The sequence below is a fragment of the Strongylocentrotus purpuratus genome, unplaced genomic scaffold, assembly GCF_000002235.5.
Source record: "Strongylocentrotus purpuratus isolate Spur 01 unplaced genomic scaffold, Spur_5.0 spur5_scaffold_21, whole genome shotgun sequence".
Taxonomy (NCBI): Eukaryota; Metazoa; Echinodermata; class Echinoidea; order Camarodonta; family Strongylocentrotidae; genus Strongylocentrotus; species Strongylocentrotus purpuratus.
In genome coordinates this window covers 15,389,512-15,533,690 of record NW_022145607.1, presented here as the reverse complement: position 1 = coordinate 15,533,690, position 144,179 = coordinate 15,389,512, and the positions used below count along the sequence as shown (strand labels likewise).

General features: G+C 37.5%; 3 protein-coding genes and 1 long non-coding RNA gene across 4 annotated transcripts in view; 1 reads left to right on the top strand and 3 right to left on the bottom strand.

The window, feature by feature from the left end:
- Positions 1-24,866: 24,866 nt before the first annotated feature.
- On the bottom strand, positions 24,867-62,277 carry LOC584375 (vacuolar protein sorting-associated protein 13C). Its single transcript, XM_030994175.1, has 43 exons — positions 62,119-62,277; positions 60,393-60,489; positions 59,591-59,766; positions 59,032-59,210; positions 58,007-58,134; positions 56,794-56,941; positions 56,018-56,204; positions 55,428-55,544; positions 54,949-55,104; positions 54,150-54,246; positions 53,674-53,858; positions 53,187-53,315; positions 52,655-52,862; positions 51,872-52,033; positions 50,989-51,123; positions 50,330-50,493; positions 49,046-49,132; positions 48,163-48,323; positions 47,612-47,741; positions 46,364-46,447; positions 45,279-45,359; positions 42,983-43,179; positions 41,910-42,021; positions 40,868-40,996; positions 39,776-39,862; positions 39,128-39,349; positions 38,596-38,679; positions 38,089-38,199; positions 37,154-37,306; positions 36,525-36,656; positions 36,217-36,350; positions 35,539-35,674; positions 34,189-34,300; positions 33,537-33,685; positions 32,467-32,709; positions 31,888-32,022; positions 30,783-30,934; positions 30,216-30,318; positions 29,515-29,637; positions 28,814-28,950; positions 27,992-28,187; positions 25,988-26,063; positions 24,867-25,071 (listed from the first exon to the last, which is right to left on the bottom strand). The coding sequence occupies exons 1-43, from the start codon at positions 62,275-62,277 to the stop codon at positions 24,908-24,910; spliced, it is 6,057 nt and encodes a 2,018-aa protein (XP_030850035.1). The 3' UTR covers positions 24,867-24,907.
- A 678-nt stretch (positions 62,278-62,955) lies between these two features.
- On the bottom strand, positions 62,956-117,289 carry LOC105446225 (vacuolar protein sorting-associated protein 13A-like). The gene is made up of 32 exons (XM_030994174.1): positions 117,142-117,289; positions 111,711-111,904; positions 108,270-108,313; positions 107,377-107,419; positions 104,469-104,666; positions 89,926-89,990; positions 85,794-85,892; positions 82,903-82,962; positions 81,798-81,942; positions 80,857-81,094; positions 79,985-80,216; positions 78,734-78,860; positions 78,229-78,338; positions 77,227-77,363; positions 76,244-76,592; positions 75,781-75,927; positions 75,048-75,135; positions 74,550-74,667; positions 72,657-72,729; positions 72,147-72,224; positions 71,632-71,815; positions 70,754-70,893; positions 70,030-70,255; positions 69,407-69,480; positions 68,459-68,601; positions 67,380-67,471; positions 66,431-66,623; positions 65,957-66,047; positions 65,215-65,379; positions 64,076-64,150; positions 63,398-63,427; positions 62,956-63,213 (listed from the first exon to the last, which is right to left on the bottom strand). The coding sequence occupies exons 2-32, from the start codon at positions 111,808-111,810 to the stop codon at positions 62,968-62,970; spliced, it is 4,110 nt and encodes a 1,369-aa protein (XP_030850034.1). The 5' UTR covers positions 111,811-111,904; positions 117,142-117,289; the 3' UTR covers positions 62,956-62,967.
- Positions 117,290-119,205: 1,916 nt separating this feature from the next.
- On the bottom strand, positions 119,206-122,940 carry LOC100893449. The gene is made up of 4 exons (XR_143676.2): positions 122,773-122,940; positions 121,048-121,118; positions 119,758-119,836; positions 119,206-119,395 (listed from the first exon to the last, which is right to left on the bottom strand). It is a non-coding gene; the product is annotated as a selenoprotein M (long non-coding RNA).
- Positions 122,941-137,301: 14,361 nt separating this feature from the next.
- Positions 137,302-144,179, top strand: part of LOC105443391 (transcription termination factor 1-like) — a 7,530-nt gene continuing 652 nt past the window's right edge. The window contains exons 1-10 of the mRNA XM_030995142.1: positions 137,302-137,483; positions 138,037-138,113; positions 138,830-138,938; positions 139,323-139,401; positions 139,906-140,039; positions 140,930-141,098; positions 141,707-141,802; positions 142,456-142,524; positions 143,129-143,214; positions 143,871-144,179. The exon at positions 143,871-144,179 is cut by the window's right edge and continues 652 nt beyond it. Coding sequence (XP_030851002.1) covers positions 137,348-137,483; positions 138,037-138,113; positions 138,830-138,938; positions 139,323-139,401; positions 139,906-140,039; positions 140,930-141,098; positions 141,707-141,802; positions 142,456-142,524; positions 143,129-143,214; positions 143,871-144,179 — 1,264 coding nt within the window. The 5' untranslated portion in view covers positions 137,302-137,347. The remainder of the gene's footprint in view (positions 137,484-138,036; positions 138,114-138,829; positions 138,939-139,322; positions 139,402-139,905; positions 140,040-140,929; positions 141,099-141,706; positions 141,803-142,455; positions 142,525-143,128; positions 143,215-143,870) is intronic.

Sequence of the window (144,179 nt, the reverse complement as noted above, 5' to 3'; positions counted from 1 at the left end):
AAAAAATAATATTTTCCTCCAAAATGCTGAACCACCCCGGCCCTTACCATTTCGGCCTGAAATGGTGATAATTCAAATTTTACAATATTTGCCACACGCCCCTTTCAAAGGGATATGGGGGTCAGGATCCATCTAATGGCATGTAGGTACATTCATTGTGGGAAAACTAGCATAATCAAAAAATATAATTTTCCTCCAAAATGCTGAACCACCCCTTACATTTCGGCCCGAAAGTTGTGATAATTCAAATTTTTACAATATTTGCCCCTACGCCCCTTTCAAAGGGATATGGGGGTCAGGATCCATTTAATTGCATGTAGGTACATTCATTGTGGGGAAACTAGCCTATTCAAAAAATATAATATTTTCCTCCAAAATGCTGAACCACCCCGGCCCTTACCATTTCGGCCTGAAATTGGTGTTTATTCAAATTATCACAATATTTGCCCCTACGCCCCTTTCAAAGGGATATGGGGGTCAGGATCCATCTAATGGCATGTATGTACATTCATTGTGGGGAAACTAGCCTATCAAAAAATATATTTTTCCTTCAAAATGCTGAAACACCCCGGCCCTTACCATTTCGGCCCGAAAGTTTGTCATAATCAAATTTTTACAATATTTGCCACTACGCCCTTTTCAAAGGGATATGGGGGGAGAATCCATTTAATTGCATGTAGGTACATTCATTGTGGGGAAACTAGCCTATTCAAAAATATAATATTTTCCTCCAAAATGCTGAACCACCCCGGCCCTTACCATTTCGGCCTGAAATTGTGTTTATACAAAATTTCACAATATTTGCCCTACGCCCCTTCAAAGGGATATGGGGGTCAGGATCCATCTAATGGCATGTAGGTACATTCATTGTGGGAAACTAGCATAATCAAAAAATATAATTTTTTCCTCCAAAATGCTGAACCACCCCCTTACATTTCGGCCCGAAAGTGTGATAATACAAATTTTTACAATATTTGCCCCTACGCCCCTTTCAAAGGGATATGGGGGTCAGGATCCATTTAACTGCATGTAGGTACATTCATTGTGGGGAAACTAGCCTATTAAAAAAAATAATATTTTCCTCCAAAATGCTGAACCACCCCGGCCCTTACAATTTCGGCAAGAAAGTTGTGATAATTCAAATTTTCCATATTTGCCCACTACGCCCTTTCAAAGGGATATGGGGGTCAGAATCCATTAATTGCATGTAGGTACATTCATTGTGGGGAAACTAGCCTTATCAAAAAAATAATTTTTTCCTTCAAAATGCTGAACCACCCCGGCCCTTACAATTTCGGCCCGAAAGTTGTGATAATTCAAATTTTTACAATATTTGCCCCTACGCCCCTTTCAAAGGGATATGGGGGTCAGGATCCATCTAATGGCATGTAGGTACATTCATTGTGGGGAAAACTAGCCTAAACAAAAAAATATAATTTCCTCCAAAATGCTGAACCACCCCGGCCCTTACAATTTCGGCCCGAAAGTTGTGATAATTCAAATTTTTACAATATTTGCCACTACGCCCCTTTCAAAGGGATATGGGGTCAGAATCCATTTAATTGCATGTAGGTACATTCATTGTGGGGAAACTAGCGTATTAAAAAAATATATTATTTTCCTCCAAAATGCTGAACCACCCCGGCCCTTACCATTTCGGCCTGAAATTGTGTTATTCAAATTTCACAATATTTGCCCCTACGCCCCTTTCAAAGGGATATGGGGGTCAGGATCCATCTGGCATGTATGGACATTCATTGTGGGGAAACTAACCTATTCAAAAAAAATAATATTTTCCTCCAAAATGCTGAACCACCCCGGCCCTTACCATTTCGGCCTGAAATTGGTGTTTATTCAAATTATCACAATATTTGCCCCTACGCCCCTTTCAAAGGGATATTGGGGTCAGGATCCATCTAATGGCATGTATGTACATTCATTGTGGGGAAACTAGCCTATTAAAAAAAATAGTATTTTCCTCCAAAATGCTGAACCACCCCGGCCCTTACAATTTCGGCAGAAAGTTGTGATAATTCAAATTTTCCAATATTTGCCACTACGCCCCTTTCAAAGGGATATGGGGGTCAGGATCCATTTAATTGCATGTAGGTACATTCATTGTGGGGAAACTAGCCTTATCAAAAAATATAATTTTTTCCTCAAAATGCTGAACCACCCCGGCCTTACAATTTCGGCCCGAAAGTTGTGATAATACAAATTTTTACAATATTTGCCCCTACGCCCCTTCAAAGGGATATGGGGTCAGGATCCATCTAATGGCATGTATGGACATTCATTGTGGGGAAACTAACCTATTCAAAAAAAATAATATTTTCCTCCAAAATGCTGAACCACCCCGGCCCTTACAATTTCGGCCCGAAAGTTGTGATAATTCAAATTTTTACAATATTTGCCCCTACGCCCCTTTCAAAGGGATATTGGGGTCAGGATCCATCTAATGGCATGTATATACATTCATTGTGGGGAAACTAGCCTATTCAAAAAATATAATATTTTCCTTCTAAATCCTGAACCACCCCGGCCCTTCCAATTTCGGCCCGAAAATGTGATAATTCAAATTTTACAATATTTGCCACTACGCCCTTTTCAAAGGGATATGGGGGTCAGGATCCATTTAATTGCATGTAGGTACATTCATTGTGGGGAAACTAGCCTATTCAAAAAATATCATATTTTCCTCCAAAATGCTGAACCACCCGGCCCTTACCATTTCGGCCTGAAATTGGTGTTTATTCAAATTATCACAATATTTGCCCCTACGCCCCTTTCAAAGGGATATGGGGGTCAGGATCCATCTAATGGCATGTAGGTATTCATTGTGGGGGAAAAAGCCTAAACAAAAAATATAATTTTTTCCTCCAAAATGCTGAACCACCCCGGGCCCTTACAATTTCGGCCCGAAAGTTGTGATAATTCAAATTTTTACAATATTTGCCACTACGCCCCTTTCAAAGGGATATGGGGATCAGGATCCATCTAATGGCATGTAGGTACATTCATTGTGGGAAAACTAGCCTAAACAAAAAATATAATTTTTTTCCTCCAAAATGCTGAACCACCCCGGCCCTTACAATTTCGGCCCGAAAGTTGTGATAATTCAAATTTTTACAATATTTGCCACTACGCCCCTTTCAAAGGGATATGGGGTCAGGATCATTTTAATGGCATGTAGGTACATTCATTGGGGAAACTAGCCTATTAAAAAAATATATTATTTTCCTCCAAAATGCTGAACCACCCCGGCCCTTACCATTTCGGCCGAAATTGGGTTTATTCAAATTATACAATATTTGCCCCTACGCCCCTTTCAAAGGGATATGGGGGTCAGAATCTTTTTAATTGCATGTAGGTACATTCATTGTGGGGAAACTAGCCTATTAAAAAAATATAATATTTTCCTCCAAAATGCTGAACCACCCCGGCCCTTACCATTTCGGCCTGAAATGGTGTTTATTCAAATTATTACAATATTCCCCTACGCCCCTTTCAAAGGGATATGGGGGTCAGAATCCATCTAATGGCATGTATGTACATTCATGTGGGGGAAACTAGCCTTATCAAAAAAATATAATTTTTCCTTCCAAAATGCTGAACCACCCCGGCCCTTACAATTTCGGGCCGAAAGTTGTGATAATACAAATTTTTACAATATTTGCCCCTACGCCCCTTTCAAAGGGATATGGGGGTCAGGATCCATCTAATGGCATGTATGGACATTCATTGTGGAGAAACTACCTATTCAAAAAAAATTATATTTTCCTCCAAAATGCTGAACCACCCCTTACCATTTCGGCCCGAAAGTTGTGATAATACAAATTTTTACAATATTTGCCCCTACGCCCTTTCAAAGGGATATGGGGGTCAGGATCCATTTAATGCATGTAGGTACATTCATTGTGGGAAACTAGCCTATTAAAAAAAAATAATATTTCCTCCAAAATGCTGAACCACCCCGGCCCTTACAATTTCGGCAAGAAAGTTGTGATAATTCAAATTTTTCCAATATTTGCCACTACGCCCCTTTCAAAGGGATATGGGGGTCAGAATCCATCTAATTGCATGTAGGTACATTCATTGTGGGGAAACTAGCCTTATCAAAAATATAATTTTTTCCTTCAAAATGCTGAACCACCCGGCCCTTACAATTTCGGCCCGAAAGTTGTGATAATACAAATTTTTACAATATTTGCCCCTACGCCCCTTTCAAAGGGATATGGGGGTCAGGATCCATCTAATGGCATGTATGGACATTCATTGTGGGGAAACTAACTATTCAAAAAAATAATATTTTCCTCCAAAATGCTGAACCACCCCGGCCCTTACAATTTCGGCCCGAAAGTTGTGATAATTCAAATTTTACAATATTTGCCCCTACGCCCCTTTCAAAGGGATATTGGGGTCAGGATCCATCTAATGGCATGTATATACATTCATTGTGGGGAAACTAGCCTATCAAAAAAATATAATATTTTCCTTCAAAATCTGAACCACCCCGGCCCTTCCAATTTCGGCCCGAAAAATGTGATAATTCAAATTTTTACAATATTTGCCACTACGCCCTTTTCAAAGGGATATGGGGGTCAGAATCCATTAATTGCATGTAGGTACATTCATTGTGGGGAAACTAGCCTATTCAAAAAATATCATATTTTCCTCCAAAATGCTGAACCAACCCGGCCCTTACCATTTCGGCCTGAAATTGGTGTTTATTCAAATTATCACAATATTTGCCCCTACGCCCCTTTCAAAGGGATATGGGGGTCAGGATCCATCTAATGGCATGTAGGTACATTCATTGTGGGAAAACTAGCCTAAACAAAAAATATAATTTTTTCCTCCAAAATGCTGAACCACCCCGCCCTTACAATTTCGGCCCGAAAGTTGTGATAATTCAAATTTTACAATATTTGCCACTACGCCCCTTCAAAGGGATATGAGGATCAGGATCCATCTAATGGCATGTAGGTACATTCATTGTGGGAAAACTAGCCTAAACAAAAAATATAATTTTTTCCTCTAAAATGCTGAACCACCCCGGCCCTTACAATTTCGGCCCGAAAGTTGTGATAATTCAAATTTTTACAATATTTGCCACTACGCCCCTTCAAAGGGATATGGGGGTCAGAATCCATTTAATTGCATGTAGGTACATTCATTGTGGGGAAACTAGCCTATTAAAAAAAATATATTATTTTCCTCCAAAATGCTGAACCACCCGGCCCTTACCATTTCGGCCTTAAATTGGTGTTTATTCAAATTATCACAATATTTGCCCCTACGCCCCTTTCAAAGGGATATGGGGGTCAGAATCATTTAATTGCATGTAGGTCCATTCATTGTGGGGAAACTAGCCTATTAAAAAAATATATTATTTTCCTCCAAAATGCTGAACCAACCCGGAACCTTACCACCCGGCCCTTACCATTTCGGCCGAAATTGGTGTTTATTCAAATTATTACAATATTTGCCCCTACGCCCCTTTCAAAGGGATATGGGGGTCAGAATCCATCTAATGGCATGTATGTACATTCAATGGGGAAACTAGCCTTATCAAAAAATATAATTTTTTCCTTCAAAATGCTGAACCACCCGGCCCTTACAATTTCGGCCCGAAAGTTGTGATAATACAAATTTTTACAATATTTGCCCCTACGCCCTTTCAAAGGGATATGGGGGTCAGGATCCATCTAATGGCATGTATGGACATTCATTGTGGGGAAACTAGCCTATTAAAAAAAAATTATATTTTCCCCAAAATGCTGAACCACCCCGGCCCTTACAATTTCGGCCCGAAAGTTGTGATAATTCAAATTATTACAATATTTGCCCCTACGCCCCTTTCAAAGGGATATGGGGGTCAGGATCCATCTAATGGCATGTAGGTACATTCATTGTGGGGAAAACTAGCCTAAACAAAAAATATAATTTTTTCCTCCAAAATGCTGAACCACCCCGGCCCTTACAATTTCGGCCCGAAAGTTGTGATAATTCAAATTTTACAATATTTGCCACTACGCCCCTTTCAAAGGGATATGGGGGTCAGGATCCATCTAATGGCATGTAGGTACATTCATTGTGGGAAAACTAGCCTAAACAAAAAATATAATTTTTTCCTCCAAAATGCTGAACCACCCCGGCCCTTACAATTTCGGCCCGAAAGTTGTGATAATTCAAATTTTTACAATATTTGCCACTACGCCCCTTTCAAAGGGATATGGGGGTCAGGATCCATCTAATGGCATGTAGGTACATTCATTGTGGGAAAACTAGCCTAAACAAAAAATATAATTTTTCCTCCAAAATGCTGAACCACCCCGGCCCTTACAATTTCGGCCCGAAAGTTGTGATAATTCAAATTTTTACAATATTTGCCACTACGCCCCTTTCAAAGGGATATGGGGATCAGGATCCATCTAATGGCATGTAGGTACATTCATTGTGGGAAACTAGCCTAAAGAAAAAATATAATTTTTCCTCCAAAATGCTGAACCACCCCGGCCCTTACAATTTCGGCCCGAAAGTTGTGATAATTCAAATTTTTACAATATTTGCCACTACGCCCCTTTCAAAGGGATATGGGGGTCAGGATCCATCTAATAGCATGTAGGTACATTCATTGTGGGAAAACTAGCCTAAACAAAAAATATAATTTTTTCCTCAAAATGCTGAACCACCCCGGCCCTTACAATTTCGGCCCGAAAGTTGTGATAATTCAAATTTTTACAATATTTGCCACTACGCCCCTTTCAAAGGGATATGGGGGTCAGAATCTTTTTAATTGCATGTAGGTACATTCATTGTGGGGAAACTAGCCTATTAAAAAAATATATTATTTTCCTCCAAAATGCTGAACCACCCCGGCCCTTCCAATTTCGGCCTGAAAAATGTGATAATTCAAATTTTTACAATATTTGCCACTACGCCCCTTTCAAAGGGATATGGGGGTCAGAATCCATTTAATTGCATGTAGGTCCATTCATTGTGGGGAAACTAGCCTATTCAAAAAATATCATATTTTCCTCCAAAATGCTGAACCACCCCGGCCCTTACAATTTCGGCCCGAAAGTTGTGATAATTCAAATTTTTACAATATTTGCCACTACGCCCCTTTCAAAGGGATATGGGGGTCAGGATCCATCTAATGGCATGTAGGTACATTCATTGTGGGAAAACTAGCCTAAACAAAAAATATAATTTTTTCCTCCAAAATGCTGAACCACCCCGGCCCTTACAATTTCGGCCCGAAAGTTGTGATAATACAAATTTTTACAATATTTGCCCCTACGCCCCTTTCAAAGGGATATGGGGGTCAGGATCCATCTAATGGCATGTATGGACATTCATTGTGGAGAAACTAACCTATTCAAAAAAAATATATTTTCCTCCAAAATGCTGAACCACCCCGGCCCTTACAATTTCGGCCCGAAAGTTGTGATAATTCAAATTATCACAATATTTGCCCCTACGCCCCTTTCAAAGGGATATGGGGGTCAGGATCCATCTAATGGCATGTAGGTACATTCATTGTGGGAAAACTAGCCTAAACAAAAAATATAATTTTTTCCTCCAAAATGCTGAACCACCCCGGCCCTTACAATTTCGGCCCGAAAGTTGTGATAATTTAAATTTTTACAATATTTGCCACTACGCCCCTTTCAAAGGGATATGGGGATCAGGATCCATCTAATAGCATGTAGGTACATTCATTGTGGGGAAAACTAGCCTAAACAAAAAAATATGATTTTTTCCTCCAAAATGCTGAACCACCCCGGCCCTTACAATTTCGGCCCGAAAGTTGTGATAATTCAAATTTTTACAATATTTGCCACTACGCCCCTTTCAAAGGGATATGGGGGTCAGGATCCATCTAATGGCATGTAGGTACATTCATTGTGGAAAACTAGCCTAAACAAAAAATATAATTTTTTCCTCCAAAATGCTGAACCACCCCGGCCCTTACATTTCGGCCCGAAAGTTGTGATAATTCAAATTTTTACAATATTTGCCACTACGCCCCTTTCAAAGGGATATGGGGGTCAGGATCCATCTAATGGCATGTAGGTACATTCATTGTGGGAAAACTAGCCTAAACAAAAAATATAATTTTTTCCTCCAAAATGCTGAACCACCCCGGCCCTTACAATTTCGGCCCGAAAGTTGTGATAATTCAAATTTTTACAATATTTGCCACTACGCCCCTTTCAAAGGGATATGGGGTCAGGATCCATCTAATAGCATGTAGGTACATTCATTGTGGGAAAACTAGCCTAAACAAAAAATATAATTTTTTCCTCTAAAATGCTGAACCACCCCGGCCCTTACAATTTCGGCCCGAAAGTTGTGATAATTCAAATTTTTACAATATTTGCCACTACGCCCCTTTCAAAGGGATATGGGGGTCAGATCTTTTTAATTGCATGTAGGTACATTCATTGTGGGGAAACTAGCCTATTAAAAAAATATATTATTTTCCTCCAAAATGCTGAACCACCCCGGCCCTTACCATTTCGGCCTGAAATTGGTGTTTATTCAAATTATCACAATATTTGCCCCTACGCCCCTTTCAAAGGGATATGGGGGTCAGAATCTTTTTAATTGCATGTAGGTCCATTCATTGTGGGGAAACTAGCCTATTAAAAAAATATATTATTTTCCTCCAAAATGCTGAACCACCCCGGCCATTTCTTACCATTTCGGCCTGAAATTGGTGTTTATTCAAATTATTACAATATTTGCCCCTACGCCCCTTTCAAAGGGATATGGGGGTCAGAATCCATCTAATGGCATGTATGTACATTCATGTGGGGAAACTAGCCTTATCAAAAAATATATTTTTTCCTTCAAAATGCTGAACCACCCCGGCCCTTACAATTTCGGCCCGAAAGTTGTGATAATACAAATTTTTACAATATTTGCCCCTACGCCCCTTTCAAAGGGATATGGGGGTCAGGATCCATCTAATGGCATGTATGGACATTCATTGTGGGGAAACTAACCTATTCAAAAAAAAAATTATATTTTCCTCCAAAATGCTGAACCACCCCGGCCCTTACAATTTCGGCCCGAAAGTTGTGATAATTCAAATTATCACAATATTTGCCCCTACGCCCCTTTCAAAGGGATATGGGGGTCAGGATCCATCTAATGGCATGTAGGTACATTCATTGTGGGAAAACTAGCCTAAACAAAAAATATATTTTTTCCTCAAAATGCTGAACCACCCCGGCCCTTACAATTTCGGCCCGAAAGTTGTGATAATTCAAATTTTTACAATATTTGCCACTACGCCCCTTTCAAAGGGATATGGGGTCAGGATCCATCTAATAGCATGTAGGTACATTCATTGTGGGAAAACTAGCCTAAAAAAAATATAATTTTTTCCTCCAAAATGCTGAACCACCCCGGCCCTTACAATTTCGGCCCGAAAGTTGTGATAATTCAAATTTTTACAATATTTGCCACTACGCCCCTTTCAAAGGGATATGGGGGTCAGAATCCATTTAATTGCATGTAGGTACATTCATTGTGGGGAAACTAGCCTATTAAAAAAATATATTATTTTCCTCCAAAATGCTGAACCACCCCGGCCCTTACCATTTCGGCCTGAAATTGGTGTTTATTCAAATTATCACAATATTTGCCCCTACGCCCCTTTCAAAGGGATATGGGGGTCAGAATCCATTTAATTGCATGTAGGTCCATTCATTGTGGGGAAACTAGCCTATTCAAAAAATATAATATTTTCCTCCAAAATGCTGAACCAACCCGGCCCTTACCATTTCGGCCTGAAATTGGTGTTAATTCAAATTATCACAATATTTGCCCCTACGCCCCTTTCAAAGGGATATGGGGGTCAGGATCCATCTAATGGCATGTAGGTACATTCATTGTGGGAAAACTAGCCTAAACAAAAATATATAATTTTTTCCTCCAAAATGCTGAACCACCCCGGCCCTTACAATTTCGGCCCGAAAGTTGTGATAATTCAAATTTTTACAATATTTGCCACTACGCCCTTTCAAAGGGATATGGGGGTCAGAATCCATTTAATTGCATGTAGGTACATTCATTGTGGGGAAACTAGCCTATTAAAAAATATATTATTTTCCTCCAAAATGCTGAACCACCCCGGCCCTTACAATTTCGGCCCGAAAGTTGTGATAATACAAATTTTTACAATATTTGCCCCTACGCCCCTTTCAAAGGGATATGGGGGTCAGGATCCATCTAATGGCATGTATGGACATTCATTGTGGGGAAACTAACCTATTCAAAAAAAATAATATTTTCCTCCAAAATGCTGAACCACCCCGGCCCTTACAATTTCGGCCCGAAAGTTGTGATAATTCAAATTTTTACAATATTTGCCCCTACGCCCCTTTCAAAGGGATATTGGGGTCAGGATCCATCTAATGGCATGTATGTACATTCATTGTGGGGAAACTAGCCTATTCAAAAAATATAATTTTTCCTTCAAAATGCTGAACCACCCCGGCCCTTCCAATTTCGGCCCGAAAAATGTGATAATTCAAATTTTTACAATATTTGCCACTACGCCCTTTTCAAAGGGATATGGGGGTCAGAATCCATTTAATTGCATGTAGGTACATTCATTGTGGGGAAACTAGCCTATTCAAAAAATATATATTTTCCTCCAAAATGCTGAACCACCCCGGCCCTTACCATTTCGGCCTGAAATTGTGTTTATTCAAATTATCACAATATTTGCCCCTACGCCCCTTTCAAAGGGATATGGGGGTCAGGATCCATCTAATGGCATGTATATACATTCATTGTGGGGAAACTAGCCTATTCAAAAAAATAATATTTTCCTTCAAAATGCTGAACCACCCCGGCCCTTCCAATTTCGGCCCGAAAAATGTGATAATTCAAATTTTTACAATATTTGCCACTACGCCCTTTTCAAAGGGATATGGGGGTCAGAATCCATTTAATTGCATGTAGGTACATTCATTGTGGGGAAACTAGCCTATTCAAAAAATATAATATTTTCCTCCAAAATGCTGAACCACCCCGGCCCTTACCATTTCGGCCTGAAATTGGTGTTTATTCAAATTATCACAATATTTGCCCCTACGCCCCTTTCAAAGGGATATGGGGGTCAGGATCCATCTAATGGCATGTATGTACATTCATTGTGGGGAAACTAGCCTATCAAAAAATATAATTTTTTCCTTCAAAATGCTGAACCACCCCGGCCCTTACAATTTCGGCACGAAAGTTGTGATAATTCAAATTTTTACAATATTTGCCACTACGCCCTTTCAAAGGGATATGGGGGTCAGAATCCATTTAATTGCATGTAGGTCCATTCATTGTGGGGAAACTAGCCTATTCAAAAAATATAATATTTTCCTCCAAAATGCTGAACCACCCCGGCCCTTACCATTTCGGCCTGAAATTGGTGTTTATACAAATTATCACAATATTTGCCCCTACGCCCCTTTCAAAGGGATATGGGGGTCAGGATCCATCTAATGGCATGTATGTACATTCATTGTGGGAAAACTAGCCTAATCAAAAAATATAATTTTTCCTCCAAAATGCTGAACCACCCCTTACCATTTCGGCCCGAAAGTTGTGATAATTCAAATTTTTACAATATTTGCCCCTACGCCCCTTTCAAAGGGATATGGGGGTCAGGATCCATTTAATGCATGTAGGTACATTCATTGTGGGGAAACTAGCCTATTAAAAAAAAATAATATTTTCCTCCAAAATGCTGAACCACCCCGGCCCTTACAATTTCGGCCCGAAAGTTGTGATAATTCAAATTTTTCCAATATTTGCCACTACGCCCCTTTCAAAGGGATATGGGGGTCAGAATCCATTTAATTGCATGTAGGTACATTCATTGTGGGGAAAATAGCCTTATCAAAAAATATAATTTTTTCCTTCAAAATGCTGAACCACCCCGGCCCTTACAATTTCGGCCCGAAAGTTGTGATAATTCAAATTTTTACAATATTTGCCCCTACGCCCCTTTCAAAGGGATATTGGGGTCAGGATCCATCTAATGGCATGTATATACATTCATTGTGGGGAAACTAGCCTATTCAAAAAATATAATATTTTCCTTCTAAATCCTGAACCACCCCGGCCCTTCCAATTTCGGCCCGAAAATGTGATAATTCAAATTTTTACAATATTTGCCACTACGCCCTTTCAAAGGGATATGGGGGTCAGAATCCATTTAATTGCATGTAGGTCCATTCATTGTGGGGAAACTAGCCTATTCAAAAAATATAATATTTTCCTCCAAAATGCTGAACCACCCGGCCCTTACCATTTCGGCCTGAAATTGGTGTTTATTCAAATTATCACAATATTTGCCCCTACGCCCCTTTCAAAGGGATATGGGGGTCAGGATCCATCTAATGGCATGTAGGTACATTCATTGTGGGAAAACTAGCCTAAACAAAAAATATAATTTTTTCCTCCAAAATGCTGAACCACCCCGGCCCTTACAATTTCGGCCCGAAAGTTGTGATAATTCAAATTTTTACAATATTTGCCACTACGCCCCTTTCAAAGGGATATGGGGATCAGGATCCATCTAATGGCATGTAGGTACATTCATTGTGGGAAAACTAGCCTAAACAAAAAATATAATTTTTTCCTCCAAAATGCTGAACCAACCCGGCCCTTACCATTTCGGCCTGAAATTGGTGTTTATTCAAATTATCACAATATTTGCCCCTACGCCCCTTTCAAAGGGATATGGGGGTCAGGATCCATCTAATGGCATGTAGGTACATTCATTGTGGGAAAACTAGCCTAAACAAAAAATATAATTTTTCCTCCAAAATGCTGAACCACCCCGGCCCTTACAATTTCGGCCCGAAAGTTGTGATAATTCAAATTTTTACAATATTTGCCACTACGCCCCTTTCAAAGGGATATGGGGATCAGGATCCATCTAATGGCATGTAGGTACATTCATTGTGGGAAAACTAGCCTAAACAAAAAATATAATTTTTTCCTCCAAAATGCTGAACCACCCCGGCCCTTACAATTTCGGCCCGAAAGTTGTGATAATTCAAATTTTTACAATATTTGCCACTACGCCCCTTTCAAAGGGATATGGGGGTCAGAATCCATTTAATTGCATGTAGGTACATTCATTGTGGGGAAACTAGCCTATTAAAAAAATATATTATTTCCTCCAAAATGCTGAACCACCCCGGCCCTTACCATTTCGGCCTGAAATTGGTGTTTATTCAAATTATCACAATATTTGCCCCTACGCCCCTTTCAAAGGGATATGGGGGTCAGAATCCATCTAATGGCATGTATGTACATTCAATGTGGGGAAACTAGCCTTATCAAAAAATATAATTTTTTCCTTCAAAATGCTGAACCACCCCGGCCCTTACAATTTCGGCCCGAAAGTTGTGATAATACAAATTTTTACAATATTTGCCCCTACGCCCCTTTCAAAGGGATATGGGGGTCAGGATCCATCTAATGGCATGTATGGACATTCATTGTGGGGAAACTAACCTATTCAAAAAAAATAATATTTTCCTCCAAAATGCTGAACCACCCCGGCCCTTACAATTTCGGCCCGAAAGTTGTGATAATTCAAATTTTTACAATATTTGCCCCTACGCCCCTTTCAAAGGGATATTGGGGTCAGGATCCATCTAATGGCATGTATATACATTCATTGTGGGGAAACTAGCCTATTCAAAAAATATAATATTTTCCTTCTAAATCCTGAACCACCCCGGCCCTTCCAATTTCGGCCCGAAAAATGTGATAATTCAAATTTTTACAATATTTGCCACTACGCCCCTTTCAAAGGGATATGGGGGTCAGAATCCATTTAATTGCATGTAGGTACATTCATTGTGGGGAAACTAGCCTATTCAAAAAATATAATATTTTCCTCCAAAATGCTGAACCACCCCGGCCCTTACCATTTCGGCCTGAAATTGGTGTTTATTCAAATTATCACAATATTTGCCCCTACGCCCCTTTCAAAGGGATATGGGGGTCAGGATCCATCTAATGGCATGTATGTACATTCATTGTGGGGAAACTAGCCTTATCAAAAAATATAATTTTTTCCTTCAAAATGCTGAACCACCCCGGCCCTTACAATTTCGGCCCGAAAGTTGTGATAATTCAAATTTTTACAATATTTGCCACTACGCCCCTTTCAAAGGGATATGGGGGTCAGAATCCATTAATTGCATGTAGGTCCATTCATTGTGGGGAAACTAGCCTATTCAAAAAATATAATATTTTCCTCCAAAATGCTGAACCACCCCGGCCCTTACCATTTCGGCCTGAAATTGGTGTTTATACAAAATATCACAATATTTGCCCCTACGCCCCTTTCAAAGGGATATGGGGGTCAGGATCCATCTAATGGCATGTATGTACATTCATTGTGGGGAAAACTAGCATAATCAAAAAATATAATTTTTCCTCGAAAATGCTTTACCACCCCTTACCATTTCGGCCCGAAAGTTGTGATAATACAAATTTTTACAATATTTGCCCCTACGCCCCTTTCAAAGGGATATGGGGGTCAGGATCCATTTAACAGCATGTAGGTACATTCATTGTGGGGAAACTAGCCTATTAAAAAAAAATAGTATTTTCTTCCAAAATGCTGAACCACCCCGGCCCTTACAATTTCGGCACTAAAGTTGTGATAATTCAAATTTTTACAATATTTGCCCCTACGCCCCTTTCAAAGGGATATGGGGGTCAGGATCCATCTAATGGCATGTATGCACATTCATTGTGGGGAAACTACCTATTAAAAAAAAATTATATTTTCCTCCAAAATGCTGAACCACCCCGGCCCTTACAATTTCGGCCCGAAAGTTGTGATAATTCAAATTTTTACAATATTTGCCACTACGCCCCTTTCAAAGGGATATGGGGGTCAGAATCTATTTAATTGCATGAAGGTCCATTCATTGTGGGGAAACTAGCCTATTCAAATAATATAATATTTTCCTCCAAAATGCTGAACCACCCCGGCCCTTACAATTTCGGCCTGAAATTGGTGTTTATTCAAATTATCACAATATTTGCCCCTACGCCCCTTTCAAAGGGATATGGGGGTCAGAATCCATCTAATGGCATGTAGGTACATTCATTGTGGGGAAACTAGCCTATTCAAATAATATAATATTTTCCTCCAAAATGCTGAACCACCCCGGCCCTTACCATTTCGGCCTGAAATTGGTGTTTATTCAAATTATCACAATATTTGCCCCTACGCCCCTTTCAAAGGGATATGGGGGTCAGGATCCATCTAATGGCATGTATGTACATTCATTGTGGGGAAACTAGCCTTATCAAAAAATATAATTTTTTCCTCAAAATGCTGAACCACCCCGGCCCTTACAATTTCGGCCCGAAAGTTGTCATATTTCAAATTTTTACAATATTTGCCACTACGCCCTTTTCAAAGGGATATGGGGGTCAGAATCCATTTAATTGCATGTAGGTCCATTCATTGTGGGGAAACTAGCCTATTCAAAAAATATAATATTTTCCTCCAAAATGCTGAACCACCCCGGCCCTTACCATTTCGGCCTGAAATTGGTGTTTATTCAAATTATCACAATATTTGCCCCTACGCCCCTTTCAAAGGGATATGGGGGTCAGGATCCATCTAATGGCATGTATGTACATTCATTGTGGGAAAACTAGCATAATCAAAAAATATAATTTTTTCCTCGAAAATGCTTTACCACCCCTTACCATTTCGGCCCGAAAGTTGTGATAATACAAATTTTTACAATATTTGCCCCTACGCCCCTTTCAAAGGGATATGGGGGTCAGGATCCATTTAACTGCATGTAGGTACATTCATTGTGGGGAAACTAGCCTATTAAAAAAAAATAGTATTTTCTCCAAAATGCTGAACCACCCCGGCCCTTACCATTTCGGCCTGAAATTGGTGTTTATTCAAATTATTACAATATTTGCCCCTACGCCCCTTTCAAAGGGATATGGGGGTCAGAATCCATCTAATGGCATGTATGTACATTCATTGTGGGGAAACTAGCCTTATCAAAAAATATAATTTTTTCCTTCAAAATGCTTACCACCCCGGCCCTTACAATTTCGGCCCGAAAGTTGTGATAATACAAATTTTTACAATATTTGCCCCTACGTCCCTTTCAAAGGGATATGGGGGTCAGGATCCATCTAATGGCATGTATGGACATTCATTGTGGGGAAACTAACCTATTCAAAAAAAATAATATTTTCCTCCAAAATGCTGAACCACCCCGGCCCTTACAATTTCTGCCCGAAAGTTGTGATAATTCAAATTTTTACAATATTTGCCCCTACGCCCCTTTCAAAGCGATATTGGGGTCAGGATCCATCTAATGGCATGTATATACATTCATTGTGGGGAAACTAGCCTATTCAAAAAATATAATATTTTCCTTCTAAATCCTGAACCACCCCGGCCCTTCCAATTTCGGCCCGAAAAATGTGATAATTCAATTTTTACAATATTTGCCACTACGCCCTTTTCAAAGGGATATGGGGGTCAGAATCCATTTAATTGCATGTAGGTCCATTCATTGTGGGGAAACTAGCCTATTCAAAAAATATAATATTTTCCTCCAAAATGCTGAACCACCCCGGCCCTTACCATTTCGGCCTGAAATTGGTGTTTATTCAAATTATCACAATATTTGCCCCTACGCCCCTTTCAAAGGGATATGGGGGTCAGGATCCATCTAATGGCATGTATGTACATTCATTGTGGGGAAACTAGCCTTATCAAAAAATATAATTTTTTCCTTCAAAATGCTGAACCACCCCGGCCCTTACAATTTCGGCCCGAAAGTTGTCATAATTCAAATTTTTACAATATTTGCCACTACGCCCTTTTCAAAGGGATATGGGGGTCAGAATCCATTTAATTGCATGTAGGTCCATTCATTGTGGGGAAACTAGCCTATTCAAAAAATATAATATTTTCCTCCAAAATGCTGAACCACCCCGGCCCTTACCATTTCGGCCTGAAATTGGTGTTTATACAAAATATCACAATATTTGCCCCTACGCCCCTTTCAAAGGGATATGGGGGTCAGGATCCATCTAATGGCATGTATGTACATTCATTGTGGGAAAACTAGCATAATCAAAAAATATAATTTTTTCCTCGAAAATGCTTTACCACCCCTTACCATTTCGGCCCGAAAGTTGTGATAATACAAATTTTTACAATATTTGCCCCTACGCCCCTTTCAAAGGGATATGGGGGTCAGGATCCATTTAACTGCATGTAGGTACATTCATTGTGGGGAAACTAGCCTATTAAAAAAAAATAGTATTTTCTTCCAAAATGCTGAACCACCCCGGCCCTTACAATTTCGGCACTAAAGTTGTGATAATTCAAATTTTTACAATATTTGCCCCTACGCCCCTTTCAAAGGGATATGGGGGTCAGGATCCATCTAATGGCATGTATGCACATTCATTGTGGGGAAACTAACCTATTAAAAAAAAATTATATTTTCCTCCAAAATGCTGAACCACCCCGGCCCTTACAATTTGGCCCGAAAGTTGTGATAATTCAAATTTTTACAATATTTGCCACTACGCCCCTTTCAAAGGGATATGGGGTCAGAATCTATTTAATTGCATGAAGGTCCTTTCATTGTGGGGAAACTAGCCTATTCAAAAATATAATATTTTCCTCCAAAATGCTGAACCACCCCGGCCCTTACAATTTCGGCCTGAAATTGGTGTTTATTCAAATTATCACAATATTTGCCCCTACGCCCCTTTCAAAGGGATATGGGGGTCAGAATCCATCTAATGGCATGTAGGTACATTCATTGTGGGGAAACTAGCCTATTCAAATAATATAATATTTTCCTCCAAAATGCTGAACCACCCCGGCCCTTACCATTTCGGCCTGAAATTGGTGTTTATTCAAATTATCACAATATTTGCCCCTACGCCCCTTTCAAAGGGATATGGGGGTCAGGATCCATCTAATGGCATGTATGTACATTCATTGTGGGGAAACTAGCCTTATCAAAAAATATAATTTTTTCCTTCAAAATGCTGAACCACCCCGGCCCTTACAATTTCGGCCCGAAAGTTGTCATATTTCAAATTTTTACAATATTTGCCACTACGCCCCTTTCAAAGGGATATGGGGGTCAGAATCCATTTAATTGCATGTAGGTCCATTCATTGTGGGGAAACTAGCCTATTCAAAAAATATAATATTTTCCTCCAAAATGCTGAACCAACCCGGCCCTTACCATTTCGGCCTGAAATTGGTGTTTATTCAAATTATCACAATATTTGCCCCTACGCCCCTTTCAAAGGGATATGGGGTCAGGATCCATCTAATGGCATGTAGGTACATTCATTGTGGGAAAACTAGCCTAAACAAAAAATATAATTTTTTCCTCCAAAATGCTGAACCACCCCGGCCCTTACAATTTCGGCCCGAAAGTTGTGATAATTCAAATTTTTACAATATTTGCCACTACGCCCCTTTCAAAGGGATATGGGGATCAGGATCCATCTAATGGCATGTAGGTACATTCATTGTGGGAAAACTAGCCTAAACAAAAAATATAATTTTTTCCTCCAAAATGCTGAACCACCCCGGCCCTTACAATTTCGGCCCGAAAGTTGTGATAATTCAAATTTTTACAATATTTGCCACTACGCCCCTTTCAAAGGGATATGGGGATCAGGATCCATCTAATGGCATGTAGGTACATTCATTGTGGGGAAACTAGCCTATTAAAAAAATATATTATTTTCCTCCAAAATGCTGAACCACCCCGGCCCTTCCAATTTCGGCCTGAAATTGGTGTTCATTCAAATTATCACAATATTTGCCCCTACGCCCCTTTCAAAGGGATATGGGGGTCAGGATCCATCTAAAGGCATGTAGGTACATTCATTGTGGGAAAACTAGCCTAAACAAAAAATATAATTTTTTCCTCCAAAATGCTTACCACCCCGGCCCTTACAATTTCGACCCGAAAGTTGTGATAATTCAAATTTTAAAATATTTGCCACTACGCCCCTTTCAAAGGGATATGGGGGTCAGGATCCATTTAATGGCATGTATGTACATTTATTGTGGGGAAACTAGCCTATTCAAAAAATAAAATATTTTCCTTCAAAATGCTGAACCACCCCGGCCCTTACCATTTCAGCCTGAAATTGGTGTTTATTCAAATTATCACAATATTTGCCCCTACGCCCCTTTCAAAGGGATATGGGGGTCAGGATCCACCTAATGGCATGTATGTACATTCATTGTGGGGAAACTAGCCTATTCAAAAAATATAATATTTTCCTCCAAAATGCTGAACCACCCCGGCCCTTACAATTTCGACCCGAAAGTTGTGATAATTCAAATTTTTAAATATTTGCCACTACGCCCCTTTCAAAGGGATATGGGGGTCAGAATCTATTTAATTGCATGTAGGTACATTCATTGTGGGGAAACTAGCCTATTAAAAAAATATAATATTTTCCTCCAAAATGCTGAACCACCCCGGCCCTTACCATTTCGGCCTGAAATTGGTGTTTATTCAAATTATCACAATATTTGCCCCTACGCCCCTTTCAAAGGGATATGGGGGTCAGGATCCATCTAATGGCATGTATGTACATTCAATGTGGGGAAACTAGCCTTATCAAAAAATATATTTTTTTCCTTCAAAATGCTTTACCACCCCGGCCCTTACAATTTCGACCCGAAAGTTGTGATAATTCAAATTTTTAAATATTTGCCACTACGCCCCTTTCAAAGGGATATGGGGGTCAGGATCCATTTAATGGCATGTATGTACATTCATTGTGGGGAAACTAGCCTATTCAAAAAATATAATATTTTCCTTCAAAATGCTGAACCACCCCGGCCCTTACCATTTCAGCCTGAAATTGGTGTTTATTCAAATTATCACAATATTTGCCCCTACGCCCCTTTCAAAGGGATATGGGGGTCAGGATCCACCTAATGACATGTATGTACATTCATTGTGGGGAAACTAGCCTATTCAAAAAATATAATATTTTCCTCCAAAATGCTGAACCACCCCGGCCCTTACAATTTCGACCCAAAAGTTGTGATAATTCAAATTTTTAAAATATTTGCCACTACGCCCCTTTCAAAGGGATATGGGGGTCAGAATCTATTTAATTGCATGTAGGTACATTCATTGTGGGGAAACTAGCCTATTAAAAAAAAAAAAAATTTTCCTCCAAAATGCTAAACCACCCCGGCCCTTACAATTTCGGCCCGAAAGTTGTGATAATTCAAATTTTTACAATATTTGCCCCTACTCCCCTTTCAAAGGGATATGGGGGTCAGGATCCATCTAATGGCATATATGTACATTCATTGTGGGGAAAGTAGCCTATTCAAAAAAAAAAAAATTTTCCTCCAAAATGCTGAACCACCCCGGCCCTTCCAATTTCGGCCCGAAAAATGTGATAATTCAAATTTTTACAATATTTGCCACTACGCCCCTTTCAAAGGGATATGGGGGTCAGAATCTATTTAATTGCATGTAGGTACATTCATTGTGGGGAAACTAGCCTATAAAAAAAAAAAATATTTTCCTCCAAAATGCTGAACCACCCCGGCCCTTACAATTTCGGCACGAAAGTTGTGATAATTCAAATTTTTACAATATTTGCCCCTACGCCCCTTTCAAAGGGATATGGGGATCAGGATCCATCTAATGGCATGTAGGTACATTCATTGTGGGGAAACTAGCCTATTAAAAAAATATATTATTTTCCTCCAAAATGCTGAACCACCCCGGCCCTTCCAATTTCGGCCTGAAATTGGTGTTCATTCAAATTATCACAATATTTGCCCCTACGCCCCTTTCAAAGGGATATGGGGGTCAGGATCCATCTAAAGGCATGTAGGTACATTCATTGTGGGAAACTAGCCTAAACAAAAAATATAATTTTTTCCTCCAAAATGCTTTACCACCCCGGCCCTTACAATTTCGACCCGAAAGTTGTGATAATTCAAATTTTTAAAATATTTGCCACTACGCCCCTTTCAAAGGGATATGGGGGTCAGGATCCATTTAATGGCATGTATGTACATTCATTGTGGGGAAACTAGCCTATTCAAAAAATAAAATATTTTCCTTCAAAATGCTGAACCACCCCGGCCCTTACCATTTCAGCCTGAAATTGGTGTTTATTCAAATTATCACAATATTTGCCCCTACGCCCCTTTCAAAGGGATATGGGGGTCAGGATCCACCTAATGGCATGTATGTACATTCATTGTGGGGAAACTAGCCTATTCAAAAAATATAATATTTTCCTCCAAAATGCTGAACCACCCCGGCCCTTACAATTTCGCCCGAAAGTTGTGATAATTCAAATTTTTAAAATATTTGCCACTACGCCCCTTTCAAAGGGATATGGGGGTCAGAATCTATTTAATTGCATGTAGGTACATTCATTGTGGGGAAACTAGCCTATTAAAAAAATATAATATTTTCCTCCAAAATGCTGAACCACCCCGGCCCTTACCATTTCGGCCTGAAATTGGTGTTTATTCAAATTATCACAATATTTGCCCCTACGCCCCTTTCAAAGGGATATGGGGGTCAGGATCCATCTAATGGCATGTATGTACATTCAATGTGGGGAAACTAGCCTTATCAAAAAATATAATTTTTTCCTTCAAAATGCTTTACCACCCCGGCCCTTACAATTTCGACCCGAAAGTTGTGATAATTCAAATTTTTAAAATATTTGCCACTACGCCCCTTTCAAAGGGATATGGGGGTCAGGATCCATTTAATGGCATGTATGTACATTCATTGTGGGGAAACTAGCCTATTCAAAAAATATAATATTTTCCTTCAAAATGCTGAACCACCCCGGCCCTTACCATTTCAGCCTGAAATTGGTGTTTATTCAAATTATCACAATATTTGCCCCTACGCCCCTTTCAAAGGGATATGGGGGTCAGGATCCACCTAATGACATGTATGTACATTCATTGTGGGGAAACTAGCCTATTCAAAAAATATAATATTTTCCTCCAAAATGCTGAACCACCCCGGCCCTTACAATTTCGACCCGAAAGTTGTGATAATTCAAATTTTTAAAATATTTGCCACTACGCCCCTTTCAAAGGGATATGGGGGTCAGAATCTATTTAATTGCATGTAGGTACATTCATTGTGGGGAAACTAGCCTATTAAAAAAATATAATATTTTCCTCCAAAATGCTGAACCACCCCGGCCCTTACCATTTCGGCCTGAAATTGGTGTTTATTCAAATTATCACAATATTTGCCCCTACGCCCCTTTCAAAGGGATATGGGGGTCAGGATCCATCTAATGGCATGTATGTACATTCAATGTGGGGAAACTAGCCTTATCAAAAAATATAATTTTTTCCTTCAAAATGCTTTACCACCCCGGCCCTTACAATTTCGACCCGAAAGTTGTGATAATTCAAATTTTTAAAATATTTGCCACTACGCCCCTTTCAAAGGGATATGGGGGTCAGGATCCATTTAATGGCATGTATGTACATTCATTGTGGGGAAACTAGCCTATTCAAAAAATATAATATTTTCCTTCAAAATGCTGAACCACCCCGGCCCTTACCATTTCAGCCTGAAATTGGTGTTTATTCAAATTATCACAATATTTGCCCCTACGCCCCTTTCAAAGGGATATGGGGGTCAGGATCCACCTAATGACATGTATGTACATTCATTGTGGGGAAACTAGCCTATTCAAAAAATATAATATTTTCCTCCAAAATGCTGAACCACCCCGGCCCTTACAATTTCGACCCAAAAGTTGTGATAATTCAAATTTTTAAAATATTTGCCACTACGCCCCTTTCAAAGGGATATGGGGGTCAGAATCTATTTAATTGCATGTAGGTACATTCATTGTGGGGAAACTAGCCTATTAAAAAAAAAAAAATTTTCCTCCAAAATGCTAAACCACCTCGGCCCTTACAATTTCGGCCCGAAAGTTGTGATAATTCAAATTTTTACAATATTTGCCCCTACTCCCCTTTCAAAGGGATATGGGGGTCAGGATCCATCTAATGGCATATATGTACATTCATTGTGGGGAAAGTAGCCTATTCAAAAAAAAAAAAAATTTCCTCCAAAATGCTGAACCACCCCGGCCCTTCCAATTTCGGCCCGAAAAATGTGATAATTCAAATTTTTACAATATTTGCCACTACGCCCCTTTCAAAGGGATATGGGGGTCAGAATCTATTTAATTGCATGTAGGTACATTCATTGTGGGGAAACTAGCCTATTAAAAAAAAAAAATATTTTCCTCCAAAATGCTGAACCACCCCGGCCCTTACAATTTCGGCACGAAAGTTGTGATAATTCAAATTTTTACAATATTTGCCCCTACGCCCCTTTCAAAGGGATATGGGGGTCAGGATCCATCTAATGGCATGTATGGACATTCATTGTGGGGAAACTAGCCTAAACAAAAAATATAATTTTTTCCTCCAAAATGCTGAACCACCCCGGCCCTTACCATTTCGGCCCTAAAAATGTGATAATTCAAATTTTAACAATATTTGGCCCTACGCCCCTTACAAAGGGATATGGGGGTCAGGATCCATTTAATGGCATGTATGTACAATCATTGTGGGGAAACTAGCCTATTCAAAAAATATAATATTTTCCTCCAAAATGCTGAACCACCCCTTACCATTTCGGCCTGAAATTGGTGTTTATTCAAATTATCACAATATTTGCCCCTACGCCCCTTTCAGAGGGATATGGGGGTCAGAATCCATTTAATTGCATGTAGGTACATTCATTGTGGGGAAACTAGCCTATTCAAAAATTAAACAAGTTTGGAGTTTAAATCTCCAGTGGTTCTTGAGATATCGTGAGAACAATCTCAATGTATGGAATTTCATAAGTTGACCTCTGTGACCCTTGACCTTTGACATACGTGCTCCAAAATCTAATCAGATCGTCTTCCTATGGTGATACATACTATCCTTAAGTTTGAAGTTTAAATCTCAAATGGTTCTTGAGATATCGCGCTAACAAACTCAATACAAGGAATTTCATAAGTTGACCTCTGTGACCTATGACCTTTGACCTACGTACTCCAAAATCTAATCAGATCGTCTTCCTATGGTAATAAATACTATTCCCGAGTCTTAAGTTTAAATCTTAAATGGTTCTTGAGATATTGTGATAACGGTTAAACGGGACGGACGTACGGGTGGACAACCCGAAAACATAATGCCTCCGGCACCACCTTCGGTGGCGGAGGCATAAAAAAGTAAATAACATCTACAGTACACATGCATTTTACTTAAAGACTGTCAATACTACTTGGCCAGAAGGGATTAGACCACACAGCGAGGTCACTGACAGGTGGCTATCTCATTAACTCAGCTCTCAACTAACATAAGAAAAAGAGGATCATGGGGGACAAACAGGCACCGATTGTGGAAATTTTCTATATAGAGGGAGCAAGTAGCTACAAGTAGGACAGTGAGGCTTTAAGAACGATAAGACTACATGTATGTGCATGCATATCTTTAATACAACTTTAACATACAGACTTGTTCTTTTTTTGGTTCATCTCCTAATTTTGTGGGTTTGAATTCTTCATAAAAAGATTTCCCACTGATTTCATGAACTGGGCCCGTTGCATAAAATTTACCATTAAAGGTAACTTTGCCATCAATGGCAACTACCATGGTAACATGGCTCAACAGCCAATCACAGTCAAGATTTCCATGGTACTTACCATTGATGGCAAAGTTACCATCAATGGTACCATCAAGTTTTGTGCAACAGGGCCCATGTGTATTTATAATCTATATGAGGCCCGCTTTGCATCACAAAACCAGTAATGAATTAATATAAGGATGCATTATAACTATATCTGTAATACGACAAGTGTCTTTGAGACTGACCTTCTGGTAGTCCTCATCGAAAGAGAGAACAGAGAGGGCCTTGCCCAGGGTGCCGGATACACCTCCAAATGCATCTGCTACTCCACCTGAAAGAGAGAGAGAGTGAGAGGAATACAAATATAGTGATGATAGTTTGTACTAATATATCTGGGGGGGGGGGGGGGGTTCACAAAGATCCTAAGTCAAACTTAACTCTAAGTTGGACCATTATGGAGAGCAATTGTAGCCTTAAAATAAAATATATTAAAAAGTGAAAAATCAAGTATTTTACACTTTTTATAAATTCCACATCAAGAACATGAAATTTTCTTCATAATAGAGAATATGAATGATTTGAATCAACATTTTATGCCTTTAAAAAAACTTTTACAAGAAAATTTCATAAATGCTATTAAATGGCTTCTCATAATTGTTAAGTCGAACTTAGGATCTTTGTGAAACATCCCCTGGACTTCCAAAACTGAGGATTTAACACTGGTAAAAGGAACAACGTCCTGGGTAAGACGTTAAACTGCACCCCTGGGTCACCCTGGGTCACCTGTGAGCAAAGTGCAGCACCCAGTTTATACATGACAAAGATCAGGCTGGTTTCAAAGGCATGGGCACCAGTATCAGGCCCTGACAAGGCACTTGAAGAAGTTGAAGAAAGACAAGAAGCAAATGTCTGAATCACAAAGAAGATGACAAATAAAAAGAAAGAATACAGACAGATGAGGAACTAATACTCTGTTTCTAGTTAGTTCCTCTTTTCTTGTGCTATTATAATTTGTTTATCGTTTTCATTGTATATTTTTGTAATTCACTTATTCTTTGAATTATGTTTCGCATGAGAAATAAAATCATTTGAATTGAATTCATATTTTAACTAAAAGGTTGGGCTGACAGAGGGATAAAAAGGAGTATAACTTGCTTTGCACACACAAAAAGACGAGTGACAGTTGAGAAAGAGAGAGAGAGAGATAAATTAGTTAGGATAATTATTTGGAGAGGTTAATATATTACCTATTGTATGTCCAAGTAGACTTTGCACACCCTTGGCCAGACCCTCCGCAAACTCCCCTGGTCCTTGGATTAGACCCTAGGAGGAAAATACAGAGAAATATTATTAGTTGCATCATATATAATGTCTTGTTCGCAACATGGCTCACAAATCGTAGAGACTAACAATCTTAATATCATTAACAACCTGAATATCATTACACTCTTCTACTGAGCAACATCGAAATGGTTGACCACATCAGACTGCATATATTTTTAACTGATACTAACGCAGGAAGCGCAATATGTATCGTAGTCACCGTCATCCTCATCACTGTGACTGTCATCATCGTCATCACTGTGACTGTCATCATCGTCACATCACCATCCACATCATAATCACTGAGCATAATCAATATCGTCATAATCATCATAAGAAATCTTGATAACACCATTGTCACCGTCACTACCAGAATCAACATCATCAACACAACCCACACCATCATTACTATCATCAACACCATCATGACCACCCCCATCACCATCCTCCTCCTTCTTACCAGATATGGTTCATAGAAGAGATCACTGATGCCCTCCTTCACATCTCTATACAACCTATAGGGATTCCCTAGCACATCTAACCCTAGAATGAACACATATGCTTGCTTGATCCTTTGATCAACATCATCATCATCATCATCATCATCATCAACACCATCATCATCATCATCACCACCACCACCACCACCATCCTTCTCCTTCTTACCAGATAAGGTTCATAGAAGAGATCACTGATGCCCTCCTTCACATCTCTGTACAACCCATAGGGATTCCCTAGCACATCCAATCCTAGAATGAACACATAGGCTTGCTTGATCCTTTGATCATCATCATCATCATCATCATCATCATCAACACCATCATCATCATCATCATCATCATCATCATCAACACCATCATCATCAACACCATCATCATCATCATCATCATCAACACCATCATCATCATCATCATCATCAACACCATCATCATCATCATCAACACCATCATCATCATCATCATCAACAACACCATCATCATCATCATCATCATCAACACCATCATCATCATCATCATCATCATCTTCATCATCATTACCATCATCATCATCATCATCACCATCGTCATCATCATCATCATCATCAATCATCATCATCATCATCATCATCATCATCATCATCATCATCATCATCATCATCATCATCATCATCACCATCGTCATCAATCATCATCATTATCATTATTATCATCATCATCATCATCATCATCATCATCATCATCATCATCATCATCACCACCACCACCACCACCACCACCATCCTTCTCCTTCTTACCAGATAAGGTTCATAGAAGAGATCACTGATGCCCTCCTTCACATCTCTGTACAACCCATAGGGATTCCCTAGCACATCCAATCCTAGAATGAACACATAGGCTTGCTTGATCCTTTGATCAACATCATCATCATCATCATCATCATCATCATCAACACCATCATCATCATCATCATCACCATCACCATCATCATCATCATCAACACCATCATCATCAACACCATCATCATCATCATCATCAACACCATCATCATCATCATCATCATCATCAACACCATCATCATCATCATCAACACCATCATCATCATCATCATCAACAACACCATCATCATCATCATCATCATCATCAACACCATCATCATCATCATCATCATCATCTTCATCATCATTACCATCATCATCATCATCATCACCATCGTCATCATCATCATCATCATCAATCATCATCATCATCATCATCATCATCATCATCATCATCATCATCATCATCATCATCATCATCATCATCATCATCATCATCATCATCATCATCATCATCACCATCGTCATCAATCATCATCATCATTATCATTATTATCATCATCATCATCATCATCATCATCATCATCATCATCACCACCACCACCACCACCACCACCATCCTTCTCCTTCTTACCAGATAAGGTTCATAGAAGAGATCACTGATGCCCTCCTTCACATCTCTGTACAACCCATAGGGATTCCCTAGCACATCCAATCCTAGAATGAACACATAGGCTTGCTTGATCCCCTGTGAGATGTAGTGAGCCTGAACCTCAGATGTTAGTTGGGCCGTCGTCAACAGGGCATTCCTTCTCTCAAAGTAACCCAGTCTGAAAGGTTAATCATCGAGAAATTAAACATGTAGATGTAATGTAAAATATAAACATTCATACATGTACATGTTGAGTAAAATTTAAGTAATTGAAGATACTGTATGATGCAATATAAATTGTTATGAATAGTAAGAAGATAAAGGAAAAAAATTCACTGATGGCAATGCTTTATGTGCTAATAATCAGTCACATTTTGAACTCTTGCTGTGAATACATGCGATTAGAAGGAAAAAAAGCAATGAAGGATACAGTTATCTTTTAATATGTGTATATTCACTGAAAACTATTTTGCAGGACACTTTTCAAGCACTTAAAGACATATTCATGTGCAATTCAAACATTCTTAATCATTTGATGATACAAATACCACTAAAGGTGATGTCCTAATACATGTAAGTCCTAAGTAAACAACTATAAAGGTACATTTTGGGGACTTGCGAACTAAGGTACGGAAAGTGTTTCCTAGGACCCGTTTCACAAAGCCTTTTATCACTGACAAATGACAAAAATCAGTGACAAATCTGCTGATAACCAATCAGAAGCAAGGATTTCAGTAGCTTATAACAAAAACTGTCATTTGTCACTGATGACAAGTTTTGTAAAACACCCCCCTGGTGACTTACTTGAGCTCTACCTCCGTGACCTCTGTGAGAGTTGAGCCGATGCTCTCTAGAAGGACACGCCCTAGATCACGTTGGAAGGATCCAGGCTTATCACTGGTTATGTGTGGCTCACCGCTGAGTGATAGACTCACAATGAACTAAGGGTAAAAAGTACAAATGTTATGAGTAAAGTAAAGACTACTGTATGTACTGCACATCCAAGGTACATGAACAGAAAGGTTTGTTACTTTTAATGAAAAAGAAGGCTTGATGTCAGGTATCGGTATGTTCACTATTGATGAAGGACAAAATACTAGTCCTCCAGTGACAGATAAATATTGATTCAAAAGGCAATTTCTATGGGTTTCATCATGAATAATTTCAAACTTACTATTTCAATGGGTTCAGATTAGAGTGACTCCACGTGATTTTAACTCTAGAGAAATTCTCTCTTTACATATGGCATTCTAATGATAGCCTAAACTTGGCAATCTACACAATTATACATTATACAATTCATCAGAAATAATGTATGGTACAGTGTACATTTTTAAATTATCCAGCAGTACCAGCACACAGTATATCCTGATAGAACAATACAGCAAAATATTCAACAAGTTTCTTTCCACTTTTCCTTCTGGTATCATGACAATACTATTTCTGACGCATGTGCATGTATCATGCCAGAAAACATGGAATGGCCCATCATCTTTTTTTCCTACCTTGAGTGGAGACAGATGGAAGAACTCAAAGAAGATTGGGTTAGCTGTACTGCTTGATATGGTGTTAGACGTCTCCTTGAGTGAACTCTGTATGTAGTTCAGATCCGCACGCAACGACAGCACCTACAGAAACAAGTAAAACCCAAATAATTTTAAATATCTTGAGTACAGAAAATCATATATCAAGTCCATTTCATACTTTTATGATGATCATCAGCAACATTATCACCGTCATCATTATTCTCAACACCATTATCATTATCAGAAGCAGCAGTACAACCATCACTTGGTGAAAGTCCGTAGTAATTCAATTCGATTATGATTATACTGTAGTGCTGTATATCTATATTTTACATGCAACACACTGTTTAATGAACGTATTGTAAATTCAGAATGATACATAAGTAATACAGAATCAATGGAATTTGACTAAAGTTCATGATTTATCAAGTCTTTATCTCCAACCCCCCCCCCCCCTGGCAAAAAACAAACAAACAAAAAATAACACTTCCATATTCCCCTAGGCTTAATACAGTTTGAGAAAATTATTCATTAAACAAAAATATATGATGAAATTTCTCTGACTGGTCTTTATCACACTTTTCACTAACTTAAAATACAACTAGAAGTACAACTTCCAATTCCCAACTGAAACACAACCTGAAGTAGAGACTACAAGTTACTTTCTAACTATCACTTGCCTCATCCTGTTCCTCCTGCAGGTGTGAGAAGACATCTAGTACAGACAGGATGAAACCATTGTCTACCTTTAAGCTAGCCTCCTGCACCAGCACCTTGAAGTACCTGTAGACAATAAGCCAATCAAATTGAAATGGATTGTTTGCGAATTATTGATGAAACACCTGGGAGAGCACTGATGTGAAAATAACTAGTTGAGAAGAAGTTGAATGCACATGTTAAAAGCATTAATAGAATTGCATTCAATTATAAATAGATGATGTGGCATCAAAAATTTTCAAACTTGGACTACATGTAGTCCAAGTATACTTGTGCAGAAGAACGATTATCCTTGTCACAAATTTGATAATTGTGCATGACTGTATCTTTGCAAATCTTCTCTAATATCCAAATTTTCCCCCAAAAATAAAGTATATTATTTTCAAAAACAAAAAAACAATGCAATTTATTCATATTCTTTAAAAGAAGAAGGTCTCACTCTCAACACCATGCACCTCCCACATTTTTTCTATGGTAATATAAAGTAGAGATAGGCATAAGTCTGGTAATCTATCCTTTCTCAGACTTACTTGATAGTGTCTGCACCATACTCTGGCATCTGTCTTCTGAGAATTGACACCTCAACAAATGGTCGGGGACCAGTCTTCTTCAGAACATCCTTAGGCAAGGCATTGACATGCAGTACATTGGGGAAGTAGGCATCAAACAGTTGGTTGTCAATCTGAAAATGAAACAAGTATGATAAGATATAACCATCAAATTGCCTCTTATTTGGTATTTGGTGGGAAGGGGTGGAGGGGTGTTAAAGAGAGAAAACCTTTTTTTCTTAAAGAGTGCGAATTAATCTTAGCCCATTTTAGATGGTCTCTATATGGATACAATAGATTTCTGTTAATACATAAATGTATCAGAACTCAATTGAAATATTTGCTACTTTCTTCTTTATTTACCTGCAGCATGATCATCAAAATCTACATCAGAAGCATTAGTAGAAGAAGTAGTACTACTCATTTCAGTAACAGCATCATTTCCGTCACAGTAATAACCTTAATTAATGATGAACTTAATAAAGAGTAATGGCATAATCATTTTTTTTCTTCTCATCCTCCTGCTCCTGCTCCCCTTTCCCCAGTCCCCAATCCCCACATAGCTTCAAATCCTAACCATCAGCTTCATGGCAAGAAACATTTTAACAACATCATCAAGGCCACCACTACCACTACCACTAGCATCTCCAACACTATTACCATTAACAACACCAGCCCATCATCACAACAACTATCATCAGTTTCATCATCATCATCATCATCATCATCATCATCATCATCATCATCATCATCATCATCATCACCACCACCACCGACGCATAATCATTATCATCATCATCATCATCATCATCATCATCATCATCATCATCATCATCATCATCATCACCATCATCATCATCACCACCACCACCACCAACCCAGCATCATCATCATCACCATCACCATCATCATCATCATCACCACCAACCATCCTTTACACCATTACCACCATCATAATCATCATCATCATCATCATCACCATCATCATCGCCACCACAACCAACCCATCATCATCATCACCATCATCGTTATCATCATCATAATCACCACCACAACCATCATCGTCATCATCACCACCATCACTAACCTGTATCTTCTGTATCTTGAGATGCAGTCCCTGATGGTGGTCTGACTTCCTGAAGTGGATCCACAACCCTGGGTTATGGATCCTCTTTAGAGCTCCCTGTACTGGCTTGGCTATGGTTTGTGCTCTCAGATCAGCCTACACGAACAAGGAAAGAGTCAAAATAAAGTTCAAGCACACATACATTTTATATTACAAAATGAATTTCATAGAAGAAAACATTTTAGTCCACACATAAATTTAGATTTTAAAAATTAGACAATATATTTAAATTACATTATTTGGTTTTTAAACAAAGTTGTTTTTTATCTTGATCATTAACCATCACTGACTTGCATTTGTAAATGTAAATCAGAGTTTGAAATGCATAATAACAAAGCCACACATTAAACACACAAGGGATTGTTGGAAGTCAACATGTGCATGTATCAATAAATATTATACAGAGCTTCATCATCAATAATGTTATCACCTTCCTTTGTATGAAATAATACGACATTGATGGAGCACAAGTAAAAAATATATATCATGAAAATTACAGTCCTTTAATGGATGAATCTGGAATCTCTCAGAATAACCAACCTGTATCGTTCCATTGTCATCAACAATGACCTCCTGTCCGTGTTTCCAGGCGTTCTCTAGAACCCCTGTGAGCTCCATCCCTAGTGCCTTCCACCTGTTAGCCTTAGACTCCACCTCCCAGCGGGCTGGGGAGCTGAACAGACTCAGATAGGCCACCTCCTCATAGGCAGTGTTGACCAACGATACGCCGATGCCTTGGAGAGAGGCTAGGAACTCCAGGGTGGCCGGCTCGGAGACGTTGGACTGTAAAGAGGACAGGGAATAAAGTTAAGTACATCATTGATTTTTACCACTTTTAACTTGGGAAAGCTATGGGTATATGTGAAGATGAGGGAAATCCTACGCTGAAATTTGGCTTGAAATTCCCTAGTAGTGGCCAAAACTGATGGAATAATTATAATGGAATGGAGATGGTGCACGTTTTGTGTGTGTGGACATAAATCCAATGGCAACATGAATGAAACATGTACCCTGATAGCATGTAAAGGGCAAATGAACGTGATGCACTTTTTACTATTCTTTTGTCAATATCTCCTTATCCTCCTCCATCTGCTATTCTTCTTCCTCTCCATGCCCTACCCCCAAATTCCAGCCCCTTTCCCTACCCCCTTCCCCATCATAACCATCCCCATCACCACCACTACCACCACCACCACCACCACCACCACCACCATCATCACCACCACCATCACCACCATCACCACCATCATCACCACCACCATCATCACCACCACCATCACCATCACCACCATCATCACCACCACCAGCACCACCACCACTACCACCACCATCATCATCACCACCACCACCACCACCACCACCACCACCACCACCACCACCACCACCACCACCATCATCATCACGATCTTAATCATTACCTACGCTGCTGCTCTAGCTATTCTAGAGCTCTGTGTATAGACAAGGACCCTCTGTAGCCCATCCATGTAACACAACACCATCACCACCACCACCATCACCACCACCACCATCACCACCACCCCCATCACCACCACCACCATCACCACCACCCCCATCACCACCACCTCCACCACCACCACCATCATCATTACCTGAGCTGCTGCTCTAGCTATCCTAGAGCTCTGTGTATAGACCAGGACCCTCTGAAGCCCATCCATGTAAGACACCCAGTAGATTGTTGTTCTCTGTTTCTTGTTCATCAAAGGGTGATCTAAGAGGCCATCGGATTCTGTTACGCCCTCTGAACAAAATACAAAACAATGTGAAGAATGTGAAGATAAATCCAAATTTGATTTAAAACCAACTGAATTTATTATACAATTAATCTAACAACTAAACTGTACATGTCAATCATACATGTATGCAACCTTTTCTCTTCAGAAAACACAAAACTCACTCTGAAATTACCTTTTCATTCAACCATTCAAGATAGTAAAAATGTAGACGATGACAAAGTAATGTAACACTCAAAACCTTTGGGGCATGATGATCCTTCATCAATTGTAGGTTTACTTGCAAACTTCTGATAGTATTCTCTTTTGCTTTGTTAAAAACAAAGCACTAGTTAAGAGATCAGAGAAAGAATAGTGAAAATAGGAGAATAAATTTAAAAGAACAGGTGGTGTTCCTTTCCATCATGAACATGTACTTTTTCTGATAAGTAATAGCCAACAGTCATTCTCAAGATAATAAGTTCAGTATTAAAAAAGCAAGGATCATCTCATGACTATAATTCATCCTCACCATCATCAGTGCTATAGACACTTGCATCATCTCCCTCTACATAGAGTCCATCACCAGGCAGTGTGCTTCGATTTACACTATCTAAGCTCACCATCACCTTACCCCAACCATCCTGGAGAAAAAAAACAAGAAAAGTGTTTGCTGTTGGCAGTATTTTAAATTATGTGCATACAATCATATAAATTGTGGTTTGAAGGATGAATATTCTCAGAAATCAGCACCACTTTCTCCAACTTTCCAATGCAAGGGAAAAATACAAACTCATTTATCCCATAAAATTGAGTAAATTGCATTTTCTTTTCTAATCAGATGCATGTTATTGGGGTTTTTAAAGGTATTACAAAGTGTTGGTATGGGGTCTTGAATTTGGTTCAAATTAACATATTGGAAGCGTATGCGTTCCTACAATATTCATTGATCGTTGTTGCGGTTGAAATCGAGTCTAAAATTATGAAATTGTAAATAATAAACTTCTTATGTCATATAGCTCCCTCTCAAGGTCAAGATATTAATTAAGTTATAAAACAATGTTTTTTTGATTAAAATCGACCGATTAGCTATTTCCATTTTGAAATTATATATCACAACTACATATTCTGAGATTTTCATGGTCGCAGTTACCATTGTACGGCCATAGGCGCTATTTGAAATTTATCAAAATTTACCGGGAGCACCGGTAAATTTGTATATTCAATTTTTCTCGAAAACAGAAGTGTTTTAGGGGCTAATTTTTTTAGTGTTTATAATACATCCACAGGGGCATCCAAATATATCAATATTGTTAAGATTTACTATCCACCCTATTTTCGATATTTCCCAAAACTTTGTATTACCTTTATGTCAGAAGGAAATAGCATTCTAGAATTGCCAATTTGAAGAGAAATAAGTGATCTATCCTCTATGGTCCACATTTGTACTAATTCAGTGAAATTCAGTATCATGTTTAACAATTTAAGAAAAAAAATCAGACCTCAGACTAACTTACTTTAACCAATTTCAGACAGAAGAATAAATAATAATAATAATTCTACAGCATTTGCTATGCGCCATCAATCTAGTAAACTATTCTGAGGCGCAGAGGGAGATTGTTACCCTGGCTTTAGCACAGCTACCATTACTGTGCTCTAGCATTTCAAGGAATTAATTTCTGCCAGGTACCCATTTACATCACCTGGGTTGAGTGTGGCAAATGTAGATCAGATTCAAATTCCACCAGAATAAGGGCCCATGTGTTTAAACTACATATATAGTCCTTTTTAGGGAATTTTTCAAAATAAATGAATACAATTCTGAAACTTGACAAACTTTAGACCATAAGATCATTTTTACTTGAGTCATTGCAATGATTACCTGCTCAACTAGGCATTCAAAGCTCTTCTTATTCCTATTGTAGAGGTTCCACATCAGGATCCTCTCTGCAGTGGGGTCATCCCATGTGTACAGCAGACTGCGGTGAGGCCGCACTAGGTGACGACTTCCATTGTTCCTGCAAAAAAGATGTTTCATAGTTTTTTATCACTTCAATAATTACCATTCAATTTTCTGTCAATTTTTACTTGCCACATTGTTACATGGCAATGAGAGGTCATCTGCGCTACATCATTATTAATTATGAGCAAGAGATTTAAAATCATTTGAGATTCCTAATATAACACTAAAACGCAGATTATAGACGACAGGTTTGATGGCCAAGTATACCTTTCAAAAAGCAATGTGTAAATTTAGCTTTTATAACATACATGTAGATATGCAACTCTAATTGCTGCTCATCCAACATTTCTGCATATATGCAGGTTCAAATCCTGTCAAACCAATCGTAATTTGATATTAATCTTAGCTCTGTACAAGTTGATAGGACTTTAGAACTTCATTGATTATTGTGCCTGAGAAACATCTTTCATCAGTTTAGAAAACCAGTAAACATGCCTAATTAATATATGGCAACACAGTAATGCTACATTATTCCATGCATACAATAATAAGCATAAACACACATCAAATTGTTTTCTTTTTTCAGAGGTGACTTACTTTTGATTGATTCTAAGGTTGAGGTCATCACACAGGTTATCTAACCGGACTGGTGAATGTCCTGAGGTATATGCTAGGAATGTAATAGTAGTAGGCTCTTGAACACCTCCTTCAACTTGAATTGTGATACCAGTCTGTAAAGAAACATGATATCAGACTGGTGAGTGCCCTGAGGTATATGATAGGAATGTAATATCATTAATATCACAGTCATTTCCTTGCGTTCCTCGACATACAGGTTTACCCTGCAGACAATGTTCCAAAGTCCAAAAATAATTAACACTTGTAACTACTGTTAGGTGACTTACCCCTCTCTCCATTCTAAGAACGGTGGTGCAGGGTCTGTCTATCAGGAAAGGTCGTGAACTCAGGTTATCAGGGGTCGTTGACCTCCGTAGTATGAGCTTCATGGACTCAGAGCCGGGCCAGAATGGAAGCACCTAATAAAGTAATTCAAGTGTGATAGAAAACTAGCGTCAAGTAACACAAAGTTCCAGATTATATGGTCTCCCCTCCTAATCAAGTCTTAATGGGCTTTTTATAAAGACTTGATACTGATCCAAACCTGTTTGGTTGCCATGGTGATGGATTCTGTTGTCTTCATCTCTCTGGAAACTGGGAGGCTTTGACCCCATTAGACAGCATTGGACAACTCTTGATTGGTTTTCTTGTAGATATGACACTACCCCTTCCCATCACCTCCTCAAACCTCTTTTTCCATTCCCCAATTTCCTTCACCTTCCCCCAATATTCCTTCGCCTTCCCTATCCTTTCAAGCCCTTCTTTATACATCTAAAGGTTTGATATTGACCCACATATGACCCCACCCTCAGGGTAGATAGCTCTAAGTCATTCCTGTTGTGGATGAACGCACTCCCTCACTCAACCCCCCTCCCAACCTCCCTTTCCTCTCCCAACTATCTTTTCCCCTTCTTACCTCTGAGGGTTTAATATTGACCCACACCCCAGCTTTGACCCCATCCTCCGCGTAGGACAGCTCCTGGTCAGACTTGTTATGTACGAGGAAGTAGGGTGTGAGGGTGACTAGCTTGGTGAAGGGTAGGTGAGACATACGGATGTCCAGCCAAAACTATGAGCAATCACAAAAGAAATCACAAGTACAGTAAATGGAATAAATCATTTAACAAAAGATCTAGTACAATATATGTTAAGAGATATTATTGATGATATAGAAAAAGATATAAAATGTTGTTGCCAATATAAATGTGTCAATGTAAACATTTTATTTGTTTTTATTCATTGAGTTATGGCTCATGGAGGATCTTAAAGTTTTTATGACAATTTTATCTAACACAAAGCTTAGCAATCAATTATTATTATCATTATCATTATTATTATTTATATACTGTGCTTTTCCCAGGGTGGCCCAAAGCGCTTACAACAAGAAGAATCCTACCAAAAATGAAAATGAAAACTTACAGAATCCTAAAAATATGGATTACAAAAAAGATTAATTACTAAGCTGTGTTTCAGGGCTCCAGACAATCATAGTTTAGCACATACCTACATGCATGTTGTTTCTTTACAGAGCGATAACTTGAAAATAAAAATCCAAGCTCTCGGTTTATCCATTGACTCTTTCATTAAATATGTACAACATGACAGGACAGGACATATGTTGAAGAACACTGTGTGCAGTCTAGATATTTAGAAGAAGCATTTTGCTGTAAATACATGTACGTAAGCTTGCATACAGACATATTTTTTCCCCACAAAAACAGTCTGACAAGATCTATGGAATTGTACGTGAGGTTGAGATCAGCCACGGTAAAGAGAGAATCAAACTCAGATCACCCCTCCAGGTAAGGCTATATCATATGGGGAGTGTTTCACAAAGAGTATTTTACCCACCTGATACGTTCTGTCGTGATCTTCGTCCTTACAGATCACGACCCCTGAGCTCCCTACTGTGTCCAAGGAGAAAGAAGATGACCAGATGGAATCAAACACTCTCAACTTGGCCTGAAAGGAAACAATAGATACAATGTAAATGTAAAATTAGAGCTAATCTTGAGCTCTGGTATGAGAATGTTGAGAGAACATGGCTTTAATAAATTCTTGATTGTTTCTCCTGCAGTAGATTGATTGTTTGAACCAGTAAAATAATTTGCACATATAGTGACCTGTACTGTGTAAATAAGCACATCGTGTCGGGCCTACTTACCTTGATTTCCTTATCTTTCTGTGCTCATTACTCAGCCTCAATACATTTTCTACTAAAATCGTTTGGCTCAAGCTTATCTTTGAAGTCAGATGATAAAAAGAGTTCACTTGAAATAATCATGAAAGACCTACTTGAACAGGCACATGTATACAGTACATAGACATCTTCAAATTTCCAAGGAATTACAAGCTCACCTTTTTCCTCTTTGAGTTTGAGAACGTAAAGAGAACTGGATCACTTAGGGAGTGCGTGCTGAAGATCTTCCTTGATCGAGATGCCTATTTAAAAAAATAAGATGGGTTTGGAAAAAAAATGTATGAAATAAGTTACATCGTCTCTGAAAGACAATTGCTACATACTGTAAATATACAGTATCATAATTCTCCAGAAGCATATGAAGAGCTTAATTCCAAAAGGAGCTAAATCCACTTTTGATGAAAATTGAGTTTTCAACAAAAGTATTTACCTAAATTATGAAAAAATTCACCTTCTAATATTACTTTTCCATTGATTGTAAACAAATCTGGTAGACAATTTCTTTTTTCTCTGAAGTTACACAAATCGATTTAGCTCCTTTTGGAATTAGAGTCTTCATATAGAGATATATATATAATTAAACCAAATGGATCATTGAATTACACATGTGGCTGACCCTAAGAATGACCATAATATTCAAATAAAAGAATGATCAGGACATTGGCTCTCCTGGCGTATCAAAGCTCTCACCCTTATTTCAACTGGTAGCTCTGACTTGTTGACGAACCAGTACGGCGAGTAGAGGAAGATATCCCATGATCCTCCCTCGCTGGAGCTGTGGGCCCACAGCGTCAGGTACTTGCGCTGGTCAGAGTGAACCTGCTTGGTTGCCATGGTGATGGATTCTGTTGTCTTCATCTCCCTGGAGACCGGGAGATGCCCCTCCCAGTTTGCAGAGAGATACTGTTTGACCTGTCAGGAATACAACAAGGAATCGTTCATTAGACTGTAATGTGCATTGTATGAAAAAAAAGGAATGTCATCATAAATGGTTATGGAGCCAGTTTGTCTAATGTCACATTATTCTCAAGCAGGTCAAAAAATGACATCTCTCTAAGGATAGTGTGTGATTTTGTCTTTTGTTTTAAAAAGTTCACAACTGGGGATCATCAAACCTCCTTCATAGTTGAAGATTCTTGCAGACTGATGAGTGTGTATGTGTTTACGAGTGCCAGGTGCACTACACAAGAATAAAATATTATAAGTCTCTTTATTATGTGTAGATATATTTCAATATCAACTGGATAATTGGAATTTATAAAAATTACAATTCTGTCACAATCAAAGCAAAAGAAAGGCTTCTCTCATATTCTTTTTATTTTCCTCCTATATTCTTACCTGAATTTTCATGCTTTGTGGTTCAGACAGATCTGTGGAGTATATCGCCATCTTGTCTCCTTTCAACAAGAACTTCAGACCTGTTTCCTGTCATTCAGTAAAATAAAATATACTGGTATGTAAAATGATAATCTTCCACAGGATTCAAACATGTACATTGTACATTAACAATGCATGTAAAACAAGATTTGAAAAACATCTGTTAGTAGGTTTCCACAGGGAATTTGACATCATTTGGCTATATATCCAGAGATGCCAACCTTCATCAAAAACAAAAAAGAATTCTTAAGAGCAAAAAAAAGTATTTTTGAAAAAATCTCTCACCTTATGAATCTCTCAACATACAGTGTATCGCCCAATCGAGCAGCTTAAAAAAAATGGCAGTACCACGTATACGTACCCGGATCGGAGCGCGACGTGCATACAGTAATCGTGGGTTGTTCGCAATGTGCGCAGTTTGGGGCCCGTATCACCGTCCTGCATGCATCGTTTGAAGACATAGGTGCATAATACACTTACGACACAAATCGGAAATTAAGAAAAACTTCACTAAAAAAAAAAAAAACAAAAAAAAAACGTAACAATACATACAAAAAACGTACTGCCGTATTCATAGCAAAACAACGAAACAAATACGGCAAAAATGAAACATTTGGCATCTCTGTATACCCGACATCAAGTTGTTCCAATAAAGTATGGTAATCATCAGCAATTCTATAGTTACGTTACATGCAAGAAATTTCCAGGGCGCTGTTTGATGCTGATGCCTGCAATGATCTGTTCCATAATTTCATCATGTTTTAACACTTTAGCAGTCTGAATATCACTTTTATTTGAATTTCAATGTTGATTGCCTGAACTGTTTTAATAATATCGTTGCTATTTTCACGAAGTGACGGTAGTGAGGAAAATCGTAACGCAAAGTGAATGCAATTTTTTTTCACTACCGTCACTTCGTGAAAACAGCAACGATATTGTATAATTGCTTTTATCATGTATATACATTGTAAACTTTTGTACCCATTTTAATTCAGTCTTTGGACTGCGAGAATAGATAATTATCAAAATCCTTCAATCAACCAATCAACTTACTTCTAGGGTGTAGACGACATCATAGGGGAGGTAGTTATGTAACGTGACCGGTGGGTAGAGATTGAGGGTGTAACAGGGGGCATCTTCTAACCCCTCTGGGCGAGGGATCTTCTCGTCTTTCCTCTTCACCTACAGTATTGCACAAAATTATAAGAGAGAATTTGGGAAATAAATGCAAACATAATTGTTTACATCTTTGTGAGCTTAGATGTTTTTGGAAGGCCCAAATTAATAAATAATAATAAATTCCCCCCCCCCCAAAAAAAATAAAAAGAGCCCCCTTGAGCCTTCTCACTGGGGCTCTTTCAGTACTGATGGGGGCTCTTTTGAATTGAATTGAATTTGAATTTGAATTTATTAACAACACATCACAATAATGACAGCACATATGAACAATTATACAATACAAAAAATAATACTGATACATGTATAGATAACATTAGAGTTTTATTTCAAATTTCCATTTAATTGTTACCCTTGACACTCCTAAATTTTCATCATCATTATTATTTATTTAAGTTGACATTTTCCATCTTACAAGTTACATGCAGCTAAGGTCATATCTCTATTTCTCTCTCTCCATCTCACTCTTCTCTCTCCTTCAGCGTGACAAAACAATGTCCCTAGGAATACTAGGATTCTTCTTCTTATAATGTACTGACTTGAACTATGGTTTGCTTTCAAATTGTTAAGACTAATGTATATTCATGTAAACTCAAATGCGATTTTACTGCTACAGTCAAACTTGCTTTAGTGACCACCTGTCTACAAAGACCACCTCTCTACAAAGACCACATTTTTTGTTTCCCTTTAAAGTGGTTTCTCATTGAAACATGTACTAAAGGAACCTGTCTACAAAGATTACTGTCTACTACATGTAAGACCACTTTTTGTGTTTCCCTTGGGTGGTCACTATAGACAAGTTTGACTGTATTTTATTGTGAATCGATATGCAATTCAGCTTTTGGGCTGCTATGTATTTATTATTTAAAAATACATCATAATACAATCTAAAATACTGTACACATGTTTTAATACTGACCTTGAAGTAGAATGGTGGAAGCGCTCCTCTCTTGCTCGGTGGGCAGAGGTAGGACATCTCGGCCGGTTCCTGTAGATCCTTCCACAGGATGGGCTTCTCACTCACACCATACCTATGAACAACATGTTCAAGTCTGAGATCATTTTATTGATGTGAATGGGGCATGCATTTTCATTGCATGGATACAGTGTGGTATGAGATCGCGTACATGATGTGAATGGGGTATGCGTGTACATGTACATGTTTGTATGTACAGATAGAGGTCAAAGCTGATTTCAGTTACTTGATGTGAACAGGACATGCATATGCATTACATGTGGTACATGAACCTTTGTTTAAAGTCAGAGATCACAATGTTTGTGTGAAAAGGGTATGCACTAAACAGCGTGTGAAAAAAAGATAGCTAAATCATTGACTTTTGACTTGATGTGAAAGAGCCATGCACGCGTTTACATGAAATTGCATAGAATTACATTTTCAATCCCAACAAGATCACATTATGGATGCAATGGGCATGCATACCCATGTCCCATGAATGACTTGTACATGTACATGATGATGATAATGAATTCCTATGTGGAGCTTGAGAATGATTTTCAAATCTGAAATAATATCACTGATGTGATAAGAGCAAGCATGAGCCTAGCCAGGAAAAAAATGGTAAAGATGAAAGTCAATTTCATGATAGGAAAGAGATATGAATGTGCAAAGAATGAGAAGTTCTGAATCCAGCTAAACAGTGTAAATGAGGCATCCATGAATATCATCACCCTCCTTCATCTCTTCAGCCTCCTCTTCCTTATCATCACCACCATCACCAGATCATCATCACCATCATCAATCACCATCATGATAACCATAATCATCAACATCATTACCATCACCACCTTTATCGTTATCTTCATCATCGCCATCACCATCATCATCACTGTCATTGTCACCATTACAATCGCCATTCACAATCATCATCACCATCACCAACACCATCTTCATCATTGCCATTATCCACATCCTCCTCCTCCTCCTTCTCCTCCTCTTCATCATCATCTTGATCATTATCATTATAGTCTTACCCCTGGTCTACTGGACATGCATAGATGCCCGCATGGTAGGCCACGATGACCGGTATGTCCATCACCTCCTCCGGCTGGATGATACCAAGACTGGTGAACTCTTCTTCATCCAACCCTGGTATGATGGCCCCATGGAGGGTCTGCAGATCAAGCTTCTTGTAGAACAGCTGCACTGCTACCAAGCAGTGGTTGGCTACCTGCTCAAGGAGACAGAGAGAGAGAGAAAGAAAAAGGGAAAGAAAGAAAGACGGATGGAAATTAGGAGTGATTACTGAGAATATTTTGTAGGCTTGCAGTCCAGTATTTTCAATACCCACTTCCATTTCAAAATGTAAACACCTGACACCTGACTATGGTGATAAACTTGTTATTAAGATATATATACAAACAGCGCTCAAAATACACGGGGGCGGTGGGCGATTCGCCCCCGTGAGCTACATAATCGCCCCCGTCAGGTTGCTCACGGGGGCGATTGCAAAATTAAAAATCGCCCCCGTGGAATTATAAAACAAAGATTATCTTTTCTGTTATAACTTTAACACAATATTGAGTTTCAATTTTTAAACCTTAAACCAATGAAATGGAATTTAGATTAGCGTGCAAGATTTCTCGTTTTATGAGTAGGCCTAGTTATTACCGATTCAGCTCGCAGTGCAAACACTGCAAACAAAAAAAGAAAACAAGGTTATTTAATAAAAGGATCATGTGACAAATAATCATTGTGATTCAAATTGATGCAAGGATTTTTTTTTTGAATAAGCAATGCTTTTCACCAGAATATTCTTTGTAAAAACGACTTTTACAAATCTCAGCCCTGCAAATCTGCCACTGTGTTGTAAGATCACTTTCAGATTAGGAGAAGTGTATTCTTTAATGAGTATTTTACATTGAATGGAACGTCTCAACTCAGTAAGCATGGCTGAGATTTGTAAAAGTTGTTTTTACAAAGAAGATTCGGGTGAATAGCAGTGCTTATTCAAACAAATATTCGCATCAATTTGAATCACAATCATTATTTGTCGCTTAATCCCTTTTAATGACCTGTTTTCTTTCTCGTTTGCAAGGGGAGAAGAAGATATGTCACGTTAAAGACATCATAAAGATCAGTGTTGTATGCGTATATAAAATTGCCAGTAACAGCTATGTAGCTTGTAAATTTGTAAGAGGGAAAATGCTGATTGAAATGATAATGATGAAATAGCAAATAATTAAGGAGTATCATAGGTACCAATTCAATGGACTTTTGTATACAAAAAGAGCCCCCGTCAGTACTAAAAGAGCCCCCGTGAGAAGGCTCACGGGGGCTCTTTTTGGGGGGGAAGAGCCCCCGTGGACAAAAAATTAATTTGAGCCCTGTATACAAACCTCACATTTCAATATTCCCAAGTATTGTGCTCAATAATGTTTTGTAGACATAAATGGACTGTAGTAAATTCAGATGAGAATTGGTGGACAGTTGCTAAAATCGATTTTGATTTATCATTATTGATTTACCAATAGAAGCCATTGGACTTTTTTTTGGACCACTGAAACACAATACAATGTTTTATTTGTTTTTTTGCTTGAAATTTGAATAGTTGTTACTTTTTGACAATCTTTTTTTTGAAAAGTCCATTATGTTCTTTCACATTTTTAGAAGATAAATAATATTCTTTTTATTTCATGCTTTCATAAATGGTTAATTATATACCTATTATTAATATCATGCATAGAGAACCATACTAAAAGCATGTTTTGACATTCTCAACAATGTTACCAATTCCCTTCAACAAGAAGTCAAACTTGTGTTATATATTTCATACACTCAAATAACAACAACAGCAACAACACACAAGAAACATGCACAGAAATGTTTTTTCATAATAAGAGCAATAAGGGAATCATTTGTATTTACATCTCTCTCTCTCTCTCTCTCTCTCTCTCTCTCTAGGTGCCATATCGATTGACTTTGGCGATCATGCTGTTCATTAGGACCACTCCCAGTTCTTTCACTCCTCTCTCTTCTAATAATTTCTGCAGACTGTCCATCCAAAGTATCCTCCTTCTTCCCTTACTCCTCCTCCCCAAGTTTTCCCTTTCAAAGCAAGATTCTCTAGGCCTTCTTTACGTGTAATGTGACCCATGAACTTCAACTGCCTAATCAACATCTTACTTATCATTTTTCCTTTGCACTTCAGCTCTTCTAAGAACTTCCTCATTACTAACTTTGTCAGTCCAAGGGATTTTCCAGAACGCAAAAGGCATTATTATTACATCTACCGAGGGATATAGCTCTGTGCAGATGATAAAGCCTTACCTGAAGGGGTGATCTGAGTTTGATTCTCTCTTTACCATGGCTGATCTCAACCTCACGTACAATCCCATAGATCTTGTCAGACTGTTTTTTGGAGAAAAAATATGTAATTTATTTCTCTAAATGTTAACATCTTGGTTGAGAATATATGAAAGTATCCAAGCGCTACACATACAAGGTTCTGAAATTGTGGCACTTGATTGGCTGAGAGCAAACTTGTCAAATAAAATGTAACATTGATTATTAATAATGATTTTTATGAAACAGGGCCTTGCACTTTATACACATACACATGGATGCTGATTTTGTTTAAAAACTGCTTTCTATGAGGCTCTAAATTGTATTTGTATGTTATGTTACTGCACAAACCAAAATAAATACATGCATGTACAAAATGACTATCTACATTTCCCGTGAAATACATACTTACACAATGTGGAAACCATGCAGGGATTTCGGAGATATGCTATACATTGTACAATGTTACTTTAATGTTAAATGCAATTACAAACAATAAAATGAATTATAGAAAAATGTAATGATAAACTTCAATAAATACGGTGAATTAGATATTAAGAAAATCTGCATATGAAAAACACTTTCGATTTATGACAGAAGGATATGTAATATACAAATATTAACATCAAATAAATATCATTCTATGTATGAATGAACGTGTACATGTAAAAAGTGAAAGAGTGGAATATATAACATATGTATTCAAAAAATGTAATGCTTATGATTTTTCATTTACAGAAATTGGCACATACTGTAATATTAGAGTCTAACTTTAAAAAACTATGTAGGAAGATGAAAAAGAGTAATAATTAGACACGTGTACATTATGACAGTCAAAGCTTGGATAAAATTATCCTCTTATCTAATCAGCTTTCTACATAATTCTAACCCTTGGAGAGGACTTAAAGCCGTCAGTCCCCTGGTTGCTTACTTACAAGCATACACATGCTTTCTTAGCAGTCAGGTAAAACAAACAAACCAACAATTAAACAGATGATTTCCTCACCTACATGTACATGCAACTGTATATGTGTTCTATGAACAAGTAACATGCAGCTGATATTACTTGCCTGAGAGTTAGAAGGAGAGAGAGGATAAAGAGAAGTGCCGGCAATAGCAGGAATCAGATTAGTCAGGGATCGGAATCCATCGACCTTGTTCAGGAGAAATAGAGAGCAGGTTTTAAGTAATGTTTGCAGAAAATTTAAATGATTTTTCATGATGTAAAAAAAGTAAATGGAGGATAATAAAAGTATAATCATGCATGCAGTTGTTCATTATACATACAGGTGTATTTCAAATTAGTAACATGTTACTACTACTACGGGTAACACCTCAATTCTCAATTTTCATACAGAATGAAGAAAATATGAATACTGAAAAATCTTTCTAATATAGTGTATAGCCTGCAATAAATTTGCAAAATTCTTTTCAGGATTTGAAAGTACTAAATGGAGAAACAAAGAAGTAATTAATGCAATAGTACATGTACATACGTTTTAAATTATATGTACCGGTATTACATACTTTCAAGTTATTAAAAGATTCTAGAAAGTTATCATGTTCTAAATGGATGAAAAGAGCATTGTGAATTTTGCTACATCTGACTAATGTATGTACAATAGACCAAGTTTCATTTGGTTTTCACATTTCAGGATGTACAACTATTAAATGATTATTTAGACTGCATTCTTACAAATAATAGATTTTCAACACAAACAAATATATTAGAAAAACATACAGAGTTCAAAAGTTTGTACACATTTAAACACGATCAACAGTCAAGTAGAGTCCAGTATTATATTGTTTAAGCAAATTAATTTTGTTATCACTCTTACTGTAGACTAACAAACAAAGTAAATACAATATATATCTGATTAGTAAATATTGATATTTACATGTATATTAAATATTGAGTAATCAATTTAAATTGAGTATATATTGATTTGTTAGTTGAACAGCAGTGCTTTTCTTTATAGTGAAAGATGTAAATGGCTTGGTGCCAATTGAAAAATTAGGTGCAATAATATGTTTTTTAATTGTTGTTGTTTTGTTTGCTTTCTTTAATAACAGGGAAAAAATACATACCGGATCCTACAAAATCTTGAATAGGAACTGAAATCTTCAAATTAGCAATACATTTATAGATTTAAAGAATTGTCTTCCCTAAAATTGGCATTTTAAAGCCCACATAAATTTCAATTAACGTATTTACATTTTAGATTCACAACCTTTCATGGGAATCGCGTAACAGAAAAAAATAGTGTTGCCAATTTGGCTTTAAAAATCCCCATCTACTATGTATATAACGAGCATACCTCTAGCGTGACTCCATTTTGATTGACATCCTGAGCACCGCTGTCTGTCTCGTCTGCTGAAATGCAAGAGACATGTGACTTTTCCTTGCAGTACTTGGAAGTCCGAACCACCTCCTCTAAGTCATCAAGCCTAGCAGTGATTGAGAGACAATAAGAGAGATTAATGATCATAAGAAATATGAAGGTAGCAATGAATGCATTACAATTTTGTGAATGAAACCACTAACCCAGTATATACCTAAAGGAACATACAAAAAAACAGAGATTGAGATTGAGGGATTAATAAACAAACATACATACACTGTACACAAATACAAGAGCTTTGAGTGATTTAGTTCAAGAAAGTCTGAAAGAGGTCTTGACGACTTCAAAAATTGCTCTAAAACACAGGCAAACTGAATTTCATTTTGACATAACTTTACAATATATAAGCTTATATTCCGGCGCCATGCTGCCCGAACCATGGCGATACTTGGGCAGCAAGGTGCCCGAATATTGTCATATCATTAAAGGGACATTCACAGACTTTGCTGTCTGAAACCATAACTTACCCCTCTGTTTCTAAGGGATCCTCGGGATCGGGCGAGGCTGTATCAGGGGCGTCGACCCCGTGGGTCTCCTCTGGTGTGAGGGGCTGGTGGTTGGCCCTGCTGGGTGCCACCAGTCCCCCATTGATGGGTACAAGGCTGATACCCACAGACTCTGCATTCTCCTATATAGCATGATGATGAGAGGAGGAAACATGCAGCTTTCAATACAAAATGCCATAGACATACACAATGTATAATTATCTTTGTAACTTATGTTAATTTGTCTTTCTATGTATGCGATACTGTATGTATTTTATCTAAAAAAAAAATTTATGAGGAGTGAAATAAATTCGACTATCTATCTATCTACAATTTATAAGTTGCACATGCATCATACAACATTATGCAACTTTTATTTATTGAATTCTCTAAGAAAATGAAGTACAAGAGTAGAAAAATAAGAATACCCCTCCCAAATCATCAAAGAGACAAAGAACCCTTTATGGCTCACATTTATGAGATAATTACAGTACCGGTATATGAGAGTAAAATGACAATATGAAGTATAAATGTGCGAAAGTACAGTACAGTGTATATAGTTTCAAGTGATATTTGTGAATCACATGCAGTGTATCGTCCGTTCAGAGCCAGAAGGGCGTTATCTGTGTGTTAAAGTATATGAGTTTTAATTTTCAATTCAATTCCATTTTGTAGGAAAGGAAGAATATCCCTCCCAGTTAACTCTTCTGACTCCAAACAGACTGCATATTGCAGACACAGGAAGAGAAGATTGTTAAGCTACATATACATGTACATTTGTATGCATATATACAGGACTATCAATTTACAATTGGATATTTCATTGATTGTATGTAAAGAAAATAGATAATGTATATGTACTTACAATGAAAGATGAAGGCACTAGTAGTCTTGCATTCAAGCCTGTTGTGTTGACTATTTGAGTGGATGCTTCTGGTATACTCCTCATTATCTGTTAGAAAGATGTCATTCACATCACTATCATTAATATCATAATCATCATTAGTTTACCACACAAAACAAGTTCATCCCTGCTACCATCCATTAAAAGCCCATTGCCAATCATTGTTTGTATGTTATTCACATTCAAAAATTGTCGTTGTCATCATCCACGTCATCATCCTCTACATTATCATTATCATCATCTTCGTCGTCATCATCATCCTGATCATCATCCTCGTCGTCTACATTGTCATCATCATCATCACCATAATTATCATCATCATCTACATCATCATCTACATCATCATCAGCATCACCTTCCTCATCTTTATTATCATCATCACATCATCACTATCAGCATCAACACCATCATCACAGTAAACATCATCATCACCCATATCATCGTCAACATCATCATCACTAAGATCACCAGCATTTTGTCATCATATCATCATCATCCTTTTCATTATTCTCATCCCAATTAAGGACATAATTATCACCGTTAGAGTGCTTAAATATTCTCGATCACCATCTCCAATAACCCAATTACTCCACTAAAAGTAAAAAAGAAATCAGGCATAAAAAAAAATAAGCATCTTCTGAGATACTATCTGGTCATGGGCAGATAAAGGTTATTATTACAAAACCTATCGTAAGGACTGATGGATATGTGTTCATGAAAGTTGTGTAATCATCATTCCTTTATGCACCCATGGTTAATCATTTTTTAAACCGGGCACACAACAGGTAATTCATGAAGCACCTCCATCACATTCTAAAATGCACAAAGTGGGACGGCTCCATTTGTAAAAGATCTGTTGTTGTTGTTGGTTTTAATGGTGTTTTTCACCGTCGTTGGATGATTTTTGCCAGGCAATGTGAGAGGGCATAGTTTCTGGTCCTCTCTCGGTATATTTGCTCTGTTGGATCGACGATAGCCTGTGGCATTGTGTTTACAAAATTAATAATGTCAGTAAATTTTTAGTAGTTATTTACTGTTGTTATTTTAAAGAATAATTAAAAAGGAAAGGATGAAGTGGTTGAATATTAGTTGCCTTCAGTTCGTTATGTTAAGACGTTCAATTTGTATATATATAATGTGGATATTTAAGGGTCATTAGTACAATTGCTATCTCCACGGTGGGTTATTATTGTCATGACTCCCATCATCTTGACACCCCCTATCAGCCATCCCACCACCCCTTACCTGTAGCTGTGGTTCTGGGACTGTACTGAAAGCCTCAGCAAGGTCCTTCACGATCCCCAGTGAGACAGGGGTCACCGTCACTTGGAGTTTGTCCTGTGAGTTCACGATGATGTAGTTGGCCATCGTCTCCACATCGGTGACCTCTGTATCGCTATCCATTTCATCTGGAAGAAGAAAGTACTCGATGTTATTTGATATGGAATACAAGAGAGAAAAATAGCAATAACAACAAAACAATGAAAAAAATAAAATTCTTGTTGTATTTTGCTTGGGTGAGAAAAGGATGCTTGTATTCAGGGTACACATGGCTTCATATTCTATCTGAGGGACTGGTAATTGAGGATGCATTCCTTGCCCAAAGTTTAACCCCTCCTCTCCATCTCTCTCTCTCTCTGTTCAACTCTCTGTGAAAAATTAAATATTTCACAAAACTCTTAGTTCTGAGCTAGCTAGTGAGCTATATATACCCAGTGAGTTTGAGTTCCTGGATGACGATGATGTTCCACTGTTCCAATACCTCTCTAACTTCCAGCCCATCCATCCCCCTCTCTCTTTCTTTCTCTTTCTCTTTCTCTCTCTCTCTCTTTCCCTTCCTCCTCTCTCCCTCTTTCTGTCTCTGTGTCTGTCCCACTCTGCATAACCTCAAATATTTGACAAACCTCTTGGTTCCGAGCCAGCTAGTGAGTTTGAGTTCCTTGCCGATGATGATATGCCACTATCTGACTGCCCTGTATTCACTCCTGCTGATAGAGCCAACTCCATTCTCCTACCGCCATCCGTTTCACTTCTACCTCCTACATGATAATCAATATTAAAACACATAAATTGAAATCTGTGTTTTATAATATAGTAATTAAACTATAAACATACATGTACATTGTACATGTACTTGCTATCGCATTTTAAAGAAAGATACCTACATTTCCTTCAGTCAATGATCATATCAGCATGCACCTAGCAGAAGGACATCAGCACATGTTTACGCCTCAAAGCAAAAAGTTCTGATAATTTGCTTATGATATTTTGACTGATTTGAACACTATTATTCCAACTTGTAAACATGACAGAGATTTCTCTCTTTATCAAGTAATAAAGCAAAGGAATGGAATCAAAATACCTAATTCCAGTAGTAACATGTCACATAAGCACATATTTTGAAGACTCAATACAATAGTGTACGCCCACATTTTTATCAGAATGGCGCAACGCACGTAAGCCCTTCTGCCAGCCGCAAGATGATACTTTCCCCCTCATCACCATCTTCCCCGTATAAGGTTATCTTGGGTGGTTGCATCTTCTTCGGCTGTGCAGTCTCTCTACTCATACAATGTACAACAATGCAATTGCATTCTTTTAAAGATATTTAGATTTCACAATTTTGCAATCATGATTATTTCCCTCAAAGAATAATTCTTTTCCATAGGTGATTAAACAAACTCAATGTAATGAACACTCCCTTTATTGATTTTCAATGCGAGACATGAGATAGGTGTTAAACTATTTTCCTCTTAAGGCAGTGTTAACATGCATTAGTATACAAACCTCCAGCAGCCTCCTCCTCTTCCTCCGAATCACTCGTGAATATGTCCCTGAAGATATTCTCCACCTTGTTGAAGAATCCTCCCTCGTCTTCATCATCATCTTCGTTCTCAGACTTGCTCTCCGTCGGTGGGTTCCTGTCTTCGTCCTGAGGGCTTGCAATGTCTGAAATTCATTTCCAAATTTTAAATTCATAGAATGTTAATATTTCTTGTTAGACACATCCTCCATCTACAGCTTCACCATGGATTTCTTACACGAGTTGAATTCTAAATTTAACGGCTTGGACTAAACACTATACTACATGTATGTCAGAAAACGTTTACCATATCGCTATTCATACTCTGTATCTTGAACAAAATAAATTTCAAGCCCTAAGCATACATCACCTAGGGCATGTCATGTATAAATGTACATGTCATATTACCAATTTTACCGGTGAGTGTTTTAATATGTTAGATGCTGCTTATAAGTATCGGCTTGCATGGTGATGTAGATATACAGTAGGCTTACGGTTATACCGTGAGAGAGAGAGGGGGAGGATTGGGGAGTCCTGAAAAGGACTGTTGGTAATCTTTCTAGAGCATATAGTTCTAAAGGAAACTATAGCGCCGGTAGGAGAGGAGGGGTAGTACTATCATCGTCAGGATATAAATATATTACATAGAACAATACATCAATTACATTTTAATTTACTGCATCTTCTTTGTTTTTCTTTCTTGGGCTGTTAATGAATCATTGCCTGAATGAATCACTTAAAAGAAGGTAAAAATGAATGAAACTCACCGCTGCTGAGGAAGCTACTGCTGTAATGTCCATCCCACTCCAGCTCTGTCTCACTGGTCGTGTCGCTGTCAGAGTCTGTCTCAGTCACCGGGTAGGAACCAGGGGTGTGGACCAGCTGGATACCACCATCGACACTGTCCCTCGGACCATCAGGGCTCCGATCACACATGCTGTAACACTTGATCGGGTGACTCTCTGCCCGCGTCAACTAAAAAATGACACATGACAGTACATCATCATCATCATCATCTACACTATCTCTTGGACAATCAGAACTATGGTCAGAAACGATGTAAACAATGTAAAACTTGATAGAGCGACTCTGACAAATGATAGATGATAAAAATACATCATCATCTACATCACCATCATCTTCTACAATGTCTCTTTGACTATCAGGACTACGATCACACATGCTCTGTAACATCATCATCACCATCATTATCATCATCATAGACACCACTACCATCATCATCATCATCATCATCATCAACAAAAATCAGCACAATTATCATCACCATCATCTTATTACCTTTGCAGTGACTTCCCATGGTCTGTAATCCCCCTCTTTTGCCATGACAGGTTCGATGATGGGCTCCCACACTGAAAGCTTCTCATTGAAGGATGTCATACCAAGATGCATCTCAGCCTCGGCTCTCAACTGAAATAACAAAGAAAAAATGAACAAATTGAATTATAACTTTTTTTAAATAAATTAATCAAAATACAATACAATATGCACCATGTGCACTATCTGAACTCCCTGCGGAGTATTCCTACCACATGGTCACCGTGAGGGCATATATGGCACTTACTAACACTAAGGGTTTCGTCATCCTACCAGAGGTCAGCCTCAGCAGGTCCACATTGCCCAGGGCTTCCTCTAGCTCCATGTAGGCCTCAAACCTTGACACCGGAACAGTCAGTCACATGGTTCATTCACCAACAAGCACAGGCAATGAGTAATTAAGCTTTCCCTCTCGCTCTCTTTTAGTGCGATTCTCACAGTCAGTACTTACATTGAAGGACCAGTCAATGACAGAAGCATGGAAACCACAGGTCAGCCTCAGCAGGGCCACATGGTCCAGAGATTCCTCTAGCTCCATGAAGGCCTCAAACCTGGGCAGCTGGACAGTCAGCTTCTGCCTGGGTGTGGTGGTGGGTTCAGTAGGTGGGGCAAAGTCTACCATGTTCTTCATACTCCCTGCAAGGTTGTCGAGATAAACAAATGGTGGATGTAAAAGAAAAACAAATTTAATGATCCTGAAAAGTAAAACCATTGAGCATATGTAGACTCATTTATCCTCTTCAATGAAATTTGATTTTTGTGAAATTTCCATTGACAAAGGGCATTTATCACAGGCTTAGTATTGAACGGTGTGCGTGTGTGTGTGTATTTGGGTTTTTACAGACGTGTACATGTATCAATCAGATATGATTATTTACGTCTGGGGACCGACCTTTAACGTCACCCTCCGAAAGACGGGATAATTACCTTTCCTTTTATGGAAGCTGTGAGAGAAGATTGGTTTAGGACCCCATAGATCCTCATGCTCATAATCTTCAAGGAGCTGTCGGCTACTGGCAGGTTTCTGTATAATGAGAAATAGTTCTTTAGTTAAGACACTTTTCACCATATTTATTTAAAGCGGGACTGCACTACCTGTAGTTACGTGCCCCCTCTATATAGCAAACAATGCCTAAGCAGTACTTGTTGGTCCCCCATGATCCCCTTTTTCTTATGTTAATTGAGAGCTGATTTGATGAGATAACCACTTGTTAGTGACCATGCAGGGAGGTCCAATCCCTCCTGGCCAAACTAGAGCAGATAGGCTTTAAAGCAAATTCTAGTTTCCTATTAAAATGAACAGGGGTACTGTGGTACATTTTGTGCAGTATGGATTCATGTAGAAGTCTACAAATTGAAAACAGACTTTGCAAAGTTCTAGCGTAGGCTACAGATACTGTATATACATGCAGTAGCACCTCCTTGCAAAAAAGTATCCAATTCGAGGTTTCTTTCAGCTAGTATTTATGGCTATACAGTGCAAACAATGCTCATGCACATATTACAAACGGTTGAGCGCCAAGTTAGACTATTTTCAGCCAGTCGCACACTTGCCTTATTACAAATGCCCGCTTTTTATGTAAACAGAGCAACTGAGCAAGTTTCAAGTAAATTTGAACAGATAATATTATCACCCCAGTAATTGGATTCAATTTCACAATATTGCACTTATTTACAATAGTGCACACATACATGTAAACGTAGAAAAGCAATGATTTTTTCTAACCTGTGTGACGGATGTAAGGGCCTCGGATACCCCCCTGACGACATAAACGACTCTCGGTGATACATGAAGACATACATCAGTCAGGTCAGCGGTCATCAGGTCACCCTGGTCAGGGGTCGTGACCCGGGTAAAGGTCACCGCACAAGGTTCAAGCACCTGTTCAAAAAAATACACAGGTATTAATCACATTGCATAGATGTGAAGTCAAATTATGAACTAGTCAAATAAAATAACATTTTTCATAATATGACAAAGACATGGTTTAATATGACAAAGACATGGTTCTACTCAATCAACAATATTTTCATGGAGCTCCGTATCACATGTCATTATATGAAAAATAAACGAGATCATAATCATTATCATACAGATATCACTGATTATACATGTATGAACAAATGCAATAGCAGGTTGAGAATTGAATCATTTCCAGTGGCCTCAGCACATGAAGCACATGCATATAAAGATAATATATTTACCTGATAAGCTGTCCTCATTGCTTGGGAGTAGACGCAAGAAAAGACCTGTACTTTATCCAAGTTGGCAACTACCTGCTGTCCAGATTCACTGCTCTTATAGGCAAATTTACCCACACTCTACAGGATGAAAGATTAAATAAGAAAGGGTTCACAACATGTCATAAAAACTAGATTCCCTGGTATTTTCCTGCCATTTTCCCTGAAATGGGCTGTGGCAACTGTTGTTCAGAGTAAGATTTTGATAAACAAATCTTTCGAATTAAAATATACACAGGTCATATACAACGCCTCTATTTTATTCTTTCAATCAGAAGAGCAACACACTAGATTAATTTTTAGAATACCCCACCAATAGGATTTAGGTACATGAATGTCCAACACCTAGAGTTAGGGATTGGGGAGGGTTGAGATTAGATTTAGGGTTAGGGTTATGGTTAGTGTTACCTAAGAAACTTAAGTCTTTAGACTTAGCTTCATTGGTGAAGCGTTGGGTAACCTACAAACGTTTGGTAAACTTTAGTGGTGAGGTATTCTAAAGTTGCTCCAATAACTTCAAGGCAAAAAAACACATGATATAAAAACATGCCTACCCTAAGGACAAGACATTGGCTATTCTGACTGGTTGGGTCATCAAACAGCACCACCTCTGGCCTCCGCAGCTGGCATTTGACCTGTAGTGACCTAGAGGTGGGTTTAGCTGGGGTCGCAGCCCTGAGGTTCAAGCCCTCTGACTGACTCACGCTCTGACCGACTGGACCTCCTTGCACCGACAGTGTCCTGCAATTTCAAAGATGGCAAGGGGAAAATATTGATCTTGAACCAACGTTAAAGACTCATTCATATATGACGTGGTAAAGCGTGGTATTTTGTTGTTGTTGTTGTACATTTCTGTACTATACTGTATATCACACAGATGCATGAGTATACATAGGACCTTTGTTACGAGCAGCTATAAAATGTGTTTCATCTCCCCTTGCGACTCATCTTCATGTTCAAAAAATGTGACAGTATACAACAGTGTTTTGTTATGTGTAAACGAGACTTTACCTGTGTAGCTACGTGTATGATAGAACAAAGTCAGCAACATGATCCGCTCTAAATTTGCATAATCATGGGCCTTCGATCATAGCATATTCATCAACAATAAAACAATATGCAAGTAGAAATTGAACAGAGCAATAAAGATAAAGGATATATTCTAGCATGAAAATTATAGTGATAGATTTCTGATGATCTCAGTGACTTTACCCTTGATCTCCAAAGTTATTTCACTCTGACGTGCAGCATACTGATAATCATGTCTTGAAATTCATGCGTCAAAATGTTGTCATGACCGAAAGAAGGGGTGGGGTGGTATAATACGTACCTAGATGTCTGTCTGGATGTCTGTCCACCGCTGGGACTGAGCGGTGACTCTAGCTTGCTCTGGGTCAACGCACTACTGAGGAAGTTATAGATGGCCAGTAGATAGTGCACAAAGATGTTCACTCTCACACCTTCTATGATGAAGTCAACTGCATGGGACAGAACAAGAGATAATACGTATAATATGTTCTCACATGTAGACATAAGAATTACATAAAGAAATAAAGAAAACATAAAGGTTTCCTGAAATACCCATTCATGGGTAAGAAAGTAGTGTACAAAGATTGTTTACATTGATACCTTCTATGATAAAGAAAGAAAAACCAAAATACATGAATTAAATGTACATGTACATTGTACATGTACCTTTACAATCAATGTACATGTATACATTATTCAAATTATCAAACGTTTGAGAGTTTGATAAGCATAAAGAAACCTTTTCCTGAAGTACATACAGCATATATACAGAAGATTAACTATACTATAAAAAATACTTGTCATTCCTTTATTATTGAAGGAAATGTCTGAAGTAATATTTTGCATGACCCATTGAATAGTGCAACAATGTTTTTCTCTAGGTAGCTTCTTGAGACAGCTTGAACTTGCAGTAAGGTTTTAAAGTGCAAAAGCTTGCTGTCAATAAAAGTACTTGATATTATCTACACTGTTTGATCATATGTATAGTTGGAAATTTTTACACCGATACATGAAATATCAAATTCATGAGGAATTGAATTTAATGAGAAACACTAAGTAGACTGCTGATACTGTATGATTCCCTTTTACTCACAGGTTTGTAGCTGATGTTCATCCTGCGTGTAGGTGAACTCTATCATGGGAATCACTTTGGGGGATTCAAAATTCAAACCTGTTGCTGTTACATGTTTAAAGCCCCTGTGGACCACCCTGGTACCCATCAAATTCTAGGCTCACATTCTTTCATGAGATTTTTTAAAAACTATCATATTCCTTGAATAGAATCGGTCAGTATAATTCAGGATTACATGTACATTAGGTACACCTAACTAATCTGCTGATACTGTACAATTGCCTATTACTCACAGGTTTTTAGCTGATTTTCATCCTGAGTGTAGGTGAACTCTATCATCGGGGTCAAATTATATGATTTCATATTGAATTCATCAGAATCGGATCATTGGCTCGAATATACGATTAGGAACATTACGTAGACTGCTGTTACTATTACTCACAGGTTTGTAGCTGGTTTTCATCCTGAGTGTATGTGAACTCTATCATGGGGGTCACCTTGGGGGATGGAGGGCTCCCTGGAGCAGCAGAGGTACGAAGACGAACCTTCCTACTGCTCTTCAGGAGTAACCTTACAAAGAGAAAAAAAGGAAGAAAGATCTTAAAGGCATAGTTTAACAATGTTAAATCTGAGATGCATGGCCCTACGTGTTATCAGTGTCTGTGATATGGTGTAGTATTGAAGCCCTACAACAAATTGCGCTTCATAATGATCAAGAAGTGCCTCAAAAAAGTAACAATCTTTGAGTGACCGGTTTTACCATACTCGTTTTCCCCAATAGACTGTAGTGTTATGAAAACCATTGGGAAAACGCAAATTTTGATTTTGATTTCCAATCATAAATATCTTGATAATGAGACAGGTGATCGGCTTGTAAAAGTCATGGGGTTCCTGACTGACCAAAAGGTTTATAATTCAGGATTTTGTTTCAGAAAGTTACCCAATCCCTTTAATAAAAAGTATAATTTGGGTTTTGCATTGTAGCAACATCCCATAGATCCTACATGTACATGTATGATATGAAATAGTTTGCTAGTAGTCTTAAATACAATATTTTGTGTGTGCATCTACATGTATGTGTAAAGTGACTGGCTTCCCTTATCAGTTAATTTACATGTATGTAAAGTCAATCCACAATTCCGCAATGTTGTATTACAGGTATGTGAAGTCGACAGCTTTATCCATCAAGTAGAAATGAGAAAGATAATTTGGTGAACATATGTTTTCGATTTAACTACTCTGTAAGTTTGTTTTGACAATCTCTTTATGCATATTATACTTGTATACTGAAAAATTGGAAAATGTACATGTAGTCACTGGTACAGTGTACATGTACTGTACTTCTACAAACCTCAAAATTTAGAGATTTGAGAGTACTCACGAAGAAAGGAATTTTAAGTTCATTATGAGTGACCTCTAAAAACACTCTTTATGTATTAAATGAGCAATGTTCATGTATTGTCTTACTGTCTGATAGCAAGAGGGCTGTTTGGTCGAATGTCTTCAAGGGTGATTGTTAGTACGGAGGCCGTGACGTTCATGGCTCCAGTACTGTAGGCAGACGCTGATCCGTTGACCTGATGGAGTCTGAAGCGAGACAGACCGTTCCTCGGGTCACGGGAAGATACGCCCTTTCCACTCCTTTGCTGAAATATTATCAATAATAATAATAACAATAATGGTTATACTGTGCTATACACAAAGATGTTCTATAAAGCTTCCCATGCAAACAACATAGGAAAAAGAAAAAACGAGAATCCATCAATTGTTACTTGAGATAACGCGATCACGAGAACAGGGCGTACGGACAGAGAGACAACCTGAAAACATACTGTAATGCCTCCGGCTACTTTGTAGCGGAGACATAAAAACTGGCTTTGTGTTGTTTTTTTTTTTACAAATGTTGATAGATTAGATAACAGAAGGCAGTGGATCCATTGCTGATGAAACAATTATTAGCTTTTGTTGAGATGGATATTCATTTTGTAACAGAGTAAGATATTTCCAAAAAAGTACATTCCCCTACCAATCTTTGTTCATTGGTATAGAACTCCAACTCAGCTCCATCCATCACAAACTGAATGAACATGGTCTTCCTTGGCTTGGTGTCCTTGGGAGGAGGAGTGGGTGTAGGGACCGGTGGAGTGGCACTGGTACCTGGAAGACTTTCATGAACTTCTGCCTCGGTGGTAACCATGGTTTCTTGAAGAAGAAAATAAATCGGTAATGATGATGATGATGGTATTAAAGATACATTTTTATTGTCATTAATATATGAATTTCTTGGCATCAGCAGAAATTATTAGAAGGAAAATACAGATATTTAATACTTTGTACTTGAAATGTTTTGATGACTTGGGGCATAAAGATGTTTGATGCTGTGAAGCTGTATTTTAGTGAAAATTTATTGGCAAATTCCAAACTAAAACCAAATATAATTGACAATTTACTGTCGTGTTTTCAGAACTGTATGCTTACAAAGATACAAAAAAGAGACTGTGAGAAAGGAAAAGAGTGGCTGGGAAAATGCTACATAATTCTGTTGACATTACTCTGCTAGATATGATTCCATTGCTCAAAGCATGGACACACACACACAAAATTAACCTTATCTTACATGTATGTTTACTCATGCAGCATTATTTTTTAAGAAATATCATTTATTTCACTTTATATAATAACCACGTCAAAATGTTAAATAATTAAACCTTTAATAATCACAAGGACATATAAATATTGAGGCTTAAGATGGTTATTTTGACAACATCATTATATGGAGAAAGTTGCAATTTCAATGGTGAGCACAAGAAGGAAAGAACTTGACTCACCTTCAATCATTGCTTCTGCGACAACCCTAGGGGGCGCCATCAGGTTATCGCTCAGCGTCGCCAAGATTGTCACAATGTCTTGTTCTCCTATATTGATCTGAAATAGATTTTTACATGTAATGGTACCTTAAGCATGTCAAGAAGAACAAGAACCAGCATGTGCATGTATTGACATTTACATGTGCATAATACTAAACACACGATATACATTTATATGTAAAGTCACCATAACCATCATATTTAATGTTGCATACATTGTACTTACATGTAGGTGCATTTTTGCATCAAAATATCTTCATAACTTTTGATAGATAATCAAAATCATACATGCACCATATTTTCCAATTATCAATGGCATGTAAAATAAAATAAGTATAAGAATGCACCATGCTTTCTTGATCAAATGCTAAAGAAATGTTTCCTATTCGTATACACCTCATCACAAAATGTAAATACATTTTAATATTATCATATGAATACATGTAAAGAATAGTTACAATGTTGATCATAAAGTTGGAATAAATTTTCCTTACCTCTTTCCATGAAATGATTGTGACACTATTATTTATTCTCAATGGATAAAGTTCATATCTTCTAATAACTATATTGATAAATCTTTATTGTTGATCAGTAGAGTTCTGAGAAGATATAAATCTTATAAGAATAAATCATATCATCACAATATTTTCATGGAAATAGATTTTAAAAAATGTATTAAAACTATATATTGGCAACAGAGTAATTAGAGGTTCATGAGAACAAGAAATGTAAACAAATCAATGTATATATTTCTTTCTCCAGCATGCACATATATGAAGATAAGAAGTTGAATGGAAGTGAAAAAATGAAAAAAATTGCAAGAAAATTTCATATGGACATGTACATTGACATCAATGCATAAACCCGTTAAAAAAATAAATATGTTTAGAGAAATGTATTTCTCGTTCATTATTCGTTTGTGAATACATAAACAAATAAATAAAGAAATAAAGAAGCAGACAATCACACAAATAACTACAAAATAACTAAATGAATGGATGAATACAAAATAGACACATAAATAAGCAAATAAATGGATGGATAGATTACTAAATAAATAAACAGATAAATGAATGAATGAATGAATATTTGACTAAAGCAAATACAGGTAATAAATAAATACATTAATTAATCTATGAATCAATGTATATTATCCTCCAGTGCAGCAAGTAAAGAGCTGAGAATCAATTTAAGACTTCATTGTTGAATGTCTGCAAGGCTAAATGTGATAGAAGACGTGCTGATGGCAGGCTCCCAAGAAATAATAAATGCAATAAATAACTAGCGAGCTGATTTGTTGAGAAAGTTGTTGACCCATCTCTCAAAATTACAGCGCTAGAGTGACTGTCGCAACTAAACCGAATGATGGCGCAAGGAATGTGAAACGCGAGAATTGCCGGCAGTTAATTTCTAGCATTAGTCAATCCCATGCTTTCACCCTGGAGTTACAGTATATGGAACACCATCCTGAACTATGACCCCAACTGTATATAAATCAAACCACCTTCAAGATTGCAACCTAAGCCCTGACTCTACATCAAGCGTGCTTTACATCATTTACAAAATAATAAAGCCCAGAGCAAGTGTTAGATCAGAGTTTTTTCTAAGCTACATGAGTAAATTTTCCTTATTCTTAGGTTCACTGCATGCAATAAATTATTATAAAAAAACAAATCATAAGTCAAACCTGCACTATTTCCAGATTTGCAGTGACCCTGAGTGGAGTCACAGCAGCTACGTTGGGGTCAACAGGTCGGCTGAGGTCAACACGGAGTTCAACGGGTTCAATGATGAGACGATACGAGCCCACGGTTTGATTGGAGTGGATTACAGCTCTGAATATCATACAGAGGGAGAGAGAGAGAGAGAAAATAAAGACAACCATTTTATGTTTGTATTCATTAATCTAAATTACAGAAATAAAATGGTCAGTGTCAAAAAAGACTTTTTGTGTTAACCTGTACAGAATTATCTTTTTCTTTTAAACTTCTGTTGTAAGAGTTACAATGGAGATTAGTTTGGTGAAAGAGTTTTTAATTGTTGTTTACAACCTTTACGTATTATGCTTGTAATTATTGGTATGAGATAGAGAGCCAAGGCAAACGTCAAGACAGAAATAGACAAAGAGTGCCAGGAAATAGAAAAACACAGACAGAGGAGATTGATAGAAACAGAGAGAAAAAGGAGAGGGATGAGATAATATATTATAGTAATAATAATCTTAAAACCCATGAAGATTTATATAGATTAGGTTTTTTATATACCGGTAGAAGCAAATTAAAAAAGAAAATCTGTTCATCCATTCCATTTTGTAAAGCACTTTGAGAATTACAGTTGACTATGCATAAGTCGAACCTGTTGGGACTACAAATTAGTTTGACTTTCAAATCTGAATTACGAAGTGTAAATAACACATGTTTTGCATAGTTCTGTCAAAAACATTGATTTGGCTTAAAAGGAAAATTTGACTTGTGCAAGTTATGAAGCAGGTTTGACTGTACCATGCACTTAATAAATTGATTACTATGATCCTTATTCACCTTGATATCTGCACTGATGTGAGTCTGGTGGTGATGTACATCATCAGGGGGGCTGTCACCTTGGCCCGCCCATCCGGCGACTCGATCCCGCCCTCCGTGTCAAAGGAACTGATGATTGACAGGTTGCCCAGGTTAGCCACCAAGGCGTGGGCGGAGCTTGGCTTCTCGGGGACCAGGATGATGGGGGATCGGATCTTGATGTCCAGTCCCACCTTCACACCGGTCTGCTGTATGTCATCCACCTGAGGAGTGAAAGGAGAGTGTGTATAGTGTTAGACTGCATGAAGGTACATAACCTTCAGTGGTTGGAATTCATTTTTTGTCCCTTTATGATGCTGTACCAAGATGCAGACATGCTTTATGATGGAAGAGAGATGGAGATATACGTATGATGATAGAAAATTTTGGATATTTTTCGTCACCAACCTGCTCTATTTTATCTCTCCTGTCATCTACCTGAATAGTAAAGGAATAATAACACATGTAAACATATTAAAAACAACATTCAGGATTCAATAGTTTTCATGTGTTCAGCAACTTCTATACATACATTACCAGCTTCAGACACAGAAACTTTTCAACTCACATTGAAAGTTTACTCAAAGATAACAAATTCAAGGTGGGTCTGAATATTAAATATGTTCCCTTCACGCTCATTAATTTAATCATTTGAATACTTAAAAGAGTTGGGGGTTATTTCATAGTATACAATTGTGACTGGTCCTCTTACACAGTCTTCAAAAGCAAAGTTAATGGGAGAATACATACATGTATATGTACGGCAACAGATACTTCACCAAAAGTCTATTCCATAAGCATGAAGTGATCATGGAGAAATAAGTTATTCCTCCCCCCCCCCAAAAAAAAAAAAAAAAATATTCATCTACAGAATAATAAAACAAACACGAAGACGCATGATGGCTCAGTGGTAGAGCAGTGGTCTTATAACAAGGTGGTCCCGAGTTCAAAACCAAGAGAGGCCTTAAAGCCGTCTTTCCCCTGGTTGCTTACTTACAAGCACCTACATGATTTCTTTAATAGCAGTCAGGTAAAGCAATCCTCAAACACCATCATCACAAAAAAGAATGAAAAGAGATAACTTACTGTCTTGACTGCTATGCTGGATGCCTCTTTGGCTGTATCTATAGCACCTTGGTTGAGGAATGGCTCAAAGAAAGACTAGAGACAGAGGGATATCAGTAAAAAGAGAGAAAAACATTGTCCTGTTATTAGCCACTAAACATATTACATTGCTGTTCACATTAAATTTACTACCCCAAATGTGTGTCCATCCATTCATTTTGCAGTGCACATATTTCTGTCATACCCACACTCAAGAAAGAAAGACTACCTAGAGTCCTCTTCAGGACTCCCCAATCCTCCCCCCCCCCTCTCTCACATGGTGCAAACGCAAGCCTACTGTACAAAATAAATTATTTCACAAGTGTATTATTTCATGTTGACGTAGAAAGACAGCACCATCGATTTTAATCATATGCCTTAGTTTTAATTTTCATATAACCATCATATACATTCATTGATACCCCAATAAATAAATCAGCAATGGAACAGAGAAGATGTCCATGCTCATTTCAATAATAGGGTACGACAAAATTGTAATGCATTTAATCCAGTTCATATGCCTTGTGCTCTAAAAGCCAAGTGCTCGGTATAGGTACTGCACTTTCATTTACTGTATCAAATAATATAAATTATATTCAACACCCTCAACCAGTTACTTTGAAAGTCTCTCAGCCAGGGAGTAGTGGATTTCACCACACCTGCAAACTTCGCCACAGAGGGGCAAAACATTCTAAAAATTCAGCGCCAAACATACCGAAGGGTTGATTCTGGCCCTGCCCTCTACCCTTTGGGTTGATTTTGATTATCAATTAATAAGAACTGGGGGGGGGGGTTAACAAAGATCCTAAGTCAAACTTAACTCTAAGTTGGATTTAAACATTATGGAGAGCCATTTGTAGCCTTAAAATGAAATATATTCAAAAGCAAAAATTCTAGTATTTTAAACTTTTCATAAATTTCACATCAAAAACATAAAATATCCTTGATAATAAAAAATATGAAAGACTTGAATCAACATTTCATACCTTCTAAAATAATTTTTACAAAATATTTTCATAGATGCTAACGGTTTTCCATAAATGTTAAGTCCAACTTAGAGATAAGTTCAACTTAGGATCTTTGTGAAACACCCCCCTGAAGTGACAGAAAGTGTTCCTCACCAGTAGTTCCTTGATGTAAGGTCCGAGCAGCACTACCTGGATGCTGCCCAGCCTGACCTTGAGGCTGTAGTCCAGCTGGACGTGGGTGGGTCCCGTAGAGGCCCCAGGGTCTGGGGGGATGATGGTGGGTATGGGCTGACGGGTGGGCTGCTTGAACTGCACAAACTGTGTTCATAATGAAAGAAAATACATGTAGGTACATTTAGTTATCATCCTACATCATTTAAGCCTTTTAGCCATTGACTTCTTACTTTCACCTTCCCCTTTTCTTAATAAATGAGCATTTCTATTTATGCAGGCACTGGGTAAATTACTTCATTACTTTAATTTGACTTTATACATTTCCCACCATGTCAAAGAAACACACTGTGTGTAAAATAGGTAATCATTTATAAAGCATAAAAGCACAACTTCAGGTCACAAACAAATTACTGTATTGTTTTAGATTGGAAAAGTAGCCCATAGCATATGTCAACAACCTAAAATTGTAACTTTTGATACATAAAACTTGTATTTACAACCATTTTTGCAATTACTTAAACATGCAGGTATTTGCCATTGATGAATTAATCAAAAATAATAAATAAAGCAGAATGAATATCTTTAAAGTAACAGCCTGCATTCCTGATAAATAACATTGCAAATATTCTGAATCACTGCTCCTTGGCAAGTCCTCTTTACTTGGTTGTCTCTCTTAAAATCTGTAAAACTTGAATTACAATAACCATTCCTGTAGGCTTACCCTAACATCAATAGCAGTCTGATCCTGTAGACATATAATCTTGGGATAAACGGTGTTAACCACTGCATCCTCAAAGGAGAAGTCTTTCAATCTGTAAAAACATAAGTGAACAATATAAGGGACCAAGTAGATAATGTGACTGGCACACTACTAGCAATTGTACATGGCCTTGAAGAAATACACTATGACCCATAAGCTACTTAGATTTAAACTTGATGCTGTGTTTGGGCTTTTGTCCTAATACGAGTTCAAAGGAAATTAGTCTGAGGTCTAAGTTTTCCTTGTATCAAAACTGATTTAGATCCTGGATCAAGTTGAACTGATTTAGAAGTATAGGGATCATCATCATCATCATCGTCGCTGTTGACGTCATCACCACCACCACCATCATCACCATTACCCTCATCATCATCATCATCATCATCATCATCACCACTACCACCACCACCACCATCACCATCGTCGTCTCCTCACCTTGCCTTCACAGTCATCCTTGTATCCTTGTCTATGAGTGAGAACTGTAGTCCTCTGATGTAGACATTGGCCAGAGACTCATGGACATCAGTCAGCGTGATGCAAAGGTACTCCATCGTCGCCTCACCATAGAACCTTATCACCCCTCTGACTGGAGCCTTGGGTGCCTGAGGTTTGGCAGGTGGGTCCGTCTCTGCATATACATTTGTAGCGATAATGTACACATGAATTCTCACAAAAAATGCAGATATTCAAGAGCATGAGGTACATGTACTAGTATTTTTAAGCTGGTAAACCTTTGGACAAGAGTTTTGGGAATCTTGAAAATTGAAAGATAATTTGTTGAGAATCTTATCTTTCATGACTACTCCTAATGTACACGCAAACATATGAAAGATGCATCAGAAATGGATTGAAGTGTCATTAAGAAAAATTTGAAAGAGTGAAGATTAGATGACATCCGAATATCATTAACAGTAGTTACGAAGAGGAGAGGTCCAAGAAGACCTCCTTGGGGGATATTTCAAGAGAAAAGGAAAACTACATTCTATTTGGTTAGAGAATGCAAAAAGACTTTAATCCTTCATTTAATTCCAAAGCCAAAACAAAGCATTCTCTTTACACGATATTGTTGATATGTAACTGTCTTCAACAATTATTTGAATCAATATTTTCTTGGATTCTGTGCAAAATTCACAATACTCCTTACAAGATCTTAAAGCCCCACTGCACTACTTATAGCTACTTGTGCCTTTATATAACAAACAATGCCTAAGCAGTAACCGTTGGCCCCCACCATCCCATTTTTCTTATGTTAATTGAGAGCTGATTTGATGAGATAACCACCTGTCAGTGACCTCACTGGGAGGTCTAATCCCCTGTGGCCAAACTAGTGCAGACAGGCTTTAACATTCATGATCTAACATGAATGGTATGGGGTGCAACTCACCTTGCTGTGTTTGTGTACTGGGAGGGATGGGTTCAGGGTCTGGTGCTGGTGATGTGCCAGCAACCTTCTCGGTCAGTGAGATGGAACTCAGACTACATGTACATGGACATGAAATGAATGAATAACATAATAACAAGGTTTAAATTGAAAATGTGAATATTATTCAATATTGATTACTGAACTTGGGTATACTGCTGTATTGTGCAAATTGTAATGTGAAAGAAACACACTCTGACTGATTAAGGGGAAGATTATTGAAACAGTAACAATTGGTTAAAATGTGGTTTCTTTATACAATAGAAATACTATGCACATAGTCAATTTGGAAAATGTATTACAATGTTTATCAATGAGCTAAAAAATGATACACTGTATGTTGGATTTACTTGATGTGCATATTTTTAAAATGAAAAGTGAACTTTTATAATAATGGCAAACATGAGTGATTGTGTCAATATAACTACAGAACATTTTTATTTTCAAAGTGATTCTAAACTGTTTGAATGAACAATTCATAGATCAGATTAACTCATATGAACTTTCTTCACATTTAATGCTATGCATTTTGACCTGTTGATTTCACTTCCTCTCTTTCTCTCTCTCTCCCTCTCTCATGTTTTTATCTGCTCTATCTACATTGTATCTTTCTCTATCTCTGTATATCTGTCTGTGTTTTTTGCCATTTCTGTCTCAGCTTCACTCTCTCAATTACTCCCTGCAGTGTCTGCACCTCATTGTTTTTCTACAAAAATCAAATTTGCCAACTTGTAACACTCATATTTCCAATTTAAACTGATTATTTACAGACCTTGTAATCATCTCTGTGATGGACTTCTTCAGGAAGAGCACGGCCGTTCTCTCTCTCTCTCTCTCTCTCTTCTCTCTCTCTCTCTCTCTCTCTCTCTCTCTCTCTCTCTCTCTCTATCTTTCCCTATCTCTGTATATCCACCTGTGTTTCTTGCCATCTCTGTCTCAGCTTCACTCTCTCACTTACCCTCACTCACTATTTCCCTACAAGAATCCAATTTACCAAGTTGTAACACTCATATATTTCCAATTTAAACTGATTCTGTACTAACCTTGTAATCATCTCTGTAATGGACTTCTTGAGGAAGAGCACGGCTGTTCTGTGAAAGAGGATATTGAGTGCACTGAAGTTGATGACGACAGCCTGCTCCGTAGATCCATAGTAACCACTGAAGTCTGGACACTTAGCGTCAACCTGTACAAGTATAGTATAGTAGGATGTGAAAGTTAATGTGGTTGGATGAGCAAGTGTGTGCTTGTAAAATGGCGACTGGCTGGAATGCTCCCCAGGGAGTGGAGAATGTGCATACATTGTGTGCGGTTGTGATAATGTATTGGGCACTATATAAAAGCGGAATATTATTATCATTATTTTTAAAGTACACAAAGAAGCATAAATATAACCTGTAGATGTATTGAAGTTGAAATTTAACTAACAGCAGTACAAGTATGCTTGAAGAATCGATCAATACCACAGTTGATACTGAATAGTTGATACTGAAATTATAGATTTTTGCAAGAAACTGTAGAACAGTGCCTTTTGGCAATATCATTTTGTGGTGTTTGAGGTATACTGTTGTTGAGTATAACAGAAGAGAAGAGATGTAAACATGTTGTATCTATGAGCAACTACAAGAAAAGTTTTGTATGGTTCAGAATCTTTAATTCCTTTTTTCATTTCATACTTTCTTCCACCTCTTGAAAACATTATTTTGACCAGGATCCAAAGAATTTCATGGACAATTTACTTCATCTATGACCCTTTAGTATTGTTATGCTTTTTTTGTGTGCTCCTTTTGTTGTTGTTACTGTTATAGGTTTGAGATAATTCCCAAGATCTGAAGTGGACAATAAAGATTCATGGTATTTGGAGCAGATACAATGAAACGTTGATCTATGTCCTATAATATCCTCCTTTAAGTTACAGTGTATTTCTCTTGATTCTAGAGCTCTATATGGCTAGTAAGTACATAAGTTCTTAACAGTTGCAGAGTACACACCTTTCTGTACAGAACAGAAAACAGCTCTGAAGTAGCCGCTGAGCTGAGCAAATGAAGATAAGTGCCATCTGGACCTAATAAAAGAACGAAGAAGAAAAACATCTTACATTTTTACTTTGAAAGCCAAATGCTGTTGAAGTAGGAAAGGTACATGTTACTAATTGATTTCATGTGACAAAAAAAGAAGAAATTTAGCAGTACAGTACTTAGCAACCACAAAGTCATGATTGAATTGAGTATTTTTCACAAAGTGGCCTTTAGGACTGATGTCGTACAGCTTAACACGGGCATTCCAAATTTGATTTTTGATGATGCGTCATCAAACTTTTGCATAAATGCCTCCATTCAACTGTAAAATAATTTAAAAAAAAACCTTCTCTCTCTCTCTCTCTCTCTCTCTCTCTTTATCTTCACTTTTTCCAGTGTGTCTTGCAACTGATAAATGTTATTTTTCAAAAGATTTACAGCATACTGCCACACTTTAATACATTTAAGACTTTGAAAGTATATGTACATGTAGTAGACAAGAAACTCTTACAAATCATCAACATGCAGTGAAAATGTCAATTAAAATAAAAATCCATCTCGGTTTGTTAAAAAAAAATATTCAGCATCTTGCTCACCTATATGGAACTTATCAATGACTTGGATGCCCCTCAGTCCCATATGCAGGGCCTGGCCGTAGGTACTGAGGGCCACGTCCACACACACAGAGTCTATCCTCAGGCTGAGGTACTCCGACTCTCCAGTCTCGGTGGGGGAGGGAGGAGCTGGACTGGTGCTCCTATCTCCGGATGTAGCTGGAAGGGGTAGAATGCTGGTGCTTGGCTTAGAAATGGACACCACCACCTAATCAAATGGAGAAACACAAGACATAGTGAATTTTTTGTCTGTTTTTAGTAATAAAATTTGCAACTTATATGTGCATGCTGATAAGATTGAAAATATATTTGAAGGTGTTGGGTGCTGTTATTTTGCTTGATAAGTTTTTCCTCACTGAAATATAAAACAGGTACTAAACTGAAGAAATACGAACTACATGTACCTACGAAGGCATCACCCTTTGGATATTTTCTTATATACAAGTTTACTGTATTATTATTATTATTATATCAAAGGCATACAAATATAACACCAATATGCTTGGGCTTGAACATGCAGCTGTCAGGGATACCTCTGACAAGCTGGAGCCCCAAACCTTGCTGTAAAATATCTAGCCTAAAAAAGTTTGAAATTGGAAGGTGTCAAGACCAGAAATCAGGCCATATGGCCTGAAAACTGGCATCCTTAAACTTTATATATTTAAAGCCAGAGTCAAAACTGCTCCTCCTAACAAAGACATATTACCTCTCTGATGACAAATCTGAGAAGTGTGTGGGTTTGGTTCGTAGCGGAATCGTTGTCGTGAAACTTTGGAACCTGTGACGAGGCTGCCCAATGTTGGATATCCTCATCGGAATGATCTGATGCTGTGTAGTATACATCACCTGTATTGAAGTAAAAGTCATACGTGAATAGCAGTCAGAATGATTTGATGCCGTATAATACCGGTATACATCAACTGTATCAAACTAAAGGGCATACACTGTACATGTATGTGCAGAGCTGTCAGAATGATCTGATGCTATGTTGTATATATCACCTGTATCAAAGTAAAGGTCATATATGAACAGCGATATTAACCTTCTGAACAATTACACAATCACTACTGTACATGTACATGTACCAACATCAGGGTAGAGGTTAACTTCTTGTAGCAGATGTTCTCATTGTCAAATTAATAAAATAAGAATCAACATGGGCAACACTATAAACAGGGCTGGGGCCAACACATTCTCTCAAACGTATACAACCCCATTCTCTCAAAGCTGTCTAAACGACATTGACGACAGTCTTCGTCTGAAGAAAAATGCTGTAAGCATTCAAAAGTAAAAAAGAAATTTTCAACCTGTCAAATTGATAGTTGTGTATCACAGGAATGGAATTTATGTTGGACTACAAAAAGTGATAAACACACAGAAAATAGCTTTGAGTGAACCACATAACATGTGGTACAACAAATACCCACATACAGTGTACATGTACATGTATTTACAACTGGGTTGGAATGAAGGCTGTGCATGACACAACCACAAAGCTACATGTACCTACATATACATGTATCTACATGTACATGTATGAGTGGGACTACAGCTTCGGATTTAAAAAGAAGAGTACATAATTACCTTTGAGTGGGGCTACAGGTGGGGTGGGTGGTTGGACAGGGGTATGATCTATATCATCTACGTTGGTTATCTTCCTGGTCTGCAGGGTTGTACCAGCGATCCTGGCCTTCCTACTCCATAGCATGAGTCTCTTGGTACGACGCAAGGCAGCCGCAGAGATCTCAGACTTCACTGCTTTGGGGTCCTACAGAAAAGAACAGAGTCGCACATTAAATTTATTTTTTTTATTTTTATGTATTTGTTAGTCTTGTTGTTGCTATTATTGCTGTAAAAACAAATCAAACATGCAGCGGAAGCGCTGAAATTGGTCAACTTACAAAATATTGCATTCCCAAGAAAATTGATCAGCTTCTTAAAATCATGAAGGCTTCTGACTCCATGTGCTTATTCAATAGCCATGATCCAGTAAGATTTAATTTGATATTCCTTGAAAGAAATCACTTAGTAACTGATTTGTTTTTTTATAGATAAATCCTTCATCTATGATCAGAGTCTGTATATTAATCAAGACTTACGATTGAGGGCATAGGAGTCCTGTATGGAATGTCATTGGAACTGGCTTGAACATCTGGAAGTGGAACATTCTTGGCAAACTGTAAGAGAAAAGAATGCAAAAACAGGGTAACAATGGAGCCCTCATGTAGGAATGCTGTCTAAGCTGTACTCATAACAGTGCGACCACTGAGAGAAAAGAAGTCTACAGGTATTAGAGAGAAATTAAGAGAGGTGTAATCATTATACATGTACATTTCATTTTTTCATGATTCATGATTTTCTCTGAACTGTGCATGGTTTATATCTAGATTAATAGTCGGCAGGGCACTGAATTTAAGCACACATGCAATTACGCAGCCAAATTCAGACCAGAACGCGAAGAGCAAGCATCATAAACTATCACATGATGTCAAACGTATTGGCCCTTTAATATACAGTATCAAGTGTTATTGAAACGAGTTGTAGATATGTTCATACATGTACAATCAATCAGTAGGGCCTATTCCCTAATATCAGTGGGATGACATTACCTTGACGAGAGCTTGAATCTTGGAGTCTGATATCGCAAGTTTGAGTGACGGTAGTACTGCTTCTATTTTGTGCCTTGAAGAAGAGAAAACAAGAGGAAGAAATGTGTGTGAATACTTGAATTTATTTTAAAAACCATGACAAGTACAATAAGGGTGGCATTCTTGAAAGCGGACTAAATTTAGTCCATGGTTTGAACCTCTGACCGAGTATGGAATGCCAAGTGTCCATATGAGTATGTTCTTGAATAATTTAGTCTGTCACTAAATTAATTACAACAATATAACTATAAAATAATTATGTTGACAAATTATTCAAAAATATATTCATATGGACACTTGACATTCCATACTTAGTTGGAGGATTAAACCATGGAGTAAATTACATCTGCTTTCGAGAATACCACCCTAAGAGCCTGTCTCAAAATAGTTCACTGCCTCTGTGTTCCTCCAACCCTTCCTACCGCCGTTGCTTCTTAATACAACCAGAGGGTGTAAGATTGTAAGAGTGTAGGACTACGCCAAAAATAATTCAACATACCGATCGATATATAACTAGATGGAATTTTGACTGCGCGCAGTCGAAAATGATGCCTCCGCCATAGAGCAATTTAAACAAGTTTGGAGTTTAAATCTCCAGTGGTTCTTGAGATATCATGATAACAATCTCAATGTATGGAATTTCATAAGTTCACCTCTGTGACCCTTGACCTTTGACCTACGTGCTCCAAAATCTAATCAGATTGTCTTCCTATGGTGATACACACTATCATTAAGTTTGAAGTTTAAATCTCCAGTGGTTCTTGAGATATTATGATATGGTGATACATACTATCATTAAGTTTGAAGTGAAAATTCTCCAGTGGTTCTTGAGATATCGCGATAACGATCTCAATGTATGGAATTTCATAAGTTGACCTCTGTGACCCTTGACCTTTGACCTACGTGCTCCAAAATCTAATCAGATTGTCTTCCTATGGTGATACACACTATCATTAAGTTTGAAGTTTAAATCTCCAGTGGTTCTTGAGATATTATGATAACAATCTCAATGTATGGAATTTCATAAGTTGACCTCTGTGACCCTTGACCTTTGACCTACGTGCTCCAAAATCTAATCAGATTGTCTTCCTATGGTGATACATACTATCCTTAAGTTTGAAGTTTTTACATCTCCAGTGGTTCTTGAGATATCATGATAACAATCTCAATGTATGGAATTTCATAAGTTGACCTCTATGACCCTTGACCTTTGACCTACGTGCTCCAAAATGTAATCAGATTGTTTTCCTTTAGTAATACACACTATCACTAAGTTTGAAGTTTAAATCTCCAGTGGTTCTTGAGATATCATGATAACAATCTCAATGTATGGAATTTCATAAGTTGACCTCTGTGACCCTTGACCTTTGACATACGTGCTCCAAAATCTAATCAGATCGTCTTCCTATGGTGATACATACTATCCTTAAGTTTGAAGTTTAAATCTCAAATGGTTCTTGAGATATCGCGCTAACAAACTCAATACAAGGAATTTCATAAGTTGACCTCTGTGACCTGTGACCTTTGACCTACGTACTCCAAAATCTAATCAGATCGTCTTCCTATGGTGATAAATACTATTCCCGAGTCTTAAGTTTAAATCTTAAATGGTTCTTGAGATATTGTGATAACGGTCAAACGGGACGGACGGACGTACGGACGTACGGACGGACGTACGGACGGACGGACGTACGGACGGACAACCCGAAAACATGATGCCTCCGGCACCACCTTCGGTGGCGGAGGCATAAAAATATGTAAGGAACAAAGCAAAAAAGTTAAGATGTTGCATATCAAGTTCAATGTTTACATCAAGTGGTATTGCTTGTACGAATTGAATTATACAGTACTCACTGCGGAAGTTGTTTGTAGTCTGGTTTAGCACTGATGAAGGTGTTGACCTGAAGACTTAGACCTGGTAAGATGTGATGTCTCGACTCCCTGGCCTGAAGGGCTTCTCTCCAGTCCGCACCTGCATGTACATAAATATATATACAGTCAAACCTGTCTGTAGCGACTGCACAAGGGAAACACACAAAGTGGTCTTTGTAGAAAATAACAGATGCTTAATTTCTATGACAAATTTGCTCTCAGCCAATCAAATGTTGCCATTTCAGAAGTTTTTTTTAATTCATATTTAGTAGTATTTTAGAAACAAGTTTTAGAAAATGGGGCTCTGGTGATTTTCCCTGTAACAATCACTCCATGGATCTTTTTCTTACACTAGTCAAGTTCCTAACTTTATCTATTCTTTAATTGTAGTTTTATTTATACAGGGTAGCATTGGCATTGTAGTGTATTAAGTACATAACCAATGTTTTAAGAATGCAGTCACAGACAAAGTTATTATACCTTGCTCAACAAGTAGGACTTGTATGTCTGTGATTCTGATGACAAACTTGTCATAGAGCCTGGCTTCTATCTCAGTAGGCGTGGCGTCCTGAATGAAAAGAGATTTAAAACAATGATGGTCAAAATTATAAATGTGTATATTTATAGCTCAAAATTAAAAACATTACAATGATCAGGATTGCAGAAAACTCATCACATGTTCAGTATATGTTCTTCAATATTTAATGTATACAAATACATGTAAAATGAATGTAAATGGACAAATTTCAGCAATGTTTACAGAGACAGGGTAGAAAGATAATTTTCATTCCTCATAATCATAAGAAACTTAAGAGAGTGTACAAGAATTGAATTTATTTGCAATGCATGAGTGAAAAGAAGTATATCTTTGTGTGTGCTGTTTGCATCTTTTCCACGAGTTACTTGCAGGAGTTTTCTCTTTAATAAACATTGTTATATGGATACAGGCAAGGTATTATGTCCAGCATTATCTGTCTTTCCCCAAGGGAATCACACAACGTAAAAACTAGAAACTTTGGTGGGGATGAAAAATTCACAAATTTCATAAGTAGTTAAGATTCTTGAAAGTTTCATGCAGCAAAATGAGTGAAATTAAAGATGCAAAAATTTGCAAAAACAGTTCCTGCCAAGAAAATCCCTCTTGTTTACAATTTGCAAATTCAACTGGCAAAAGTTTCCTGGTGATATATATTACAAGTTTTTAAGTAGTTACCTCAAGAGCAGTGGTGTCCTTCTGTAGCTCACTGTTAACCCTTAGACTACCAAGGTCTAGGATGAGCAGGTAGCCCCCGAGGTCCAAGGATCCATGCTCAGGAATGATGATGTTTGGTGACTTCACATCAAAGTCCACCTGGATTGTCTGAGAAATGAAAGTATATCAAGTAAAGATACCCAGTCAAACATCTCTTTGAGTTAATATATATCAAACTATCATACAAGATTCTGAGATTTTCTGGCGTGTTGCTCTAAAAACTCTATATACAAATCAATCCTTTCGAAAACTTCTAAAGATTCAGCTCCTACCCCCCCCCCAAAAAAAACAAAAAAACAACAACAACAACAACAACAACAACAGGGAGCGATGTCTTGACATTTTGTTATAACTGCAAGACACATCTGTTGCTACAGTGCATGCACGGAAGCAGTGTTGTTTCACTGGATCATACTGTACTTACTTTATGATGTTGTATTGCATAGAGAAGGTTGTTCTGGGAGGCCTTGGCAAGCTCCTGGACCCCAGCATAGGCAGCCGACTTGAGACCCGACAGATCCAAGCTATCGACCTTGAGGAAGCCAATGAGCTCCGAGACAGCATACTGGTTGTAGACTATGTCTACGGGCTCTGAGGTGATGGCCAGAGCCATGTCTGCAGGGACGGTCAACGGAGAGGTCTCAAAGTCCACACTGAAGACCTGGGACGTCATGGAGGTGTCTGGATGAAGCTTTTCTGAGGAGATCAGAGGAACCAGCTCTCGGTTTGGTAGGGCGCCCTCTACACGCATGGCATCTGTACTCAGCATCACACTGAAAGCAAGAATTGATGTCAAATTTACTTTTTAATGGTGGTGGTGGTTATTTTACCTGACTGCTAGGAAAGCATAAATGCTTGTTAATAAGCAACCAGACAGCCGACGGCTCTAGGTCCTCTCCGAGGGACCTGGTAAAGAGGATTAATGCCTTACCAAAGGGCACTAGCTAATCAACTTGGTTTCGAACCCAGGTCACCGGATTACGAGACCACTGCTCTATCGACTGAGCTATCGCTATTGCTACTTCCAAAATGTCTCAAAAATTATCATTTTTGAGTTTTGATGAAGATAAACACAACACTGTAATTGCTAAATATTATCCTGTATTCTTCAATGTACCAGTCATTATATTTTCCTCTTTGTTGACTGATCTGAGCTTGTACGTTCTGCAACAAGTATTTAAGAACAGTTCCATGTCTGTTCTTCGGAGACATTGTACAACCCCCATAAATCCTCTAAAATTCTTACTGAAACTTGAGATCACTGGTAGTACATCATACTCACTGGGCAGCACTGGACAGGTACCAGCTTGTACAACTCCATGTCTGTTCTTCAGAGACATTGTACAACCCCACAAAGACAAACCAGAAACCCCACAGAAACCTGACAAAGATCACTAAAATACTCACTGGACAGCATTGTTGACGGGTCTAAGTTGTACTCCAGCCTGTACGTTCTGTAGCAAGCCTCTCAGTATGGTTCCATTCCTGTTCTTCAAGGCCACAGTGCAGCGGTCAAGGAGGAAGCTCACTTTGGTTCTCACATACTGAAGAAAAGACACAAATACATAAGGTTATGCCAGGCTTTATATAAAAACAGTAACGTCACATATTCAATTCAATTCAATTCAATTCAAGGTTTATTAAAATATATCTTTGCAGCCATTGATGGCAGACAAAAACATGCAAAATTACAAAATAAACATATCAATTACAATGAACATAGATTGGCATCAATTTAAAGCAAAATAGAAATTAAGAGTACAGAATTACAGTTGAAATTCTAGTTTAGATGATGTGATATAGATTGATATTAATATATGTTGAGAGTATATTAATCAGTTGGCTTCAAAATATATAAACAGAAAACCAAAGAGTTCAAAAGTGAATTTCAGAAAAAATGGGCGGTTTTTTCAAAGTGGAGATCGAAGGTGTTTAGAGTTCATTTACAGCAAATGATTTTAAAAAGTATGAGAGAAAATATGAAGAGGTCTTCATAAAATCAGGCAATTCAATGACAAAATAAGACTTTAGTATAAGCTTATGTGATCATATCCAGTAGGTGTAGCAAAAGAAGAAATCACTACAGTCGCTGAATTTATTTCAGTCATCTATAAGTAATTTTGGTGCTGTACAACAATATTCATGCACCAATCTATAACTGCACAAGGTGCTGCACCAAGTTCAGAGATCTAAAACAAAATACAAACACAACAATTTTCTCACAAATTCTCCATTAAATTTGTCTAGCACTTCACATCAGAGTATGCATTCAGATATTTATCTTTACAGACTACATGGGCAAACCTTGTTGGTTTTGTAATGAAAACTTGAATCAGTCTGATCAAGAAATATGAAAGCAAAAAGCAGGAAAACTTCTAGCCACATACATGTAGTGATAAAATGACTGACCTGTACAGGAATAGGGCTAGCATCCACACTGCTGCCCTCTCTCGACTCGCTATAACCTATCCCAGCATACACCTTAGCCTTCTCTTCATCTGTCAGCTGAGACCATAAATCTAGAGACGTAAATAAGATGCAAGACATCATATTTTCATCCATTTTCAAACATCTTCCATCTAAATATGACAGAATTATTTTGTTATTAAATATGCATACAGTGGCTGAAAGCCTTAGCTGAAAGCCATGGCGATTATTTGTATTTAAGAATTAGTAACAAAATATGAAGTGTCCTATACAGCAAAGGAATGCACTAATTGTTATTCTATTGCATCTGACTTTATTAAAACTATTGTACAAAACATATGATGCAATGAATGAATATGAAAATGATACAAAAATTATCAGTGACATTGCCTTCCTATATATTGTTTTCTTTTTCCTTGGAAACTCACTCTCCCTTTCTCTCTTTCTCTCACTCTCTTTTTCTAAATCATGATTAATTTAAACTGACCTTCATCATCGTCCTCTTCCTCCTCCTCCTCCTCATCCCCATAACCTATGAGACGCATGAACCAGTTGGTGTCCTCTGCTTTCTTTTTTCTCCTTGCTCTGTCTCTCTCTGGTTTCTCCTTGATGAACTATAGTGTTTGCGGAAAAGTGATTCAGCATAAAGATAGGAGACATATTTTAAAGGTTCGCAATATTAATTTTAAAAAGCTCAGTACTAAGTTGTCCATTTGGATATGTCTGTTCGTCTGAAAAGGAATATTCCTATCTTGACTTTTTTTACAATCATTTTAATAGTTCAACCAGGTCCATTGATTTCAATTCAGCACACATGCAAAAGGATGATATTTCAGTCAACAGCCAACATGATGTGCATTCTCTCCCCATGCTCGTCAAACGTTACTTTAATTTCACTCTTTAATTGTTTATGATATTGCTACATACATACATGTAGTGTTCAAGGCAGATGATTTGTTTTGAGGTTATAACTTCATTCTCCTACAGCATCTATCACATGCTAAAGTGAGTCAAACTGAAAGACACAATGGCAGAACAGATTTGTCTATCACTCTCATGTAATTTATTGTCATTGAGTATTAAGACGAGAGTCCAGATGCTTCTAACACCATTCAATTTCATTGTGACACATTTGTCGGCTCAGATTTGCTACTGCTAATTTCATTTCTCGAGTCATCAGGGTCTTGTCTAATTTTCAGACCTTTCATTTTACTATCAGTATTGCTTTATTGTTTGTTCATATACGTGAAGTTTTATAATTATTTAAACAAAATTATGGCATGAAGAGGTTGCCACTTGGCTCTCCAGAAATCAGGGTACTAACTCTGCCCGCTTAGACATGGGGAGTGTTTTACAAAGACTAAGATCGACTTAAGGTTGGACTTAACTATGGCAGACCATTATGATCTTTAGATAATATATTGTCCTTCAATAATAAATTATCAAACCATGGAAATTTTGTAGATTTGTGACCATGATTTGTACATCCCTTGAGAGACCAATGCCAGTATTAAATGGTGAGAGCAAACAGTAGCATGAATGGCCTGCCATAGTTAAGTCCAACTTAAAGTTGACCTTAGTATTTGTGGAACACTCCCCATGACTTATTAAACTTAATTTGCTCTTTTGATGGCAAGTCAATGTCAACCAGCTGATTTACACTATATTCATACAATATTTATTGAAAGATCTTTACCGTCAAAATTTTGTTTGAATATATCACACTTCCATTATCTACCTCTGTCTTGGCCCTCTCTCTCCCTGCGATGATGTTGGTCAGGTCTAGTCTATCCTCCAGACCCTTGATCTTCCTGTCGAGAGCCTCTGTGCTCTGCTTGGCTTCCTGCAGGACCAGCTTCTGCTTGTACTTCTGCCAGTAGGTGTTGTAGACCTCCAGGTGGGCCTCTATCCTGGGGGCGGACCAGGGACGGATGTGCTCCTCCAAGATGGCCTTGTATGCATAGTGCCACCTGGGGTACAGAGTGCATGGGAAAGAGAGAGGGAGGGAGGGAGGGAGGGAAGAGAGAGAGAGGGAGAGATAGCGAGGAAGAGAGAGGGAGGGAGAGAGAGAGGGAAGAGAGAGGGGGAGAGAGAGGGATGGAGAGGAGAGCAGAGAGAGAGAGAGAATGAGTGAGGGGGAGAGACAAAGACATAGGGAAAGTGGTACAGAGATATGGAGAGTGGCAGAGAGCAAGAAAGATGGAATGCCAGAGGGTTAAAGTAAAAATAAAACACACAAAGACTGATAATTTATTTGTTCTTAATTTTCATGGTGCAATTTCGTATCCTTATATTAAAGGCATTACACTTGATAAATCTCCATGTATCATCATCATCATCATCAACATCATCAGGATCATTATTATACTCATCATCACCACCATTATTATCAGTTTACATGTACATATACATGGACACTGCATGAAAACTTAACTTATTTGTTCATCTGCACAACTGAATAAATTGCTACTTAGACAAACTAATATTAATAATTCATTGCAATTCTTGCATCAATTACAAAAAAAATCATTAAAAAAAAAATCAAAGCTGATAGGACAAAGAAAGAAGAGGAACTGACAAAAAAGATTCCCCAGGGGGTCCAACACTGACCATTTCTTTGTGTTCCCTTGGACGTGGACACCTGGCCTGTATTTCCTGTATCTCTCGTTGACCGCCAGCAGCTGCATGGACTGGGCGAGGTCAATGATGCAGATGTACTGCGGCCGTGTCAAGGAGATGGTCAAGGCGGAGGTGAGAATGTCCAAGATGATCTGTGGGTTGGTGTAGTCCGTTGGAGGGTCGGACTTGTCGAAGGTCAGGCGGGCTGTGGTGGTCACTGGCTCAACAACTGAGAATGAAAATAGCAATGATGATTTTGTCAGTTTTATTTCCATATCGCTGATAGTGGTTACTCTACACAAAACATGTACAGAGCAAGAAGAACAATTACGTAATTCAAGTTATTTACATGTAACACAAAGATAAATCCTTCTGGCTCTATGTACAACAGAGGAGACAGAAATTTTTAGGAAAATCTTAGATGATAATTTCAGTGATTTTTTAATATACCTCTACTACAATTAAGCAAATATTAGATGAATAACAACAAAACAAACAGCAATAGAATTAAAATCACTTCATATTTTATTTTTGTGACATGAAATCAATATCTTTAAAAATCACAAACAGCTGTATGGTAATAAAAATGAATTTAAAAAGTAAAATCTTGATCATCTTTGAACAAACATCAAGTTAGATGCTGCTTCTAAGTATCGGCTTGCATGGTGATGTAGATATACAGTAGGCTTGCGGTTGTACCGATAACCAACAGTCTTTTTCAAGACCACACCAACAGTTCTTTTCAGGACTACACACACTCAAGAAAAAAAGATTACCGAGAGACCTTTTTAGGTCTTTTTAATCCTCCCCTTCTCTCACATGGTGCAACCGCAAGCCAACTGTATAAACATCAAGTTTGTTTTGAATTCCTATGTCTTGTAGAAATTAATGATCATGTGGCTGTTGGGGAGGACTTTTTCCATGTGACTCACCGAAATCGAAGGGTTGACCCTTGACCTGGTGACTGAGGATGGAGCTCTTGAGGATCTCTTTCCATTGTCCACTCCTGACATAACCAGAGACTGGATGCTCCACCGATGTGTTCCAGTAGGCAGAAAACCCAATGGCTTCCAACAGCTGAAAGAGAGTCAAGGGTCACAATGTTAGAAAGGTAGAGAAAAAAATTAATATAGATATTATACTACAGTCAAACCTGCTTTAGTGACCACCTGTCTGTAAAGACCACCTGTCTACAAAGACCACATTTTTTGTTTCCCTTGAAAAGGGTTTCTCATTGAAACATGAACTAAAGGAACCTGTATATAAAGATCACCTGCCTATGAAAGCCACTTTTTTTTTTGTCTCCCTTGGGTGGTCTTTATTGACAGGTTTCACTGTACCACTAAAATATACATTAGAGTCTAAGGACTTGCTTCAGATGTTGGGCCACTGATTTGAAAACTTCACTTACAATATGTAATTACATCATGTGATACATGTGTGTGAAAGTCAACAGGAAACAGAAAGAAAAGCCAATAATCACATGGAGAAGAATGATGGACTACCTATTTACAGCAGCCTGGATCAAGCAAATCGAAAGCCAAAGAAAGAACGCAGTGGAGGAAACTCGGGGATTGCTTCCTCTCCAGGGCCCCCGTCTCACAAAGAGTTGATATCAATTGCACCTTATTTGCGATTGATATCAATCGCAACTATGTACAGAAGAGATAGGAGACTGCAAATTTGTGATTGATTGGAGGATTTTTTATTGATTTAGATCAATCCAAACTCTTTGTAAGACGGGGCCCAGAACAGGATGATCCAAGGTCTCAAGTCTTAGGTTGGTACAAATGAAAACTGTTTTGACTATTTTACTCATACAGATATGTAGGACAGTTCTCCCTGCATGACATCACATGTTGTGACCTAAGATTCCAATAGATCACAAATATAATAGTTGATCGCAACTTCTGAAAATGGCAAAATTCACACTTATTCTTTGTCCAATTCTTTTCTCATTTTCTTTTTTCCTGCCCAGTCCAACTTTCTCTGATCTTCAAAGAGATGTTTCCTGTATGAAAGTCAAAGTTTTCTTACCTTCCTCATGATGGTGGCTGTAGCATCCAGCTGAGTGGGTTCCCATTCTTCATCGGTTGTCTGATGATGGAAAGAAAAAATAGAAAAAACATAAAAAGATAAAATCTTCAATTCATTGAATGAATCACAATTCAATCAATTGCAAGGGTTGGAAAAAGAGAAATGTACACATCTACTTTACAACTTTCAATGACGATGTCTCATAATAACCAAAATATTTTAGGTAGGGAGACAACTTACAAGAAAAATATAGCAAATAGTTGTTTTCTTTACCAAAATCAAATTTGAAGAAAATGATATCTGTCTAAAGTCATGTGTTTTGGGGATATTTGGTAGACAAAAACAAAGAAACAGATGACATCATCTCTAAAAATGGAAAAGTGCTCTTAGAGTCAGAATTGCCTTGTCTATAACATTTGAAAATAAACTAGATCATGTTATTAAATCCTAGAGAATAAGAAGAAGGAAAAGAAGGAGAAGAAAATGATAAGAAATTAGAAAGAAAGAATCAGTGGAAGATGAAACAAACATGTTCCTGAAGTAGTACAGAAAATTAGAAGGACATGTACACTGTATGATGTAAAGTTGTAATTTCAATGATTAGACAAAAAGTAATTGTATGTTTTCAATCCTCTATCAATGGAAGATTTTAAAAAAAAAATTAAACTTTCTATAAATTTTCATTTCAATCACCTGAACTGTGCGACAACAATTCAAATCTAAAAAATGTCTGCTGCTAGATGACGACACTAAATTATGCATAATCAAATCTTAAAAACATTTCATATACTCAATAAAAAGTAATATGATATTGTATTTTGTTAAAGGATTTTGCTTCAATGTACCAGCAGCAATCCTTATGCCAAGGCACCAATACAAAACGATTGAGAGACGATGATTGTGTTGGTGGACATATAATACGTGACATGTACATTATTATTTATGGCCGGGGGCCAGGTGCTGCATAATGATATGACCTTAGCTAAGGTGATATGTACATGTATGCTTTAACCACTGACCCCGAAAAATTGTAAACAAAAACAACAGATACAATGTATGAGATACATTGTCAGTGTTAAAAACAGTCTCTTTAAATAATCAAAACACTAAAACTACCATGTCACATTTGAACCAAGATAATCCTATATATTTTAGAGAAAGAAAACAAACAAGGGAAACGCTCTCGGCGGTCTCGCCTGCATAACGCAATTCAATATGATAAACCAGAACGTCAATGACGTAGCGCTTATCTGCATCTCGCAACAACAAATATCGTAAATTTTATGTGGTACACTTTTGAACTGGTCAAAAAATAAAATTTTGATGCCCTGGAAGGGACATAATTTCATTTCTTTTGCATAAAGTACCATAAATAATCAATGGAGCAAAATCTCACAATTCTGTGTAGAAGTTTAGTGTTCCAAATTTAGCTCTACCAGATAAGGCAAACCAAATCAAAATCGGTCAAGAAATGAGGGAAAAGAAGCAATTTTTGTTATTTTTGGAATAAATTTGCATAAATTACCATAATTAATTTATGGAGAACAATTTCAAAATTCTGTGTAGAAGTTTAGTGTACCAAAGTAAGCTCTACGATATAAAGCAAACCAAATCAAAATCGGTCGAGAAATGAAGGAGAAGAAGCCCTTTTTTATACTTTCGAATAAATTTGCATAAATTAGCATAGATAATGAATTTCACAATTCTGTGTAGAAATTTTAAATCCCCCTCCTAGCCCTATCATATGAAACAATCAGAATCAAAATCGGTTGAAAAATAACGAAGAAGAAGCATTTTGCAAATCTTGATGTTGATGCCACAACAAAGTCTAAGTTTGTTGACCTTAAATGACCTTTGACCTTAACTTAGTGACCTGAAATTCTACTCACATGATTGGGGAGACTTGATAACCCTATAGTCCAAGTTTCATTGGCTAAGAACTTATACTTTCAAAATTATATCAAAAATTCAAAAACTTAACCTTAGGTTAAGTTTTCGATGATGATGCTACAACATAGTCAAAGTCTGTTGACCTGAAATGACCTTTGACCTTGACTTTGTTATCTGAAATTCTACTCACATGATTGGGGATACTTGATTACCCTATAGTCAAAGTTTTATTGACTAAGAACTTATACTTTAAAAATTATATCAAAAATTAAAAAACTTAGCCTTAGGTTAAGTTTTTGATGTTGACGCCGCCGTCGCCGTCACCGGAAAAGCGGCGCCTATGTCTCGCTTTTTGCTACGCAGGCGAGACAAAAACACAATTGATGTACGTCAGTATTTGTCCGCCATGTATATTGAAGAATATACATAATAAAAGATTACATGAACAGGGGCATACGCTGTAATCCTTTAAATCCACTTGCAAATAACTCCCCATCTGTGGTATAGTTGCAATGCTTATTACGCATAATCTTGAATTACCTTTTGAGCCACTCTGCCCTTTCTAATAATGCTACTCATGCAGAGCAGTATGGTATTTGTAAGCTGCCTAGATATTTTTCTTTTCACCACCAAGTCTTATGTAATGTTCTAATCCTCCCCTGAAATCAAATTAAGAAGCTCCTCAAAAGTCAATATAGTCACTACAGTGTATATTGAATACACAAACACTACTACAAACAATGCACAATAATTTCGGCAATATAGAATTATGTAAATGTAGGCTTTCATGTATAGAACAAAAGCAAAAGAAATACTACTACTACTTCTACTACTAATACTAACAATAATTAAGTAACAATAACAATAACAACAGTATCGTAATAATAATAATAACAATAATAATACTAATAATATCAAATTAAGAAGGAGAAGAAGAAGAAGAAGAAGAATAATTAATTCCATTATTACATACATGTAACATATCAATGAGTATAGTTTACCTGGGCAGAGACTCGATGCAATGCAACACCAAAGGCGAATGGCTTCCCCGGGTAGGTACTATTATCTTCATATCGAATGTGTACGTTGGAGACATTGACCTAATACAATCAGGATGAAAAGAAAATACCAATAATCAAGTCATTATGAGACAGAATTACTTGTTCATTTCATTTCATGTGACATTAAAAAAAAAAAAAAGTCTTACGCGGCTAACCAGTATAACTGTGATCAGAAGTGTACATTGTACATTGTATATCAAGAAGAGACATTTGTATCTTTTGTATTAGTTTAACCATAGGACAGACAAAAACAAAACAAAAAGAGAAAGATGAATGAATTACCCATAAAAAACATAATAAACTAAATCATAATCAAACTGTATTACTGCCCCCATCACACAGTTTATACAATGGTTTATTTACAAAGGACATAAATATTTGTTGTTAATGTGTCTATGATGCATGTACAGGGGGGTGTTTCATAAAGCTGTTCGTAAAGTTACGCATGACTTTACGAACGACTTGTATATGAAAAGCCAACTGGGATGCTCAATCATTATCAAATACATCAACTAAAGTTGAACTGTGCAGATGTAGATTAACATTCTTATGATAACAAACATTTTTAATGCAAAGTATATTTTTTTGCCATAATTTAATTGAGGTTATTGAAAATATCAGAAAAAACTTTGGGCATCCTATCTGGCACTTCATATACAAGTCATTCGTAAAGTCATGCGAACTTTACAAACAACTTTATGAAACATCCCCCAGGAATATCTTATGATGGTTATTGAAGAGCCCTTGAAATCAATATGATGAAATAGAGGGTTAGAAAAAATGCTTGACAGCAATCGTTCTATTGATTATGCTGGCTGGTTTATATCAAGTACTTTATACACAGTACCAGCAGAAAAGTACAATACATGTACATCATGCTTCGCTTTGGTTTGTGGTTTGAAATGCTAATCTACTTTTATTATTCAATATTACATGCACTTTTTACAACCATATGGTTAGATTGTTTATTTATTCTATGAATATAAACCATATCTTAACACAATCTTTCCAAGGCACATATTAGCCAAATAATGAAATGCAATTTGGGTGTGGAAACAATGACATCCATGATAAAATATGAGTTTATTTGTAAATTTTTGGTTGATATTCGATGAAACCAAAGAACCTACTTCACAATATGAATTACAGAATAAATCCTGAATTCAGAGAAGTTTCAAACATGGAATGAGTTTCAAGAAAATATTTAGGTACATGTAACTGATCAACCTAAAATAATCCACTCATCAATCTGAAAGCCAATAATATCCCATTTTATGAAATATTTCTTTCATCTTGAAAATACCTCTCTAAAAATGTTATGGTTTGTAAATTAAACATGAAAAAAACAAAACAAAACAAAACAAAACAAATGGGAAAGTGCAGATAATGAAGACATTGACAGTCATATTTGTTTTAATGTAATTTGGAAAACAATACATGCACATTTAATACTAGAACACTCCAAAGGTCTTCTTAAAGTATACATGTCTATCATTTAATTTTCAACATGCAAACATGTAGCTTAACCCTGTTCATTTTCACTAGAAATTTTAACTGGTGTCTTTAAAAGTCAGAAACACAATATGGTTTAGCCCCAGCATGGACTACAATGCATAATACACCTAATCTTGTCTCTCCCTCTGCCCTCTGAGATTCTCAAATTAAATGTTGATGTTCAATCTATTCACAGGGGTATCACATGACATGTTGATCCATGGTATAGTTCATGAATAATTCATGAGTTAAGGTGAGCTCTGCCTCTATGCCAAATGTCAGATGTCAATTTGGTCATTCAGTATGGCTGGCTGGCTGAGAGAAAGCGGGAGAGAAAGTGAGTGGGAGAGAGGGTGAGTGGGAGAGAGGGAGAGAGAAACTAAAAGAAAAAAATAGATAGAGGAATATATTTGCCAGCTGATCAAATTACTTTTATTTATTAGCCATTTTTTCTGACAATTTTTTACACATTTCTCATGAAAAAGCCAGAATAAAATCATATTAGACCTACGGGTACAAGTATCAGCCATTTTTAAATAAATGTTTGACACATCTTGCATAATTTATATAATATATTGTAAAATGAAACAAACAAAAGTCATACTGGTTTTATATCTTGTTTTCTAAAAAAACAGGCACAATGAATTTTCATTTCACGGTTGAAAAGCAGCTGCTGATCTCTACCAGCACATACATATACATGTAATATGATGCTAATCATGTGGTTTCACACATCTGGAGTGGTAATACAGCTTTAGTTTAATGCAGGATGACATTTAAGCCGCACTTTACATATTATTTTCATGCATTGATGGCTCAAAGGACGCCTTTCCCCATAAATCATATCATTTTCTGCTATATGTACAATATGTAGCAGATCTCTACTTCTTTTGCATGTTGCTTTTATTATCTTTTGAACATCAGTCCATCTGTCAAACTGTACAGTTTTCTTCCTGTCATTTATTATTATTATCTTTATCATCATCATTATCATCATCATCATCATCATTGCCATCACTATCATCATCATCATCATCATCATCATCATCATCATCATCATCATCATCATCATCGAGTGGATAAGTCACCGGACTGTGGATCACAAGGTCCGCGGTTCAAGTCCCGCCGCGGCACTAATGTCCTTTGGCAAGACATTGATCTACATTTGCCACTCTCCACCCAGGTGTTAAATGGGTACCCGGTAGGATGCGAAAGCTAATGTGGTTTGATTAGCAAGTGGCGCTTGTAAAATGGCGACTGGCTGGAATGCTCCCCAGGGAGTGGAGAATGTGCATACCTTGTGTGCGGGTAAGCCTGAATCCGATGACCGGGGTAATAATAATATGTTGTAAAGTGCTGTGATACACATGTACAGTATGTCTGTAAGAGGGCTATATAAATGCCAATATTATTATTATTATTATTATTATCAATAACCACAGAGTCTAATAGCCATCTTCTTCATCCCTTCTCCATCCTCCCCTTATTCTGTTCTCTCTACTGTCTCCTTGTATATAGATGTATTACTACACTGTAATATATGCAAGGCTTGTAGTATACATTATATTTTGTTGTCTATTCATAAACAGATTTAGCGCAAAAGAAATCATGCAATTTATAAGCAGATTCATTTGATACATTATTAATCACGAAGCATAGAGTGACGATATCTATCAACTATCATCAACTGCAAATTGGATCGCGGCAATTATTCTAATAGATAGTCAGAATGGATTGCAGCATACAATTTGATAGAATGGGAGAAGCGAGAGATAGGGGAGAAAGACAGAGAATGAAAGAGGGGGCTGGAGAGGGAGGGGGAGAGTATTAAAGAGAGTTGTAAGATAGAGAAAAGACACTAGCTAACTTACTCATTTTTCTTGAAGTAAACATATAACAAACGCAGTAGAGTATATTCATATAGTAGCTGTGCACACTATATAAATGGATGTATTATTATCATGTACATGTACATCTTGTATTATAATAATAATAATGATAATACTCAGTTTTTATATATCGCTTATTAGAATCACTAAGCGCTTCCAAACTTGAGAGATTATTACCCTTTACCTTTAGGTGTGCTGCCATTGCGGCACTTAACAAACGAGAACAAAAATCCCTTTAAAAAGAAACTAGTCTCTTTGATAGTTACATGTGTCTTCTATTTTGCAACAATTGTATTAATTTAAGGAATGATATTTCACTGCATGTTCTATACATCTACTAATTGTTTTGGCTTTACAATCAACTTTAATATAACCATGAACTGCATAACGTTGTACACGATGGAACCAGACCCTTCAACTTGAGTGTACTATTTTTTTCCCTGAGTGACAAAGTAAATGCTATTATACATACTTCATAATAAAAATATCAGAAAACATGAACTTTGAACACAATTCCGTAGTTTAGCATTAAAATAATTAATAATAAACACATCGGTGTGGTGCTTTTAAACAATAACTTTCCATTCAACTTTTCAGTCAATCATTTACTAACAGCCAAGCAGAAGGCAACACATTACCAAATCATTTTTTTTTTCAAATGGCGTTATGTCTCTTTTCATTGTCTTTACCTGTATATTGTTGATGATTGCTGCAGTTAACTTCTCGGTGAATGACAGATCGTGACTCTTGCTACCTGCAAAATGCATCATAAAAACAATAAAATTTAAAAGATTTGCTGACTAAAATGCAATAAAATGAAAAGAGCATTGGAAATAACAAAGGGTGCATATGAATCTATAAAATAACAGAACAATTTGTTTTATTGTGTCTGATCTTCGTACTGTACATTTTGATGGCCTGTTTGTTACGTGTGTTTACCATGGTTACGTCATTTTCTTCCGTGAAGAGGAGGTTTATTAAATTTCTTTAATCTAAGTCAATTACACAGAAGTCAACATCTATTAGCTGTTTACAATAAGGTCACTATTTCATTGACATTATACAACCAAAATAGCCTTCAAATTCATGTCTATACATGTATTTCATACTTGCATGCAGACAAGGTTATATTTATATACATGTATATACATGTACAGTGTATGTGCATTGTGCAAGTATAAAACTGATGTGCATGTAAAAGAGATCATAAAACACATCCCTCTATAAAAAATTACAAAATCCAAAAAATACTTTAAAGATAAAGTTGAGTTCTGGTTATGCGATTGCATTGTGAAAGAAACAGTGTGGAATCGACCAGAAAAGGTTGATGATTTAGCATATAAGAATTTGTGTGTATTACAAGGTTCTGGAATCATCAAAATGATTAGAAATTTGGCCAAGTCTTGGTAAAGTTACAAACACTGTACACAGAAAGATGTATATGGGACTACACGAACACGTGGCGTAAAAATCCCACCCCCCCCCCCCAAGTTTTACGATGTTATTGACATATTTGGAACATGAAGAGATTTGAAGAGACATGCTTTTCAGGGAACATGTCTTATCTGATGTTCTTCCACACTTGCATAATAAGAATGATAACGCTCACAAATTATTTTTCACCTCTTCCCAGAACTCAACTTTCTCTTTAAATCTCTAGATCAGAGTCTGCATGAATTACAGATATACCCTGTATGCATTAAAAACAGCCCCATATGTTCTAATGCAAGAAAATCATACTACACACACATCCCTCCGAAGAAAGAAAAAAAATTCAAGAAGATACTTTTAATCTCTACAACAGAGTGTGTGGTGCATACATGTACATGTATTAACGATATGCATTAAAAACAGCCCTATACATGTATACTCACATCCACGTAAGGACATGGCCTAAATGGGTATATACGGACAACCTTTACATGCACATGTCCTCTAGGCCTGATAAAGCTATCAGTCAAATGCAGGGATGCACACCTGCAAGCTAGCACCCATCTATCTCTTCCCCAGTGACATATGACTGAGACGATCTAATGTAACAAACAACCTGCTCGTGCTTGTCTCTGATCTTAAAGGGACAGATGCTGATGGCTGTTTGTCATTTATTTTCTCTCATGACAGAATGCCCTAATAACAGTGTACTGTAGGCATGGTTTATTGTCTGTTCAGGGGTAGAAAGACACCGACTCTCTGTGCTTAATTATTTGATTTAATGCCCTTCTTGCTCCAAACATTACTTTTTAGTGGTGCAAAAATTGCTATTATGAGTGTGTTATTAGTAGCTATTCTAGAAAAATGTTTATATAAAGCAACTTTCGATTTTCATGTTCATTACAAAACAGCTACAAAAATTTGCAGGAGTAGTGTATATTATAATAATAAACATGAAAAATTAATTTGAAATAGGAAATCTAAAAGAAGTCTCTATTTTTTGTTTAGAGTATTACATTCATGGACACAAGGCTCTAATGCAGATCTAATTTTGCACCGTCATATTGAGAAAAGCTATGAATATACAATGTACAAGATATGCCTTCAAATTGTACTTAAATAATGAAATTTATACATGTATTTATATTGATTTTTATATACATGTACACTGTACATGGGAAAGTAATGTAAATGTATTCACAGGCCAAGTTTGATGATTTAAAAAAATATTGATAGTGAATCCTTGATGAAGAACATCAATAAACAGGTTAAACAAATATTACTACAGATGTTGAGACTACACCCTGTAGAGGTAAAGATTCCATTCCATCAAATCAAATAACTTACAACTATGAATCAATTCCTCAACGATCTTTCAAAATGGAGATTTCTTTTCCATATGTCCAAAATGGAAATGGTGACATGATAATTGAGCTATTACTGAACCAATTGGCTGCATGGCCCCAGTCTTGACATTATCCATGGTATACAATACATGACCTCTCATGTTACAGCTGCATATTAATTCGGGATGATTAGCTCCGCATGTAGAGTAGTCTATGGTCATTGGCTTAATTTCATACAGTGAATATAATGCCCGTACCTCATGTGTAAAGGCAATTATTAGAAGAAAAAAATAGAATTATGATTGTGGACAAGTGACCTTTATAAATACAGATTACTAATCATTTACAAGGTCTCCTTGCCATCTAAAACTGCATAATATACATGTACATGTAAATCACCAAATTATTATAATTACAAATTTAATGGTCTTAATTTGAAGGCCATCACATCTTACACATACACTGTACATTAAAGAGTAGAGAAACATGTACTCTATATGTATTGATGTAGGAATCTACTTTAGTTGGGATCAAACGATTTTCCATTAAATTAAAATTTAGTTTTCAAAAGGACAATAACTTGCAAATTTATGTAATGCTTTCACATCTAACAAAGATAAACCTGGGCCCTGTTGCACAAAACTTATCATTGATGATAACTTTGCCATCAATGGTAATTACCATGGAAACCTTGATTTTGATTGGCTGTTGAGCCCTGTTAACATGGTAGTTGCCATTGATGGCAAAGATACCATCGATGGTAAGTTTTATGCAACGGGCCCAGGGCATAATTTCTCTTTAACTTTGCACACAAGGAGGGTGCAATTAATGATTGTTTTGATTTGCTTTCATATTTAGGAAGCCACTGAATCATATTTCTAGGGGTGGAGGTGAGATTGGAATGCACCATTATTTTATATCTACATGTAGAGCCTTAAACAAGAATACATGTACAGCCCCACTCAAAATATCAAGTAGTTTTATTCAAATGACTCACCTCAAAATTTGATTGCAATAACAAAATCAGATCACTAGTTTAGAACATCTTCAGAAAATACTTTCATTTTCTATTTACTCATTTCTTTACTTATGAAATGCATATTCTTGTACTTCTACAGTACATGTATGTAATTTTTCAATACTGTCAGGAAATAAAGAAAATAATGTATACGCATGCAGTGCTTTATACATGTACATGTAGCAAAGTAAACAACCAGCACACAAACTCAGATATTGACTGAAAGGCCAATCACCTAGAGAGTATTCAAGGGCTGCATCTCAAGACGACACTTTCTCATTTAATTTCTTTCCGCCTAATCTTTGAAGTGCTTCTTACAAAGTAAAGAAGGTTCAAGTCATACAGTGTACATGTACTGAAGATAGGCAATGCATACTTGCTACATGCAGCTATATAATAATGATGATGATGATGATGATGATGATGATAATGATGATGATGGTGATGATGATGGTAATGGTATATTTGTAAAGCGCTTTAATAGAGACATTTGTATTAAGCGTTATATAAAAATTAAATATTATTATTATTATTATTGTAAAAATATTTATTATGTAATAAAAATAATAATAGAAATAGTAACAACAACAATAATATAGCACCTAATAATTAAAAAGTCCCCATGCATTTATGAATCACAGTATTGCAATGATAATGTACAGTACACTTACATGTATGTATACATCTGGCGTTTTGTTGGTGTTTATATATTTTCACATACATTTGGAATATGTGATTTATGCAATACTCATTCGAGTCAGAGAGTCTACCCAATTTGCTAGCACTCATTAAGATCTATCAAGTACTGTATAGTCATTCAGATTGTCTCTAAATTGAATCAAAGCAATAATATGTGAGCAATGAAAACTTGGAAACTGCGCAGCCGTGGGATGATAATTCTCCCTTCCAAACGGCCTTCTGCAGGAATACATTTTGGAAATTCAAAGTAATATAATATTCATTAAAGAAGCAGGATGGGAAGATGTTGTACACTGCACATGATTATACATCATGCATGCTATTCACATGACACATGTACCATGAATATGACTCATAATCACAGCACCATATCCAGCATAGGGCAGAGCAAGTACATGACCCCCTCCCCCTCCCCCTCCTCCTCCCCCTCCTTCTCCCCTTTCCTTTCCATACCTACATGTAGAAATAAATAAATTCCTTTTTTTTCAAATCTCTTTGAATAGCAAGACATGACTCTGATTGCTAGGAAACAAAAAAATGAATACTGTACATGCATTTCCAACGCCCACCTCTGAATTGTGGGGGCTAGACAGCCCACTCACACTGTACACCCCCCCCCCCCCCCTCTCCTCATTACTATTTGGATTTACATGTATGCCAGTGCTGCATCCAAGATAGGAAGATCACCAACATGTTAGTATTTAAATTTATGGGGGAAATAGATTTTTTTTAAATAATAATGATAATAAAACTACCGGTAATTCAAGGATATGTTTACATCTACTGTAGATTTCAATGTGACTCATTCATGAAATTCTACGAGAAGCATCTGTCTCACTGAAAAAGACTCTGATATACACGACGAGACAAGAACAACTCCACTACTACATGTAGGTGTTCATGCATTACTAGAATTATGTACAGAGGTTAAGGTACATGTAGCATGACTTATCTTTTAATTCCATTAACAAAATATTCAAAAATTCCACTTTTGAAATTGAAAAATGCAAACCCTGCTGTGTTCGGGACACATTCATGAATTCCAAACAAAAGCATCGGTGTCGCTAAAAAAGGACTCACGATACATACAATAACAGCAATCACTTCACTGCCTACATGTACTCTTTGTATCACTAGGTTCATGTTTATGTACAGAGAATATAAAGGTAACATTTCATGGGGGCCCCCATCTCTATAGCCATGTAGCATCTCTGACTGTGATTTGTTCAGCATGGGCAGTGAACTGGAGCCATTCAATCGGGCTTGAATGAGAAGTCCATTTGGAGTGTAATACGCTTGTCACCTCAAGGGCATAGTATGCTTCCAGACTTAGACGGGCTCTTAAAATAAATTGTTCGTCTTGGAATTTCTTTTAAGCCGTGTTCTTGGAGACCAAGATCAGTCAGGTTTAATAATATACATTGTGGGAAGTTGGTGCTGTACATGTACTTCACAGACATTGTTGACACGTATGAAGATATTAGCTACATGTACATGTCCACATGTTTTCTTTACAGAGATATTTGTTAAAGTATCTAAAATTATATGTACATGTACATGTACATTACCTAATGTACATGTAAATGTACATGTACATGTACGTGCACATCATTTACATGAACATGTACTGTTTAATAAATGTACATGTACATGTACATCATTACCGAATCAAAATTACATAGTAGGAAAATGCTAATGCTGTGAGCAATGTTATCAAAATGACATTAAAGAGGCTCTTATTGCTGTACATACATAAAGCCCAACAAGTATCCTTATTGCGCAAAAATGGTGATAATGGAATAAAACTACTTCCACATACATACAAGAACATGTACATGTACATATCCTGCCATGAACTTCATTCACTAAAAGTACATAGTATTTTCATAGAAAATGTGTCTTTCTTTGAATACACTCCACACACAGGAGTTGCACATTCATGTAATTCACTTGTAGTGGGTGAACAGGTGTTATTAGTATAAACAGTATATCTTTTCAAAATGAACAAATCATTGTTCAATATTTAGCAAAAAGTGGGAAATCCAATTTCACGTCTTTTAAGCATTATTTTCATTTTTTTTAAAGGTCAGAATGAAATTCACTACCCTTTTTCAATTTGTCAAAGCTTACGATTATATAATTTCAGCTAATATGTTTCTTTTTTTTAAATTAAAAAAAAGTCTCTCACTCGGACAGGTATCTTTGTCTTCACAATTGTAATACCTGGAAATGCAACACAATATAGTCACTCAATGGAACGCAATATATCACATTGATAGATATATATATATCACATTGATATATATATATATATATCAATGTGATATATTGCGTTCCATTGAGTGACTATATTATTGTGTTGCATTTCCAGGTATTACAATTGTGAAGACAAAGATACCTGTCCGAGTGAGAGACTTTTATATATATATATATATATATATATATATATATGTGTGTGTATATAATGTAAAAGATAGTCATATCTTTGTCAAGTCAGGTCAGATAATATTAACTTGTCAAGTCAGGTCAGATAATTTTATCTTTGTCAAGTCAGGTCAGATAATATTAACTTGTCAAGTCAGGTCGGATAATTTTATCTTTGTCAAGTCAGGTCAGATAATTTTATCTTTGTCAAGTCAGGTCAGATAATATTAACTTGTCAAGTCAGGTCAGATAATATTATCCTCGTCAAGTCCGGGTAGATAATTTTATCTTTGTCAGGTCAGGTCAGATAATATTATCCTTGTCAAGTCCGGGTAGATAATTTTATCCTCGTCATGTCGGGGGATTATATTATCTTGTTCAAGTCAGGTCAGATAATAGTATCCTTGTCAACTCCGGGTAGATTATTATCTTTGTCAAGTCGATGCAGATCGTGTCAATTCAAGGTAGATACATGTAATATCAGTTTTGTCAAGTCAAGGCAGTTATTGTCAATGTCTAGTCAGATCCCACTGACAAGGAGAAATAATCTGCGGTTCTCCTCGCAGCTGCTTGTTGATGGGTCCAGCTCTGCGATCCGTCCAGCTACCCGAAGTCCGACTCTAGATCTGCCCATGCCGCCGTCATTTTTCCAGTTCTGATTTGCTGCGTTTAATTGAAAGCTAGAACGAGTTCACAGTCTAGAAATCAGGCCCGATTTGTCTTTCGAAGGAAATATAAATCAAACGTACACCTCTGTCGGTTATTTTGGGACTGAATAGATATGAATAATAACAAACAAGACTAAGTTGAAGCAGCTAGGGAGGCGGTTTACCTGGTTGAAGCACCTATACATTTATGCTGTCAACAATGAAGCATATACGTACCAGTACTTCACACTTTTTACTATGTACACGCGCGCGGCGACGCACGCTGTACTGTAATTGGTCGCTATTGTCCTGCTTGTCAGATTCTATTGTCCAGGTGCGAATTAAGGCTACCTAATCCCTTGGCTAATTTGAATCACGAAAGTCTGTATTCAGCAGAGTTGGTGTATATTTAAATTCATGTTGTTCTATCGGCATGGCATGTGTGTGTTTGAATGGGGGGGGGGGGGCGAACGCGATCGGACCAAAATGGCAAAGGCCCTTCAGCATATACAGAGCCGATTTGTGATAAAGGATTTTCCGGCTAGATTCGCGAGTTTGTAATTCGAATTAATTAACTTTGCATTTGAGTTAGCGCAGATCGGCACTGCCATGCCAATTATCATTTAATTATCGTTACTTTATTTTATTTGGATTTTAGTTGAAGGGTTTCATAGATTTGTCATTTAATTGAGAAACTGCTCAACAAGCATTCAAACTAATCATCACTTGTCGAGGCGTCGTTTCTATCATTTAACTTAACACCTGTCATTCGTAAAAGATCGTCAGACAAAAATAATGAAAGACTATAGCACATTGTTCATTAATTTGAATGAAACATATGAGATAAAGAAACTTCATAGATTTGAAAACTAGTAAAAGGAATATAAACCCGTTATATACCTGACAGCACTAAAAACCGTCGAATTGGAGCGCAAGAGAAATTAATTTTAATGACAAATTCGCGAATTTGGCCGGGAAATCCTTCGAAAAATCGAGCTAACTAGGGCGGGAAATAAATAATGATAATGAGTTTCTTTTCACTTCACCACGCTGTTGGATTAAAGTAGAGAGTGAACACAAAAGAAACTTCAATTTTAAATGAGAAAACATAAACTTTGTCGATCACAAGACAGTGTGTGATTTTGAAAGGAGAAAACAAAAGTCCATGTTGCCAGGGTGTGTTTGCGTTATTAATTTTAGCTCTTGAAAAACGAAAAATAAAAGAAAGTATGCTTTTAAAGCAAATGTGTTAAGATTAAGAAACATGTGTTATTTCTTTTCTGGGGAACATTATCTTAGGGGCGTGTAAATCCTATACAAAAAGCAATAGCTTTTTTGGAAATCTCGGACAAAATGCATAACAGTCGGAAAACAATTCAGTTTATCTTTACTATTTAACATGATGTTAAAAGGAAGATGATCAATAGAAAAGAAAGAGAAGTGAGAGAGAGAGAGAGAGAGAGATAACTGACACTGTATTAAATTATGATATTGATGTGTTAGTTATTTTAAAAGGAGATCAAATGACAGAGAGGGGGAAGTCTAGAAGCCTAGTCTGCATGTATAGACTTGTTTTGCACTTTTAAAAAAGCTGCGTGCAAATTTTGAAATTCCTGTATCTAGTAAAGATCAATTTTTAGTTGCTATTTTATTAGACAACCATTCAAATATGATATATGTTTTCATTCAAATAGCAATTGTAAAGTGTGTGTGTTTGTTTGGTTTGTTTTTAGCGTAAAAATAGAGTCTGTTTCTGCAGACTATGTAGAGTTGACATCCTCTTGTTTGATCGCTATTGTCCGGCTTGCCAGATTCTTTTGTTCAGGTACGGATTAAGGCTGCCTACCTTGAATCACCCGAATTATATGTGGTCAGTATTATGGGTATGGGCCCATCAGGAGGGGTGCATAAGGGTCTTTATTCTTAAGGAGCGCTATTCATAATAATAAATCGGGGTCGTTATTCATATGAGAAGATTGACGTTCATCATAATACGACAAGGTGGGCACTCATGCTTTTCGTATTATGAATAGCGACCCTCACTTTCTTATTATTAATAGCAGTCCTTACGAGTAGTGACCCCCAATTTAAATTATGAACTGAATGTGAATTATGAATAGCGACCTTCAACTCACTTTATAAATAGCGGTCCTTATGCCGTTATGCATATATATGACACCCTTTCCGTTTCATGATTATAGCATGTCACGTTACGAATAGCGGTCCGTATGACTAGCGAGGCTACCCCATCAGGATATATAGTAGCTGGCAATTAATTGTATCTTTTATAAGTAGCCAAAAATAAATAGGCCTTTTTTCCCTAGACATAGATCATATGTTGGGCAAAACAATAAAAAAAAAAAACATGTTTAGCGTCCTATTTTGGGGGAAAATAGGAAGGAGGAGGCCTTTTTTTAAAAATCAGAAATAGATCCATTTAGCAGTGTTTTCATGTTTTTTTTCTTTAAAAACTCAACAAAAAAAAACAAATAAAAAAATAGGAGGCGCCCCCAAAAAAGGAAGCGGGCGGGGATGCTAAACATGTATATGTTTTTTAATGGCCTTGTCTTACAAGAGCTATATAGAGGCAAAAGTGACCCGTCACGATGAAATGAAACAGAACTCGCTGGCCTAGACAATTTCGAATTTGCATATTTTTTAAATCGGATGTTCAATGTTGCATGAATGTTCTGTAATGTTTTTTTCGCGTGTATTTTTGTTTGTCTTTAAATTTGTAGAGCTCTATTTAAAAAAAAGAAAGATAACAGGAACTATACGTCGCGAATACAAGTGCGGGGTGGGGGGGGGGGGGGGTATATCCACATCCCCGGAGGGGTCATATGGACCATACGCCCATGCTACACCTTGCTGATCCATGAATAAGTAAGACTTAATGGCTTGACATCAGTTTGCATTGGCAATACGAACAAAATGACAAATAGCAAAAGGGGAAAAAGGGGAAGAATGGCATATGACAGAGACGGGGAGAAGTCTAGAAACCTAGTCTGCATGTATATACATTGTTTTGACACTTTCAGAAAGCCATGCGAACTCTGAAATTAATGTATCTTCTAAAGATATATTTTTAGTTCTTATTTTATTTGACAACCATTCAAATGTGATATTCTTGTATATACAGAAAGCAATTGTAATGTTTGTTTCTTTGTGGGTTTTTTTAGCGTAAAAATAGAGTCTGTTTCTGCAGACTTTGTACAGTTGACATTCTCGAAAAACTCAAAAACACCAATGAGGCCGGTTCATTGTGGCGTCAAGCATTATATACCCCATCCCCCTATTTGCATGCTTACGAATATAAATACTTCCTGGCATCTCGTTTTGTGTATTTTTGAAAGAAAGACAAGCGAGGGACTGAGCATCATTGACACTGTCGAAATTTCTCTTTTCTTTTTATTAATATTATTGTTATTTTCACATTCTTTCATTTTTATTCAATTATACGCCATCTGAGCTTCCCCATTCTGGTTATGGAAAATTGTTGTTAACCGTTTTTAACATTAACATTTCTATCGCTTCTTTAGCACGGGCCTCGAGCCCGAGATATATCGTTAGTAAGTCATTCGCTTTTTTCTCCTTCGGCGCCTGATATCTCGCCACATTTCCTGTTTTCTCATTTATATAGTGCAACATTTCTTATGTTTTCGCTCAACAAAACTCAAATTATCAAACAGCGAGGTAAACTGAACAGTGTCATCATGAATTAATATTTTGTTTGATGATTATCCTTCACCTCGATCCCTAGATAAGTCAAACTATCAACATTATCCATAAAAGCTACCGTCCTTTTCAGTTTGCTTTAAAAAAAATTATTTATTAGACTTAATCGTATTTTAAAGAATAAGAACAATAAAATGATTGATATTTTGTAATTTCCCGTAGTGAAAAAAAGGGTTTATAAATAGACCGGGCTATTTATTACTGACATTTTTTCTTCTCACCTCCTTAACTACTCACTCATTTTGGAATCATATTGACAAACTCATTTTATCTCTCTTTCAAATTCTTCGTGTCTTTTCTTAACGCTTTTTAAAATACATTTGGAGTTTGGCCACCGTTTTTAATGACAAAGAATTAAGACGTGAGCTGACCAGAAAATTAATATTGATATTTTCTTATCTTTCCTTCTAATTCCAGCACTTATATTTTAGACAACAACATCATCTAAAATAGGCTATACACCCATTCTACTGACCACATCCTTATTTCGACTGGGGTAGGGACTATAATAGAGTCACACAATTTGAGCATGTAACACTGTGTTAAATTTCTTCCCCCTCTGACATTCCTCACTTGGAGAAACATATTTCGATTACGAATGGTGACAGGTGTTAATTTAATGATAAACACGATGCCTCGACAAGTGACGATTAGTTTGAATGCTAGTTGAGCAGTTTCTAGTTTCTAAATCAAATGACAAATCTATAAAACCCTTCGTCCAAAATCATAAATTAAATAAAATAACGGGAGAATTGAATTATAATTGGCATGGCAAAGCCGATCTGCGCTAACTCAAATGCAAAGTAAATTCGATTACAAACTCGCTAATCTGGCCGGGAAATCGTAGAGCCTTTGCCATTTTGGTCCGATCGCGTTTATACCCCCCCCCCCCCCCCATTTTAAACACACACTTGCCATGCCGATAGAACAACATGAATTTAAATATACACGCACTCTGCTGAATACAGTCTTGGGTGATTCAGGTTATGCAGCCTTAATCCCTACCTGAACAATAGAACTGGCAAGCCGGACAATAGCGATCAAACAACAGCCTTTAATACTTTGCCGTGCGTGCATGCCTACGACGTATTTTTGAATTTTCCCGAGAATGTCATAGTCTGCAGAAACATAATATTTACCCAAACCAAACAAACACACACACTTTACAATTGCTAATCGGATTAATGAAAAACATATCATATTGGAATGGTTGCCAAATGAAATAACAACTAAAAATTGATCTTTACTAGATACCGGTACAGTAATTTCAAAGTTTGCACGCGGCTTTCTAAAAATACAAAACAAAGTCTATACATGCAGACTAGGCTTCTAGACTACTGTCATTTGATCTCCTTTTACAATAAACGCATCAATATCATTATATGATACAGTGTCAGTTATTTTTCTCTCTCTCCCTTCTCTTTCTTTTATATTGATCATCTTCCTTTTTTCATCATGTTAACAGTAACTGAATAGTTTTCAAACTGTTATGAACTTTGTCCGAGATTTCCACGGATTTCCACGGCCCTAACATAGTTAATGCATGTTCCCCAGAAAAGAAATAACACCCGTGTCTTATATCTTAACACATTTGATTTAAGAGCCTACTAATTAATTTCTTTTATTTTTCGTTTTTCTAAAAAAACTAGGATTAATAACACAAACACACCCCTTAACAGGTTAATTTTTGTTTTCTCCTTTTAAAATCACACACCTGTGATCGACAAAGTTTATGTTTTCTCTTTTAAAATTGAAGTTTCTTTCAAGTTCACTCTCTACTTTTATCTAACGGCGTGGTGAAGTGAAAAGAATCTCATCACCATTATTTATTTTCCGCCCTAGTATAGCTCGATTTTTAGAAGGATTTCCCACCCAAATTCGCGAATTTGTCATTAAAATTAATTGTCTTGAGTTCAAATTCGACGCTTTTTAACGGCTGTCGGGTATATCTCGGGTTTATATTCCTTTTACTAGTGATTATAAAACCCTTCGACCAAAATCCAAATTAAATAAAATAACGGGATAATTGGCATGGCAATATGCCGAGCTGCGCTAACTCAAATGCAGAGTAGATTAATTCGAATGACATGCGAATCTGGCCGGGAAATCCTATATCACAAATCGCCTCTGTATGCTTAAGGGCCTTTGCCATTTTGATCCGATCGCGTTCAACCCCCCCCCCCCCCCCCCCCCCCCATTCTAACACACACATTCCATGCCGATAGAACAACATGAATTTAAATATACACCAACTCTGCTGAATATAGACTTTGGTGATTCAAATTAGCCAAGGGATTAGGTAGCCTTAATTCGCACCTGGACAATAGAATCTGACAAGCAGGACAATAGCGACCAATTACAGTACAGCGTGCGTCGCCGCGCGCGTGTACATAGTAAAAAGTGTGAAGTACTGGTACGTAGATGCTTCATTGTTGACAGCATAAATGTATAGGTGCTTCAACCAGGTACACCGCCTCCCTAGCTGCTTCAACTTAGTCTTGTTTGTTATTATTCATATCTATTCAGTCCCAAAATAACCGACAGAGGTGTACGTTTGATTTATATTTCCTTCGAAAGACAAATCGGGCCTGATTTCTAGACTGTGAACTCGTTCTAGCTTTCAATTAAACGCAACAAATCAGAACTGGAAAAATGACGGCGGCATGGGCAGATCTAGAGTCGGACTTCGGGTAGCTGGACGGATCGCCGAGCTGGACCCATCAACAAGCAGCTGCGAGGAGAACCGCAGATTATTTCTCCTTGTCAGTGGGATCTGACTAGACATTGACAATAACTGCCTTGACTTGACAAAACTGATATTACATGTATCTACCTTGAATTGACACGATCTGCATCGACTTGACAAAGATAATAATCTACCCGGAGTTGACAAGGATACTATTATCTGACCTGACTTGAACAAGATAATATAATCCCCCGACATGACGAGGATAAAATTATCTACCCGGACTTGACAAGGATAATATTATCTGACCTGACCTGACAAAGATAAAATTATCTACCCGGACTTGACGAGGATAATATTATCTGACCTGACTTGACAAGTTAATATTATCTGACCTGACTTGACAAAGATAAAATTATCTGACCTGACTTGACAAAGATAAAATTATCCGACCTGACTTGACAAGTTAATATTATCTGACCTGACTTGACAAAGATAAAATTATCTGACCTGACTTGACAAGTTAATATTATCTGACCTGACTTGACAAAGATATGACTATCTTTTACATTATATACACATACATATATATATATATATATATATATATATATATAAAAGTCTCTCACTCGGACAGGTATCTTTGTCTTCACAATTGTAATACCTGGAAATGCAAAACAATATAGTCACTCAATGGAACGCAATATATCACATTGATATATTGCGTTCCATTGTCATTGAGTGACTTTACCTGTCCGAGTGAGAGACTTTTTTTATTTAAAAAAAGAAACAAATTAGCTGAAATTATATAAACGTAAGCTTTGACAAAATGAAAAAGGGTAGTGAATTTAATTCTGACCTTTAAAACAAATGAAAATAATGCTTAAAAGACGTGAAATTGAATTTCCCACTTTTTGCTAAATAATGAACAATGATTTGTTCATTTTGAAAAGATATACTGTTTATAATACTCTCGTCTCCATTTTTGGATATTCCTAGCATGCACCCACTGCCCTTTCCATAGGAAGGTACACAATATGGAATCTCCATCATGCCCCAAGGCAGACATACTACAGGATCTGAATAAGAATTACAAGTTGTCATACTTGTCAGACAAATTATACATGTCCAAGTATGTACGTGTACATTGTACATGAAATGTTGGCCAAAATCATGTTTCCATCCTTACCCTGCATGGTGGGCAATTCTGCGGTTAAAACAAAAAATGTAAACATGAATCTCTTACTTGTGTCTGAAGTGGCTTTCTTGGACACTTCAATCGCTGAAAGCTTCTGTTGCTTGGACGCATTCTCAGCATTTCTCGCTTTCTCTTCATCGTATGGGCGGTCAGCAACTGGACTGACCAGTACCAGGAGGTCTTCAACATTGACCACTACCGGTTCAGAGAAAAGCCCAGTCCAGGAAAAGTCAATGTATATCCTTCCTGTAAGACAGATAAAAGAGAATATGGATACATATGATAAGTTTGAGTTAAAAGTCATACCAATATCCTGGTATCCCATAGGACAACTACATTGTATCTATACATGTAGGTGTACTTTAATAGACAAAAAGCCCCTGGAAATTAGCCCTCTGACAAATCTCCCTCCCCCTAGCATATTGTAACTATCCTCATAATGTAGGACAACTGCCCCAACTCCCCACTTAAACAATTATCTCTTGAAGTAATTTCCCCTCAATTTAGTTTTCTGAAAATTACTGCTGGAAACAAAATTTGCAGGGGTTAAATGTACAGAGGGGAGGAGAGGGGGGGGGGGGGGTAGTTTTCCAAGAATTTCTGGTTCTGAAGGTACATGCCTGTCTTAGGAAGGAGTTGTTCTGACATGATACCAAATTTTGTAAGTCTTGAGATGGAGTTGGATTACAATAAATGTCAAAATCTAACATTTCCATCATAATCAACCACTGTATCAATATCTTCAATGACCCAACAACCTGAACTTTGGCTGATTGAGTATCCCGCCAACAAAATACAGTGTGCATAACAAAGTCAATTTGCACACTGTACACGCTGCAATTACTCCTTCTGAATCATAATTTAGAACTTAAACTGACTTTAATAATGCTGCATGGTCAATTTGTACAAAATGACATTTGGCATATTACTTTGCTTGAAATGTCAAGATATGCAGTACCTGTACATAATTGTACAATATATTAATAGAAATTGTTCCACTGACATAATGTGCAGTGTACATGTATGACCTGCATGTTCAGAGATCTACTGTATGCATTTAAGATCTATTAAAGATAAAGGTGAGTTTTGGTAATGCGATGGCATTGTGAAAGAAAAGGTGTGGAATGGATCAGAAACAGTTGATCATGTAGCATGTAAGTATTGGTGTGCACTGCAAGGTTCTGAAGTCATCAAAATCATAATAAATTTGGCCGAGTCTTGGTAAAGTAACAAGCACTGTACACAGAAAGCTATATATGGGACAACACACATGGTGTCGGGGCTACTACCTTGATTGCCTCGTCTTTCTATGCTCATTACTCAGCCAGTATACATTTTCTTCCAAAATTGTTTGGCACATGTCATTTACTGTATTTGTAATCTTGAACATTCAGTGTCAGTTTCGTTTGATTCTGTGAGAATTAATTTTTTTTTTTTTTTTACCAGTTTATCTTTAAACATGAAAGATCATAGAAGCAATCCAGCATAAAGATCTCATGAACACCTCAAATATTTGCAGTGGAAATTGCTCATGCACTATTCCAATACTACAAAGCAAACAAATTGAACCGATTGCACTAAACACACTGAACCATTGCATACATGTACAGATGTTAAAACAATATACTGTCTGATTTTGTGGAGAAGATGTTTTTTCTTGTAACTCTTCAAGAGCAAAGTAAGAGTTTAGCTACATGTACTTTTATACAAGTCATTTAGATTTCATTTAATTTCATAATAGATTCATGAGAAGACCCTTTAAGGTATTTTGCAAAATAATGGGGGGAAAAAGAAGAAGGAAATATGCATTAAAATGTTTTAATTGGTAGCACTTTCAAGGATTCGTGATTACCGTTTTGTGTGAAATATTTACATATATATACAATTAATCATTTTCAGACAATTTTTGGTCTGTCCAGTTTTATACAGATACATGCATTTCGTTGGAAAAGTTAACAAATAGAGTAAAATGCCACTGTTGCCAATCAAAAATAAAATGTTGTTCTTGATCGACTAAAACGAAGTGCATCTCAAAATAAATTTCTCAACTACAGCGTAAATGAATAATCAGGCTTCTATGATAATCTATTTTAGTTGAAGAGACAAATACTGTGGTTTAAAAACAGAGTTAAACTTCACCCACTAAATTTAGGTTTTAAGATGAGAAAAAAACTGCACTGGGAGTATAATGCAATTGATCAAGTTAAGCCTGTGGCAGGCCTGAAGTCATTCACTCTACCAGCTAATTTACTTCGCTTCTTATTATTTGATTAGGGAGAATGATTGAATTAAGGCTGTGCACATTATTTTTAGCATAATGGAATAACAAGCCATGCGTTTACCACATCATACGACTCAATCAACAAGTGATTGGTAAGCTATGCATGAACAAAGTAAAATCCATTTTTGGAATATGTTGTACATACACAAAACCTTTGATACCTGCAATTTTTATTTGGACATCAATATATTAAATCTTGTTTGCACTGCAGGGATTTGTTTAAATATATATGTTTATGTATTTACAACTTAGTCTGCTTGGGCAATCACAACATGAATCCTTCATGTTTGTTATCATTTTTGATGTGGCAACATTAAGCAAAATTTTCATCCATAGAATAACAGTGTTGTTTCCTATGCTTGGGATGGAGCCAACATCCAACTAATGAAAAAGTAAATACAACTTGCTTTATTAAAGGGCATACAACATGGACAACTGCACAAAAAAGGGCTAAGGCAAACGAATACATGTCTAGAATTCAACAAGTCAGCTACAAAAATTATTAGCATGCACAAGTGAGTAAGCTTTAATAATGTTAATATAAAATTAAAGTTTTATGGACAATCAAATTTTAAAATGATAAGTAAATAAGCCTCCCCCCCCCCCCATCCCCATTTATTTTATTTTATTTTATTTAGTAAAAGCAAATAAAACATATAATTCATGGCATCTCACCTATATGGCCAGCAACTACTTCTATGGGGAGATTCAGCTGAGCCTGTAAAGAAAAAACGAAAGGAAAAAAATGGCACAAGATCAGCTTGCGGCCAAACAGCCACTGAACATGTTTGAAGTGTTTCATTTACAGTACTTCAAAATTTAATAGATTTTCACAAACAGTCCAGTGAATCACAAACTCTGAAACACTGATTTATTTTCGACTATAGAGAAAAGCTTACCAAAATAGAAAGATTTTGTAATATCTTGTCAATTTAAATGTTCAATATTTACTAATATCTTGAACACAAACAGATTTACAAGTACATTGATTACAAATAGTTAATGATCTGTATAGTACATGTAATTCCTTTTTTTTCCCTCTTCTTCTTCTTCCACTAATGGGAGGATTAAAATTGGAATTGCTCTTGGCGAACATCTTGCATACATAACTATTGTGACTATTATCAAGGCATACAGTGTATTGGTAGGTAATACCATTAATCATTGTTATGACCAAACATTTGTGTATCTAGGCCTTCAGGGAAAATTTATTTTTGTCCGTTCACGAGCGACATGGAATTAAGAGATTATATTAGCACTTTATGCTAAAATCCCTTCCTAAGCCATAATCTAGGATCGGCTGTAAACAAGTCAGTACATGTAGGACAGAGTTTCACAAACTGATGGAGTATACATTTGTAACAAACTATACAATGTAGTGAATCAGGATTTTTTTTGTAAGCAAATCAAAAAAGCAAACATAACAAATATGGAAAGAAGATTTTGAAAAAACATCTTGTAAAGAAATACTACCATAGTATTTAGAAAACATGAAATTTACAGTGTACAAATGAAATGTTGTAGAAAATGGAAAAAACATCACAAAGAAATTCGTTTACAAAACATACCAATGCCTCTGGCTTTATCTCTAGGTCTGTCAGTTCTAAGCTACCTATAAAACAAAAGGGGTAGAATTGAGAAATAAACAATAATGATAATGATCATAATTAACAATCCCATGTAATTTTGTATGCATGAAAATAAAAGGCAATTAACTAAAAAAATAGTGGAAGTACACATTATCTGTAATAAAGACGTCACAATTCAAGTTCACTGTAGCTATTCAACAATCAACAAACAATTTACATTTACATGTGAATGCATTTCTGAATTCTGCTCCAGATTTCAATTTGGCTAGAGCAGCCAAATACCCAAACCTTTTTTCATTGTCTAAATAAACAGAAATCCCATGCGACACAACAATGTACAAATTATCCATTAATGTACTATGTTATAAACATACATGTACATGTGTTTGAATATGTGAACATAGTAGACATATAATTCTTAATGAGAGTCTCAAGGGAAGAAAATCCATTAGCCACTCAGTCAGACACACCTGCCTTTCATCTAAACACAAGAGGATGATACATATATTAGACTGATATATTATATCCTGCTCTAAGTATGAGGCTCAAGGCTACAGTATAGATAATATCTGGACAAGCTTTGTAATGCAATTGCATTTTGAGATAAACTATCTTGAAGTACATGTAATTATGAATGTATGAGTTGGTTTGTTTGACTGGCTATAATTGGTATCAACAAGCTAATAAAGACTACCAGTGGCTGAAATTGTGAATTTAGATTTGTCACATTCAGTGAAACAGTACAGACTTCACTTTACATGTACCGTACATGTGTATGATGCTGTGTGTTTATTCACATGATATGGACAATTCTCTTTCTTGGCTCAATACTCAGAGATTGTAAATTGTCTGCCAAAATTGTTTGGCAGAGATAACTTATTTCAAGTCTTGAAATTCAGTGTAAATTCCATTGCAAAGGCTACAGTACATGTACATGTGTTCACCATCATCATTTCCAAAGACAGAGTTTTAATACTCAAGTAATTCATCAAACTGATAATGTTAATGTTTCTCCTATGCCTGATTGAATAATGGTCCATGAAATAAATATTCTTTACATGTGTACATGACATGTAATATACATGTATGTCTCTCCTTTTTAGTTGAGAAGTGGGAGTGAGGCCTCACATTATTTATCCATGGAAACTTGATCAAGGTCAGTATTACAATACAAAGGGTTTAATATTCAGTTCATCTCTAAAGCAAGGGAATATCAATCAGTGAATTTATGTGCAGGTACATTCAATATTTAGGTACGTACATTAATGGATAATGAAACAAGGATGCTTTTAAAGGTCAATACATTTTGTGAATTTACAGGTATACTGTACATGTATGCTGTTTAAATTTAGAAATACATGCAAAATGTACAGGACTTGTATATATCATCCAAATTATAATTAGATGTACAGTACATGTACATGTACACTTGATCTCTATCTGAAGTAGATATTAACCTCTTTCACAATACATGTAATTTACCTGTAAATGTTCATGTACATGTACTGTGTACTGTACATGTAGGCCTGTGCATGTATAATTACAAATATGTGAGAATAAGTATTCAAGACATGTGTTATTAACACTAACATGTACATGATGTAGTTATTGTTTTACCTTAAGATGTGGTTTACAAAATAATTGTTTAACAATGTTTACTTGTAGATGTACAATGTATGTATAAACGTGACTGTGTACAGACAGTATAGTGTATGTGATCATAATATATACACAACACACACCCACACATATCCATACAAGACATGCAGTCAATGATGGCCCTAGATGAAGAGTGGAAGATACACAGGGTGACAACCAAGCAAGTGGTTGGTTGTGACTGGCTCATACTGGGGCCGATACAAAACCATAGAGCAACTCAATTGATGCTCAACAGCATATTGATTGCGTGTGTGCAGTCAAGACAAGATGACATACATGTACTGTACGCACTGGTGTTCAAGCAATACACTGAGTGGACTGGCCACAGTGCTAAGTGCATAACCATACAGGTGCACCTTCTGATATTCTAACATATGTTCGCATGCATACTGTACTTATTTGAAGCTTAAGTCTTGGAGCAATAAATGTACATGTATGATGTAAATGTGTACATGAATCTGTAGATTAGACATGTACTGTACTGTACTGATTTTTCTTTTTTAATTTCATCATCATGATTTTACTGGGGGGTAAATTTGTACATTTCTAGCCTATATATTTCTTTCCTTTTTTTTTTCTAAAACATCATTAATAGTCACAGTGCAAACGAGTAAAACAGCTGTTTTTCTTTTTCTTTTTTAAAAATTACAAACTGTATTTTTCTCTCGTCAAATTTCATATCTGTTATCAATTTAACATGTTTATGGTGCTACATGTACATGTATCTGAGGACATACTATATCTTAATGTCTCTGTCTCCTTCATTGTTTATTTCCTGTAGTATGTAAATGTACATGTACATTACATTTGTCAAGTAAAAACTTCAAAATACTAACATTTTATTCATTTACAACATAAGCTCCATGACTACACGTATGTCTTCTCATGTTTGAATATATAATAAATTACAATATACATGTACATGTAATTGGTACAATGTACTGTACATGTACCTGTACACAGCAAATTATTTAAAAATGTATTCTACACTGTAATATTCCTAAATTTAATTATGGTAATTACAAAGTTAATGGACTCTTTAATCAATAAAGAAGAAGCAAAGCCTTCTTCATGCATATTCATGTACTTGTATACAATGCTTCAATGCCGCAGATTAGTTACAAACCATTGCGGGTGAATACATGCAGCTGAGTTAGACATTATTTGATTTTAATTGCATGAGGATTAGCAAGGACACAGACAAGTTCTTGATCAATGGCACTGAATGATTACGGTAGATTGTCCCAGAATTTGAACAAAGTGGCTTGTTACCAAATGTGCTCATGGATGCATTTAATATAATTTATGCAATGAACATGAACTTTTACATTAGAAAGCCTGAGTAAAAATGTAACATGTCTCTCCATTTTGCATGTGAAATCTTTGTCTAACATACATGTACATGTACATGTAGCATACAAGCATATTCAGCATGATCCAAATTGTAGCAAATTATTTGTCTTATTTATTTATTTTTTGTTACACATTTTACATAATATATTTTTACAAGGGAATGCTTTCTAAACACTCTTTACCAACGATTTTGATGTTAGATATTAGATGTACCCATGTAGGCCTACTGTATTTTCATGACTTTCATTATTTTATAAAACAATGTACAAGTAGGTACATGTATAAAGTCTCTTGCCATTTCATTTTTTGAAGCATCAACAAAAAAATCAAGCCTCTGTATCATATTCTTACACTGTACATGTAAGTACATTATTGCAAACAGAAAGAAAAAAATAGGAAATCACTTACTGTCAAAGATGCCAAGTTCGAGATTATGACTGTCCAAGTTCCTGATGTACTTGCTCAGGTACTTGTTGAGCACACTGGATAGCAGGGATTCCAGAACCATGGTTGGGTTCAGATCTCACTCTAATGAACAACAAAGTCTGCTCCTAAAACTACTTGCAATAGATATCTGTGGCTGACTGTTGCCTGTCATTAGGCTAAAATAGAAAAAGAATGATAAGGAAAAGGGAAAAGTTAAGAAATAATATTTCACTATTATGTAAATGATACAGGTACTCATCTGGGCCCATTACACAAAACTTACCATTGATGGTAACTTTACTATCAATAGTAACTACCATGGAAACCTTGATTTTGATTGGCTGTTGAGCCCTGTTACCATGGTAATTGCCATTGATGGTAAAGTTACCATCAATAGTAAGTTTTATGCAACGGGCCCCTGGTGAAATTTGGTTATGAGCTATACATGTATTTCGTTTGACCAACTTTTTTAGTCTATAATTTACACAGACAAATACAGTGACGCTCTGACAATTTAATAAAACGTCATCCAGAGAGGCCCTGTACAGGTACATACAGTATGTTTATTTTTGTCTTTCCAAAACAAAGAGATTCAACAAAATGATCAATCTAAATTTACATGTACATGAATTTGTAAAGGATGTTATCAATATTGTATTTTACAGCATGAAATAAACATAGAAATTAGTGAGCAGCATAATTATAACAATGCCATTCCTGTTAATATTCAAAGTACAAAATATACATTTTCAAAGGCATAACAAATCAGAAAATGAAAAGAATTTTGCATTCTAAATAAATTTGACAGTTTAATTAATAATCATTGACATGAAGATGAAACAGTAGACAGCTGTCCAATAATCCTTGTTCATTTCCTGTCAGACCAACCAATGCGTTAAACCTTTAATACCCCCTTGAAACACGCCCATATTTGGTATCTGGTATGCGGTAGTTGACTCTTTTACAGCTGAAATCCGTAAGTTTTTACCCCAACAGGTGATTTAAAAAAAAATTAAAAATCTTAAAGGGGAAGTCCACCCTGAAATTAAGTTAGTTTTAATAGGAGTAGAAAAATGAGAGAAACAAGTCAGTGAAAGTTTGAGCAAATTCCGATTAAAAATAAGGAAGTTAGGATTTATGAAGTTGTGATCAATCAAACACAAATTGGCAACTCTATGACGTATCATGCGAGCTCAACTTCCATTTGCTCAGTACTAAAAAAATCTAAAATTTTCATTTTCCCTCAAGAAAAATTTCAACCATAGATGCACCCTAAATATAATAATTGCAAATATGTTTCTATACTCCCCCTGCAAGGAACAAATATATTCCGTCATCAATAACGAAGAAAACATGATTTTATGGAATATTATGCACAAAGCAAATGAAGGAGAGCTCGTATAATAAGTCACAGAGTTGCCAATTTGTATTTGATTGATCACAACTTCAATAATTCATAACTTTCTTATTTTTATTCAGAATTTGCTCAAACTTTCACTCACCTGATTTTCTTATTATTCTGCCTCTATCGAAACAAACTTATTTAGGGGGTGGACTTTCCCTTTATTGTGACATGCTGACCTTTTTAATACGAGAGTTGTTGATATTTAGTTCTGCTGCTGAAACCCAAATACTGTTACACGCAAAGTACATGCATGTACAGAGGTGTTTTTCGTATTGCCAATTTGATTAAGTGTACTATTAATTCACTGAATTTAGGGAACTTCCTGCCGTCGCACCTTTTTTACACTAATTGCTATTATCGTATCAAAACGGGTGATGACAAATTCATTTTAGGTTTTGGTTACATCAACCTTTCTCTATCTTCTATTCTACAAGTAAATGTATGTACATTTGTATTGAGTAGTTCATTAATCCTCATCCTACTCGGTTGTCTTTGTGAACAGTCATTATTTGAGACATCCCATGGGTTTTATGATTCCGTTCATGATTAGGCCATTTTTTAGGTAAACTTCCTGTACTTTATAAGAATATTGATGAATTTGGTATCAGTTTGTAGAAGAAAAAAAGTGTTCTACGAGAAAATTACGATTATTTTGTTTGGTCCGTTTGTTTGTTTTTCCTTTTTTTTTTCTCTTTGAAAAGTCAAAGTTGGGGGTGGGGCTTATGTGGCACTGCGGCCTTATCGCCGGCAAATACGGTACATGTATAATGTACATGTACATTTAAGTTAACTGAATACATTTATTTAAAATAATTTTGTGCATTAATGTTGGGACAGTGCACTTGAAATTGCTTTATCACTCTAGTCACTTGTTTATTGTACCATTGATGCATGGCATGACTACATGCATATTATGTATTTAGCACTTCCTCAGGCAATGTGTCTAGCATAGCACCATCTATTGCTGTGCACTTGATACACACTCAGAAGTCAACATGATTTTGTTGTGTTGTGAGGATCAAGGATCCCCTTTTTGCCAGCGCATCATTGGGATTTGAGCAATACATGTAGTATTGTCATAAAGGCAGGCTAAGAGGTTTGATAGTTTTTTTTTGTATATTTAGTGTATTTTTATGAAAAGTGAGTTTGTAATTTATGTAAAGCCATAATGCAGATGAACAACAATAGTAACTGAGGTTATTTTAATAGGTTTAAAAATCATAACACAATGTACATTATGAGTTTCTCCAAGAGACTGTATTTTTGCTATGAATTTGATGATGCTTTGATGTACTTGTATTTTTTATCCTTTATTTGTGTCATTATTCCACGGTTTTCACGGAATGGAATGGTATGAAGTATAATGAAGCAAGATTTCTCCAATCATTAAAGCTACAAATTCCCATAGAAACCTTTGTCCAGATCCAGAAAGTTATTATTACATGTACATGTATATGATTATAAAAATATTTCTTGTGTGCATTACTTAAATCTCTCCAAGAATACTCCTTTTGTTATAACCAATTTACGTTTTAATTATCACAAGAAGCCGCCTTGACATCAGGACAAATTTCTGTAGCCAGAGAGTTGTAAGCAAATGGAACAAGCTGCCGCAAACTGCCATTGATGCTCCCACTCTCCTCAGCTTCAAACACAACTATCCAACCTGGGTTTTTAAATAGGTCCCATGGGACCCCCTTAACCCTGCCACACCACACTATCTACTGGATCTACATGTACATGTACATCACCATGATGACGAGGTGTGGCCTTCAAGGTACTGTATATTCAAGGTATATAATGGTTACAACTTTATTGAAAACAATTTCATTTACATTATATTCTTGTGTCCCATTATATTAGCTTAGGGGTGATTAGACTTGCACATGTATGAATCTTGTATTAACTCTCCTGTGCATCCCTGACCTTCACTATTATTCAGTCATCATTTTTATCTTGCCATACTGTATATTGGTTCACCCTAGACAGAAATAACCGTCTGATTTGGTCATTTCTTTTATAAAACTGACATTTGTTGACATTCCCAAATACAGACGGCAATCCAGGGATCTCGTACCGTGGGGTGGCTAGAGCCACCGATGTACATCTTTTCGTTCAAAACATTTTCTCCCTGATTTTCTTTATTTAGATCTTATTTTCTGATTTCTAAATCAGATGTAAATTAGGTCGGTATATATACCTCCTAATTACAGTTTTCAAAATTTGCTAACCTACTATAGAATGTGAAATTTATGGACTTACTTATTATGAGTTATCCAATTTTATCTCAGAACCGCGTACGTTCATGCATTCAAACTATTACCCAGGGGCCGATATATTTCCAGTTCAACCTACCAAAACATAGCCAATGGCCAATCAGAGCACTCGTTTCGTTGGAGTTCATTGGTCAAGCCGAGCTGACTCGTACATAGCTACGGTAGCTATTAGACGTTCGAAAAGAAAAAATGAATATTCATCAACTAAAACCAAGACGGATAATGTTGCCGACGAGACTTTCTCGGATTAATCATTAATTTAGGATCTAAATGAGCAAGCTATCGTAAGTCAAATAAGCTATATATATGTTATTTTTAATTTTTATTATAATTGCAGCAGTTATGAGGATGTAAAGAGTGAAAATCTCGTAGCGTATCTCATTCATCGCGGTCTGGTCAAACCGAACCAGTTGTTCCGTACAGTCCCGTACAGTCCCGATAGGCCATACTTCAGTCTCTATAATCAGAGGTCTAGTGGAGCCAGACGTAGTATCAGTGGAACAACCAACGATTAGAGAGACTGAAACAACCTAACAGAAGTAGATCTATCGACTCTACTCAAAATAGAGATGTCAGCTCTGAGAGCAGTGAGATGCCCTGCATGCATGTAAAGTGTAGTGTTTTTATTTATTTGCCTGCACAGCAGACCTCCCTTTCCATGGCATTTATACAAATGCAATGAATTATCATGAATTATTATGTGATTATCTTCATCACCATGAAGCGGCACTTAACTGGAAGAAGAATTACATTCACTTGAAAAGGAAGAGAGATTGGAATAATCCAGACAGTAGAAACACCAAGATTGATGGGTCATGGGTGAACCTAGATATGACAATGAATGTACCTACATGCAATTAAATAGATTCTGACCCCCATATCCCTTTGAAAGGGGCGTAGGGGGAAATATTGTAAAAATTTGAATTATCACAACTTTCGGGCCGAAATTGTAAGGGCCGGGGTGGTAAGGGATTTTGGAGGAAAAAATTATATTTTTTGTTTAGGCTAGTTTTCCCACAATGAATGTACCTACATGCCATTAGATGGATCCTGACCCCCATATCCCTTTGAAAAGGGCGTAGGGGCAAATATTGTGATAATTTGAATTAACACCAATTTCAGGCCGAAATGGTAAGGGCCGGGGTGGTTCAGCATTTTGGAGGAAAATATTATATTTTTTTAATAGGCTAGTATCTCACAATGAATGGACCTACATGCAATTAAATGGATTCTGACCCCCATATGTTCAGTTAATTGATTTGTACGCTCTCACTAGACTAGCTGTTTATTTTGACCAAGTTTGCTTCTTGTTTATAAAGATAGGGGTCTATGGGGCATTGCAAGAAAGTTACGGTTGATTGCAAGTTGCGATTGATTGCAACTTTCTTGCAACGCCCCAGTCCAGTGTGATATGATTATTATGAACACAATAGTATGAGTATGACTCTGTATGAGAATTGAATTGTTTATTGTCCATAAAAAATCAAAATTCGTTGTTCACTGGTACAGGTGTGTTTTAATACAAGTCTGGCAGAACACCGACTTACCCGCACAATGCACACACATATGCATGTCACAATAACACACAGAACGTCACAACATACGGTACAAACACATTCATCCAGGCCAGGCCCAGGCCAGGGACGGCGCCTTGTTATCTGCTGTCACTCCGCTGGTACAATCTGGTTGTTTTTCTACCCTGTAATGCTTATTCATTCAACCTCATACTCACCATGTATGCAATTTTGATGAATTTTCGTGAACATCATTGAACTTGAGGTAAATTCCAGGTGTATGACAGGTAAAAACAATAGAAATTACGACGCTCCTTGCCTGGTTGTCTCAGACGAAACGGGAATCCCCAATTTGTGCAGCGCAGATATCTCAATTTAATATGTGTGTGTGCAGTGCAGTGCTAGTAGTATGAACGTGTGGGTGTGTGCATGTACTTTTGTATTATGTGTGTCTTTGTGTTGTTTCTTTCTTTCTTTTTCTATTACTTGTATGTAAACAATTATTATTTCTCTTATTTCGCGTTACATCTCCGCCCCTTTCTAGATCACCTACAATAGTAGCGTTTTGGTGGGGGAGGGGGGGGGGGGGAAGCTACTCAGATCAGACGGGGGTGTGCCGCTCTTGAAGCCTCGAAACCCATACCCATTTGGTCATTATTTTGGGGGATTCTCGAAATAACAGCAAATTTTTCACATTTTTCGGGTCCAAATTTTTTGAAAATTAAAAAAAAAACGGACCCATGTATAGGTATATTTTTGGTAAAAATGGGACCCATGCTAAGGTTTTTTTGTGAAAAAGTGACCCATTATAGAGCGGCACATCCTGTGAGTAACCCCCCCCCCCCCCCCCCCCGGGCCCTCTTGTTCTCCTCCTTCTCTCGAGTTCTTCTCTTATTTCTGCAGCTAGTCTGTATAACTCCTCCTCCTCCTTATTACTTTCTCTTCTCCTTCTAGTTCTTTTTTCTCTCACTCTTGTCTCTGCAGTATACTCCCCTTATATATTTTTAATGGACACTCGAAAGTTTTGGAAAGATCTCTAACTGTGCCTATTTCTACCGACGTGTAGGCCTACCCCCCCCCCCCCCCCCCCGACCGTTCCACAATGATTCCGTTAGGGCTCTGAGCTGTGAGTGGAACATTTCTCAGTCCGTATCAACACTCATAACTCTATGCAAACACACATGCGAACTACTAGAAATTAGTACGAATTCCACATAGATTTCATGATATTTCTTTTCTTTATTTCATTCAAATCAGTGAAAACTTGATTTTTGAAACATATTCACGCCATGCCAAGCGTATCATCAACCTGCTACAACTTATTTGTTAAGCTGAAGTAGTAGGCGTCATAAAGGCAATATAATGCATATGTTACAAAATCACAGAGTTTCATCACTGTACGTGCAGTGCACAAAGTAACAAGCGACTTAGATCTTTAACTAAAACTATAACTTGATATATAAGTAAAAAGAAAAAAAATAGTCTAAGTTGAATTTCTAATTCGTATTTTGGTCGAATTCGAAATTTAAACCTTTTAGCAAATCGATCGTTGCATTATAACTCACATAAGATTGTGTTATAACAGTGAGTATACTAAAAGATTGAAAAATAAAAGTTTTCTTAATATTAAGTTGTAATTTAAAGCCGGTTCCTTTTGAATGAATCACCGGCTTTCCACATACTATAATACCCATTTAGATTATAATTATATATATATATATACGAAGATATCAGGGTAGCTATTTCAAAAGTACTTACGATCGTGTTATGATTTTTTTTTTCCCCTGTAAACTTTGTATGTATGTGAGCGAAACAAAATATACATGACATACAGATGAGATGAAATGAAATTAATAAGAATTGCACTGTGGCTATATCAACCAGAGCTTAATACTATGATACTGCATTTTTTTATTAAATAAAAACAAATAGGGCTAAAACAAATGTATGTCTTTCATAGAATGATATTTTGTTCTTAAAGACCGTCACCACTACTGGGCCAGAAGGGATTAGACCACGCAGAGAGCCATCGAGGTCACTGTGACAGGTGGCTATCTCATTAACTCAGCTATCATTTAACATAAGAAAAAGAGGATCATGGGGGACCAACAGGCACCGATTGGGGAAGTTTTCTATATAGAGGGAGCAAGTAGCTACAAGTATGGCAGTGTGCCTTTAAATACGACTATAACTAGCGACCCATTATTATGTATAATTAGAAAGTAATAAATGTAAAAACGTGAGACAAGATAGAGAGAGGGGGATTGAGAGAGAGGGAGAGAGAGAGAGAGAGAGAAAGAAAGCAACATGAATTATTGGACGTAGAGGGGGTTATTGCATTTTAAATTGCAGTACAACATCGTCGTTTTACAGTTCTTCTCTATTTTCCTTCTCCGTCTCTGACCTCGCAAAGCCGTTCTCGACCATCAAATCATTTATCTGACCTCTGTTCATCTCGGAGAGGTCAATTCGCTATTAGAAAGAAGAAAGAAAAAAGACATTTACAAAAAAATAAGAAAAATCATTTGGCTATATTTTGTGTGGTGCCAATTAAAAATGTCAGAAATAAAATCCCAGTCTGGGTAAAAATCCCAGGGGTAAAAAAGTCAGAGGTAAACAAAAAAAAACAATGTCAGAGGTCTGAGGATGGTGGTCAATTAGAGGGATATTCGTACTGTCTCTTGTCTGAATCTTTAAATTGAATTAGACAATTGCTTATATCGTTACAAAGATGTAGGGGAAGAATAATGCATAGTATTGCAAGGAAAAGAAACGAATATTAAAAGGTCTGGCCATCGAATAAAAAATCAATAAAAAAGCGTTGCCATGGATACCTGGTCAATGTTTCCTTCTGAATCCAGGATGAGTAGGTCTGGATTGGCACCCCCCATAAACCTTAAATCTACTTCATGGCTGCAGATGACTACGTTAAGGAGCATAGTATAATGTTAATCATATGATGATAATAATAATTATAATAATAACAATAAGGCCTGAAAAGAAAGATGTTGTGTTGCCCTTCAGGTGCCAGCACCTGGGTCGGTCGGTCGATTTTCTTTCTTTTTTCCTCTTTGGGCTCATATTTTTCAGTTTTGAATACATAATTTTTGATGGATTAAACATTTTTTCTCTAAAAAACTGTTTAAAAATGTTTAGATTTTTGGGTCGGTCGCAAAGGGCAATACAACAAATTTTGTTTAAAGGCCTTATGATGATAACAATAATAAATAGTAATGATGTTAATAATAATAACAACAAAATTTCCATCACGGACGGTGCTCAAGACGGTCCATTAATTTGTTAATACCTAGGTGGAGAGTTGCAAATTTAGATTTATATATTCCCAAAGGACACCGGGGTTCGAACCCACGACATTCGCATCTTCAGTCAATCGGCAAGGGTTTAACCGGCACTTGCCTATATAGACACATCTACGACGTGGTCTATAATCAAACGAGAATTAGTTTTATTCCGACCCCATCAACCCCCACCCAAGCATGACTTTTTTGGCATGTAGCCTCCTGCCGGCTAATTATTTCTGTATTTTTTTTAAAGTACCCCAAAAGTGCCCCTTTTTACATAGGAAAAGTGCATGTACCCATTTTCCTTTGTAAGAAGTGCCCCTTTTCCTTCTAAACGTGCCCCTTTCATCCCTAATAAGTGCCCACTTTATTTTGGCATGTGCCCCTTTTCCAATATACTTCTGATAAGTGCCCCTTTTCCTCTTTTTTGTATATAAGAGCCCCTTCACCTTTTCACAAATGCTCCATTTCCGATTGGTGATAAGTACCACTAATATTGAAATGGACCTTGAAAATGTAATCACAATTATGTAGATACATAATATATAATGTATTTTTTTTATTTTTACAAAACCATATACAACGTACAAGCAAGCGTGACTAGTATGACTACTACGTCACAACATTATTGTATAAAGAAACAAAACAAAATCAAAAACTTATAAGAGTCTGGATCTTGTTCTTGAATTATTGTCGATAATATAACTATAACTTACACCATTCCCTATACCGATGCTAGGAATAATTTTGAAATAAGGTTAACAAAAATAAAGAAAAATATGGTTTTGAAAAGTTTTGAAAAGACTCTGACGGAAAGGATACTAATAGGGAAGGTCTTCAAAGATGAAAGCCTTCACCGCAGGGAGCGAGTTCAACCTTCATCCACGGCAGCTCTGTATTTTATAGGGAGGAGGCATAACAAGGAAAGAGAAAGGGTGGAGAGATACATAGGGAGAGAGAGAGAGAGAGAGATAGGGAGAGAGAGAGAGGGAGAGGGGGAAGGAGAGAGAGAGAGAGAGGGAGAGAGAGAGAGAGAGAGAGAGAGAGAGAGAGTGAGAGAGATAGGGGCGAGAGAGAGAAGATAACAAAATGATAGTGAGGGAAAAGAGAAAGGGGAGAGGAGAGGGGAATTTAAGGGAGGAAGATAGAGAAAAGGAAGATAGAGAGAAAAGAAAGAGGGAGTGATAAGGAGGGGGAAGAGAGAGAGGAAAGAATGGATAAAGAAAGAAATAGAGAGAGAGAGAGAGAGAGAGAGAGAGAGAGAGAGAGTGGAATGATGAAATAGGGGTTCGTTAATAATTAATAATAAATAATTATGAGAAGCATAAACATATTCTGTTCGGGCCAAAACAACTGTTCTGTATTTGATCCTCTTTTAAAAGCTCTTTGTTGTATAGTGAGCGTAAATATAATCCTATTTTCCCTTTCCCATCTCAAGTATTGACCAATTAAAATATAGGTTTTACAAATCAATACACAGTGGACTTCTGATTAAACTCTGAATATCATTTCAAAAGAGAAAACATCCACGTGTACATCCATCTTCCCAATCAGTTTACAGTAGCACAATACGCCATGACCTTGTCGGTGAAATACTATTGTGTTTGTTTTCCTCGCATACAGCAGACGGCGTGCGTCCCTCAAAATCCCAGATGTTCCAAAACAATGTGGTTAACAATAGATATATATCTGTATAGAATTATAACGTATGCTAATTCATAAAATGGAAACAAGTATATTCAGAATAATGGTACGAAATTTTTTATTTATGAATTAATTTCGTCTGCATTGGAGCCAAGAGATTTATGCTCTTCAAAAATGTTAAAGTCATAATGGATACATTGCATGATTTATTATTGTTTTATTATGATCAAAGGGAATAAAATAAATTCAATTTCCGATGAAATTAAAGAAAGACCATACTTCTAGCTCAAAACAAGCACACAATAAAAATTATGGGGTAGGGGTATTATGAGTGATGATCAACAGCATTTGTATGTCGTCATTAACTGTTGAAAACATTCAAAGGCGCCCGCTCCTCCAATAGTCATGGACTACACATTAAATTTGCTTGAAAATGTGGATTTTGAGGCCTGCCTAGCTTGTCGGTGTTGCGAGGAATACAGGAGGGAGGGAATTACATGAGGCTTCAAGCAACTGAAGAGGAGGCACTATCACCATACATTCATACGTACATACATCCGATTAGCACTTTTAAATATTATATGGCTGAAATCATTACACCGTTTTTGCTATATCGTTCTTGTCAAGGGCATTATGATCATTTTAGACATACTATTATAATCATTAAAAAGAATGACAGTTTACTATTGAACATCAAAAGAGCAGAGAGTGAAAGATACTGTTCATAATTGTTAATACCGTGGTGTATATATTCAGTATAGTATCAGTAGTTACCTCAGATGACAGGAAAATTCGTATTTCAATATTTACTTAGGACCCGCCTACGCCCCCCCCCCCCCACCACGCAGGCAGTAGTGCATCCAGAAATATGGAAGAAAAGAAACAGAACAAAAAGACACATACCTCCACTCTGGCAAGAAATTTTGTATTTTCAGAGTCTTCTGCCTCAGTCACAACAATGGTTGTCCCAGGCCAGCTAACAAATAGCCCGAGCACGATTAAGGCGAAAATCTGAAAGTTCATCATCTTGGAGAAGGTATAACCATTCACAGTACCTCTGTAACACGAACTGGAAACGAATTTGTGTACTGGTGATCTTTTTAGTCCCCACCGGCCAAAACTACCTATCACCATATTCCACGTGTTTAAAAAAAAAAAAAAAAAAAAAAAAAAAAAAAAAAAAAAAAATCAATATTATTATGATTGGTAGATCTAAAGAGAGAGAGAGAGAGAGAGAGAGAGAGAGAGAGAGAGAGAGAGAGAGCATGGTCACAGGAGGGAGAGGGAGAATGAGAGAAAGAGCGAAAGAGAATCATCAGTACTGACTACTGAGAGAAAGGGACAAAGAAGAATATTATGGGTCGGAAGGGAGAGAGAGAGAGAGAGAGAGAGAGAACGTATAATTAATAATGCATTTTTTTTTAATTTTTTTTTTTTTTTTTTTTTTTTTGGGGGGGGGGGGTATATTATAAACTTGTGTTGATAAAGATGACCTGCTATCACGTTATTAATATGTTACTTGATAACAGTTTAAAACTTCCCATGAAAGTCTGCATCAAAAACACCATAATCATTTGAAGTAATAAAACTCAGTTCAGAGAACCCATTTGGCAGAATGATAATCTCCCGGGATTATCTCCTTCTAGCTTTCCTCGATCCTATAGGCTTACATTAGTACGTGTCTAGTGGTCACAATAATTTACGGTGTGTTAAATTGGTATTGAGAGTTATTGTTTTTGAGTGGTTATCGGGTGCAGGGACGTAGCCAGAGTTTGATGTTTTTTTTTGTTTTTTTTTGGGGGGGGGGGGGGGTGGGGGCATATTAATGTAAACGATCGACGTCCTGGGGAGGGGTCTAAAAAGTTCAATCGATCTTGGAAATTTTTGAGGGGCACGTGCCCCCCCCCCCCGGTGGCTACGTGCCTGATCGGGTGGGGGCATTGATGTGGTGGGTATTGTTAGTTTTGGTATTCGGAGTTAGCGTTGGTATCAATTAGAGGGGGGGGGGGAGGGCTGTTATTTTAATCTTATAAATTAATGATCATGATAAAATGAAAGTGTACAAATTAAAAAACTTTTCCAAGCCAGTATAGGATTTAAACCTGAGTCCCTGGTACATAAAGCTTTAGGCTCGGCTACTGAAAATATTTGATTGTAATTGAGGTGTCACAAGAATTGATATTAATACCGTTGCGGTTATCAATTTTGTATAGGTGCAGATCGATGGCCGGGTATACTGATTCTGAATAATAATTGTCCTCGCCTCCTCGGTCTTTTAATTTATATGATAAATATTCAAAGTGTGCATACTGAGAGGGTGGATTTTGTCTTTCTAGTAGGCAAGAAAATAAAATATCAGAATGCCATCCACAAAGGAAGCATGCACTAGTCTATATGAAAATGAATTAATGTCAAATTTGATTGAATGACACAATGAGCTGCATATTCCCTTCCCTTTCCCTTGCCCTTTGTAGTTCCCTGTAATCTCCCTTTCCCTGTTTTAGCGTGTATTTGTATTGCATAAACCTAACTTTAGTTTATTATGTCATTTGTATAGTTTAAAGAGCTATCCAAAACAAACTCTGCTTTTCCATAGGATCCGCCACTATATCTTTCTATATAAGTTCAACTAAAGGACAATTTTCTGAATCTTGTGTATTGTATATACATGTATATTATAATCATTTTCAATATGTTGTTACACTCTTTGTAAAATGAGATATTGTGGAAACCAATAAAATATACAAGATAGTCTATGTCAATAAAGTATTAATTGTCGCAATTTGTACCCCTTTTTAAAATTGTGTGTGGGTGGTTCATTCAACCCCCCCCCCCCCCCCCCCCCCCCCTTGGAGGATTTTGACCTCTACCTCTACCGACTGCTTTCGTATCGCGCGCCCATGAATCAGCTGAGAAAATAGGCACACCCTCAACGTTAAACCGGAGACAGTCCTCGCCTTACCTTCTAAACTAAGTAAGAAAATAACGTTACTTCTGTGACTAAGATTATTTAGAATAATGTCAACTCTTTTCGGAACAATCGCAGAAGACCCCTTTTCAGTTGTTCTAATTGGCATATAAGTGTTTTGAGGAGGATACGATTACAGCTAAAACTAAAACTAAAAGACTCGGCATTTTATATCATACTTCATAGGCTAGTCCCACATGTTGCATTTTAAGTTTTACGTAGACAGGTAGAACCTATTTTAGTAGGCCTACGTTCTACGCTGGTTCATTGATAGATTGAGCGACTTTCACCTACTATAAATCATAAGTCTAGTGGGCGGATCCAGGGGGCCGAAACGGCCGCGCCCCCTGTTGGCGGCGCGTGAAAAAAAGAATGGTGAGAAAACAAGGAGAAGAAAAGAAAAAGAAAGACTCAAAGAGACTCTGCGGAGTCTGAGAGAGAGAGAGAGAGAGAAAAAAAAAAGAGAAAAGAAAGAGAAGAGAGAGGCCGGGTGAAAAAGGGAGAAAAACAAGGAAATGGCACTTAGTGACAGTAACGACAGTAGCAGATTCTTCTCTTTCTTCAATGCTGTGCATGATCCTTTTCTCCTTCTTCATCATCACCAACGCCAACCATGATCATGATGATGATGATGATGATACGAGGAGAGGTAGATCCTGTAATCCTCGGTCACTTCTTTAGGGATGATTATGTTCTATAGTTAACTTATTGCACATGTGCAGAGTTGGGACGGTTTTGATCATATCAAATTAACTTGATTCGAATCGCTCAGACCACCGGTGCTTATCCAGTCTCATCTTGAAGATATTGTGACGAGATCTGGTTCCATGAACTTGGTAGCAATTCCGAACGACACGAACCAGGTCTCGTCTTATAAATCAGTCAACTCTCCCAGACAGTCGACTCTCACAACTCACAACTATTCAACGAGGATCTCAATCATGCATTCATCAATCACTTCAATCAAAGTAATATCCGAGACAAATAACGACAACTTACAATGATGTTTGATCTTTCAGCTTACTTTACTGCATTCCTTACTGCATCAATACAAAACACGGACTGCCCGTTCGCAGCGTTATCAAATCACTTATATCAATCTGACCAAAATGTCGCCCTCTTCAGGTTAAACACTGTAACATTCCGTCACACAACCCCCCACTTAGACTAGAACGTCCTCGTTCTAAACCTACCGAAACGACATTTTAAACATAGCTCAACAATATAGGCATTAAAAACATGTAAAACGGTTTTTACTATTAATTCTTGTTTTCCTAACCAATCTATAAGAAAGTCCAAGCAAATCAACGTAATAAGCTACACATTTGCCTTTTTCTCTTCTTCCTGTTATTTTTATAGATATATAATTATATAACACAAGTAATCACAAATACAAAGACATTGATCAACAATGTCCAAAATACGTTTGGAAATGTAAAGAATATCAAAACACTTTTCTCGTAAGATCACTAGTAATACTTGAGTTACAACAACAACAAAAAACCTGACCTCTAGTAGGCCTACCTGATTTAAGCAAATTGTAAACTGAGGCCTATAGTTGTAATCAAAACAGATCAAGTAAACCAGTAAGACTTAGTGTTAACTTAAACAAGTATGAAGCGGTCGAAGAACTCCTTCGTCTTTCTCGTACGAACTACGCGTCCTTCAATAGTAAAGGTCGTCGTAATCCTCTTCTCAACTCTCGCTTTCTTGAAAACCGGTCTGTCTGTACGCGCATTTCCAGTGGCACCCTCTCCTCCACTCTCGGCTTCTTCCGACGAAGATGATGCTGATGACGATGACGAAACCACCTCATCCTGGGATGCGGCTCTCTTAAGCATGGCAAGAAGCTTGCCTCTGGCATCTCTGGAAGAATCAATACTAGGCACTGGAGTTGGATGTACACTTATAATGGCTGTGTTGTTTTCCTGTGGCTGGTCTCTGTCGTCTCTCTTCGTCTCCGGACAACGTCGATCTGGGGATTTTGCCCTTTCACCGCCCCGGCCCACCGGTTCTCTTTCTTTGCTCGACTCTCTTCTGGAAACCGTGCGCTGTTCGTCCTTTCGGTGTCCGTCCACGTGCCTTTCATAATTCCCCCGCCTGGTAGAGGAATAATCGCAGGTCTTGCAGTTCCACTTCCGGGATCCATCCCGATGGTTCTCCCCGATATGGCGCATCAGGCTGCGGTGGTACAAGAACGTGGAAAGACATTCTCGGCACTTGTAAAGCCGGTCCCCATCCAAGTCCTCTGGTTTCTTCCACTCCTCAGACATTATCCTGCAATTGTGAAGAACAAAACACAAATAATTATTTATGTCGATAATTCTTATTTAATAAAAGAAATCTGGTGGTTTTCGTTTTCTTCTGGGATAGCGACTCTCAATCACGGGAGTCTGAGGTAGATCAGTGGGAAGATCGAACCCGGGTTGATGATCATCAGGCAAGTTCTCATCAAGCTGGGGTTGGTCATCAGCAGAGGTCTCATCAAGCTGGGGTTGATGATCATCTGACAAAGTTTCATCACTGGCAGGGCTGATCTCTTCTGGTATGACCTCAGGGGAAAGATTAGGAGAATCAGCAAAGGGAAATTCCTCCTCAGGAACTCTAAGGCGATACTCCCATGCAAGAAGATCTTCACCAGTGTACAGCTTGAGCCTATCTACATGTACTACCTTTGCTTTCGATCGGCGACTCAGCTGAATCCGAAACGTAACATCTGAGATCTTCGTAACCACTAGGTAAGGACCCATCCATCGCAGCTGTAATTTCGGGGAAACCCCCTTCTTCTTGCTGTGATCATATAACCAAACAAACTGTCCTTCCTTGAGATTAGTGGTGGTAGCTTTCCGGTCATAATTGCGTTTCTGACGCCTGGCACTCTTCCTAAGACACTCGCTAGCCCGTTCGTGAGCTTGTTGTAGATTCTGGCGTAGCTTTTCAGCGTAGTCTGTTTTTGGTTCATCACAGCTAGGATACTTTGGATTCTCCATAGTCAGGTCTATTGGAAGCGTCACTTCTCTCCCGAGCATGAGCATGTTGGGTGACTCTCCCGTGGATTCTTGTGCAGTACAGCGATATGCGCTAGTTGCATATGGCAAGCACTCATCCCATTCCCTAGACTTCTTTGACTGCTCGATGAGCATGGCGGTGATATTGATGAGGGTTTTGTTGAACCTCTCAATGAGCCCATCTGATTTCGGGTTGTAAGCTGTTGTTCTTGTCTTTCGAATGCCCAACAGGGAACACATCTCTGCAAACACCTGCGATTCAAAATTAGTTCCTTGATCGGTATGTAGTTCACGAGGGACACCAAAACGGCACACAAATTCTTCGACAAACTTTTGGGCCACTGTTGTAGCTCGAGCGTCCGGAAGCGCATACGCTTCCATCCATTTGCTCTTATAATCCCCTACTACAAGGATCCACTGATTCCCATGGATGGTCTTGGGTAAAGGCCCGACAAGGTCCATTGCTACTCTTTCCATTGGCTCTCCCACCTCGTACTGTTGAAGTCGAGCACGTGCCCTCTTTGAGGGGGATTTTCTTCTGGCGCACAGGTCACACGACCGGATGAATGACCTCACGTCTCCTGACATGCCTGACCAATGAACCCTCTGTTTTACGTTTGACAATGTCTTGGTAACGCCTAGATGACCTCCTATTGTACCCCCATGGATTGCTTCTAGGTATTCTTTTCGGTACTTCCGTGGCAGGATAACCTTCCATTTCACGCATGCCCCATCCGACGTCGCCCATTTTCTGCATAGTACTCCTTGCTTGCAATCCAATTGGTCCCACTGAGCCCAGTACGTTTTCTTTGCAGCTGTCGAGTTGGCTATTGTTTCCCAATCTGGTCTACAACTTCTTCCTTCCTTAGCCTTCAATACCCAGCTCATACTATCATCTTCCAACTGGCCTTCTCTTAAGGCCTCTCGAGTGACCCCAGGTAAGGCAATAATTGCCCTACAATGGAACTGGACTTGCTCGGAGGGAGTATCTGTCTCTGTAGATGTGTCTTCGCCGTCACTTGTGTCATCAACAAGGCCACACTGAGAACATGGTTTTCTGGACAGACTGTCGGCATTCACATGTTTCTTTCCTGGACGATGGTGTATTGTCAGTTTGTATGCTGCGATAACCTCGATCCAACGTGCCAATTGGCCCTCTGGATTTTTGAAGTTGAGGAGCCACTGCAAAGAAGCGTGGTCTGTTCTAACGGTCAGCTTCCTACCGTAGAGATACTGCTTGAAGTATTTCAAATAGAACACAACTGCTAGCAGCTCGCGACGGGTCACACAGTAGTTCCTCTCAGCCCTCGATAGCTTCTTGCTTGCGTAAGCGACTACTTTTTCCTCGCCTTCCTGAATTTGGGACAACACAGCCCCTATACCATTCTGACTGGCATCAGTGTCAAGCAGGAAATCCCCCTCTGGTAAGGGACATACTAGGATCGGAGCCTGGATAAGGCACTCCTTCAACTCTTCGAAAGCTCTTTGACATTCGTCATTCCACTCGAAACGCCTAGCCTTCTCAGTCAGTTCATGAAGTGGTGATGCGATGGATGCGAACCCGCGAATGAACTTGCGGTAATAGGATGCAAGCCCCAAGAAGCTTCGAACATCCTTGCTGCATGTGGGATTGGGCCAATTCCGAATGGTCTCGACCTTGGCAGGGTCGGTTGTGATTCCTTCTGAAGACACGATGTGACCTAGGTATTTCACCGACTGTTGAAACAAATTGCACTTGGATGGTTTCAATTTCAAATTGGCTTCCCGGAGCCGCGCCAATGTTGTGCGAAGTCGTACGATTTGCTCATCAACTGTCCGACCGAACACTATTACATCATCCAAATAGATGAGCAATATGTCCCATTGTAGACCAGCCATCACTTTCTCCATCAACCTCTCGAAAGTTGCGGGGGCATTACACAGCCCAAATGGCATTACCTTCCACTTGTATAGGCCACCGCGAACCACAAAAGATGATTTGTCTTGAGCTTCATTATCAAGGGCAACTTGCCAATAGCCTGCAGCTAGATCTAAGGTTGAAAACCACTTGGCCCCGCCTAGTGCATCCAAGGTCTCATCTATTCGGGGGACAGGGTAGGCGTCTTTTACAGTTGCTACATTCAGGCCGCGGTAATCTACACACAACCGTTTTGTACCGTCCTTCTTAGTCACAAGCACTACATTGGCTGCCCAGGGGCTATCGGAAGGTTCGATGAGACCTTCTTGCACTAATGATTTGACTTGGCGATCAATCTCTTGCTGATTGACGATAGGGTGACGTCGAAGGCGTTGTCTTATAGGTCTTGAATTGCCGGTTTCGATGTGGTGTCTGACAGCATTGGTCCGGCCCAAATCGTGACTTCCAGAAGAAAATACATCTTGAAAATCCACGAGGCACTGTTTGATAGCTTGGTGATATTTCGGATCGATGTTGCTCAGGCTTCGTTGCAACAAGTCTTGTAGGTATGAAGGAACTTCATCGTTTCCACTATTCTCTGTCCTTTCCCCACTTTCATGCACTTCCGCTGGTGAGATCATCCCGACCATTGTTCCCCGGCGAAGTGTTATCTTGTTGTTCCCCGGGTTAAACAACCTCAGTGGCAAAACATCTGCCTCTGCAGTGACAAGGGACCTTGCCAACACCAGCCCATGGCGAGCCAATTCGCCTCCGCCTGCAACTGGTTCGATTATGGCAGTACCCGTCATCTCGTCCACACAGTTGGCGATCTCACCTTGCGCGAGCGTTTCTTGACCTGGTTGCACCTCAATAGTTTCTTTCACTAAAATCCTTCTTAGGAATGATCTCCCTATCTGGTTAAGGCATCGAATGTGTTCCCCGTTCAAGATGAGTTCCAGCCGGAAGAAGTCTAGAACCCCAGCGGTTGGAATCAAAAAGTCCATTCCAAGTATTACCTGGTTCCTAATATTAGCAAAGATGACCTTTAATGGAAAGATTGTCTTTCCAACTTTGACTTCTGTCCAGGCAACTCCTAGCACATCAAGTGGCGTTCCATCTACCTGCTGAACCCTGACGTTGTCTTGTTCAAGAACCGGTCTCTGCTCTTTCGCAATACTGTAGTACATGTCAGTTCTAACAATTGTGTCAGTTGAACCTGTATCGATGAGGAATCTACATTTTATAGACCTGATGGTACCCTCTACAAATAAGCCTTGCTTGGGTTCTTCGTTAGGTGTAAGTGTTACAATCCTTCCATCATCAAGTCGACTAGGTCCGTTACTTCTTACAGCCTTCCCGTGGACCTTCCGGTCAGCTGTTCGTCGTTTCCCGACCTCTCCTTTTCAGGAAGAGGACATTCCCTTGCGAAATGTCCATTTTCGTTGCAGTTGAAGCATATCAAATCTTCTTTTCTCCGCCATTTCTTGCCGGAATTTCCAGGAGTTGGTGGTTTGGGAACTCTCTCAGAAGAAAGAAATCTTTCATTCATGAGCCTTGTCATTGTCTCGAATTGTGTTGCCTGCCTTTCACACAAATGCTCCAATTTCTGGATGAGTTGCTCAGATTCCTTTTCTGAACCCCTCACCAATTTGTGCGGACGTCTCTCCGATCTTCGTTCTTCTTCGATTCTTTCATAGTTCTCTGTCTCTATGGCCGCACGAATAGCTTCGTCAATGTCCTTTGGCCTAGCTCTGTGCACTCCTTCTCGGATAGTCCGGTCTTCTATTGCCTCAATAAAATGGTTCTTCTCGAGCCTTTTTCTCCCAACCTCTGGAATGTCTGGGTAGGCTTTGATTGCCAATTCACATATGACTTGGCCAAGTTCCTTCAGTGTTTCTGTTTGGCCTTGACGGCGATGACGCAATTCAAACAGAAAATTTTCTGCCTGTTGACTTGGGCCAAATCGCTGCTCTAGGAGCTTGGTCAGTCCCCTATACGTAAGTTTGCGATCGTGCTGATGGTCCAACAGACGGAGTGCTTCACCTTGAAGGCTTACAGTCAGAAAAGCACTTGCCTGCTCCTCTGTCCAACCATTTATATCTTTGCATGCTTCAAAGTGTTTCAAGTACTGATGCCACGATGTTTGTCCATTGAACCGATCAGGTGTTATGCAAGGCCTTTGGCTCTGTTTTGTTCCTATTGAACAATCTCTAGAAACTTCTTCTTTTATTTCCACATCACCCTGCTTGTTGTCAGGCTTCTTCGTAAGAGCCGATTTCGTTCTTCCACTGGCCTTTTCCCATGGAAAATTGGGATCGAATCCTTCAAGGAAAGGGGACCCAATGTCCCCAGCCAACTCTTGAGAAAACATGGTATCCGGCACAGGAGTCGAACAATCGGTTCCAACCTTCCGGTCTGGGGTCAATAGCTCAGGATACAAGCCCTTCTTCTCTCCACATTCGGGCGTGTTTTCACCCTTGTTTCTCTCAGTGTACGGTCCATTGAAAACTATGTCCGTATCTACTCTCCTTCTCACAGATGGTTCTTCGAACTGTCCAAGCTTGACGGTACTTTGTGAAGACAATCCCTGTTGTCTTGCTTCTATCAGATTAATTTTTGACCGTGCATTGTCACGTTCCAACTGTAAAATTTGATTCTCCATTCGTAGACGTTCCAGCTCTGTGTTCAATTGAGTTAGGTCACATTCATTAACTGAGGACCTTTGATGCTCCTTTTTATCCATGGTGAATTTATTAAGAGCTGTAGCACAAAGAACTTCCACCTCAAGTAGAACCTCAATTGGCACCTCAACTGACACCTCAACTTGGCACCTCAACTTGGCACCTCACCTGGCACCTCAACTTGGCACCTCACCTGGCACCTCAACTTGGCACCTCAACTTGGCACCTCAACTTGGCACCTCAACTTGGCACCTCACCTTGCACCTCAACTTGGCACCTCAACTTGGCACCTCACCTGGCACCTCAACTTGGCACCTCAACTTGCACCTCAACTTGGCACCTCAACTTGGCACCTCACCTGGCTGCACTTCTCGATAGTTCGCAGCTCACGTTAGCACCTAAAAAGGTGGCGTGTTTTGAGTCCGTGTCTTAGTATGTAGTTTCACGCTGGAAGCATGACCCACGCTGTTTTAGTTGTCCCGCCGCTGCCACCAGTGTGACGAGATCTGGTTCCATGAACTTGGTAGCAATTCCGAACGACACGAACCAGGTCTCGTCTTATAAATCAGTCAACTCTCCCAGACAGTCGACTCTCACAACTCACAACTATTCAACGAGGATCTCAATCATGCATTCATCAATCACTTCAATCAAAGTAATATCCGAGACAAATAACGACAACTTACAATGATGTTTGATCTTTCAGCTTACTTTACTGCATTCCTTACTGCATCAATACAAAACACGGACTGCCCGTTCGCAGCGTTATCAAATCACTTATATCAATCTGACCAAAATGTCGCCCTCTTCAGGTTAAACACTGTAACATTCCGTCACAATATCGATGGAGTTCGAGTCAATTATTTCCTGAGGGAGACTATTCCAGTCTGACACCACTCTGTTGCTGAAAAAGTATTTCCTTATGTTTAGACGAGACCTGGTTCTCTGGTTCTGGTTCTGGATTATACTCCGACAAAGCGGGATCCCGCATCACGTCAGAGGGCTGACCTGGGGGTTGACCTGGTGGAGTTATTTCTGATTGGTGTTTGTGACAAAATCGCAGAGCCTTTTCTTAAAAATGTCTATGTTTCGGGCATCTAGGATGTCATGAGGCAGGTCGTTCCAATATTTAACAGTCCATGGAAAAAAGCAATTTGAGTAAATTTTTGTGTTGGTTCTAGGTCTCTGGAAGGATGATGGGTGTGTGCGTTTAAGTTGGTGAGATGGTCTGGTTAAGTAGGGGTTCCAGTCAACGTCTACGAGGTTTGCGTTGATTTTGTACATCATATTGAGTCGGGCAATCTTTTGTCTGGTCTCGAGGTCAGTCCACTGGAGAGAGGTTATCATGGCTGTCACGCTGGATTCTCTTGAGTAGTCGGTGAGGCACATTCTTGCAGCAGCTCTTTGGACAATGTCAAGCTGATGTTTTTCCTTTTGTGTGCTAGGGTACCATGCAGTCGTGTCGTACTCTAGTTTGGGTTGTACAAGTGATAGATAAAGTCGTGATTTGACGTCAACAGTACATGCTTTGAAGTTGCGTCGGATGACTCCCAGTACTTTCTTAGAGCTCTTGGTGATGTTGTTAATGTGAGAGTTCCATTTTAGATCGCTGCTGAAGGTGATGCCCAAGTAGGGGTGGCTAGAAGTCACCTGTAGAGAGTTGTTACATAGTTTATAGGGGGTAATGTTTGGAGATTTCTTTGATGTGAAATGCATGGTAAAGCATTTGTCCGTGTTAAAAGCCATCTGCCAGTCGGAGCCCCATTTCCTTGAAAATCTTTAGATAGTATCCTCGGGTTCGAGTATTGAGTGATAAGGTGAAGAAGTGACTTGGGTCCACTCTTACTAAGCCCTTTAGAATTTTGAAGACTGTAATGGCTTTGCCTCTCCTTCTCCTATAGTACAAGGAGTGTAGGTCAAAAATCTTTAGCCTGTCTGTGATGGGAAGTTTTCTTGTCTCTGGCATCATCTTTGTGGCTCTCCTCTGAACCCTTTCAACTTTGTAGCCATCTTCCTTCCAGCGTGAGTGCCATACGATGTTACCATATTCCATGCGTGGTCTTACTAATGTCTTGAGGTGCCGGAGTTTCCATTGTACAACATACTCTTTGTTGTTACGGCAGGCGTCATTACTAGTGAGGCATTCTTTACAAAAGCAAAAAAAGGTTTTTGGTCTGCACTTGATAAGGATTCCCAGTTGATCGTATGCAATGTACTTTCCTTGTTTGTGGAAGAGTAGCCACATGTTTGGTGCGATCTCTGCTTGTCGGTATCTCTTCGATCAAGAAGAATGTACGTCTGCTTTTTGTGTGTATGGATGAAGGGCCTGGTTGACTGACATCTGTGAGCTCTTCAGAAGCTCTGAAGAGATTTTGTAGAGATCCGTAGCGTTTTTGATGACTATGCCTTGCCCGCGTACTGCAACATCAAGTTTGGCTTTCAGCGTACCTGTCTCACCATCGGATTCGCCCTTCCCATGTTCTGACCCATAGAAGAAGCAGCGTTGGATGACAAAGTTGAAATCCTGTTCAGCATGAGTGAAATATGAGTGAAATGCGATAATTTTTCATTTTTCAAAAAAAAAGAAAGAAAAAAAAAAAACCCATAAAAACTGCGGAATCGCATAGAAACATGTAAGATAAGATAAGATTAGATAATTTATTCCATTCATCATAAAAAACATTTAGATACAATCACAAGATATAAATTATAGTCAAAATAAACAAACATTACATAAGAGAATGATACAATATAAGGTGATCTGGACAAAAACATAGAAAAAGTGAGTAATTCACCAGTGTACGGTTGTATCAGTGCGCATGCGCAGACAGTTGACCTCGGGTCATTGGCTTTGAAACACCCGATGATGATGTGCGTGCACAACGCAGCGTGTAGGCAGTGATGTCATCATAATTTGCATGGGCGCAATCTTAATTTACGCATAAATACACGACCTCATAGGTCATTGGCTTTGTTTAAAATGGCGCACACAACCGTAAACTGGTGTATTATGTGAATGAAAAGGCAGCTAACCGTATTCTTGTTTTTAGGTTGTGCTGCAAAACTGTGTCAGAATTCAGCTTAACGGTACTGTCAAAAATTCTAAGCATGCTTGTTTTAATATGTTAAGCCGTAGTGCCTGCGAAGTTTACTGTAAAAACAGTTCTGAAAAGACTGTGCCCGGTCCCTCCAAAGAGCGGCAGAATGGTAATCAGGAAATTTGGGGGTCATTTCCAAAGGTTTGGAAGCCGTTATTAAAGAGGGGGCTGGCCATATGTAAATGGCAGTAATGGTAGCTATGGATAATGGAAAAAGGAGAAAGGGGTGAACATATGAACTGCAAGCGTATTGGGGATGATCATCCTATCATTTTAGGTTTTGGGGCGAAATAACTTCTGTTCTCTAAAAACAGTTCAGAGCAGTGTAACGATAACACAAGGAGTGACAGAAAGAGACCATTTGCAGGAGGTAAATCTAAAAAGGAAGAAATAAAGAATAATATAAGGAAAGATAAAAGAGAAAAGGATAGCATATATATATACAAACAAAGAATTACAAAAGGAAAGATACTAGAAAATGATGGAAAGATAAAAATAAAGAATAACAAAATGATAAGGAAAGATAGAAGGATAAACCGAACGAAAACATAATGAAAGTTATGAAGAGAAACAATAAAACAAGAAATACATATCGATTATCAAATGAATGAGAAGCCTAAGAAAATACCTGAAAAAGAGGGGCACATGACTTTGTGTTGCAGTCCCCAGAATCAAAATGGTTTACAAATGAGGAATTGAATTGAATTGAATTGATTTGAACTTTATTTGTTTCCAATCACAGTTAAAATTCCATTTATACATTGTTGTAAAAAAATGGGCAAAGAAAATACATTGAAATATATATATATACATTGGAGCGAAAAAGAAAAAAAGAAGACATTATTAAAACTACTAACATCTGTGAGGTTTTTGAGAACCTGTTCTCTGTGTTTTGCAGTAAGGCAACATGGGTCAGGAGGTAACTGGTACCATAGATACTTGCAGGCTTCTTCAAGGGGAGTTGTGTACCTGTCATAAATTTCCTCCTTGGAGAGATCTGTCCATTTGACCTTGAATCTTCTTAGTATAGATCCATACGGCTGCTGGTTCTTGCTCATAGTATGTTTGGAGGCTGTGCTTGGGATGTTGATCTGCCATTAAACGGGAAGATGATCCGATACATTCTTCAGCATTTCTTGTCCGATTTTAAAGGATGAAAACAGGTTTGAAGCCTCCTTGTTGACAATGATGTAATCCAGGGGGGACTTGCATTGCCCATTATCACTACAAAATGTGTACTTGTTATGACATGATAAAATGTCATTTAGGCTTGTGAGCTTGTTGTGGAGCATGAAGAAGGCTAGGTCTTTTGCTTGCCGCTTCCATTGACGTTTTGGGGTCATGATGTTAGCATTAAGATCTCCAGTGATAATGAAGCTTGCTGTAGGGGAAGACTTTGAGATGTGGTGTGTGACCTCATCTAGAAGAGCGTGATAGAGGTGTCTGGAGTCTGTGGTGTTTCCTGTTGGCATGTACACATTCAGCAGGATTATCTTGAAGGCTGGATTGACAAATTTTATGGAGACTCCAATAATTCTGTCAGATTCTGTGGAGATCTGTTTGATCTAAGGTTCTAAACTTCTAATTCAAAACCAGGGTGGTACACATATTGTTCATTAATTTAGATCGAGTACAGATTCTAGATCTATTTTAAGTTGAGCTTTCACATTGTTTTATCATTATAACTAGATTGGACTAGAGAGGTACTCAAGTTGAAATTTCTGGTCATTCCTTAAAGTCGTTCCTGGTACTGTAGGATATAAAATGTGAATACCAGTATCACCATTTTTCTTTTTGGATCTACAGTTCGACTCGATGTCTTTGTGATGGCGAATGCAGCTCAAGTGCAGACGACTGAAGATGTATTCAGTAGTGACAGCGAAGAGGGCTCTGAAACGGAGTGTTACGGGACACGTATCAACCGTCTCGATGCTGCCGAAAGACAGGAATTGAGGGACAGGGGTGAGTACTTTGTAAAAGAGAAATTCAACCATATTTGTGCTTGGAAGGAAAGCAGGAAAATGAAAGACAGATAAGCAAAGGTTTCAACAAGTTTTGATAAACAATAAGAAAGTTATGAATTTTTAAGGTAGAATCACTAATTTTGATAAGCAAATAAGTACTGTCACCATGATTGAGTAATGGACAACTCCCTCAATTGTGTTTCCTTTTTTAGGAACTAAAGGATGTTTAATAATCATTTGATATTTTAGTCCTGTACAACAAATAGGAAAGTTATTTCCCCCCAAAGCACCATAGCTGATTAACTACTCTGGCACTTTTTTAGAAAATCAATTTTTGGTTTTGTTCAAATTGCACTAATCTTAGTTTTTATTATCTTACTGTATTTCTGTTTTAAGTTTGTAAATTTTGGTTTGTATTGCTCATACATAACTGAAGGGGCAGGGGGGGGGGGGCAACATTGTATCACAGGAAGAAATATGTGGTATAAACCCGTCTTAACTTTGACAGATTTGACTGTGTTTAATATGATATTGTTTGTTGCAAATTATAGGCATTGTTGTGAGAGAGGGTGCATGGACAGGGCTGGAAGACGAGAGGCTGAAAAAAAATATGCGCCACATATGCAAGGTGAGTTTGTGTTCTGTGTTACTTTGTCATACCGTGAATGTTTTACAAAGACACATCTTAAATGCTTACATTATTGTATATATATCATGGTAATAAAGATTTAGGCAGCTGTTCATCTATGGCAGCAGAGATAGACTTCCAAACTAAACCCTTATTAAATGGGCAAATTAAATATTTGTTTGTCAGGGTAAGGAATAGTTATGCTCTAAAATCAAAAGATCAGCTGGAAACAAAGAAGCAAAAATACAAATCTGTTAAAAAACAGGGGGGAGGGGCTGTGAATAATGGTGGCCAGAAAAGTAGGAGTTGAATATTTACTTAAAGCTGTTTCATGTACCCAATTTATTTTGTACTTCTTAATGGATAAATTGTTTGGCTTAAGAGTGTTTAGCTCCCTCTTAGCCGAGTTGGAGCCTCAAGTTGTGGCGAGCTGGCGCGAGCTTATGGCAAGCCGTTTTATCATTAAAACATATTTCTTGATATCAAGAAATCAATTCTTGATATCAACAAATAATTTAATGTTGTAAAGCAATGGTAATTCTTGATATCAAGAAATATGTTTCCATCTTTGTCCCTTTCTATTTCTGTCTTTATCCTCTTCTCTCTCCCTTTAATCTCCCTCCCTCCTTCCCTCCCTCCCCGTCACACCCTCTCTCTCTCCCTCCCTCCCTCCCTCCCTCCATCTTCCTTTCTCTTTTCTATTTACTTTTCCACAGAAATATGGTATAGATGATCCTAGAAAGTTGATCTTTGCAGATGACTATCCTGATGAAGCCAAGGAGATAAGAAAGCTGTTTGATGAGGAGCTGATACACATGAAGCTCAGTGAGTGTAGCAAGTTTGACGTTTCCTTCATACAATGAGTGGATGTTTCTTTATATCCAAGAACTGACTGATTCAGAATTTTTTGTGTGATGTTATATTTCACTGAGGCTGCTGGCAGAGGTGGAAAAGTAATTGCATTAGGGAAATTCTGACTTTGGAGGTGAATATACATGTATGTTACATGGAACGAGGATGCATTCTCTATTCTTGATATAAATTAAGAGCATTTCTGATCCCATGCCTTGTTTGTTCTTGAGCCATCCATCCTTCCACGTCAAATGGATGTGACTAAGACAATGTAAACAGTGTGTATGTGCAGGGTTACTGGAAATGCCATATGGTTTTTGTAACACTTATCTTCATTTCTCATTTTTTGTAATACAGGAAAAGGAATCCAACGTCCTGTTTACAATGTCTACATTAGAGCAAGGAAGATCTTTGATCCTCAAAATTATCTCGGCAGGTGAGGGATGGCATCTAATAGTTCTCAAGAGATGGAACCTTGTAAAACAAACAGAAATTCTAATCCTGTGTTAATTACTATCAAAATACATTTACTACCATTTGAGCTGATGTTTGTATGATATCGCTGATCAGTTTCACTTTATCTTCGTTTTTTTAATGTTTATTTTTGTACTTCTCTTTATATGGTATTTTTCGGACATTGCCGGTATTGTCTTTCTGTGTTTTTGTATTTAATTTCATTATGTTTTAGCTTGTGTATATGTAACTGTGTTGAAATTTTGCAGTTCTAAACAATTTACGAGATATATCATTTACTCCGTGGTCAATGAATAAAAAAAAAGGCTATATGCAATGTAACTATTATTATTATTATTATTATCATTATTTTTATTATTATCATTATCATCATAATCATCGTTATCATTAATGTTAGTACTAGAAGTAGTAGTATTATAATTAGTATTATTATTATAATTATTACTGCTCTAAAAAACAACAACAGGTTTTCTAATGAAGAGGTCCGCAAGATGAAGAACCTAGCCGTGAGGATGGGAACCAAATGGAGTCAGATCGCCAAGAAGATGGGACGCAGCGGGAGGTCACTCTGCGACAGATTCAAGATCTCAGGAAATGGAAGTATGTATTATGATTATGCTTAGCATTATTTTTCATTTAACCCTAGATTCTGGTTTTTGGTCCGATACAAAATTTTCAAAATTGTATTTGAGTTTCTGATGGTATAACTCTATTATTTAATAAACATTTACTGTACTTGTATTAAAGAGAACTGTTGCTGAGCTAGCGCCATGAGCGTCCCGGGGGGGGGGGGGGGGGGGGGGGGGAGGTGCTCCTTAAGTTTACACGATTATTATGATAATAGCTACATCAATATTGTTTTCATGTCCAACCCAGGGGATGATCAGAGCACCTACAAAGTCCTATTATTTCCTCGCTTTATTTACCCCAGCTGCCCTCAGGTAATAATGATAATAATAATATTTGGTTATCGTATAGTTACATTATATTGTCTCTATGCGTTTCCAAAGAGCTGTCAAAATTATTATACAGGCTTTAGGTATTGACAGCATAAATGAAATCAATTTCTACGAGATACCAATTCACTACACCTATAAAGTGGAGAGTGGCAAATGTAGATTAATGTTTTCCCAAAGGACATTAGGGCAATTTCACAGAAACTGTTAACTTGTCAAAAATCATGAGATTGGTGATTAGTCGAGAAATATTTGTTTTACCATGACAGATATATTATCCTCCCCACGTTGGCTTTTTTTAGGCCTATAAATATTTTGTACTCACCCTAGATTCTGGTTTTTGGTCTGATGAGGAGAGAGAGAGAGAGACTAGTGAGGGTGGTCAAGAAATTGTTTGCTTTCAACCAAGACCAGGATCTTGAGCAGCTTTAGTACTTCAACATCCGTAGGAAACCCTAAGACCCCAGCAAACTTATACACAATTCTCCCCCTTTTAATTCTTTAGGGCTGACATTATTTTTTATTTAACCGTAGATTCTGGTTTCTGGTCTGATGAGGAGAGGGAGAGACTAGTGAGAGTGGTCAAGGAATTGTCCGGTTTCAACCAAGACCAGGATGTTGAGAAGCTTTTCTTCAACATCCCTTGGGTCAAGGTCGGGGACGCCATGGAAACCAGGAATGTTCATCAGTGCAGGATGGAATGGTAAACATCAAGTTATATTAAATAATGTATTTGTACAAGATTGCAAAATACTGTTACCAACGTTACTTCCTTACCCTGACAGTTTCTTTGACATTGTTATGTTCAGTCCAGGCCTGATAATTACCCGATTTAAATCGCTTTCCAGATTATTTTTCCAGATTTCTTTTCTTTTCTTCTTCCCCCTGAATCCTATTTTTTTAAAGGAAAAAAAACAAAACAATTAACATTTTTATTTTTTATTTTTAGTGCTCACCATCACCCCTGTTCAGTCATGCATTTTCATCACAGATATATGGACTGAACAACTAAATTATGCATACCCTTACTAAGAATTGTAATTTTTTAAGTATGTAAAAATAGATTTGTCCCGATTTTTATGTTTCTTAATAACGTGACATATTATAGCTTACATCTAAAATTATTCAAAGCCCCAAGTCAACCAGTCCACCTTTCATTCTTGAGTTACGAACAAATACAAAACACATCAAATTTACAAGGAGTATGAATAATTCAGTTGCTAACGGTACATCTAGGCGTTTCATGTTGCTGATATCAGTGCTGACAATAGCTCTAATATGCATGTCCTATATTCTCTCTTGCTATATTAGGATTCACATTGTATCATGGGTTGCCGCTGACTACCAAACTCGCTATACCTCAAAAGGGCGCTGGAATGTAGAGGATAACATCAGGCTGATAGAGAAGTAAGTTTTGAAGAACTATGTGCTTTGCATACATCACTTAAAGCCCCTCTGCACTAGTTTGGCTAGGAAGGATTAGACACCTCCCTGCATGGTCACTGACAGGTGGTTATCTCATCAAATCAGCTCTCAATTAACATAAGAAAAAGGGGACCATGTGGGATCAATGGTCACCGATTAGGCATTGTTTGCTATATAGAGGGCGCAAGTAGCTATAAGTAGTGTAGTGGGGCTTTAATACTCCTTCCATGTTCCAATTTGACATATCTGAATATTTGTTTGTTGACCGCTCTGGATACGATTGCTCTACCACTGGGTCATTGTGCCTCCATTTCATCTCCTTCATCATAGTCGTCGTCGTCGTCGTCGTCATCATTTTCGTCATCATCATTATCATCATCTTCATCAGTGTTGAGAAGCATTTTGATGTTCTTTGTAATTCAGAGATCCAATTATAAATTAAGTGCATAGATCCATGCAATTATGCCAATGTGTTATGCACTATAAACAAATGTTTAATGTTATTATTCATTTTCATTATTAATATTATCATTTTGCCCCAGATATTTTGCTTGGATATTATAATGTGGCATCCCTCGAATGTGGAGAATACACTCAATTTGACTTTCATCTGTTTTTCACCTATTTCTCTGCAGGGTATACAACATGGATATCCATGATGAACAAGATATAGATTGGATGGCTTTACTGGATGACTTTCCAAGGTAATATTAATATTTTCAATACAATTTTTTTTCTTTCTTTCTTCTTTGATAATGTTTAACATTTGTATTATATATCATATGCTATTGCATGTATGAAGAAGATGAAATATTAAACTAAATAGTAGTTTGGAAATAACAATTTAAATTAAAAAAAAGTACATACTTTGGCCGGAAAAAAAGATTTTCAAAGAAAGCATTTTTCAATGGCCAAATTGGAAGATATGAAGCACTTTTCTTTTTTGGGAAATTTGATGATTCAGTTTTTGTCCAAAAAAAAGAAAAGTATAATTTTTTTTGTATTTTCCAACTAGGCATTTTTGCAACTTTTGCGACAAACCACAGATTTGTTTGTTTTTTTTAATTATTACCGCCATGATGGAATTCATTGCCTTGTATGCTGTGAACAGGAGCACTGAAATCGGTATCCAAGACAGAGCCAGTGTCATGTTAGAGTACAGTGAGTTCCATTTAGGTTTAGGTGGATATGTACACTACATTCTACCAAAATATTCATTATGATAGATATCATTATCTTCATTACTTTTTAATTTATTTTATTTGTTGAGTGATTGTACAATATTTCTTTTTTTATCTTTTCTTCCAGGGTACCATCCCCTCAGAAGCTTACCTACTACTGGTACAGACTCAAAGTGAAATATGTGCACAATTACAGGTTCAAGACTTATGAGGGTATGTGCATGATGAAAATGGGCAAAGTAATCTTTGAGGATGCTATTTTATGAATATCCTTGGAAGAATGTATTTCCAATTCATCTAAAATCTAATCAATTGAATCCCACACATTGAGGGGGAAATATCAAAAATACTGAATGACTTATATCTCCTTTTTAAAAGTTTGGGAAAAACTGTTGTTTTTTCATTCACTGTGACAAAATATAATGTAAATAAAAGTGAAAGTATATGTTTTAAATGTTACATTGTGCTACAAGCAATTTCACTATATGTGAGGGGAAGGAAAGACCTTGCAATTGGTTGAAAATTGTCAGCAATTCAAGATTTTAATGCCGATTTAATGACAATGTTCAATTTAATAAAGCACATGTATTAGGAACTGCACTGAACACTTGTTCTTTGCTTGTTGTGCTCATACATATATTGTAGATTGTACATACAGTATTGTATCTTCAAAGGAGAAAATTGGCAAAGAGTTGATTGAATGGCAGAATGATTGAATGCTGTGATCTTAAGAAAAATAAACAAAGCTATAATGCAATTAAGCTTTTCTCCCTGTAAATCATGTTCAGAGTTTGAAAATGTGATCTCGTTTTATTTGTTAGGAGTGCATATTGACAAAGTCATTGTCACATTCATGTTTTATATTACAGATATTGTCTGCCATCTTCACGAAACATCCTTGCCAGAACTGAGGGAGAGACTGACCCGGGGTGGGCAGAAGATCGTCTCAAGGGAGATCGTGGACGAAGAAAGTGACTCCGGAGGTGACGAGACACAAGTTGTGAACGAGAGGAATGATGGTCAGAGTGATGGTGTATCCATGACAACCAACAGAGGAATATCAATTGAATCTCGCACTGATGGAGTGAACGAGCAAAGGCAGGATGGTGAAGATACAGAGGAGGGCAGACATGACGGACATGATGAAGTGGAAAATGAGGAAAGGAAAAACAATGATA

Bases quoted from the DNA above. Each gene is read 5' to 3' on its own strand.
- LOC584375 (XM_030994175.1), bottom strand. From the start codon at position 62,277: ATGATATTCAGAGCTGTAATCCACTCCAATCAAACCGTGGGCTCGTAT. The intron at 54,247-54,948 runs GTTAGAAAAAAT...CTCATTATACAG, and splicing joins CCCTTACATCCGTCACACAG to AAACCTGCCAGTAGCCGACA. The intron at 50,494-50,988 runs GTTTGTCAAATA...TTCTTCTTCCAG, and splicing joins AGCTGGCTCGGAACCAAGAG to ATGAAATGGATAGCGATACA.
- LOC105446225 (XM_030994174.1), bottom strand. From the start codon at position 111,810: ATGGTTCTGGAATCCCTGCTATCCAGTGTGCTCAACAAGTACCTGAGC. The intron at 71,816-72,146 runs GTAAGTCTTGAT...TCTTTTCTGTAG, and splicing joins GGACTCCTATGCCCTCAATC to GACCCCAAAGCAGTGAAGTC. The intron at 67,472-68,458 runs GTTAGTACAGAA...ATGTACATGTAG, and splicing joins ATTACAGAGATGATTACAAG to TCTGAGTTCCATCTCACTGA.